This window comes from Amphibalanus amphitrite, unplaced genomic scaffold (assembly GCF_019059575.1).
Source record: "Amphibalanus amphitrite isolate SeventyFive unplaced genomic scaffold, NRLGWU_Aamphi_draft 000291F_arrow, whole genome shotgun sequence".
Lineage (NCBI taxonomy): Eukaryota > Metazoa > Arthropoda > Thecostraca > Balanomorpha > Balanidae > Amphibalanus > Amphibalanus amphitrite.
The window spans coordinates 557,393-701,571 of record NW_024881786.1 but is presented as its reverse complement, the minus strand read 5'-3'; the positions used below and the strand labels follow the sequence as shown (position 1 = coordinate 701,571).

General features: G+C 48.8%; 3 protein-coding genes and 4 long non-coding RNA genes across 7 annotated transcripts; 4 read left to right on the top strand and 3 right to left on the bottom strand.

The window, feature by feature from the left end:
• Positions 1 to 32,886: 32,886 nt before the first annotated feature.
• LOC122387605 (adult-specific cuticular protein ACP-20-like) lies at positions 32,887 to 33,786 on the bottom strand. The gene is made up of 2 exons (XM_043377944.1): positions 33,769 to 33,786; positions 32,887 to 33,396 (listed from the first exon to the last, which is right to left on the bottom strand). The coding sequence occupies exons 1-2, from the start codon at positions 33,784 to 33,786 to the stop codon at positions 32,887 to 32,889; spliced, it is 528 nt and encodes a 175-aa protein (XP_043233879.1).
• Positions 33,787 to 45,257: 11,471 nt separating this feature from the next.
• On the top strand, positions 45,258 to 48,269 carry LOC122387595. The gene is made up of 3 exons (XR_006257623.1): positions 45,258 to 45,379; positions 45,956 to 46,918; positions 47,640 to 48,269. It is a non-coding gene; the product is annotated as an uncharacterized LOC122387595 (long non-coding RNA).
• Positions 48,270 to 72,934: 24,665 nt separating this feature from the next.
• LOC122387610 lies at positions 72,935 to 75,109 on the bottom strand. Its single transcript, XR_006257629.1, has 2 exons — positions 74,359 to 75,109; positions 72,935 to 74,127 (listed from the first exon to the last, which is right to left on the bottom strand). It is a non-coding gene; the product is annotated as an uncharacterized LOC122387610 (long non-coding RNA).
• A 14,942-nt stretch (positions 75,110 to 90,051) lies between these two features.
• Positions 90,052 to 92,226, bottom strand: LOC122387609. The gene is made up of 2 exons (XR_006257628.1): positions 91,476 to 92,226; positions 90,052 to 91,244 (listed from the first exon to the last, which is right to left on the bottom strand). It is a non-coding gene; the product is annotated as an uncharacterized LOC122387609 (long non-coding RNA).
• Positions 92,227 to 103,406: 11,180 nt separating this feature from the next.
• Positions 103,407 to 104,066, top strand: LOC122387604 (adult-specific cuticular protein ACP-20-like). The gene has a single exon (XM_043377943.1). The coding sequence runs from the start codon at positions 103,407 to 103,409 to the stop codon at positions 104,064 to 104,066; it is 660 nt and encodes a 219-aa protein (XP_043233878.1).
• Positions 104,067 to 109,453: 5,387 nt separating this feature from the next.
• LOC122387603 (probable G-protein coupled receptor B0563.6) lies at positions 109,454 to 128,210 on the top strand. The gene is made up of 3 exons (XM_043377942.1): positions 109,454 to 109,647; positions 126,957 to 127,069; positions 128,017 to 128,210. Exons 1-3 carry the CDS (start codon positions 109,454 to 109,456, stop codon positions 128,208 to 128,210), a joined length of 501 nt encoding a protein of 166 aa, XP_043233877.1.
• Positions 128,211 to 129,661: 1,451 nt separating this feature from the next.
• LOC122387598 lies at positions 129,662 to 136,461 on the top strand. The gene is made up of 3 exons (XR_006257627.1): positions 129,662 to 129,755; positions 134,097 to 134,255; positions 136,295 to 136,461. It is a non-coding gene; the product is annotated as an uncharacterized LOC122387598 (long non-coding RNA).
• Positions 136,462 to 144,179: the final 7,718 nt, after the last annotated feature.

Genomic DNA, 144,179 nt, shown 5'->3' with positions numbered 1-144,179 from the left:
AGTGAGAAATGGTAGGTAGGTGAAACAAAATACGAATTGGAATGAAACATAACTCAAATTGCAAACAATTCATTGAAAACAAAACAAAACGGTCTGAGACCAAGGCAAATTCGCAAAGTCTTTAGTCGTCTAAAGACGTCTGATTTAAACGTCGGAAAGGAACAAGTTTTTTGCGGTATTTTGGCAAGTAAATACCAAGTATTTTAGAACAAGTTCTTTGCGGTATTTAGGCAAGTAAATACCTTTGGCAGGCTTTCAGTACATTAGCAAGTTTTCAGTACATTACCAAGTAGCAGGTGATACAGCAAGCTGGCAGGTATTTTGGCAAGTTCAACAAGTTTTTCGCGAATATCTAAGCTTCTAGACGTCCGATCAACACGGGACAAACACCAATCGGTCCCAAATTTTCTCCTTAATCATTTTATGGCCAACGCGACGCGTAGCGAGCCAAGATATCTTGTTTAATATACTATTTGACTAGGATTTGGCGTTATTTGAAGTGCTCAGTTTTTGCAGCGAGCTTTTCCTGTTAGGGCTTGCGAGATATCTGCGTGCACACATATCTCTTCAACATTGCGCGCCTCACAGGAATGCGGCTGAATCACGTGCGATTGTGAGTGAGGTGCTTCCCTCCGGGAGAAATTCGCCGTCCCCATATGCTTAACACAGAGCCGAGCGGCGGCTGACAGGTGGCCGGCTCTCGGGAGATCGGCAGCCGACACTCGAAAAATCGACAACCCGCCGCTGAATGCGCGTGCGGCAGTGCTGAGCCGAGTCGTTCCCACGGTCTGGCGGCCAGCTGGGTGGGGGCGGGGTGGGGAGTGGGGCGGCCGATTGCCAGCCGGTTCTCCACGGGCAGGTGCTGCCACCTGCGCAGTAGTTCCACTGGCGGCCGCCAGGCCCGTGTGCGGGCCGTGCGCGGTAGTTCCGCCAGCGGCCGCCAGAGGTCACGCGCGTCGTGTCTAACCTGACGAAGCTACAAAAAGTTAGATAACTTTTATAAGAGGGACGATAAAGCCACAATTCCAACGCTGAATGTTGGGCAAAAGCCTAGGGATCCAACACAGCCATCTGTATTTACTGTATTTACCCTTTCCTGTCAGCGATAAGCCCCAGCAATCGCACCGCTGTAAAACACGCAAGCTGTTCACCGTGCAGGGTATTGCATTATAACCACCCACCGGCTCTCTCAATGTATGTGTAATCGCTTAATAGGTAGGACGCGAAAAGCAACGGAGAAATGATAGGTAGGTGAAACAAAACACGGATTGGGAATAAGCATAACCCAAATTGCAAACAATTCATTGAAACAAATCAAAAAACTATGTGAGACCAAGATAAATTCGCAAAGTCTTTGGTCGTCTAAAGACGTCTGATTTAAACGTCGGAAAGGAATAATTTCTTTGCGGTATTTAGGCAAGTAAATACCAAGTACTTTGGCAGGTTTTCAGTACATTAGCAAGTTTTCAGTACATTACCAAGTAGCAGGTGATACAGCAAGCTGGCAGGTACTTTGGCAAGTTCAACAAGTTTTTCGTGAATATCTAAGCTTCTAGACGTCCGATTAACACGGGACGAACACCAATCGATCCCAAATTTTCTCCCTCATACTTTGATTGCCAAAGCGACGCGGAGCGAGCGCAAGATATCTTGTATAATATACTATTTGAGTAGGATTGCGGTTTTTTTGAAACGCTCAGTTTTCGCAGCGAGCTTTTTCTCTTAGGGCCTGCGAGATAGCTGCGTGCACACATATCTCTTCAACATTGCGCGCCTCACAGGAATGCGGCTGATTCACGTGCTTTTGTGAGCGAGGTACCCCCAGTTGGAAGATTCGGCTGTAGAATATGTAGTTTTAAATACGTACTTTGACGTAGATCTCGGAAAAGTGAGATACCCCATATGCTTAACACAGAGCCGAGCGGCGGCTGACAGGTGGCCGGCTCTCGGGAGATCGGCAGCCGACACTCGAAAAATCGACAACCCGCCGCTGAATGCGCGTGCGGCAGTGCTGAGCCGAGTCGTTCCCACGGTCTGGCGGCCAGCTGGGTGGGGGCGGGGTGGGGAGTGGGGCGGCCGATTGCCAGCCGCTTCTCCACGGGCAGGTGCTGCCACCTGCGCAGTAGTTCCACTGGCGGCCGCCAGGCCCGTGCGGCAAGCGGGCCGTGCGCGGTAGTTCCGCCAGCGGCCGCCAGATGGATACCGCCGCGCGCGTCGTGTCTAACCTGACGAAGCTACAAAAAGTTAGATAACTTTAATAAGAGGGACGGTAAAGCCGCAATTCCAACGCTGAATGTTGGGCAAAAGCCAAGGGATCCAACACAGCCATCTGTATTTACTGTATTTACCCTTTTCAGTCAGCGATAAGCCCCAGTAATCGCACCGCTGCAAAACTCGCAAGCTGTTCACCGTGCAGGGTATTGCATTATAACCACCCACCGGCTCTTTCAACGTAAGTATAATCGCTTAGTAGGTAGGACGCAAAAAGCAAGTGAGAAATGATAGGTAGGTGAAACAAAATACGAATTGGAATTAAACATAACTCAAATTGCAAACAATTCATTGAAAACAAATCAAAACGAACTGAGACCAAGGGAAATTTGGATAGTCTTTGGTCGTCTTAAGACGTCTGATTTAAATGTCGGAAAGGAACAAGTTCTTTGCGGTATTTAGGCAAGTAAATACCTTTGGCAGGTTTTCAGTACATTAGCAAGTTTTCAGTACATTACCAAGTAGCAGGTGATACAGCAAGCTGGCAGGTATTTTGGCAAGTTCAACAAGTTTTTCGCGAATATCTAAGCTTCTAGACGTCCGATCAACACGGGACAAACACCAATCGGTCCCAAATTTTCTCCTTAATCATTTTATGGCCAACGCGACGCGTAGCGAGCCAAGATATCTTGTATAATATACTATTTGACTAGGATTGCGGGTTTTTTGAAGCGCTTAGTTTTTGCAGCGAGCTTTTTCTCTTAGGGCTTGCGAGATATCTGCGTGCACACATATCTCTTCAACATTGCGCGCCTCACGGGAATGCGGCTGATTCACGTGCGATTGTGAGTGAGGTACCCTCAGTTTGAAGATTCGGCTGTAGAATATGTAGTTTTAAATACGTAGTTTGACGTAGATCTCGGAAAAGTGAGATACGGCCAGGAATGAGTGTGGGTACCTCCGTCCTGAAGATTCTGATCGGCGCCGATTGAAATAATTCGCCGTGCATATCTCGGCTTATTGACGACCGAACACCGATCGATACCAAATGGCTCTGGGGGGGGGGGGGGGGATAGAGTGGCAAGTTTTCCTACCCGACGAACCCGGAATTATCCCGAGGGGGTAGGGGTGGGAGTAGAGTCGGGGGAACGGGGGGGCGAGTGCAAGTACCAAGTACTTTCGCAAGTACCAAGCAAGTACCAAGTACTTTCACAAGTACCAAGCAAGTACCAAGTACTTATGCAAATACCAAGCAAGTACCAAGTACTTTGGCAAATACCGAGTACTTTTGCAAATACCAAGCAAGTACCAAGTACTTTGGCAAGTACCGAGTACTTTCGCAAGTACCAAGCAAGTACCAAGTACTTTTGCAAGTTCAGCAAGTTTTTCGCCAATATCGAAGCTTCTAGACGTCCGATCGTCACCGGAAAAACACCATTCGATCCCAAATTTTCTCCTTAATCTTTTTATGGCCAAAGCGACGCGGAGCGAGCCAAGATATCTTGTATAATATACTATTTGACTAGGATTGCGGGTTTTTTGAAGCGCTGAGTTTTTGCAGCGAGCTTTTTCTCTTAGGGCTTGCGAGATATCTGCGTGCACACATATCTCTTCAACATTGCGCGCCTCACGGGAATGCGGCTGATTCACGTGCGATTGTGAGTGAGGTACCCTCAGTTTGAAGATTCGGCTGTAGAATATGTAGTTTTAAATACGTAGTTTGACGTAGATCTCGGAAAAGTGAGATACGGCCAGGAATGAGTGTGGGTACCTCCGTCCTGAAGATTCTGATCGGCGCCGATTGAAATAATTCGCCGTGCATATCTCGGCTTATTGACGACCGAACACCGATCGATACCAAATGGCTCTGGGGGGGGGGGGGGGGATAGAGTGGCAAGTTTTCCTACCCGACGAACCCGGAATTATCCCGAGGGGGTAGGGGTGGGAGTAGAGTCGGGGGAACGGGGGGGCGAGTGCAAGTACCAAGTACTTTCGCAAGTACCAAGCAAGTACCAAGTACTTTTACAAGTACCAAGCAAGTACCAAGTACTTATGCAAATACCAAGCAAGTACCAAGTACTTTGGCAAATACCGAGTACTTTTGCAAATACCAAGCAAGTACCAAGTACTTTGGCAAGTACCGAGTACTTTCGCAAGTACCAAGCAAGTACCAAGTACTTTTGCAAGTTCAGCAAGTTTTTCGCCAATATCGAAGCTTCTAGACGTCCGATCGTCACCGGAAAAACACCATTCGATCCCAAATTTTCTCCTTAATCTTTTTATGGCCAAAGCGACGCGGAGCGAGCCAAGATATCTTGTAAAATATACCATTTGAGTAGGATTGCGGGTTTTTTGAAACGCTCAGTTTTTGCAGCGAGCTTTTTCTCTTAGGGCCTGCGAGATAGCTGCGTGCAGACATATCTCTTCAGCATTGCGCGTGACATGGAATGCGGCTGATTCACGTGCTTTTGTGAGCGAGGTGCTTCCCTCCGGGAGAAATTCGCCGTCCCCATATGCCTAACACAGAGCCGAGCGGCGGCTGACAGGTGGCCGGCTCTCGGGAGATCGGCAGCCGACACTCGAAAAATCGACAAGCCGCCGCTGAATGCGCGTGCGAAGATGAGCAGGCTACCGCCGTTCCGAAGATCCCGGCAGCCGGCGCCCGGCCCGGCCGCCGTAAATGAACAGTCGGGGGAGGTGCTGCCACCTGCGCAGTCGACCGGCACGCACGCTTGATAGGTGCTGCCAGCTGGCGGCAGCATCTCATGCCACCTAGCGGCCAGGCCACAGAAACGGCGGAGCGGCAGAAAGTCGCCGTGACGTCACTGGTGGCCAACAGTTCATATGACGTCACTGGCGACTGACAGCATTTCGTTGATACTTATATCTTAGATTCTAGATGTCAGATCGACACCGGACAAGCACCGATCGATCACAAACTTGGGCGGTGGACCTTCGGGGGGGAGGGCAGAAGCCTGGAATAGAGTGGCAAGTTTTCCTACCTGACGAACACGGAACTATCCCGAAGTAGAAAACTATCCCGAAGTACCAGGCAAGTACCAAGTATCTTTGCAAGTACCAAGCAAGTACCAAGTACTTTTACAAGTACCAAGCAAGTACCAAGTACTTTTGCAAATACCAAGCAAGTACCAAGTACTTTGGCAAATACCGAGTACTTATGCAAATACCAAGGAAGTACCAAGTACTTTGGCAAGTACTGAGTACTTTGGCAAGTACCAAGCAAGTACCAAGTACTTTTGAAAGTTCAGCAAGTTTTTCGCCAATATCGAAGCTTCTAGACGTCCGATCGTCACCGGAAAAACACCATTCGATCCCAAATTTTCTCCTTTATCTTTTTATGGCCAAAGCGACGCGGAGCGAGCGCAAGATATCTTGTCTAAATACTGTTTGAGTAGGATTGCGGGTTTTTTGAAGGGCTCAGTTTTTGCAGCGAGGTTTTTCTCTTGGGGCTTGCGAGATAGGCTCGGACAGACGCATTCACTTTGCATTACGTGGACAGACGTCCTAAGCGGCTGAATTCTCGCGCAGTTATCTGCCACGCCTCTTCCGATCCCGGAGATTCGGCTATACAGCATCCTACCAAGTCCTACCAGACACCAGGTGAGTGGAAACGTGTGTGGCTGAAATAAAGCCAAATGACCGTGTCACATGTGTTTGGAAAATCAACTACGATTATTTAAAATAGTTTGCGACGCTTAGAAAGACAAAATAAATTTCGATTCCATCTCCCCTACCCTAGGATAACGAATATACCAACGTTGGTATATACTAGCTAGCGTAAATAAACGACACAAAATACAAATATTTTGTCGTACAAAACTTTTTTATTCTCATCGAGTAGTACATTTAATCGATTCTGTAAAGAAAATTTATTGAAAAACATCACGCTTTTTTATTTAGAAAATACCTACCAAGTGGCGCTCGACCAATCAGAGCTCCCTACCAAGTGAGCGCTCGACCAATCAGATCCATCAGCGGCATCGGCGGCGTCAGCCATTGCGGCGGGTCGTTCCACAGATAATAGCGAAATAAATACTTTCCACGATTAAAGAGACGTTGAGTATAGTTTAAAACATTCCTCTAATTAAATAATCAAGTTTAAATTACTGGGCCAGGCCGATTTGTGCAGTAAAGTAAGCATTTCGATGTGATGGAGACAGTGCACGGCCGGCCACCATTCTCTCAGTTGCTCCCGGCCTTCGAATCCAGCGGAAGGTACGCGATTTTCAAAATTCGCAAATAAATAGAAAATCGAGTGCAAGTGTCCAGAAAAGTAATCGACGACGTAAAAGTGAGTGTTGTGAATGCTGTGGTATAGTTTTCGTAAAAATCGGTTCGTTGAAATTGACAGAAATTCGTTGGTAAGACAGCGCTGTTCTGCCGGCGGCCGCTGCGGCCATGGCGAGTGACGCGCTGGGATGATGAGAGAGGGATTTCAATATTTTTGTGCGATTAGGAGCTGAAGGGTGGTTTATAATTATCTGTTAATTATTTAATCAAGTTTAAAGTGACCGATTGGGCGCTTTCTATACCGGAAAGCAATTTATTTCCTCATTTAACTGGCGGCATTGAGCGTTGGTAACCAGGCGAAAAAGTATCTTGCAAAAAGGCGACGTCCGGTGACCACCGGTGACGTCACGTAACGTTAAGCAGCCGCCGGCAGCCAATCAGGTGCTGGATTTTCTTCCACCGGTGACGTCATCTATTCTATAGAATGTATATACAATTTGATAGGCAATGATTAGGTGGGGTGTTTTTAGGAATGCAATAGAGGCAACCTTGACTTATTTATGGGGAGCAATGTTACTTTCACTGGTGGAAAACATTGAAAGCTTTTTCTGAAATGGTTTAAGGGTAGGTTCAGTATGTTTCATCATAATTTTTTGAAACTACCCTGGCATAGCCAACGTGCGGAACTGTTTCGCCTGGGGTTTCGCCTGGATGTTTGAATTTTGACGTCGTTCCAACATTACATGGTAGATATGAACCCAAACTTTTCTTAATCATGTGTGGTGTGCAGTTCAACATTTTAAGGACAGGATTAGTATGTTTCATCAATGTTTTGAAACTATCCTTGCGTAGCGGACAGGCGGAATATGTTTCGCCTTGGCGATCAAATTTTGATGTCGGCACAGAGTCGTTGCAGTAGGTTCCTTTTACTTGGAAGAAATCAACCCAAGCTTTTTCTCATGTGTGGTGTGCAGTACAACATTTTAAGGGTGGGTTCAGTATGTTTCATCCAAATGTTCTGAAAATGTATCCATGCGGAACACGTTTTGCCAGGTTGATCAAAACTTACAGCTGTATTTCTGGGTAGAAATCAACTGCTTTTCTGAGGTCATGTGAATTTAACTGATTTTCAGCGCATATTGACTCTTTGATTTGTTTTCAATTGCTACATAGCGTAACGCCGCCAATCTCCATAGGCGATTTGTTCAGCGGCCTCGAGTGACGTCATTGGAGGCTGGCCTGAGTTTGCAAGCAGCGGGCGGGGACACAAAAGTCTAAGCGACCCCTGTGACCTTGCATGATCCGAGTTGACCGGAGACCTGACCTGACCCATCGTGACCTGGCATGACCTATGGCGACCTGACCTGACCTATCGTGACCTGGGGTGACCCATCGTTACCTAAGCAACCCCTGTGACCTGACCTGACCTATAGTGACCTGGGGTGACCTATCGTGACCTGGCATGACCTATCGTGACCTGGCATGACCTATCGTGACCTGGCATGACCTATCGTGACCTGACCTGACCTGACCTGACCCAAAGTGACCTTATTTGACCCCTGTGACCTCAAATGACCCCTTTGACCTCAAATTAACCACTAAAACACCATTTAGCGCATATCTAGACTTCTAGAAATCACTCTAGCGTGAAACCTTCACTATTCGAACTGGCCAAATATGCGCAAACCATATTATACCTATGCGCAGCGTTAGCAAGCAAAGTCACTAGTCTATATACTATTTGAGTAGGATTGCGGGTTTTTTGAAGGGCTCAGTTTTTGCAGCGAGGTTTTTCTCTTGGGGCTTGCGAGATAGGACGTGACAGACGCATTCACTTTGCATTACGTGGACAGACGTCCTACGGCACGAGGAGAATCTTCTGGGGCACCGTCAGCGGCGCAGAAACGACCAGACGTGCAGGTTAGTAGAAACGAGTGTGGCTGAAATAAAGCCGTATGACCATGTCCGATGTGATGGAATCAAACGAGACGATTTTTACAAGTTGTTTGCCACCGTCGAAAAAACGAAAATTTCAAATCTCCCTCTTCTCCCCCTCTCTCGATTTGGTAGCTACCAACGTTGGTATATACTAGGTTGCGAAAACAAGTACGATAAAAACAAATATTTTGCCTAGCTAAACTCTTTTATTCAAATCAACAAATTAATTCTAAAACATCTGTAAAGAAGAAATGGCGCCATACATGATACTTTTCAATTTAGCAAAATCCATACCAAAATTCATCCCAAGGCCGTTAGTTGTGACTAGATCCCCGCTCCGCGCCGGCCATCCACGTCTGAAACGGCCGCCATTATAGCCATCGGCACTAGATGTGAACGAAATTAATACTTTTCGCGCTTGCAACCACGTTAAATGTAGTTTAAAACATTCCTCTAATTAAATAATCAAGTTTAAATTACCGGGCCAGGCCGATTTGTGCAGTAAAGTAAGCATTTCGATGTGATGCAGGGCCGGCCGGCCACCATCTCGCGGCCGGCGAATCCAGCGGAAGGTGGCTGCGCGATTTTGAAAATTCGCAAATAAATAGAAAATCAAGTGCAAGTGTCCAGAAAAGTAATCGACGACGTAAAAGTGAGTGTTGTGAATGCTGTGGGATAGTTTTCGTGAAAATCGGTTCGTTGAACTTGACAGAAATTCGTTGGTAAGACTGCGCTGCTCTGCCGGCGGCCGCGGCGGCCATGGCGAGTGACGCGCTGGGAGGATGAGAGAGGGATTTCAATATTTTTGTGCGATTAGGAGCTAAAGGGTGGTTTATAATTATCTTTTAGTTATTTAATCAAGTTTAAAGTGACCGATTGGGCGCTTTCTACACCGGAAAACAATTTATTTCCTCATTTAAGTGGCGGCATTGCGTGGTGGTAACGAAGCGAAAAAGTATATTGCAAAAAGGCGACGTCCGGTGACCACCGGTGACGTCACGTAACGTTAAGCAGCCGCTGGCAGCCAATCAGGTGCTGGATTTTCTTCCACCGGTGACGTCATCTATTCTATAGAATGTATACACAATTTGATAGGCAATGATTAGGTGGGGTGTTTTTAGGAATGCAATAGAGGCAACCTAGACTTATTTATGGGGAGCAATGTTACTTTCACTGGTGGAAAACATTGAAAGCTTTTTCTGAAATGGTTTAAGGGTAGGTTCAGTATGTTTCATCATAATTTTTTGAAACTACCCTGGCATAGCCAACGTGCGGAACTGTTTCGCCTGGGGTTTCGCCTGGATGTTTGAATTTTGACGTCGTTCCAACATTACATGGTAGATATGAACCCAAACTTTTCTTAATCATGTGTGGTGTGCAGTTCAACATTTTAAGGACAGGATTAGCATGTTTCATCAATGTTTTGAAACTATCCTTGCGTAGCGGACAGGCGGAATATGTTTCGCCTGGGCGATCAAATTTTGATGTCGGCACAGAGTCGTTGCAGGAGGTTCCTTTTACTTGGAAGAAATCAACCCAAGCTTTTTCTCATGTGTGGTGTGCAGTACAACATTTTAAGGGTGGGTTCAGTATGTTTCATCCAAATGTTCTGAAAATGTATCCATGCGGAACACGTTTTGCCAGGTTGATCAAAACTTACAGCTGTATTTCTGGGTAGAAATCAACCGAAACTTCTGCATTGCGGTATTACTTGGAATAAATCAACAATCAACAATTGATTTGTTTTCAATTGCTACATAGCGTAACGCTCCATAGGCGGTTTGTCCAGTGGCCTCGAGTGACGTCATTGGAGGCTGGCCTGAGTTTGCAAGCAGCGGGCGGGGACACAAAAGTCCGATTTACACGGGACCAACACTAATCGATTCCAAATCTTATGCCCTGCCAAGTACCAAGTACTCTGACAATTACCAAGTACTTATACAAAGTACCTACCAAGTACTTATGCGGTGTTTCTCTAATATCTCAACTTCTGAACGTCAGATCGGCATGGAACAAATAGTGATAGATTCCAGATTCAATGCCCAACTCATGAAACCTTTGTGACCTACCCTGACCCATCGTGATCTCATATGACCCAAATGGCTTGACCGTGCCTAACGTGACCAGCTTGATCTGGACTTGACCTATCGTGACTTTAGGTGACCTCTGTGCCGTGGCCTGAACCACCGTGACCTGAGGTCAACCCAGTGACCTGACCTGGCCCATCGTGACCTAATTGACCTGCCCTAACCCAATGTGACCAGTTTGACCTGCATTTAACTATCGTGACCTTAGGTGACCTGTGACCTGGCCTGACCCATCGTGACCCGTGACCTGCTGTGACCTATTGTGACCTAAGCGACCCCTGTGACCTTGCATGACCCGAGTTGACCGGAGACCTGACCTGACCCATCGTGACCTGGCATGACCTATGGTGACATGACCTGACCTATCGTGACCTGGGGTGACCTGTTGTGACCTTAGCAACCCCTGTGACCTGGCATGACCTATCGTTACCTGACCTGACCTTTCGTGACCTATCGTGACCTATCGTGACCTGACGTGACCTATCGTGACCTGGGGTGACCTGTTGTGACCTAAGCAACCCCTGTGACCTGGCATGACCTATCGTGACCTGACCTGACCTTTCGTGACCTGGGGTGACCTATCGTGACATGACCTGACGTATCGTGACCTGGGGTGACCTTTCGTGACCTGACCTGACCTATCGTGACCTGGGGTGACCTATCGTTACCTAGGCTACCCCTGTGACCTGGCATGACCTATCGTGACCTGACCTGACCTGACATGACCCAAAGTGACCTTATTTGACCCCTGTGACCTAAAATGACCCCTTCGACCTCAAATTAACCACTTAAACACTCTTTTGCGCATATATAGACTTCTAGAAGTCACTCTAACGTGAAACCCTCACTATTCGAACTGGCCAATTATGCGTAAACTGTGGCTACGAGGGTGAAGCGAAGCGAGCGGAGCTCGCTTGTATTACTATTCTATTTGCGTCGGTTTGCGGGTTTTTTGAAACGCTCAGTTTTTGCAGCGAGCTTTTTCTCTTAGGGCCTGCGAGATAGCCGCGGACAGACATATCTCTTCAGCATTGCGCGCCACACAGGAATGCGGCTGATTCACGTGACAAACTCGATGGCGGTCCCTCCATCCCGGAGAAATTCGCCGTCACTATATGCTTAACACAGAGCCGAGCGGCGGCTGACAGGTGGCCGGCTCGCGGGAGATCGGCAGCCGACACTCGAAAAATCGACAACCCGCCGCTGAATGCACGAGCGAAAATGAGCGAGGTACCGCCGTTCCGGAGATCCAGGCACTGCAGCCGGCGGCCGCGCCGGCCGGGGTCGCCGTAAATGCCCAGTCGGGGCAGGTGCTGCCACCTGTGCAGTCGTCCGGCCAGAGCCGCCGTGCGCGGTAGGTCCGCGTGCGGCCGCCAGAGGGATATCGCCACGCGCGTCGCTTCAAACCTTACGAATCTACAAAAAGTTAGCTAACTTTAATAAGAGAGACGGTAAAGCCACAATTCCAACGCTGAATGTTGGGCAAAAGCAAAGGGATCCAACACAGCCATCTGTATTTACTGTATTTACCCCTTTCAGTCAGCAATAAGCCCCAGCAATCGCACCGCTGTAAAACTCGCAAGCTGTTCACCATGCAGGGTATTGCATTATAAGCATCCACCGGCTCACAACATGTAGGTATAACCGCAAGATAGGTAGGACGCGAAAAGCAAGTGTGGTATAATAAGTAGGTAGGTGAAACGCATTACAAATAGGCAGGATGCACTTCAAATAGGTAGGAAAATCAGTTCAATTTGCAAGTAGATCATTGAAAATTCGATAAAGTGATCTGAGACCAAATTATTTATCGTCGTCTGATTTAAACGTCAAAAAGTTACAAGTTCTTTGCGGTATTTAGGCAAGTAAATACCAAGTATTTTAGAACAAGTTCTTTGCGGTATTTAGGCAAGTAAATACCTTTGGCAGGTTTTCAGTACATTAGCAAGTTTTCAGTACATTACCAAGTAGCAGGTGATACAGCAAGCTGAAAGTTCAACAAGTTTTTCGCGAATATCTAAGCTTCTAGACGTCCGATCAACACGGGACAAACACCACTCGGTCCCAAATTTTCTCCTTAATCATTTTATGGCCAACGCGACGCGTAGCGAGCCAAGATATCTTGTTTAATATACCATTTGAGTAGGATTGCGGTTTTTTTGAAACGCTCAGTTTTTGCAGCGAGCTTTTTCTCTTAGGGCCTGCGAGATAGCTGCGTGCAGACATATCTCTTCAGCATTGCGCGTGACATGGAATGCGGCTGATTCACGTGCTTTTGTGAGCGAGGTGCTTCCCTCCGGGAGAAATTCGCCGGCCACCGGCCGGCCGACGGCTGGAAAATTCCACCGGCCGGCCCGGCGGCGGTGTGCAATGTGGGCAGGTGCTGCCACCTGTGCAGTCGTCCGGCCAGAGCCGCCGTGCGCGGTAGTTCCGCGTGCGGCCGCCAGAGGCATATCGCCCCGCGCGTCGCTTCAAACCTGACGAATCTACAAAAAGTTAAATAACTTTAATAAGAGAGACGATAAAGCCACAATTCCAACGCTGAATGTTGGGCAAAAGCAAAGGGATCCAACACAACCATCTGTATTTACTGTATTTACCCTTTTCAGTCAGCGATAAGCCCCAGAAATCGCACCGGTGCAAAACTCGCAAGCTGTTCACCGTGCAAGGTATTGCATTATAACCACCCACCGGCTCTCTGAACGTATGTGTAATCGCTTAATAGGTAGGACGCAAAGAGCAAGTGAGAAATGGTAGGTAGGCGAAACAAAATACGAATTGGAATTAAACATAACTCAAATTGCAAACAATTCATTGAAAACAAAACAAAACGATCTGAGACCAAGGCAAATCCGCAAAGTCTTTAGTCGTCTAAAGACGTCTGATTTAAACGTCGGAAAGGAACAAGTTTTTTGCGGTATTTTGACAAGTAAATACCAAGTATTTTAGAACAAGTTCTTTGCGGTATTTAGGCAAGTAAATACCTTTGGCAGGCTTTCAGTACACTAGCAAGTTTTCAGTACATTACCAAGTAGCAGGTGATACAGCAAGCTGGCAGGTATTTTGGCAAGTTCAACAAGTTTTTCGCGAATATCTAAGCTTCTAGACGTCCGATCAACACGGGACAAACACCAATCGGTCCCAAATTTTCTCCTTAATCATTTTATGGCCAACGCGACGCGTAGCGAGCCAAGATATCTTGTATAGTATACTATTTGAGTAGGATTGCGGGTTTTTTGAAGCGCTGAGTTTTTGCAGCGAGCTTTTTCTCTTAGGGCTTGCGAGATAGCTGCGTACACACATATCTCTTCAGCATTGCGCGTTACATGGAATGCGGCTGAATTCACGTGACAAACTCGATGGCGGTCCCTCCATTCCGGAGAAATTCGCCGTCCCTATATGCTTAACACAGAGCCGAGCGGCGGCTGACAGGTGGCCGGCTCTCGGGAGATCGGCAGCCGACACTCGAAAAATCGACAAGCCGCCGCTGAATGCGCGTGCGATTATCAGGGAGGCACCGCCATTCAGCGGATTTCTATTGTCGGCCGATATTGTCGGCCGAGACGGGCGGCGGGCGGCGGGGCGGGGTTTCCCCGTCCAGCGGCCGGCAGTGCTGAGCCGAGTCGTTCCCACGGTCTGGCGGCCAGCTGGGTGGGGGCGGGGTGGGGAGTGGGGCGGCCGATTGCCAGCCGCTTCTCCACGGGCAGGTGCTGCCACCTGCGCAGTAGTTCCACTGGCGGCCGCCAGGCCCGTGTGCGGGCCGTGCGCGGTAGTTCCGCCAGCGGCCGCCAGATGGATATCGCCACGCGCGTCGTGTCTAACCTGACGAAGCTACAAAAAGTTAGATAACTTTAATAAGAGGGACGGTAAAGCCACAATTCCAACGCTGAATGTTGGGCAAAAGCAAAGGGATCCAACACAGCCATCTGTATTTACTGTATTTACCCTTTCCAGTCAGCGATAAGCCCCAGCAATCGCACCGCTGTAAAACTCGCAAGCTGTTCACCGTGCAGGGTATTGCATTATAACCACCCACCGACTCTCTCAACGAATGTGTAATCGCTTAATAGGTAGGACGCGAAAAGAAAGTGAGAAATGATAGGTAGGTGAAAGAAAATACCAGCTGGAAATAAGTTTGGTGAAACAAAATACGAATTGGAAATAGGCTTTACTCAAATTGCAACCAATTCATTGAAAACAAATCAAAACGATCTGAGACCAAGGATAATTCTGAAAATCTTTGGTCGTCTAAAGACGTCTGATTTAAACGTCGGAAAGGAACAAGTTCTTTGCGGTATTTAGGCAAGTAAATACCAAGTACTTTGGCAGGTTTTCAGTACATTAGCAAGTTTTCAGTACATTACCAAGTAGCAGGTGATACAGCAAGCTGGCAGGTACTTTGGCAAGTTCAACAAGTTTTTCGTGAATATCTAAGCTTCTAGACGTCCGATTAACACGGGACGAACACCAATCGATCCCAAATTTTCTCCCTCATACTTTGATTGCCAAAGCGACGCGGAGCGAGCGCAAGATATCTTGTTTAATATACCATTTGAGTAGGATTGCGGGTTTTTTGAAACGCTCAGTTTTCGCAGCGAGCTTTTTCTCTTAGGGCTTACGAGATATCTGCGTGCACACATATCTCTTCAGCATTGCGCGTGACATGGAATGCGGCTGAATTCACGTGACAAACTCGATGGCGGTCCCTCCATTCCGGAGAAATTCGCCGTCACCATATGCTTAACACAGAGCCGAGCGGCGGCTGACAGAGGTGGCCGGCTCTCGGGAGATCGGCAGCCGACACTCGAAAAATCGACAAGCCGCCGCTGAATGCGCGTGCGAAGATGAGCAGGCTACCGCCGTTCCGGAGATCCCGGCAGCCGGCACCGGCCGACGGCTGGAAAATTCCACCGGCCGGCCCGGCGGCAGTGTGTCGGGCGGCGGGCGGCGGGGCGGGGTTTCCCCGTCCAGCGGCCGGCAGCGCTGAGCCGAGTCGTTCCCACGGTCTGGCGGCCAGCTGGGTGGGGGCGGGGTGGGGAGATGGGCGGCCGATTGCCCAGTCGGGGCAGGTGCTGCCACCTGCGCAGTCGGCCGGCACGCACGCTTGACAGGTGCTGCCAGCTGGCGGCAGCATCTCATGCCACCTAGCGGCCGGCCCCCAGCGGCCAGGCCACAGAAACGGCGGAGCGGCAGACAGTCGCCGTGACGTCACTGGTGGCTAAGAGTTCATATGACGTCACTGGCGGCTGACAGTATTTCGTTGATACTTATATCTCAGATTCTAGATGTCAGATCGACACCGGACAAGCACCGATCGATCACAAACTTGGGAGGTGGACCTTGGGGGGGGGGCAGCCTGTAATAGAGTGGCAAGTTTTCCTACCTGACGAACACGGAACTATCCCGAAGTAGAAAACTATCCCGAAGTACCAGGCAAGTACCAAGTACCTTTGCAAGTACTAAGCAAGTACAAAGTATCTTTGCAAGTACCAAGCAAGTACCAAGTACTTTTACAAGGTACAAGCAAGTACCAAGTACTTTTGCAAATACCAAGCAAGTACCAAGTACTTTGGCAAATACCGAGTACTTATGCCAATACCAAGCAAGTACCAAGTACTTTGGCAAGTACTGAGTACTTTGGCAAGTAACAAGCAAGTACCAAGTACTTTTGCAAGTTCAGCAAGTTTTTCGCGAATATCTAAGCTTCTAGACGTCCGATTAACACGGGATAAGCACCAATCGATTCCAAATTTTATGGCCAATCACGTGAGCGACAGCGAGCAAGTAATATCTTGTTTAATATACCATTTGAGTAGGATTGTGGGTTTTTTGAAACGCTCAGTTTTTGCAGCGAGCTTTTCCTGTTAGGGCTTGCGAGATATCTGCGTGCACACATATCTCTTCAGCATTGCGCGTGACATGGAATGCGGCTGAATTCACGTGACAAACTCGATGGCGGTCCCTCCATTCCGGAGAAAAATCACCGGCCGACGGCTGGAAAATTCCACCGGCCGGCCCGGCGGCAGTGTGTCGTGCGGCGGGCGGCGGGGCGGGGTTTCCCCATCCAGCGGCCGGCAGCGCTGAGCCGAGTCGTTCCCACGGTCTGGCGGCCAGCTGGGTGGGGGCGGGGTGGGGAGTGGGGCGGCCGATTGCCAGCTGGTTCTCCACGGGCAGGTGCTGCCACCTGCGCAGTAGTTCCACTGGCGGCCGCCAGGCCCGTGTGCGGGCCGTGCGCGGTAGTTCCGCCAGCGGCCGCCAGAGGTCACGCGCGTCGTGTCTAACCTGACGAAGCTACAAAAAGTTAGATAACTTTTATAAGAGGGACGGTAAAGCCACAATTCCAACGCTGAATGTTGGGCAAAAGCAAAGGGATCCAACACAGCCATCTGTATTTACTCTATTTACCCTTTTCTGTCAGCGATAAGCCCCAGCAATCGCACCGCTGTAAAACTCGCAAGCTGTTCACCGTGCAGGGTATTGCATTATAACCACCCACCGGCTCCCTCAACGTATGTGTAATCGCTTAATAGGTAGGACGCGAAAAGCAACAGAAAAATGATAGGTAGGTGAAACCAAATACAGATTGGGAATAAGTATTACCCAAATTGCAAATAATTCATTGAGACAAAACAAAACTATCTGAGACCAAGATAAATTCGCAAAGTCTTTGGTCGTCTAAAGACGTCTGATTTAAACGTCGGAAAGGAACAAGTTCTTTGCGGTATTTAGGCAAGTAAATACCAAGTACTTTGGCAGGTTTTCAGTACATTAGCAAGTTTTCAGTACATTACCAAGTAGCAGGTGATACAGCAAGCTGGCAGGTACTTTGGCAAGTTCAACAAGTTTTTCGTGAATATCTAAGCTTCTAGACGTCCGATTAACACGGGACGAACACCAATCGATCCTAAATTTTCTCCCTCATACTTTGATTGCCAAAGCGACGCGGAGCGAGCGCAAGATATCTTGTTAAATATACTATTTGAGTAGGATTGCGGGTTTTTTTAATTGCTCAGTTTTTGCAGCGAGCTTTTCCTGTTAGGGCTTGCGAGATAGCTGCGTACACACATATCTCTTCAGCATTGCGCGCCACACAGGAATGCGGCTGATTCACGTGCTTTTGTGAGCGAGGTGCTTCCCTCCGGGAGAAATTCGCCGGCCACCGGCCGGCCGACGGCTGGAAAATTCCACCGGCCGGCCCGGCGGCGGTGTGCAATGTGGGCAGGTGCTGCCACCTGTGCAGTCGTCCGGCCAGAGCCGCCGTGCGCGGTAGTTCCGCGTGCGGCCGCCAGATGCATATCGCCCCGCGCGTCGTGTCTAACCTGACGAAGCTACAAAAAGTTAGATAACTTTAATAAGAGGGACGGTAAAGCCACAATTCCAACGCTGAATGTTGGGCAAAAGCAAAGGGATCCAACACAGCCATCTGTATTTACTGTATTTACCCTTTTCAGTCAGCGATAAGCCCCAGCAATCGCACCGCTGCAAAACTCGCAAGCTGTTCACCGTGCAGGGTATTGAATTATAACCACCCACCGGCTCTTTCAACGTAAGTGTAATCGCTTAATAGGTAGGACGCATAAAACAAGTGAGAAATGATAGGTAGGTGAAACAAAATACGAATTGGAATTAAGCATAACTCAAATTGCAAACAATTCATTGTACAACAAATCAAAACGAACTGAGACCAAGGGAAATTTGGAAAGTCTTTGGTCGTCTTAAGACGTCTGATTTAAACGTCGGAAAGGAATAAGTTCTTTGCGGTATTTAGGCAAGTAAATACCAAGTATTTTAGAACAAGTTCTTTGCGGTATTTAGGCAAGTAAATACCTTTGGCAGGTTTTCAGTACATTAGCAAATTTTCAGTACATTACCAAGTAGCAGGTGATACAGCAAGCTGGCAGGTATTTTGGCAAGTTCAACAAGTTTTTCGCGAATATCTAAGCTTCTAGACGTCCGATCAACACGGGACAAACACCAATCGGTCCCAAATTTTCTCCTTAATCATTTTATGGCCAACGCGACGCGTAGCGAGCCAAAATATCTTGTTTAAATATTCATTTGAGTAGGATTGCGGGTTATTTGAAGTGCTCAGTTTTTGCAGCGAGCTTTTTCTCTTAGGGCCTGCGAGATATCTGCGTACAGACATATCTCTTCAGCATTGCGCGCCACACAGGAATGCGGCTGATTCACGTGACACACTCGATGGTGGTCCCTCTATTCCGGAGAAAAATCACCGGCCACCGGCCGGCCGACGGCTGGAAAATTCCACCGGCCGGCCCGGCGGCAGTGTGTCGTGCGGCGGGCGGCGGGGCGGGGTTTCCCCATCCAGCGGCCGGCAGCGCTGAGCCGAGACGTTCCCACGGTCTGGCGGCCAGCTGGGTGGGGGCGGGGTGGGGAGTGGGGCGGCCGATTGCCAGCCGGTTCTCCACGGGCAGGTGCTGCCACCTGCGCAGTAGTTCCACTGGCGGCCGCCAGGCCCGTGTGCGGGCCGTGCGCGGTAGTTCCGCCAGCGGCCGCCAGAGGTCACGCGCGTCGTGTCTAACCTGACGAAGCTACAAAAAGTTAGATAACTTTTATAAGAGGGACGGTAAAGCCACAATTCCAACGCTGAATGTTGGGCAAAAGCAAAGGGATCCAACACAGCCATCTGTATTTACTGTATTTACCCTTTTCTGTCAGCGATAAGCCCCAGCAATCGCACCGCTGTAAAACTCGCAAGCTGTTCACCGTGCAGGGTATTGCATTATAACCACCCACCGGCTCTCTCAACGTATGTGTAATCGCTTAATAGGTAGGACGCGAAGAACAAGAGACAAATGATAGGTAGGTGAAACAAAATATGGCTTGGGAATAAGCATAACTCAAATAAATGATAGGTAGGTGAAACAAAATATGGATTGGGAATAAGCATAACTCAAATTGCAAACACTTCATTGATACAAATCAAAACTGTTCGAGATCAAGACAAATTCTCAAATTCTTTGGTCGTCTAAAGACGTCTGATTTAAACGTCGGAAAGGAACAAGTTCTTTGCGGTATTTAGGCAAGTAAATACCAAGTACTTTGGCAGGTTTTCAGTACATTAGCAAGTTCTCAGTACATTACCAAGTAGCAGGTGATACAGCAAGCTGGCAGGTACTTTGGCAAGTTCAACAAGTTTTTCGTGAATATCTAAGCTTCTAGACGTCCGATTAACACGGGACGAACACCAATCGATCCCAAATTTTCTCCCTCATACTTTGATTGCCAAAGCGACGCGGAGCGAGCGCAAGATATCTTGTATAATATACTATTTGACTAGGATTTCGGGTTTTTTGAAACGCTCAGTTTTTGCAGCGAGCTTTTTCTCTTAGGGCCTGCGAGATATCTGCGTACACACATATCTCTTCAGCATTGCGCGCCACACAGGAATGCGGCTGATTCACGTGCTTTTGTGAGCGAGGTGCTTCCCTCCGGGAGAAATTCGCCGTCCCCATATGCTTAACACAGAGCCGAGCGGCGGCTGACAGGTGGCCGGCTCTCGGGAGATCGGCAGCCGACACTCGAAAAATCGACAACCCGCCGCTGAATGCGCGTTCGAAGATGAGCGGGGTACCGCCGTTCCGGAGAGACGGCTGGAAAATTCCACCGGCCGGCCCGGCGGCAGTGTGTCGGGCGGCGGGCGGCGGGGCGGGGTTTCCCCGTCCGGCGGCCGGCAGCGCTGAGCCGAGTCGTTCCCACGGTCTGGCGGCCAGCTGGGTGGGGGCGGGGTGGGGAGTGGGGCGGCCGATTGCCAGCCGCTTCTCCACGGGCAGGTGCTGCCACCTGCGCAGTAGTTCCACTGGCGGCCGCCAGGCCCGTGCGGCAAGCGGGCCGTGCGCGGTAGTTCCGCCAGCGGCCGCCAGATGGATATCGCCACGCGCGTCGCGTCTAACCTAACGAAGCCACAAAAAGTTAGATAACTTTAATAAGAGGGACGGTAAAGCCACAATTCCAACGCTGAATGTTGGGCAAAAGCAAAGGGATCCAACACAGCCATCTGTATTTACTGTATTTACCCTGTTCAGTCAGCAATAAGCCCCAGCAATCGCACCGCTGTAAAACTCGCAAGCTGCTCACCGTGCAGGGTATTCCATTATAACCATCCACCTTCTCACAACAGGTACAACCGTAAGATAGGTAGAACGCATGAAGCAAGAGGGGAAAAATAGGCAGGTAGGTGAGACGCATTTCAAATAGGTAGGTATCTTAGCTCAAATTGTAAGCAAATCATTGCTAATTCAACCAAGCGATCTGACACAAAATCATTGATTGTCGTCTGATTTCAAAAAGTTACAAGTTTTTCGCGGTATTTAGGCAAGTAAATACCAAGTATTTTAGAGCAAGTTCTTTGCGGTATTTATACCAAGTACTTTGGCAGGTTTTCAGTACATTAGCAAGTTTTCAGTACCTACACTACCAAGTAGCAGGTGATACAGCAAGCTGGCAGGTATTCTGGCAAGTTCAAACAGCAAGCTGGCAGGTATTCTGGCAAGTTCAACAAGTTTTTCGCGAATATCTAAGCTTCTAGACGTCCGATCAACACGGGACGAACACCAATCGGTCCCAAATTTTCTCCTTCATCATTTTATGGCCAACGCGACGCGTAGCGAGCCAAGATATCTTGTCTAAATACTATTTGAGTAGCTTTGCGGGTTTTTTGAAGCGGTCAGTTTTTGCAGCGAGGTTTTTCTCTTGGGGCTTGCGAGATAGGACGTGACAGACGCATTCACTCAGCATTACCGTGACAGACGTCCTACGGCACGAGGAGAATCTTCTGGGGCACCACCAGCGGCGCAGAAACAACCAGACGTGCAGGTTAGTAGAAACGAGTGTGGCTGAAATAAAGCCGTATGACCATGTCCGATGTGATGGAATCAAACGAGACGATTTTTAAAAGTTGTTTGCCACCGTCGAAAAAACGAAAATTTCAAATCTCCCTCTTCTCCCCCCTCTCTCGATTTGGTAGCTACCAACGTTGGTATATACTAGGTTGCGAAAAAAAGTACGACAAACACATATATTTTGCCTAGCTAAACTCTTTTATTCAAATCAACAAATTAATTCTAAAACATCTGTAAAGAAGAAATGGCGCCATACATGATACTTTTCAATTTAGCAAAATCCATACCAGAATTCATCCCAATGCCGTTAGTTGTGACTAGATCCCCGCTCCGCGCCGGCCATACGCGTCTGAAACGGCCGCCATTGTAGCCATCGGCACTAGATGTGAACGAAATTAATACTTTTCACGCTTGCAACCACGTTAAATGTAGTTTAAAAAATTCCTCTAATTAAATAATCAAGTTTAAATTACCGGGCCAGGCCGATTTGTGCAGTAAAGTAAGCATTTCGATGTGATGCAGGGCCGGCCACCATTGACCGTTCTCGCGGCCTTCGAATCCACCGGAGGGTACGCGATTTGGAAAATTCGCAAATAAATAGAAAATCAAGTGCAAGTGTCCAGAAAAGTAATCGACGACGTAAAAGTGAGTGTTGTGAATGCTGTGGGATAGTTTTCGTGAAAATCGGTTTGTTGAAATTGACAGAAATTCGTTGGTAAGACTGCGCTGCTCTGCCGGCGGCCGCGGCGGCCATGGCGAGTGACTCGCTGGGAGGATGAGAGAGTGATTTCAATATTTTTGTGCGATTAGGAGCTAAAGGGTGGTTTATAATTATCTGTGAATTATTTAATCAAGTTTAAAGTGACCGATTGGGCGCTTTCTACACCGGAAAGCAATTTATTTCCCCATTTAAGTGGCGGCATTGCGTGGTGGTAACGAAGCGAAAAAGTATCTTGCAAAAAGGCAACGTCCGGTGACCACCGGTGACGTCACGTAACGTTAAGCAGCCGCCGGCAGCCAATCAGGTGCTGGATTTTCTTCCACCGGTGACGTCATCTATTCTATAGAATGTATATACAATTTGATAGGCAATGATTAGGTGGGGTGTTTTTAGGAATGCAATAGAGGCAACCTAGACTTATTTATGGGGAGCAATGTTACTTTCACTGGTGGAAAACATTGAAAGCTTTTTCTGAAATGGTTTAAGGGTAGGTTCAGTATGTTCCATCATAATTTTTTGAAACTACCCTGGCATAGCCAACGTGCGGAACTGTTTCGCCTGGGGTTTCGCCTGGATGTTTGAATTTTGACGTCGTTCCAACATTACATGGTAGATATGAACCCAAACTTTTCTTAATCATGTGTGGTGTGCAGTTCAACATTTTAAGGACAGGATTAGTATGTTTCATCAATGTTTTGAAACTATCCTTGCGTAGCGGACAGGCGGAATATGTTTCGCCTTGGCGATCAAATTTTGATGTCGGCACAGAGTCGTTGCAGTAGGTTCCTTTTACTTGGAATAAATCAACCCAAGCTTTTTCTCATGTGTGGTGTGCAGTACAACATTTTAAGGGTGGGTTCAGTATGTTTCATCCAAATGTTCTGAAAATGTATCCATGCGGAACGCGTTTTGCCAGGTTGATCAAAACTTACAGTTGTATTTCTGGGTAGAAATCAACCGAAACTTCTGCATTGCGGTATTACTTGGAATAAATCAACCCAAGCTTTTTTCTATAGCATGTGTGGTGTGCAGTACAACATTTTAAGAGTGGGTTCAGTATGTTTCATCCAAATGTTCTGAAAATGTATCCATGCGGAACGCGTTTTGCCAGGTTGATCAAAACTTACAGCTGTATTTCTGGGTAGAAATGAACTGCTTTTCTGAGGTCATGTGTGGTGTGCAGACAACATTTGTTACATGAAGACACGAAGACGGACTGTGGTCCAAGTTTTAGAATCATTTAAGGAATTTGTGCTGAAATTAGCATGATGCACTCTAGCTTATGTTTTCTTGAATTGAACAGTATATTTGAGAGTGGTGAATTTAACTGATTTTCAGCGCATATTGACTCTTTGATTTGTTTTCAATTGCTACATAGCGTAACGCTCCATGGGCGGTTTGTCCAGCGGCCTCGAGTGACGTCATTGGAGGCTGGCCTGAGTTTGCAAGCAGCGGGCGGGGACACAAAAGACCGATTTACACGGGACCAACACTAATCGATTCCAAATCTTATGCCCTGCCAAGTTCCAAGTACCAAGTACTCTGACAATTACCAAGTACTTATACAAAGTACCTACCAAGTACTTATGCGGTGTTTCTCCAATATCTCAACTTCTGAACGTCAGATCGGCATGTAACGAACAGTGATGGATTCCAGATTCAATGCCCAACACATGAAACCTTTGTGACCTACCCTGACCCATCGTGACCTCATATGACCCAAATGGCCTGACCGTGCCTAACGTGACCAGCTTGATCTGGACTTGGCCTATCGTGACCCTAGGTGACCTCTGTGCCGTGGCCTGACCCACCGTGACCTGAGGTCAACCCAGTGACCTGACCTGGCCCATCGTGACCTAATTGACCTGCCCTAACCCAATGTGACCAGTTTGACCTGCATTTATCTATCGTGACCTTAGGTGACCTGTGACCTGGCCTGACCCATCGTGAGCCATGACCTGGGGTGACCTTTTGTGACCTAAGCGACCCCTGTGACCTTGCATGACCCGAGTTGACTGGAGACCTGACCTGACCCATCGTGACCTGGCATGACCTATCGTGACCTGGGGTGACCTATCGTAACCTAAGCGACCCCTGTGACCTGGCATGACCTATCGTGACATGACCTGACCCATCGTGACTTAATTGACCTGCCCTAACCCAATGTGACCAGTTTGACCTGCATTTAACTATCGTGACCTTAGGTGACCTGTGACCTGGCCTGACCCATCGTGACCCGTGACCTGCTGTGACCTATTGTGACCTAAGCGACCCCTGTGACCTTGCATGACCCGAGTTGACCGGAGACCTGACCTGACCCATCGTGACCTGGCATGACCTATGGTGACCTGACGTGACCTATCGTGACCTGGGGTGACCTGTTGTGACCTAAGCAACCCCTGTGACCTGGCATGACCTATCGTGACCTGACCTGACCTTTCGTGACCTTGGGTGACCTATCGTGACATGACCTGACGTATCGTGACCTGGGGTGACCTTTCGTGACCTGACCTGACCTATCGTGACCTGGGGTGACCTATCGTTACCTAGGCTACCCCTGTGACCTGGCATGACCTATCGTGACCTGACCTGACCTGACATGACCCATAGTGACCTTATTTGACCCCTGTGACCTCAAATGACCCCTTCGACCTCAAATTAACCACTTAAACACTCTTTTGCGCATATATAGACTTCTAGAAGTCACTCTAACGTGAAACCTTCACTTTTCGAACTGGCCAATTATGCGTAAACTGTGGCTACGAGGGTGAAGCGAAGCGAGCGGAGCTCGCTTGTTTAATTATCCATTTGAGTAGGATTTCGGGTTTTTTTAATTGCTCAGTTTTTGCAGCGAGCTTTTCCTGTTAGGGCCTGCGAGATATCTGCGTACAGACATATCTCTTCAGCATTAGACGTTGACCAGGAATGCGGCTGAATCACGTGCGATTGTGAGTGAGGTACCCCCAGTATGAAGATTCGGCTGTAGAATATGTAGTTTTAAATACGTAGTTTGACGTAGATCTCGGAAAAGTGAGATACGGCCAGAAATGAGTGTGGGTACCTCCGTCCTGAAGATTCTGATCGGCGCCGATTGAAATAATTCGCGGTGCATATCTCGGCTTATTGACGACCGATTGACACGGGACAAACACCGATCGATACCAAATGGCTCTGGGGGGGGGGGTGTGGATAGAGTGGCAAGTTTTCCTACCCGACGAACCCGGAATTATCCCGAGGGGGTAGGGGTGGGAGTAGAGTCGGGGGAACGGGGGGGGGTGAGTACAAGTACCAAGCAAGTACCAAGTACTTTCGCAAGTTAAGTTCTTTTACAAGTACCAAGCAAGTACCAAGTACTTATGCAAATACCAAGCAAGTACCAAGTACTTTGGCAGATACCGAGTACTTATGCAAATACCAAGCAAGTACCAAGTACTTTGGCAAGTACCGAGTACTTTGGCAAGTACCAAGCAAGTACCAAGTACTTTTGCAAGTTCAGCAAGTTTTTCGCCAATATCGAAGCTTCTAGACGTCCGATCGTCACCGGAAAAACACCATTCGATCCCAAATTTTCTCCCAAATCTTTTTATGGCCAAAGCGACGCGGAGCGAGCCAAGATATCTTGTTAATATACTATTTGAGTAGGATTGCGGGTTTTTTGAAGCGTTCAGTTTTCGCAGCGAGGTTTTTCTCTTGGGGCTTGCGAGATAGGCGCGGACAGACGCATTCACTTAACATTAGCAGAAAGACACAGGAATGCGGCTGAATTCTCGCGCAGTAATGAGCGAGGGTACCCCCAGTTTGAAGATTCGGCTGTAGAATATGTAGTTTTGAATACGTATAGTTTGACGTAGATCTGGGAAAAGTGAAACACGGCCGATTGACGTGCAGTTAATGAGCGTGGGGTCCTCCGTTTTAAAGATTCTGATCAGCGCCGATGGAAATAATTCACCGTGCGTACTGAGTATCTCGACTTATTCACGACCGATTCACACCGGACAAACACCGATCGATACCAAATCTGGGGGGGGGAACTGGGAACTGGGGGGAGTAGAGTGGCAAGTTTTCCTACCCGGCGAACCCGGTACCAATAAGTACCAAGTACCTTTGCGAGTACCAAGCCAGTACCAAGTACTTTTTGAATGTTCCAGACACCAAGCAAGTACCAAGTACTTTTGCAAGTACCAAGCAAGTACCAAGTACTTTTGCAAGTACCAAGCAAGTACCAAGTACTTTTGCAAGTCGAACAGGTTTTTTGCGATTATCTCAGCTTCTAGAAAGCCGATCGACACGGGACAAACACCATTCGATCCCAAATTTTATGCCTCATCATTTCATAACCTTTTGCGCCGCGAAGCAAGCCAGGATCCCCTACTTTAATATACCATTTGAGTAGGATTGCGGCTTTTTTGAAGCGCTGAGTTTTTGCAGCGAGCTTTTTCTCTTAGGGCCTGCGAGATAGCCGCGGACAGACATATCTCTTCAGCATTGCGCGCCACACAGGAATGCGGCTGATTCACGTGCGATTGTGAGTGAGGTACCCTCAGTTTGAAGATTCGGCTGTAGAATATGTAGTTTTAAATACGTAGTTTGACGTAGATCTCGGAAAAGTGAGATACGGCCAGGAATGAGTGTGGGTACCTCCGTCCTGAAGATTCTGATCGGCGCCGATTGAAATAATTCGCCGTGCATATCTCGGCTTATTGACGACCGAACACCGATCGATACCAAATGGCTCTGGGGGGGATAGAGTGGCAAGTTTTCCTACCCGACGAACCCGGAATTATCCCGAGGGGGTAGGGGTGGGAGTAGAGTCGGGGGAACGGGGGGGCGAGTGCAAGTACCAAGTACTTTCGCAAGTACCAAGCAAGTACCAAGTACTTTTACAAGTACCAAGCAAGTACCAAGTACTTATGCAAATACCAAGCAAGTACTAAGTACTTTGGCAAATACCGAGTACTTATGCAAATACCAAGCAAGTACCAAGTACTTTGGCAAGTACCGAGTACTTTCGCAAGTACCAAGCAAGTACCAAGTACTTTTGCAAGTTCAGCAAGTTTTTCGCCAATATCGAAGCTTCTAGACGTCCGATCGTCACCGGAAAAACACCATTCGATCCCAAATTTTCTCCTTAATCTTTTTATGGCCAAAGCGACGCGGAGCGAGCCAAGATATCTTGTTAAATATACTATTTGAGTAGGATTTCGGGTTTTTTGAATCGCTGAGTTTTTGCAGCGAGCTTTTTCTCTTAGGGCTTGCGAGATATCTGCGTACACACATATCTCTTCAGCATTGCGCGCCACACAGGAATGCGGCTGATTCACGTGCTTTTGTGAGCGAGGTGCTTCCCTCCGGGAGAAATTCGCCGGCCACCGGCCGGCCGACGGCTGGAAAATTCCACCGGCCGGCCCGGCGGCGGTGTGCAATGTGGGCAGGTGCTGCCACCTGTGCAGTCGTCCGGCCAGAGCCGCCGTGCGCGGTAGTTCCGCGTGCGGCCGCCAGAGGCATATCGCCCCGCGCGTCGCTTCAAACCTGACGAATCTACAAAAAGTTAAATAACTTTAATAAGAGAGACGATAAAGCCGCAATTCCAACGCTGAATGTTGGGCAAAAGCAAAGGGATCCAACACAACCATCTGTATTTACTGTATTTACCCTTTTCAGTCAGCGATAAGCCCCAGAAATCGCACCGGTGCAAAACTCGCAAGCTGTTCACCGTGCAAGGTATTGCATTATAACCACCCACCGGCTCTCTCAACGTATGTGTAATCGCTTAATAGGTAGGACGCAAAAAGCAAGTGAGAAATGGTAGGTAGGTGAAACAGAATACGAATTGGAATTAAACATAATTCAAATTGCAAACAATTCATTGAAAACAAAACAAAACGATCTGAGACCAAGGCGAATTCGCGAAGTCTTTAGTCGTCTAAAGACGTCATGATGTAAACGGTAGCAGGTGATACAGCAAGCTGGCAGGTATTTTGGCAAGTTCAACAAGTTTTTCGCGAATATCTAAGCTTCTAGACGTCCGATCAACACGGGACAAACACCAATCGGTCCCAAATTTTCTCCTTAATCATTTTATGGCCAACGCGACGCGTAGCGAGCCAAGATATCTTGTATAGTATACTATTTGAGTAGGATTGCGGGTTTTTTGAAACGCTCAGTTTTTGCAGCGAGCTTTTCCTGTTAGGGCCTGCGAGATAGCTGCGTACACACATATCTCTTCAGCATTGCGCGCCACACAGGAATGCGGCTGATTCACGTGCTTTTGTGAGCGAGGTGCTTCCCTCCGGGAGAAATTCGCCGTCCCCATATGCTTAACACAGAGCCGAGCGGCGGCTGACAGGTGGCCGGCTCTCGGGAGATCGGCAGCCGACACTCGAAAAATCGACAAGCCGCCGCTGAATGCGCGTGCGAAGATGAGCGTGGGTACCGCCGTTCCGCAGATCTCGGCAGCCGGCGGCCGGCCGACGGCTGGAAAATTCCACCGGCCGGCCCGGCGGCAGTGTGGCGGGCGGCGGGCGGCGGGGCGGGGTTTCCCCGTCCATCGGCCGGCAGCGCTGAGCCGAGTCGTTCCCACGGTCTGGCGGCCAGCTGGGTGGGGGCGGGGTGGGGAGATGGGCGGCCGATTGCCCAGTCGGGGCAGGTGCTGCCACCTGCGCAGTCGGCCGGCACGCACGCTTGACAGGTGCTGCCAGCTGGCGGCAGCATCTCATGCCACCTAGCGGCCGGCCCCCAGCGGCCAGGCCACAGAAACGGCGGAGCGGCAGACAGTCGCCGTGACGTCACTGGTGGCTAAGAGTTCATATGACGTCACTGGCGGCTGACAGTATTTCGTTGATACTTATATCTCAGATTCTAGATGTCAGATCGACACCGGACAAGCACCGATCGATCACAAACTTGGGAGGTGGACCTTGGGGGGGGGGGGGCAGCCTGTAATAGAGTGGCAAGTTTTCCTACCTGACGAACACGGAACTATCCCGAAGTAGAAAACTATCCCGAAGTACCAGGCAAGTACCAAGTACCTTTGCAAGTACTAAGCAAGTACAAAGTATCTTTGCAAGTACCAAGCAAGTACCAAGTACTTTTACAACTACCAAGCAAGTACCAAGTACTTTTGCAAATACCAAGCAAGTACCAAGTACTTTGGCAAATACCGAGTACTTATGCCAATACCAAGCAAGTACCAAGTACTTTGGCAAGTACTGAGTACTTTGGCAAGTAACAAGCAAGTACCAAGTACTTTTGCAAGTTCAGCAAGTTTTTCGCGAATATCTAAGCTTCTAGACTTCCGATTAACACGGGATAAGCACCAATCGATTCCAAATTTTATGGCCAATCACGTGAGCGACAGCGAGCAAGTAATATCTTGTATAAATATTCTATTTGCGTCGGTTTGCGGGTTTTTTGAAACGCTCAGTTTTTGCAGCGAGCTTTTTCTCTTAGGGCCTGCGAGATAGCCGCGGACAGACATATCTCTTCAACATTGCGCGCCACACAGGAATGCGGCTGATTCACGTGACAAACTTGATGGCGGTCCCTCCATCCCGGAGAAATTCGCCGTCTCCATATGCTTAACACAGAGGCGAGCGGCGGATGACAGGTGGCCGTCTCTCGGGAGATCGGCAGCCGACACTCGAAAAATCGACAAGCCGCCGCTGAATGCGCGTGCGAAAATGAGCGGGGTACCGCCGTTCCGGAGATCCCGGCGGCCGGCTGCCGGCCGGCCGCCGTAAATGTACAGGGTGTCCCATAAGTTCGTTCTCACCTTTTATTTGCATGTAAAACATAGTACATTGCGTTTTGATATGTTTATAACCCCTCAATGTGCTCCCCATTTCATAGGCAAACACATGAATACATGCTGCGACATGCCAACCGGCATGTTTGGCAGCATAGCAGGCTTGAAGTTAGCGCAGACTGACTTGGCATGCGCCGTGAGCTCCTCAATGCTGGAACACCGCTTCGCTTCGACGAGCCTCGATTTCAATATTCCCAACACATTTTTATGAAATTTGGATCCGATGAGTTGCCTGGGATGTGATCTTGCCACACACGCCTATCACAGTCTCCTGGCACTGCTTTTATGCTTTGCTTGACCTCTGCACTGATGCACTGTCTTGCTTGAAGATGGGCCTACGACCTCCCGGATGCCATTTTCTACTAAAAAAATGTGGTCATACTTGCGGTTCAAGTTAAGCTAGAAAGCTGAAACTCCTCCTAGATCTTCTTGGAGAAGCATTCTGCGTCCCAAGACTGTTTCTGGAGCATCATTCGCAACGTGATCAGTGTCTGGACGCATATTGACCCACATTACCGTGACCCTGGCCTTTTGCATAGGAATAAAGCTGAATGACACAAAGGCCTTTTCCGTCGCCCATATGGGACCGTTTTGGGGTTTGGACGGGTGTTTTATCTCGAGCACGGACTAGGTAGTCCAGATGACCACATTGATGTCATCGACCCTCCAGTTTTTTTAGCCGCAGGCATAACGAAACACATGTTTGGCCATTTTAAGACGTTTTTGACTGTTTTGAGCCCTCCGGTAAGTAGAGCTTAAGTCACCTTGAGTTAGGTACCCCGAAATGATACTCTTAGACAGCTGGCAATACATCCTGAAAAGCCTGTTTACCAACTTTCTAACGCTAAGACCTTTTTGACGGCCATTTTGGCGCCACACAGTTTTGGCCACATGGCTCACTCGTGAAATCTGACAAAAAAGAGCATAAACTTGCAGCGATTGACTCCCGACAAATCATCGGCGTCACTTGTTGACTGTGCGTCCAGTTAGCGATAGACATTGGCTACATACTGGATGGCCTCAATCACCCTCAACCGTCGTGAATGGCCCAGTGCGGTCTAAATACCGAGACGTTCCCGTATCAGAGACCTCTATGTTGCGGCGTAAGCCGTCTCCAAAGGAAGTGAACTCTCTGGCAAAAAATATTTTGTCTAGACGAATTAGTTACCGTGGAGCACATTCACAGTTGCCATGGCAACCCCAAAAGCTCAGTTACAAAATAAATTAAGCGTGGCTTTAAATAAGAGAGCCTCTTAAAGAAAAATTTAGGTGAGAAGGAACTTATGGGACACCCTGTAGGTTTGACGTACATCTCGGAAAAGTGAGATACGGCCAGAAATGAGCGTGGTTCCCTCCGTTCTGAAGATTTTGATCGGGGCGCCGATTGAAAAAATTCCCCGTGCATATCTCGGCTTATTGACGACCGATTCACACGGGACAAGCACCGATCGATACCAAATGGCTGTGTGTGTGGGGGGGGGAGTACAGGAATGTGGCTGAATCACGCGCGATTGTGAGTGAGGTACCCCCAGTTTGAAGATTCGGCTGTAGAATATGTAGTTTTAAATGAGTAGGTTTGACGTACATCTCGGAAAAGTGAGATACGGCCAGAAATGAGCGTGGGTCCCACCGTTCTGAAGATACTAACCCGGTTTACATAGCATATTTGACGAGGCTCTAGCTCGTTAATTTGGCGATAATTTCGTTGCAGTGGTCTTCAAATATTTAGAGGGGATCATTTTGTAAATTGTTAAGCACCATTGGCATCTTTTGCAACATCACGGACGGAGATATAAGCTTGCAACAAACCCTATGTAAACGCGTCTACTGATTGGCGCCGATTGAAATAGTTCGCCGTGCATATCTCGGCTTATTCACGACCGATTGACACGGGACAAACACCGATCGATACCAAATGGCTGGGGGGGGGAGAAGAGTGGCAAGTTTTCCTACCCGACGAACCCGGAATTATCCCGAAGTGGGAGGGGAGTAGAGTGGCAAGTTTTCCTACACGACGAACCCGGAATTATCCCGAAGGGGGGAGTAGAGTGGCAAGTTTTCATGCTTCAACTACCAAGCAAATACCAAGTACATTGGCAGGTACCGAGTACTTTTGCAAGTACCAAGCAAGTACCAAACCCTGGCCAAACATCAAGTAGCGCCTTTCTAAATAGAGAGAGGTTAGCACGTGACTATTTTTGCTAGGCCAAGACCGATTGAAGGACCCTGGTTCGAAGGAAGACCCTTGGTTCGAAGAGGTCATGACCCCCGTCCCCCCCCCCCGGTTTCTACGCCTGTAGCGATATGTCAGTGATTGCGAAGAGACAGAAGAGACAAGACAAGAGAAGGTCCCACCGACCATCCGATCGGTATCGGGTCAAATCTGGATTTCCCGCTGCACTGAACGTAAAATGGTTGGATGGAACCTCAAATTGAAAATTATCTAAGCGCCAGCAACGTTGATTGATGACTAGAGTCTGATCAACGATGATTATAGAATCTGAGTAGCGAATTGATTGAAAACGGGCTCAAAAATAAATTTGAAAGGGGGAAATTCCCCCTTCCCTCCCTAGCCGTTCACGCACAATTTGAAAGGGGGAGCGGAATTTTCGAAGGGGGGAAATTCCCGCTTTCCCCCTTTAAAAGTTGCCCTGAATAAGATAAGTTTTCTTCTGCTTATTTTGCTAGAAAAGTATAAAACGTATTAACGAAACGTAGAATTAGGAATTTCTCGCAAATCACCTAAGCCAATGCGGTGCACTGCCCATACCTGCACTTCTGTTGACGCTACGCTGCCAAAAGACAGTCAGCTGTCGCCCCAGACCTTTTTTATATTTCTGATATCGGGGTGGGCGGTGTTCCCCAAAGGGCATTGTTCCCCCATCTTCCCCTACAACAAGACAACAACAACACTGCAAACATTAACAGAACTACGCTAACATGCATCAGTTACAATATACCACTGTTACAATACACCACTGTGACAATATACAACTGTTACCATATCTCCCCCGGTCAGTGCCGGTAGACTGGGACACGGCCGTAGCCTCCACGGAGACCACGACCTCTGCCACGGCCCCCCACCAGACCGGCGCCGTGGCCCCCCACCAGACCGGCGCCGCGGCCCCCCACCAGACCCACGATACGGCCGCCGCCGTACCCGCCTCGCCCGCCGCCGTACCCGCCTCGCCCGCCGCCGTACCCGCCTCGCCCGCCGCCGTAGCCGTAGCCGCGAGCCACCTGCGGGTGATGGGCGTAGCCCTCGTAGCTGACCTCGGCGTTGAAGCCGTTGTAGTGGTCGGCGACGTACTTGACGATCTGGGTGCGGCCGTCGGGCAGGTTGACGGAGTACGAGCCCACAACGTTACCGGCACCGTCGGCTTCCTCCTGCTTGTTGAGCATGGGTCCGTAGTGAGGGTCGTCGACGGCGTACTGGTAGTGGTACGGCCGCGGCTCAGCGTAGTCGACGGCGACGGCCTTATGAACGCCGTGCACGATAGGCGCGGGGCGCACGGCAGCCACAGCCTTGCCGACACCCAGGTGGCCGTAGCCGAGACCGCCGTAGCCTCGCCCGTAGCCTCCTTAGCCTCTGCCGTGGCTTTTACCGATCACGACAGCAGCGCCGATCGGCCCCGCGCCATAGCCTCTGCCCGGTCCGCCGTAGCTGATGCCGGAGCCGCTGGCCACGGCGATGAGGACGGCGACAATGAGGGCGCGCATTGTTCAGACACTGAGCTTGCTGCAGACGGCCACGACTGGTGACGGTGAAAGACGGGCGACCACTTTTATATACAGTAGGTCCGGTAGTGGTCCCGCCGGCCGACCCGACATCGAGGTGTGGCAACGCTGTACTGCTGTAAGCAATGCTTGGGACAGAATGAATAAAAAGTGCCGAACCCGCGCCACCGTAGCCATAGCCTCTGGCCAGTCCGCCATTCGCCGTCCTCCCGCTGGGCTATTCAGCCAAACGCGCCCTGCTGGGGGGTGGGACATATTCTGCCCCCCTCCCCCATCGTCTTACTTCCGAACCAATAGTCGTAGAAAGACGGGAAGATCAGCAATCGAAAGCTCTTAACAAGACGAATCTGTGGACCACAACTTCGTTTGCTTAACCCGCGCATGACTGGGGGGGGGGGGGGCTCTACAGAGCTTCCCTCACGTTTTTCTGCAATATCTTCTAAAACGTTTCACGGATCAACACAAAACTTGCAGTACCCTCAGTAGCATCAATTTGACACCTTGTGTTAAAATCTAAACTTCCTAGCTACCATAGTTTGGCCGGAAATGACGTCAGAGTGACGTCATGTCGGCCGATTTTGATGCAAAATATTGAATTACGGCAAACGCTCTCAAGAGCTTAGTTTTAAAGCTAGATCCAATTTATTTGCACCAGTGGAATACAAATACACGTAGCTATCAAACTGCTATCTCGAATTTTCGAAATTTTGATTTTTTTCAAAATATTTTTTTACAATTACAAAAAATGTATTTTCTAATTTTTTTCAAAAAGTGTTTGATTTTTCGCAAAAAAGGAACATATGTGATAGGAAACACACTTATGAACTACTCTAGCAAGTTTAAACCCAATACCTTTAAAAATGGCCAAGTTATTTGCATTATTGTCAAAATTTTACAATCATATATTTTTCAAAACCCCTCTTCAGTACGTTTTTGACATCGTACAGCAATATAAATGTCACCATCGTGTTCCAGAGCTCAAACTACATCTGATAGGCACCTGTTTCGTTGAAAAATTTCATTTTCAAAATTTGATCTTTTCTGACCTGAAATTGACCTGACCTCCGGTAAATGCAGCTGAAAATGACCTCAAATGACACAGACGACATTGGTTTTGAAATCTACGTGTAAAATGGACCATAAATCATGCGTCACGTGACCGATGCATGATATACAATTTTCGTGGCCTAGGATGACCTGGCCTTGACCTGAAAAATTAGGAGTAAAAGTTTGGTACCCTCAGGGTATCTAAGGCATAAAGCAAGGAGTGCGAAAACCAAAAATGAGCCTGATCGGACAAGTCAGCCGGCGGCCAGAGCCTAAATTGTAAACAAGCAAAAATGCCAATAATTTTTACTTTGACCTGACCTGTGACGCCATCGGTGACCTCAAGGTCAATGAAAATAGGTTCCGTAAGACAGTTTTGCCAGGGCTATCAGACGCCGTTTGAATGTTGACGATCGGCCCAGTAGTTTCGGAGATAGGAGAGGGGGCTCTGGAGAGCCCCCCTCAGTCACTCGCGTTATGGAAAATACCCCAGTCATGGGCGGGTTAAGTAGGTCAGAGGTCAGGTCAAGGTCAGTTCAAGGCTACAAAATGCAAGTTTCTGCATTATCGGCTTTGGAGCGCAGTTGCCGAAGAATGGACTGATATTGATTATCCAAAACGTGCTCTTAGGCTACCAAGACAAGATTCATTGCATACCATGTCGTGCAAAGGTCAAGGTCAAGGTCAGGTCAGATCACCAAAAGCGAAATATAGAATAGGACATGTGCGGCACATGTTTTAAGGGTCATTTTATGCATATAATTCAATGGGCACACTCAATTAGTCAGAAGGACAGCATTTGGACAAATTCTAGGTCAAAGTCAGGTCAAACACTGTAAAGCACAATGTATGTACATTGGGTAAGTGGCTCCTATCACGCACACGTCCTAAACACGCACACCAATGACTTTGTAATATAGCTGCCCAAGCAGAAGTGTAGAAAGCATAAATCGACCGAAAGCGATTTCTGGCAACATTTGTGCCGCGGTGGGCAGTCGTTTCAGCGCTCTCGCATCAAAAGGCAAGCAATGATAGCACGGCCGGCCGCATGATAGCATGCTTTGTGAAAGAAGTGCTGATTTTTAACGCCGATTCATCATGCTGCAAAAGTGTCTGATATGATAATACGTGGTTCGGTGTGCATTAACTTTTCACGGAACCAATAATAGCCCGGATAAATATCATGCATCAATTGAGGCCAATAAGCCAGAGTTTTCTTTGACCATGCGTGCATTACCTGGGATGCGTCGAAGAAGACAGGAGAGGACTGAATGTGAGGCGTGCGTGTTTAGGTGAGCTGGTTCTGCAATGACGCACAGGCGCTATGCTGCATTAACGCACATACATCAGATGGATATTTTAACGTTTGGACTCTCGAGACCCTGGGCCTGGTCCCACCGCCCGAGACCCCGGGCCCGGTCTTACCACCAGAGACCCCGGCCCTGAGGTCTCATCGCCCGAGAGTCCGAGACCCGGGCCCGGTCTCACTACCTGAGGCCGCGGGCCCAATGTCACCACACGAGACCCCAGGCTGTCCAGCCGATTCCCCGGGCCCGGTCTCGGTGGTCGAGCCCCGGGCCAGGGCGCTGTTTCACGGCCGATAACAGCACACCACCAGTGCATTTCGCGAGCTGGTGTCACAGTTTGTAGCTGCGTTGGAGATATTGAGTTTGCTGATGGCTCCGTGGAAACCCAATTTGACATGTGTGCAGGCAGCGCGCTGCTAGCGGCCGTGAAACACCGCCCTGGAGTCACCGCACATATGTGCGCTTTCTGTGACCATACCCCCGGGCCTGGTTTTAAATCCCATGGGGGGACACGTCCTCCCAGTCGATGTATCTGAGGGGGACGTACCCCCCCCCCCCCAATTGGTACCCAAGGATGCTTAAAAAATGACTATTTGCAGCGGTCATACGCAATTCACAATTGTAAACAGCCATGAAAACAGAAACAAACCTACAAAAGAATGTTGATGTTGGTCGGTTCTACCGTACGACGTAAGACGTAGGACTTCAGTTCAGGGCCTCGTTTCATAAAAGGAATTACTTACGGCGTTCCGTCAATTATGCCAGATTTGGGGCGTATTTGATGCCAATTCGGTTTCATAAAGCCGGAGACCGGAGTAATTCACGCCATCTAAATAACGGAGCTTCATTTACGGCAAATGCTCGATTCCGGACCAATAGATGCCATTTGGGTTTCATAAAACGACGTAATTAACCCTCGCGGGCCCGGGGGGGGGGCGTTTTTCGCCCCCCCTGGCGAATATTTGCGATAGCTCCCGAACGCTTAGGGATAGGAAAGCGAAACTTTCAGTACCTTTTCTCCCATCAATTTGACATCTTCTGAAGTAAAAAATTTGGACCTAGCCCCCTTGATGACGTCATAAGGTCCATTTTTCTAGACCCCTGCACGGCAAACTTCGGCGTCACAGACGCAAACTTCAAATAGCTGCTAAAAATAGAGTTTTAGAGATAAAGACAAATTACGAGCACGGTTGTGTAGCGTTTGACCTAGAGAAAAATAGAAAAATAGTTTTGGTGACCTGAGGTCAAAGGTCAGGTCAACGACCCCGAAATGTGGTTTTAGTTTTTCGCAAATAACTTCGACAAAAATGGTCCTAGAGCTACGGCAGTGGTACCATCGCATTCGCCTTGTCAAGCCGCGTCGAATGATATATATTTTGTTCGGAAAAGGTCAAATTTTATGTTGACCTCATGTGACCTCGAATGACCTCTGGTTGACCTTGACACATGAAAGGTCGTTTATGATGGATTTGTACCCGCTGATCACGAATCTGGCATCTATTTTCCTCTAAGCCTTCATTTAGAGCTTCCGGATGGCAAAATTGTCTTATTTATTATTACTAACTTGAATTAGTGAAATAGCCTCTAGCAGGGATACTCTTCAGTGACCTTGACCTTTGAACAGCCTTGTATCGTAAGAGGAACCACAAATAGGGAACTGATAAGCCTCAAAACATTTTAAAACATCTTGAAAGTTAGCACGCAAGATGTGCGAAAAAGTGCCAAGTTTGAGGTCAATTTTGAGCGTGACCTTGACCTTGAACTTTGATTTTGAGCATATTTTCGGAATCCTCAGATTCTCTTCTTTCGTTTGACACCCAATTTTGCCGGTTTGATGCCGCCTGCCGTCCTCTAGAAGGCTTACTTTGAGATCACTACACATGTGCCGGTTTTTGCCTTTGACCTTGACCTCTGACCTTGAAAATTGACCTGAGGTCAAAAATTTTAGGTGCTTTAGAATTGTCTCGTAAGGACCTGTCGTTTGGTATCGCTTTTGTTTCCGTAGCTCCCTTATTTACGGAGTTAGACAGGGGGGGGCGAAAAACGCCCCCCCCCCGGGCTGCGGTGGTTGGGATTACCCCCCGGGCCCGGCCGGGTTAACGCCAAATATTTTCTCAGGTTCTTGATATCAGTGGTGTAAACTACGCACAAAAATGTTGCGTGAATTTGAATTCATGTGAAGATTCGAAGCTAACTTTTAATATATTTTATAATGTTGAGCCCGGTGAGGAAGAAAGAACAGCCAAAATGAGAAAAAGAAACTGCAAATCTTCTGTACCACACTGAAAACAATTCAACCCGCGTACAGCGAGTAAAACCCGCTGTGCTTGAAATGTTGTAAGCCCATGGACAATTTGCGGTTTTTAGGGTATTAACGTGGACGGCTGGGATTGCATGGACGTCTCGTTGTCCATAAATTCCTAATAGCAGTTTCGGGCATTATCATGGACGATGAAGCGATATATTAATCATCCGAAATGCATGGACGCGCCCGTTCGTCCTTGGGAATACTCCTATGTAAAATGCTATCCTAGATTAGTGTGTTTTTTCACCACCACGTGGCGATAGCATCGCCCTTTTAGAGCGACATTTTGATTGGTTGGCATTTTTGTAAGACCGGTTCTGATTGGTCGTCCATGAAAAGAAGTCAGTTCTCACTAATCGTCAGCTGTTGCAAGGCTTGAAGCCGTTGGTAAGCAACATCGGCGGCGCCGAGAAAGTTCTCGCGGCAATTTCCATGTGCATTTTTCTGTGTTGGAAGAGTCGTGTCGCGTTTGGTTGGCGTTTGGATTGTGCTCTAGGGGACTGTGGATAACGATGGATGGAAAGAGAAAGGTAAGCATTCGGCTGTATGGCATACTACTATGTATTTTTGTATTTTGTATTGTTGCCCCTCTTTTCTAAGCCCAAGAGCATGGCCACAGCGTTAGATTTAGGCATGTCATGTTTGTCAAGCTTGATTTTCCTGTGCTTGAATGAGATGACCTTTTCCTTATAATAAATAGACTACCACTGTCAATATATTGACATGCTGTTCTATATATGTACACAAATAGGGGCTGTTGAGCTAAGCCTGCTCAAGACAGTCACAGTCACAGTTATGAATCCTTGAAATCTAGTTTTGTTGCAAGAACAGCATCATCTTGCTTATGCTTCAAATTCAGTTTGGAATATTTGGGGAAAATCAATCAATTTACCAACCTCTAACGCAGAGTCCCAAAGTTAAACACTGCAGACGGCACAGGTCTGCAGCGTTCCCAGCTACTGAGTGTTCCTTTACTTTTATATATGTATATAGATGTTATATTGCCTATCAGTGGTGCTGATCTATCTGATTACAAAAGAAAATGTTATTAGCCATTTTATTGTCAAGAAATAATAAACTGTAGCCATGTGTAGGGGAAGCCGGGGGAAGCCCGGGCGCGGGGGAAGCCCGGCCACCCCGTTTCCGGCTAAATTATTCACAATAAAATGCTCAACTGTTTATCCTTTCAGCGTGGCAGCTAAGGTAACGCCAGCAAAAAAGTTAAGGCTAACAAAAATTGCATATTGTTAAAGTTAAAGAGCAAAAATGATATTTTAAGGGTTTTTAGCTAAAAAGTGCGTTATGTTGCACTGTTAATGTTATACCATACAGTACTAATATTTACACGAATGTTATGTAAGGACCGTTTAAGTGTTTGTAGTGAGAGGTGACGGGGCAGGCTGGCTTAAGTATGACATTTCTTCGAACATCGCTGTTCTAAAATAAAAATTAGCACATTGGGGTAACCCCGGGCGAGTGGCCAAGCTTACCCCCAACCGAGAGCAATACCACTAAACCACTGTTTTCCATGAGATAATAGGTACTGAGCAGGTTTGGTTTACTTCTAGATCAAAGATAAATTTCGAAAATAAACATGTTATCATAGACAAAGCCAGTCATGTCACTTAAGGTCAACTAGGGTCAAACTACGTTTTTGCAGATAACGCGACAGACAATGAAGCTAGAGCTTCAAAAATGGTGTCGTTGTGTTCTTCTTCATCAGCCGAGTCGAATGATATGCAATATGATGCATTAAGGTAAAAAGAAAAATAAATTTTAAGGAATTTTGAAATACACATTTTTTGTCAATTTTGCATCACGATTTTCATCGGCCTGTACTGTATATGTGGTAGACGCTAGCTAAAATACCAGTACATAGTGACATAAGCTCTAAGATGTCCAGAGCTAATCAGTACCTTAATATTTCACTTTCCGTTAATATTTGGAAGACACATAATGGTTTCATCAACTCGTTGTAAAGCGCTGGGGAGGTGGCCGGCGTTACCCCTATGCCGGGCTTACCCCAGAAAAATCAACACTTTTTTAAAACTCGATTTTCTCAACCTTATACTTATTCCACGAAACCGAATTTTTGGGAAGACATGGCCAATGAACTTAGCTAGCTAACAGGATATCAAAATTTTATACAGCACGTATGGTATGTAATAAAAATGAAAAAGAGCTTACTATGCCGGGCTTCCCCCGGCTTCCCCTAGTACCTACACTAGACATAATTCCGAATGCCATTTCCGAAGTCCTGGTTGGTAGGGTTCTAGACCATCTTGGCTCATTTTTTTTTAAGGTAATATCCAGAGTAGATTAGAGCAATGAAAATGTGATTTTTTTTCCAGAGGCATATAGAGTTAAATTTTATCACTGTCCAATTGTGTTGTTGCGCATGGTCATTGGCTGGCCTGTGGTCTTTATGATTAAGGGGAAAAATCATACATTGTTTTATAAATTATAAAATCCTCAAATTCTGCCTGAGGTGTCAATTGATAGTTTTAAGGCTTTTGGGGTCCCCGGCACCTAATTTTGATGGGTACCTATGCTGCGGATTTTTGCTGGAGATTGTATGGAAATGTTAATTTGGAGATTGCATAAGCATGTATCAATGTGATCATTTATGGCTGCAGGGTGTATCCATTTTTAAATCTGAATTAATAGAGTAATTTTGGTATGTGGCAGCTGTGCTGTTTGACAACCTTGCTTTAACATCTGTCAATTTTCTATATTCAGAGACATGGTTGATCACCATGGTTGATGATATTTACCTTTTTATAAAATTATTTGCATTTAACTTGGCATATTTCTTTTATTCTGCCTCATAGGTATGTATTATGTATATAATCCAACTTTGCAGCTACTGTTTTACCCCATAACAATAACAGACATTGCATAACTATTAGTGCTTCCACCCATATAGACTCAGCTGAGACAGACTCAGATGAATAGATAGGCTTTGTCACCAACCATTAGTCACACTTCATTTCCCTGCTTCCCCCAGTTGCAGGGGCACAGTTGGTGGATGAGTTTGCTGACCTGCTGCTGTTACTGAAAAGGCACAATAGCCTTGTATGAAATGCAAGCTTGTAACTTAGGTGAATGTCCATGGCAATGCTCTGGTCAAAGTGTTTCCTCTCTTTTGTGAATTTACTCATCTTCACCCAGCATCTGTGTCATAAAAAGCAGAAACATTTAATGCTGTAAAATCTGCAGGTTGACATTGCAATGAGAACCACAAATATCAATCTATACCTACCACATCAACCTACCTAATTTGAGCTAAAATTCTGCAAATTTGAAAATTAAAATGAAGTGGAACCTATGGAATGAAATTTGGGATTTTTAAAGTCTTCCTTGAGTTTGAAAATTGAAATCAACTTGGCTGTGGCAACTGTCAAGTAGTAGCTTCGAAACTGCGCCAGTTAGTTTTACAGAAGAGCGGCTTTCAAGGGCCACTTCCTTGGACATTTCAAAGCAATTCATCCAGTTAAAACATCAAATGACTATAATTTTTCCGTTCCTGTTGCCAGACTGGAAAAAAATACACGTGATGCCGAATATGTCCGGCGTGGTGGCGGGGATTGCGCCGAAAATTTCAGCTCCGGCGTAACTTCGCATGCGCCGAATTCAGCGCATGGCGGCCGCTTAATTCGGCGCAGGGCGGCCGCAGATTTTTTCGGCGAATGGCGATCACCGAATTTTTCGCCACGCTTGTCAGTCTAGCAACAGATTCACCTGCGGGCGGCTCTGGAGAGGGTTTGGGATGAGACGTCCCCCACCTCGGTCGTCGTGTGCTTCGACTTGCGAGCCGCCCTGAGTCTATTCAGGGGAGGAGCTTCCGCCCGGGTGAGGCCTCCACCCTCGGCGCGGAGATAGGCATGGAAGACCTTGTTAAACATGGCCGAGCGTCGTGAAGTAATCCTGCAGTGGGTTCCAAGCTCCTGCCCACTGCAGGATCGAGGAGAATGAGAGCACGGACGACGTGGCGAAACAAGCGGTCGCCCCTCCCTGGGACGCCCGCTCGCTACCCGGGCGGTTCATTGTGCGGCCTTGTTGTTGTTGTTGTTGTTCCCTCCAGCCGCGTTACCGCGGTGTAGCCGTGCGGCTCTGGAGGTCCCTCACGGCGGCCGCCAGGGCCGCCACCTCTCCGTCGTCGCGGACGTCTTCCGGGCTCGGGAAAATCGTCCCGTACCTCCGGAGACGCCAGCCCATGAGGGCCGGGCACCGGAAGAAGAGGTGCCGGGGCGTGTCGGCCTCCTCCCGGCACACGGTGCACCGGCCCGCCGCACAGTCGGTGTCAGGGCACTGCCGGCAATCTTCGGAAGAGTTCCGTCCAATCCGGTGGAGGTATTGGCGGGAGCCCGACCAGTGGCCCGCGCGAAGTTGGTGGACGTCGACGGCCGACGATCTGTCCCCCGTCGCGACCGGTAGCGGCAGCCGGTTCCCCATCAGGGCCCGGTACCAGCCCTCCGGCCAGGCGGCGGTGGTGCGGTCGCGGGCCATTCTGACGGCCGCACGGTGGGCGGTAGCGACGTCCACCGGGACCGCCGCCTGGGGGAGCGCGGCCGCCTCCTTGGCGATCTGGTCGGCGCGCTCGCTCGTTACCGTCGACGCCGCAATGGGACGGCACCCACTGCAGGTGGATCCGGCGGGACGGACCGGCCAGGGCCGCTAGTTCGGTCCAGATGGCGGCTCCTAGCAGGGTCTTCTGGGACGCCGGGAGGCCTCGCGTCAATGGTGCAGCAACTGGTCCGAGTCACTATTCAAGCCACTCTTCGGGAGCACGCAGCAGTCCCCATCCTCTGAGAGGACCGGGGGGACGCCGTTTCGGTGCACCACATGAGGGCAGGCCACTGGGGCCGCTCGCTCCAGTACGTACACCAAATCGGCCGTCTCCCCTCCGCGGCATGCCAACAGTGCCTGGACAAGCGGTGCCCCGCGGCGCTCTGCGCCGTGTGCCGAGAAGAGTTTTATGTCCTGGAGCACGTGCTGCTCCGCTGCCCGGCCCTCGCTGGCACCCGCCAGTCTCGAACACACCGCTCCACCTATTTTTGTGACCCCGCAACTTCCGGCCCGGCCCTTGCCGTGCCACGTGGAAAGTCATGGGTGTCAATGTTGATCCGCTCAAGTGATGTATTTTTAGGCTTGTTTAGAGCCTGGAGGCTTATTTTTAGAGATCTCCGCAGCCGCTAGGTCGATCAATTCACGGTCATTTATGTCATTATGTCAGGTAGTTGCATCCCTTCTACCAAAACCCTATCGGAATACTCTCGATGCATCTAATTGCTCTCCTCGGTCCTCCGACGGCTAAGCCCTCAGAAACCATCAGAGGCCATCTCGAGGACCTCGTCAGCCGTTTTAAGCCCTTATGCTTATGCAGAACTGGGCCCTCGGAGAAGACCCTTAGAGGCCGGCACGAGGCCTTCAAAGGCCGGCATAGGCTTCTAGATGTTCCCTGGGTTCCATGAGGTCAGCACGGGCCTCTTAAGGCCATCGTTCGTAGGGCCCTGAGGCCAGCGTGGGTTCATCTGTTCGTATGGGGCCTTCAAAGGCCAGCATGAGACCTCAGAGGTCGGAGTGAGGCCTCTGAGGACGACATGGAGCCATCAGGGGCCAGAGCAGGTGTCATAACTCGAGTTGGGACCTCTTAAAGCTTAGGGCATCAGCTCTCAACCAGCAAAGGCCCCTAAGAGATCGATATTGGCTCCGTTAGGGCGACCTGAGGCTCTTAGACCTATACTGACTGCTGAAGCTTAAAATGGACCAGCTTAGTCCTTAATGACCTAAGAACCAGGGGGCCGACGTGAAGCCTCCAAAGACTGCGTGGGATCCTCAGAGATCGACCTCTTGGAGCTCTTAGAGACCGGCGTAAGGGCACTGACAAGCGTGGCTCCTCAGTGACCAGTATGGCCCCTAGCAGTGTGTGCAGAAGCCTGTAGACTGTAGAGCCTAGAGGTCACCAGAATTCTCACCAATGCTCACCATAAGTTTTTGACAGTAACTTTTGATGGAGACATGATGATGACAGTGTGATGAAAGCATCTGCAATTTCCAATGCGTTCGGCTCAGCAATGCAGATTTATTTTTATTTTATTTGCAGCAAAGCATGGCTTTTTTTCGGTCTTCTGGCCACTGTTGTCTAATCTTTTCTTTCACTGCTATCATACGCCTCGCCTCGTATTCAACGAAATACTGCCAACAGACCTCTCTTTTGTTGCTTCTGATATGGTTTTCTACATTGAGTGAAGGAAATTTGCGCTCATTAACTTTAATGCTGTAGATACAAAAAGGAAATCTTCATCGAATTTCGAAAGGAAGCCGAACCTGAAGAATCGTCAAGTTTTGGTGTTCACTGTTCAGGGTGCCGAGTGGTATATACAGGCGCAAAAGTTCATCAAAAAGTGGGGGGAGTAAACATTGCTGCCCCCCCACCCACCTCCGAAAGTGGGGGGGGGCATGGCCCTCCGGTCGCCCCCTTTCTCCCTGTCCCCACGCCTATGTAAAACTCAGCTCCGGTTTGTGAGAACAGAAAGGTAAATGATCCAAAAAAAGTGAAATATCAATGGAACTGCGTGTTGTTTTCCATCAAAATTTTCAATTTATAGCACATTGAGTTGAAGAGACCGCTGACCGGTTCAGTCAGAGACTTGCTCATGTGATAAGCTTTTGTCAAAGAGCCCGGCCGAGCCCAAGAGACTGAAGCCCAGTTTCAGAGTATTCAGGCTAAGCAGAAACTCAGCTCATGCCCGGTACAAAGATACCTACTCAGACTCAAGGTCAATGGTCATGTTTGAATTTTGATGGCATTTTCATGACAACATAGTGATGCAGGTCACATAAGCCATATTTCCATTTTTGACAGAGTTAAATGTTGATGGCATTTTCATAACTGTATGGTGATGCACGCCACATAGGTAAGTAATGCATCATCCCTTGGGATTTTGCTATTCTTTAACATTTTTTTCCTCGTTGCAGGATGCGACCTCCAGAAAAATGAGCCTTCAGTGCACAAGGGATTCCAGAGAAAAACTGTTCGCGCGCGCTCATGCAGGCGACGCCGTCGCCATCACCAATAGTCTCGCGCTCGGACGCCCATCGGATACAGGTGTGTCAGGTCTGGGGGGGGGGGCTTGCTACGGACGAGGGAACCCGCACACCAGAACTGAAGAGAGGACGGCAGGAAGGTACAGGCCTGTGTGTGTGGGGGGGGGGGGTAGTTACAGGGAAAACGTTAGTGCACAGCAACCGCCGCTTCTTACGGTGCATCAAAGTAAATGCGTGGGAAACTGGTAAAATGTTATTGATTTACTCAAAATACTGATAATTGACCTGAACTGTGTGTTCTGGTGTTCAGGTTAAGCTATAGAATGTCGAGGGTGACCTGGAGCTGGCCGAGCTGGCTACGGCCGTGGTCCCGAAGGTGGGCGCCGACGGGGAGGGCGACGCGCAGGTCCACCGCCAGTGACAGAAACGTCTTAAATTTGACCCAGTCCAATCCCCGTGTCAGGTCGGTATTTGACCCAGCCCCCACCCCTTGTCAGCTCGGTGTTCGACCCAGCCGTTCCTCCGGTGTCAGCTCAGTGTTTGACCCAGTACCCTGTCTCTTGTCAGATCGGTATTAAACCTAACTACTCCCCTTGTCAGCCTGTATTAACCCAACTCCACCCCTGTGTGATGCCAGACGGAGGAGAGTGAGGCGCTGGACGAGCCTGTCTCTTGCCGTGCTGAAGACGCTGCGTCGGAAGACCGTCAGTTCCGGTTGGTGAATCTGGCTGCTCTGACTCCGTCCAGCTGGCCGACGAGCGAGTGCCTACACAGCAGCTCGCTGGCGCCGCCGTTGCGCGCGCGCGTCCAGACGGCAGTCGGCCCGCGGGCCAGCCTCGCAGCATCTGTAGTGGCCGTGCTGCGCGGAGGAATGCATCCGGGAGCTGCCGGATGAGGCCGTCTGGATCTGTTCGGACGGGCCGGCGGAGGATGGTTTGGCGGCGGTGGCTCCCTGCTCCGCTTACCAGATGGAGACGACTGGGTTATACGGGTTCCAGCGGGCCGCTTCTGCTCCAGTGCGCGCGCGGAGCTCACCGCGCCCCCGCCCCGGTCCAAGCCGCTACCAGATGGAGACGACTGGGACATATGGGTCCCGGCGGGCCGCTTCTGCTCCAGTGCGCGCGCGGAGCTCACGGCGCCCCCGCCCCGGTCCGAGCTGCTACCAGGGAGAAGGCTGTTACACTTATCAGCGCTGGTCGGGCCACTGGGGATGATCGGGGCAGCATCTCCACCGGATTGAAAGAAGGCCAACGTCCGAGTGCGCCCAGTGCAGTCAGCAGTGACACCGAATGTCCAACAGGCCGCTGCCTGGTCTGCGGCGAAGCAGCAGACAATTAGGGGCACGTGTTGCTGGAGTGTCCGTGCTCTTACGGCCTCCGGCTCCGTGCGCGGGGAAACATCGTCCGCGCGGCCCACGATGTCGAACGCGACGACATGGTGGCGATCTTGGTCGCCGGCTACGAGGCCCACAAGAGCCTTTTTTGGCTACGGCGGCAGCTTTGGGGACACCACAACAGCTGACGGCGGCCGCGGCCCCAGAGATGCGCACCTGCGGGCAGGGCGGCCGCTGATCCACATCTCAGCTGATTATACCGAACAGGTGGGTACTAGGTGGGGGGGGGGGGGTGGGGGGGGGGGGTACCGATGGAAGCTATGTACGTCATGGTCGCTCTGATATGGCTGTTGAACTGGCTTGGCTGATAGTGCATCTGCAGGGTCAGCGGGGAATAGGTCTCCCGAGCCTCGTATAGCAGTTGTGCGGCAATTATGTGCCGTACCATGAACCGCCAGCGACGTGTTCTTGGTAATTTGTGATACTTTATAGTGTCTCGTACTACTAGCTTGGCCTTTTTCCGTGTCCGTGCTGTCAGTAATTATCTTTCCTAATATCAGCTACCTTTTGCATTAGCTCCTGTGGTGACTCACTCTCTGACATTCCCTTTTCGGCCTGTCGAGTAACCGCCTATGCGTTGAAAGCTCGGTGTTCGCCCAGCCCTCTCCCCGTGTTTGTTCGGTGTTTGACCCGGCCCCCTCCATCGTGTCAGGTCGGTATTAGACCTAACTACTCCCACGTGTCAGCTCGGTGTTCGATCTAACCTCTCTTCTGTGTCAGCCTGATGTCTTACCCAGACCCCTCCCCGTGTCAGGTCGGTATTTGACCCAGCCCCCACCCCTTGTCAGCTCGGTGTTCGACCCAGCCGTTCCTCCTGTGTCAGCTCAGTGTTTGACCCAGTACCCTCTCTCTTGCCAGATCGGTATCAAACCTAACTACTCCCCGTGTCAGCCTGTATTAACCCAGCCCCACCCCTGTGTGATGCCAGACGGAGGAGACTGAGGCGCTGGACAACGAGTCTGTCTCTGGCCGTACTGAAGACGCTGCGTCGGAAGACCGTCAGTTCTGGTTGGTGAATCTGGCTGCCTCTGACTCCGTCCAGCTGGCCGACGAGTGCGTGCCAAGACAGCCGCTCGCTGCCGCCGCCGCCGCCGCGCGCGCGCCAAGACGGCCGTCTACCGGCGCCGATGCCGCCACGCGCACGCTAGACGCCCGTCCACTGGTGCCACCGCTCCACGCGCGCGCACAGTCGGCAGCCGCCGCGTGTGCGTGCCCGCCCAGAATATGCGCTCTGCCGCCGTTGACTGCAGCTCGAGATTCATGTTCAAGGCTTAGGCATACACTCATGTTAATTGTCTACATTCATGAAGGTGCGTGGTGACAAAGATGCCTCGTCTGTGGCAGCGGATTTGCTTGTTCCGCCTCAACATGTGCAAAGTTGCTATGTAAACTGATGCGCTCGGCATTCGCCGTCCGCTCGCGCTGGTGGCGCGCGAATGAATGACCTGGCCCGGTTCATGCGGACCTGACGAGCGGCGGTATGACGCAATCACATAGGCGGATTACCTTTCACCGCGAAGAAAATCATTATCAGCTGGCTTAAAATTATGCAATTGTTTGCCCTCAGTTTGCCAGGTAATATCATTCTTTGATCATTCATGCTGACTTGCGTGGCTGATATTTGATAATATATAGTGTGAAGCGTTCCATTTTTTTCTTGTTTCAAAACTCATCTGTGTATCTCGCAACAATAATCAACCGAGTCTTTTCTGTTCTGCAGAATTTGGAAGCTGAGCGAGACTTATACATTTGAATAATTCGAGCAGTCGATAGTAAGTGTATTCATGCCCATGTGATATGACCTCATTTAACTCTTTAGCAGCTACTTTCTTGCTCTTTGACGGGGTGATCGGTGCCGACAATTCACGCTTCACTCGAGTTCATCATTCCGAACAATCATCAGATCTCCATACATTTTTTATATAAAATTTGCACACACATTTTAGTGTTTATATGTTTGTGTATAGTGTGTAGGGAGGGGGAGGGGCTCTAAATAGCCCTCCTCCCTGTCAGGCGCGGTTTAACTAACGCTCGCCGGCCGAATGGTAGGGGGGGGGGGCGCCGCGCCTTTTATATATTTTTTTTACGATAGCTCGGGACACGCTGGAGATAGAGAGCTGGACCTTAGCATACCTGACATTTGATTCAACCCGAGTCTTGTGACATCATCCGCATTTTCAGGTCAGGTCAAGTCAATGACCTACGACATAAGTGAGCATCTGCACGGTCCTAAAATGTCGCAACTTCGCAACGCTCTCAGTGCCAGAGGAGCTTTCAAAGGGAGATGAAACTTACAGTGCCTAATGGCTAATATCATCTAGAGGCCTCACAACTTGTACATCTCGGATTTTTCCTAAAGGTCACATGAGTTCAGGTTATTTATTAGGGCCGAAAAGGTGAGGAGGTCGTACCAACGGTATGTAGAAAAACAATAGGTCTGGCGAGGGTTAAATTACGCGCATGACATACAATCTAATGGCGATAAAACACGATTAAAGGTGATACTAGAACGGGTTCATGCTTTCGAATCGAGTAAGCAAATAAAACCGTGCTTACATGGACTGTGTTAAGCTCCGCCCACAAGTCCATGGATATATGAAAATAACTCATAGAGAAATTAGGCTCCGCCCACTGTCCATGCAAACACCCTTATCACATCTTTTTTTGGTCCATGTATGTCGGTCGAATTCTCTACCCTTAAACACGTCAATTTCGGCACAGAATCGGGCTAGTAACAAGCGGGCAACTTCGCTTGTTGTCATGTCAAGAGGGAGGGCATCGTCGAAAATTCAACGGCAACGGCGTGACACCGAAAAACGTGGACGTCCCTGTAAACACGGACTTTACTTCCGTCCATGCATATACGAATTTCGAGAATGGGTGCTGGCGGGTACACCTACCCACCACCTAATTTGACACCCTACCAGCGGGTGCGTTTACCCGCATATCGCAGGCTGTCAACCCGAGTATATTGTGTACCTAACCCGCATAGGATGGGGACTCAACCCACACACAGAAGGCAACCTACCCGTTCGCAGCGGGTACACAATCCGCACATGGCGTATTACCTGCGCTGCGTGGGTTGGGAACTCGCTTTCTGCGAGTACAAATATCCGCTGGTAGGGTGTCCAAATCAGCTGGAGGGTAAAGTACCCTCCAGTGGCGGCGTTCAAGGAGGAAAACGCCGCCAACCCGCCGGGATTCGAACCCGATATCTTTGATTTTGCAAACCGATGCGCTACCAACTGCACCACAGGCGACCTGACGCAAAGCGACTGAAATGTCGGTGTATATCAGATTAAAAGGAAGAACTGACGGCGGACTCAATACAGAAAGTAAAAAGGCTTATCTTAGACAATTGACATGAATCCGCCTATAGTGTTTTAAATATTAAGGAATAGTTTGGACAAATATTTCATTTGCATCGGGAAAGATTTATTTATCCAGGCTTATTTTTACCAATAAAATGTGCTAAGAACGGTCTGCAAACTTCACCACAATGCGCCAGATTCGCGGACTGCAGAATATTCTGCTGAGCGTTCCAGCGAAATATTCTGCCGGCCAAGACGTGACGTCATCCAAACAATGATTCAAATGTCCCAAGCCCGTTAAGTACCCTCCTAACTCACAGAACGCAGCCCCACAGCTGTTACAGTTACGATTACAATTGCCTTGCACATCTCTACCCCTGCACAAGGCCTGCACAAGCACGCAGCCGAGCCGAAAAGCGACTATTGTGGCGCGTCACATTTCAACACTCGTTTGAGCGTCGAAGTCAAAAGTATTAATTTCACAACCAATGCCGTGCATCAGTGGGATATCTATTGGTATATCATAGGAACCTAGGTATAGCAGCCGACAAAGCCAGCTTCAGGAAACACTTACCACCAACTTGTCACACAAGAGAAGGCGCCCACACAACGCGCCACAAATCATCAACACATGGGTTGCGCGGGCTGAAGCAGGCCGGCGCATCATGCATGGCCTTGGACCGGCGTATGCAGGCTGCTGCAGGTTCCGCAGAAAAATCCAGAAAGTCCACGTGGTCATCAGCCATGACACATGCGTGATCAAGGCAACCTGCGTATAGCATGTCACCTACCTTGGCGCAGCGAGTTACACGATGCAAAACCTGCGTGATGCGCTTACTCCGTGGGCGCGAGTAACGCCTGCGGCCACAACCCGCTGCGGACGAGTGATTGACCCCGCCAGAGGAGGTTTCATGTATCCGCGCATGACGGGTTGCTGTTTTACCCGAGTATAGCGGGCGTTGACACCCGTGAAGCGGGTGAAAGCTACGATGATAACGGGATGCTCTGCGAAACGCGGGAAGCTAAACGGGTAGTCAGCCTACCCGGCAGCAAAAACTCGCGCAGAGCGGGTAATTTCTTCAAAATACCCGCGATACTCGGGCCAACTCGCAATCCACGGGTTGAATTGTTTTCAGTGCACAAGAGAAGGCGCCCACACAACGCGCCACAAATCATCAACACATGGGTTGCGCGGGCTGAAGCAGGCCGGCGCATGCATGGCCTTGGACCGGCGTATGCAGGCTGCTGCAGGTTCCGCAGAAAAATCCAGAAAGTCCACGTGGTCATCAGCCATGACACATGTGCGTGATCAAGGCAACCTGCGTATAGCATGTCACCTACCTTGGCGCAGCGAGTTACACGATGCAAAACCTGCGTGATGCGCTTACTCCGTGGGCGCGAGTAACGCCTGCGGCCACAACCCGCTGCGGACGAGTGATTGACCCCGCCAGAGGAGGTTTCATGTATCCGCGCATGACGGGTTGCTGTTTTACCCGAGTATAGCGGGCGTTGACACCCGTGAAGCGGGTGAAAGCTACGATGATAACGGGATGCTCTGCGAAACGCAGGAAGCTAAACGGGTAGTCAGCCTACCCGGCAGCAAAAACTCGCGCAGAGCGGGTAATTTCTTCAAAATACCCGCGATACTCGGGCCAACTCGCAATCCGCGGGTTGAATTGTTTTCAGTGCAGTCGCTTTTTGTGGCCACTATCGGAATTTTGTTTATTCGCCGCGCAGCGCCACTTTCGTAGTTAGGCACTTCTGCTTAGCTGACTTTCTGCTGTTTTCATTAAATTGATTTAATAAAGGATGGTCAGCAAAATCATATTGTTTTTTCATAAATATTTTTTAATATTTAAAAATCAACATAACTGTTTTATGATTTCTCGTAAAGAAATAAGTTTTGACATGAAATTGTAATTTGTAGGACACTTGATAAATTGCGACAACTACGCAACTGTGCTTAGTTACGGAGGTGTAAACAATTCCAGTTGTGGCTTTATGAAACGGCTTCATTTGCGCTCCGTAGTTTGAAAGGGTGTGAATTACGGAAAGGTGTAAGTTACGGCAGAGTTTTATGAAACGAGGCCCAGGTGAATGTCAATGTACACTCACCTACTAAGTGATGTTCGCCCCCCGACGGCCCAGCGTTTGACTGGAGCGGTAGACTGCGCCGTCTCACACCCAGGTTCAACGGCACAGCACATCCCTCTGGCCTCAACGGTAGACTGCGCCGCCTCACACCCAGGCTCAGCGGCACAGTATATCTCTCTGGCCTCACACTCGCTACAGACGCGTTTGACCGGGTCAGGGACGCGCCGCGCTGGTTGCCTTATCGCTCACAGTCACATATCTGTGGCTAGGGGGCCTGCTGCGAATCGCTGGTCTTTCTGTGTCGACTCGAATATATGCTTGTAAGTGGTCACGATCGCATTTAGCTCAGTGAGATTAGTTATAGCAATTTATATCGTTTATTTTCTCCCGGGTGGGGTGGGGGGGAGGGGGTGTTTGGCCACACTAGCCAATGTTTGTGTGTGTCTGTAACGGAAACTGCGGCGCACAGCGACGCAAAACTTGGCACAGCTTATGAATTTCGTATCGTGTCTGGAATTGTTGACACCTGGTCACATCATAAAGTCAGGTCAAAATGCTCCTCTTTTTAGCGATGGCACCCGGATACAGGTGAATATGGCACACCGAATCACAAAATTCAACTATTGACCCATTTTATGCCCCTGAAGTCATCTCACATCATGATACGTCTCCGTAACCCTCGTCAGCACGGGGGAAGTTGATGCACCCGCCACCCCCCCCCCCTTCCCACCTAAGGCTTCTCGCGAATAACTCGCGTAAAAAGCAGCCGATTGCGACAAAACTTTCAGTACCCTCGCATTGATCAATTTTACATCTACCCTGAAAATTTCATGACCCTGACCAAAATGACCGTTGACATGTGACCTACTTTCCGAGACCATGTTTGGCCGGAAGCGCGATTCGGCGTATGTCGGCTCGCATTAGCCGCGCGTTTGCAAGCTTTTCGTGGTTTCAAACGTTCATACATGTGATTTGGTGTTGTTCCCATGCAAAAGGGTGGATGGCAAGGTCACCTGAAGGTCAGGTCAGGTCAGGTCATTGATCTTTGGTGACCTCGGTTCACTTTTTCGAGTTTTACATGTTTCTAGGCCAGTTTTTGGAGATGAATTCGAATTTAGAAAGCATTTGAACATTTACGAAGTAGTTTTGGTGCCTTCGTAACATGTTACGAAGTTGTCAGAGGCGGTTGGCAGGTACTACGAATATCCGTCACGACCCCTACTGGTTGACCTGACCTGACCTGACCTGACCTGGTCTAAATGCTTAAAGACATCATCTGTGATCAAAAGTAACACGATATTCGTGATCAGCATCCCCCCAAAAAACCATTGCAGCGTCAGCGACACTCAACCAATGACCTAGAACCTTAAAATTGGGCATCATCGGCTTTCTCTCGTCACGGGCAACACGCTCGTTTTTTCCGCGACGCTCTAGCTCGATCAGTGGCCAAACGGCAAGGGGGGTCCAACCGACCCCCCCCCCCCCTACACGTTAGAAGCTCTGGCAAACGCCGCACACATGCGAGGGTTAAGAATGGGATATAATCGGTTTCCTCTCGTGACGGGCAACACGTTCGTTTTTCCATAAAGCTCTAGCTTGGTCAGGGGCGAAACGCGAGGGGGTTGTACCCCCCTCCCCTTGTGCCGTCGAAGGACGCAAAATGGCCTGTGCCGGCGAGGGTTAACAGTTTTTGACAATGACTTTAGATAAAACATGATAGAACGCTGAAAAACACCGATGCGTTCAGCTCAATGATAGGAATCGACTGATAGGCACAACATGACCTTTTCTATGAGCTTGACCTGAGATCATTTTTGTAAATTAAATTTCAATGTATGGTTCATTTGACGCGTCTTCACGAAAGGAACGCGATTCCGGTTAAATTAACGTAATAAAACATGACGCCATAGGTTATTACAGAAAAACTACCCGCAAAACGTCAAATTTTGAAAGTTTTTGCCCTCTGGAGTATAAACCATTTACTCTAGGTCCAATCTGAGAAAATACACACAAAAAAACTCAAAGAGCTATTCAATGCGCTCTTCTACGGCGCTGTAGCTCTAATAGTTCCAGACTTGACTTATGCGCCGCTTGTGAGAAGTTGTCAAAATGGGGAACCAGAATTCGTGATAATTTTAATGCTGGTGACCTGCAGTGACCTTAGCGATAATCTGATGGAATAATAACCCATGAAAAATCCAACAGTGGGCTATAGATTGCTTTTTACTGCGTCTTTTTCTTTTTTGCTTTCTTACCTTCCGAGATAACCATGCGTGGTCAAATACTTGTGTGGCCCCTCCCTCACCCCCCACCATGGTAACGTTGGCTGGGAGGCCCACCTGTCAATTGCTCGGGATTCACCGACCACCGGCGCCACGCAACCACTCGACCGTTTTCTCCGAAGCGCCAGTGAACAACCTCGCGACCCACGTTCTCCCCTGCCTCGCAGACAAGCTGTGGCTGGGCCCTCACCTCGAACTGGTCACATGACTGACCTCGCCCGAGGCTCGCCAAGTGACCAAAGCGCAGACTGGGCGCCGCGGTGCCATGGGGTCGCCACCTATCAGAACAACAGTTTCACTGCGATAACACTCGAAAACCACCGCAGGTCCGTGGCGCTGTGGTTAGAAGGTGGGCTTGTAATTGAGAGGCGGTGCGTTCGGATCCTGCGGACGTCGTAACTTTTCTACAGAAAGGAGATCCGTGCCATTGAACTCATAGCTGGCTGTATGAACTCATAGTTTCCTGTATGTCGTTGCAACTTGAAATCATCTACTAGTGTGTATAGAAAGGAAGCATATTGCAGCGACTTCATTAGATAAAGCTCAGTTACTTATGTCTGCAGAGAGATGTCATCAAGGATGTTGAGTGGTGTCAAGGCATGCTGCCAACACCTCCGCACGTTCCACCATTTACACAGGCTTTGACCTGCAATTGCAAACTGTAATTGATACCTACGCTGTCATCCCACAGCCGTTAGTTATAGGTCGTGGGCCCCGGACCTGGCTCCGCCTTGTGTTTACAGTGTTAAGTCATTTACCACCGGTCGGTCGGTCACGTGACTGGCCTAGCCCGAGGCTTGGCCGGGTGACAGAAATGCGGGCCGCGTGCTGACTGATCGTTTCGCTGACTTCGATGCACCTCCACGGGCGTAAAACGCTGGGCTGCGCGGGCCTACGAGGGTGTGCCGCAGCGGCAGAGACCGTACCGATAGTGGGATGGGAACGTCCCGATAGGACAACCCGTCCTGCCGCTCAAACGGTCACCCCGGAAATGGTGTAATCGAATGAGGAGTTTCCGTCACCTGCACCGGTCGTGTGGTGGGGTGACCGCCGTCTGGAAAGGGAAACGTGAGGAGCATGATGACTTCGTCTCGAGGCGGAAAAGAATTAATTTAATGCCGCGCTAGGAAAAACAAGTTCCTAACAAAAGCAATCACCCCAGCGTGGCCCGAACACACAACCCTCTAATCCATAGTCCAGCACCCTGCTGCTACGCCACGGAATACGCACAGACCAAGGCACAGACTCCCAATTTGAAAGTAGATAAGTTTGTCGGAAGCCGCGGAGGTGTATCAATTGTGGGCGAAACGATCAGTCGGCACGCGGCCCGCACTCTGGTCAGACAGCCGGGGCTCGGGCTAGGTCAGTCACGTGACCGACCGACTGGTGGTGAAGGACTCCACACTGTAAACACAGGCGGAGCCAGATCCGGGAGCCAAGGATATAACTAAAGGCCGTGGGGTCAGGGGTGCCAGATTATGTGTGACAGGTAGGGCCTTGGCCTACAGTTTACAAATGCAGGCTTAAGTGAAAATGGTCCTTGTTATTGCATTGGTGCAACGAGCAGAGATGTTGGCGGCACCTTTGACACCATTTACGTAACATTTAGGAAATGACATGTCTCTGCAGTTGTAAATATCTGGGATCTAAGTAGGTATGCAAGTCGCTGCAATAGGTATGATTTTGTATTCTTGATAATTAACCCTCGCCCGCACATGCCATTTTCCCATCCTAGAACGCACATGGGGGGGGGTTGCCACCCCCCCCGCGCCATTTCGTTCCTGTTGGAGATAGAGCTTAGCGGTAAAGACCAAAAAGATTATTTGGGAAGAGACGAATCCAATGATACCCAGTTTTACCTTCTCAGGTCAGTCATTGACCTTCCAGGTCAGGTCAAACTAAAAAATGTTGCTGTTTTAGGTCACCGTTGGATATCAAGCGCGCTGCTTGTCATATACCGATGACGATGCCGTTTTCTGGTGCCAAGCCAGCTAGAACCTCTTTGTCACACTACCCGACCAGGTTTTTGCTGCTGAGGTCATCTCAGGTCAAGTTAGGTCAAGGTCAATAATATGTGTTTGTATGTCTGTGTGTGTCTGTGTGTATACTGATGTGTGCACCGATTGTTTATGTGTCCATATTACATGAAATCATGATCTGAGAAGCTTTTACCAAAAATGTAGTCAAAAAATTTCAAAAAAAGTAAATTCAGCTTGCCTAAAACGCAATTATCTTAGCTGACCTAGGTTGACCTTGACCCTGACCTTGACCTCTGTACATCGTCGAACAACATGTTTCATGATAGGTGGGAGGTTGGATTGGCATAAAAGGCCGAAATCAAGGTGTTAAAAGCTCACAAGGCCCATAGCCAACGCAAGATGTTGAGAATTGGCCATTTGGGTCATGACATGATCTGAAAAACAAGGTCATATCTCTGAAACCAAAAACCACAGAAACTTGAAATTTTCAGTGGACATCAAGAAAGGATAGAGGAGCAGCTATACGAAAAATCAGCCTTCTAGCTCTAAAAATGTTGAGTGCAGAGCAGAAAGACTACCTGGGGGGTGGCAACCACCCCCCCCCCCCCATGTGCGGGCGAGGGTTAAAATAAATGCAACGCATAAACACTAAACAGGTAAGGCACGCAACGATAAACACGAAGCTATTAACCAATCAGCTGTCAAGTTACAATAGCACAGATCTCCTTTCTGTAGAAAAGCAACGACTCCCGCGCGATCCGAACACACGACAATTCAAAGACCAGCCCGACGCCATACCACAGCGCCACGGATCCGCGGGCTGACCTGGCCCGGCCGGCTGCAGTGTCGATAGGTCGCGACCCCATGGCACCGCAGCGCCCAGTCTGCGCTTGGGTCACTTGACCAAGCCTCGGGCGAGGTAAGTCATGTGACCGGTTCGAAGTGAGGGAACCCACACAGAATCCAGTAGTGAGTGAGATACGGAGCCCCGGGGCATAACCACGTGCCTGTAGTTAGGGACTTGAGCCACCAGCAGGGTCCCGAGGGCCGAAATTTATACGCGGACAATATAAATAAAGTTTTTTTATAGTCTATATTACCTATAAAGTTTATATAGTTATCCTACAAAGCTGCACTTGTTTGTGGGCGAGTGGCTGCTGGCGGTGGTGGGTCTCGTGATGATGTATGATTGATGCGTTTTATAAGCAATTAAATAAATAATCAGGACACAAGAGACGGGCCAACACAGAAGTGAGAGCAGACTTTGGGTTTGTTGCTTTTGTCACTCTTTTTTTAGCGGGATAGGGGTTGTTTTCCATTGCCGCGCAGTTCTTTCAAGCGCTGACGGATTTGTTCAGCCACAGCTTGGCTATGGGCAGGGGCGAACGAAGGTCGCGAGGTCGTTCACTGGCGCTTCGGAGAAAACAGCTGAGTGCAGTGGTTGCGTGGCGCCGGTGGTCAGCGAATCCCAGCATCTGACAGAACCAAGGAGCTGTTCGTGACCGTTTCTCTCACTCTCTCTCTCTAGACCAATGTCAACGGCCAGATATTTCGACCATTGTGTCAAGGCCACAGGTAGGGTTCGCTAACGGACCACCACGGAGGGTTTTTGAGAATATAGAGATAATATTCTGATAATATTAATGTGAAATATTGCCATGAATGGGCTGCAAAGTGCCGACATGGACCACAGCCCAATCTAGCCGTCAAGGTATTCCATATTCTTCATAACATAGTTATAATGAGCCTCGTATTAGGCATACCATAAGAAAGGGAGAAGAAAAATTAGGAAGGAAATTTCGAATAAGTATGAGAGTGGTTCAGATGTTCAGAGATTCTGAGGGCAAGGCAGAAGTATGCCGTGTTTTGAAGCTGCACAGGCAGTTTTGTAGCCTATCCGGATGAGATGAACGGCATGGCATCGCTCTGGCACGGTTCGTCGGAAAGTCAAATCATTCACAAAAGAAACGACATATACCATTCGAAAGCTGACGGTGGGCCGATGCCACAAATGTGTTTTTATCGAAATCGTTTGATGGCCTTTTTCAAAAATTGTGTTTTTGTAAAAACGTAATAAATCTTTATTCAACCAGCTGTCCAGGACATTCTTAAAAGCATATGCATGTTTGTTTCGTTTTCCAGTGAAAACTGAATGCCAAAGAAACAATATGTAGCAATAAAATATCCTCAAATATTAATATGCGCTTCTCACAGCCGGCAACAGGGCGCAATCACACAACTGAGCGTCACGATGGATCAAAGTCATCCACACAGACGGCGTGAAATGACCCTTATCGACTCGCCGACCCACCGCTACACAATGATGCAAATGGGGTTCACGACTCACGAGTGGCCATAAATACCGAAAAGGCCCAAATTTCAAGTTCACCTTATCGAATAAATCGTAAAATGGCCAGTCAGGCAAATGTTTGGAGTGTCTGAAAAACATGATCTTCATGTTTTTGTCAAAGCCGGCCTCGTGTCTGATTGTCAGAAGTCGTGACATTTTCTATGTCGTAAAATGACTGTCAGATACTCGCAACTTCAAACGCCGCTAGCTTGCGTTCATTTCATACAAATGGCAAAAAATATATATGTCAATGATCCACAAAGTCTTCTGCTTTTAATGCAGGGTCACAAAAAGCCGTATCTCTTTTGGTTTGGCGTTGATCTAACTATTTGTCATCATATTGCAATCGCAGTTTTTTATTTAGAAATATTTGCTTTCGTTTCACCTACAGGTGTTCACACAGTGTGAGCCCGTTAGTGCACCATACCATAGCATTCCCTACACTGAAAAAAATAATGACACCTAAAAGGGGTGTTTTTTGAAGCGTACCAAAAACGCGCAGTTTTCTGGAGTCCGATTACACCCGGGATCAGACACTTTCTAGGGTATTTTGACACTGGTTGAGGGTGTATTTTTATACCGTACGGCGTCAAATGATACCCGGAATCATACGCCTTATGGAATAAAAATACACCCCAAATCAGAGTCATAATACTCTAGGAAGTGTCTGATTCCGGGTGTAATCTGACTCCTGGAAACTGCGCGTTTTTGGTACGCTTCAAAAAACACCCCTTTTAGGTGTCACTTCAGGGAGTAATCGGATTTTGAGGGTGTATTTTGATCCCACACGGTGTATGATTCCGGGAATCATTTGACGACATGTGGTATAAAATACACTCCCAACCAGAGTCAGATTACTTCGGGGGGTGTCTGATTCCGGGTGTAATCGGACTCCTGGAAACTGCGCGTTTTTGGTACTCTTCAAAAAACACCCCTCGTAGGTACTATTGGTCTCCTATATAGGAAATACCGGTAATATTCGAGTGCGGGGATTGGGTTGTGTGCAGGGGTGAGGGATGCACTCGAACCGAGCTGCGGCGATGGTATAAAGGGATATTCATCGCATCAGAAAAACAGGTCGCCTGGGCCCTTATCTTGAGACCAATAGTATGGTACAACTAACCAACATACCCATGGGTATGTTCTGCTTCTGAAGCTTATAGGAACGATTAGCCAGACTGCAACGAGACTTTAAATGTAGCTTACATGTGTCTTCACCCTTGCAGCTACAATTTTATCTATTGACGATGACGTCTTCTTTTCAATCAGTCTTTATACCAGATATTGTCAAATGATTCTCGGAATCATACACCTTATGGGATCAAAATACACTCTCCAACAGAGTCATAATTGGGTATATGTCAAGTTTAGGTCCTAACTACAATTGTGACGCTGTTGATACGAATATGAAACAGCAAAAATTTTAGGTTTTAGGTTAGGTTAGGTTGTAGGTTTGTAGGTTTTAGGTTGTAGGTAGGTAGGTTTGTAGGTTAGGTTAGGTTAGGGTAGGTTTGTAGGTTGTAGGTTGGTAGGTTATAGGTAAGTAGGTAAGGTTAGGTCAGGTTTGATTATGTTTTTTCTTTTATTTGCGAAACATATGAGTATCATTTTTGGATTCAGGATGTCAAATAATGTAAAAATATGTAAAATTTATCAATGAAATCTTCTTAGGACTTAAACTTGACATTTACCCATAATTGCAGTTGTTAACCACGTGACGCAAATTAACAATACATGCATGTCATTCTTTATTTTATATGCAACAGTAAATTCCAAAACATTTGGGCACGAAATGTATGGCAAAATCTAATGAAAACTTATCGTAAGGCTCATGGGTCCGTGACTCCATTCACCGTAAGGAATTACTCACATTTCAACAATGTTCCATCAACCGGTGATTATTGCTACTTACTTAGGTAGAGTTATTCTGCAGCTTAATGACATAAAAACTTACCTCCGTCTCCATGGTGCGTTGCTATCTTGTCCTACTTCAAAATTTCGCCGAGTGCAGGGCGCCTCGTTGTTTAAATACGCATGTTGAGCAAACTACAAATAAATTCTGAAGTTTATCGTTAAAGCACTATCACTTGAAGTAAATCTACACTTTAAACAACGTTTGGCGACATTACAAGCGCGTTAATTCAAATAAGTTCCTCTCCCCGCTCACACCACACGCACCCACGTGGGCACACCGCCCGCAACTGAAGTCAACGGCTTTTCTAACGGTTTTCCTGCAAGGTCGAGCTATTTCATCTTCGTGGCGGACCGGCAAGGCTAGAACACAAATGACGTCACACGACAATGCAGCTTGCTGATTGGCCGGGCATTGACTCAAACCACTGTACCTGAGCTGTGGTTCGCACCAGGGTTACAGAGTCAGAGTCAGAGTCGGGTGGGGAGCTGACAGTTGTGGCCGGAGTCAGAGTCGGAGTCGACTTTGGAAGCCGGAGCTGGAGTCGGAGTCTGGGTCACCGAAAATCAATTGATACCGCAGCGTATCCAGACAAATCTTTGCATGGCATTTCTTCGTCCGCATTTCTTCGTCCGCATTTCTTCGTCCGCAAAACTTCGTCCGCTCATTCCTTCGTCCGCGCATTTCTTCGTCTCCGCCTTTCTTCGTCTTGCATTTCTTCGTCTCGCATTTCTTCGTCTCGCATTTCTTCGTCTCACATTTCTTCGTCCGAGCATTTCTTCGTCTCCGCATTTCTTCGACCGCGCATTGCTTTGTCTCGCACTTCTTCGTCTCGCATTTCTTCGTCTCGCTTTTCTTCGTTTCGCATTTCTTCGTCTCGCATTTCTTCGTCTCGCATTTCTTCGTCTCGCATTTCTTCGCCTGGCATGTCTTCGTCTTGCATGTCTTCGTCTCGCATTTCTTCGTCTCGCATTTCTTCGTCTCCGTATTTTTTCGTCTCGCATTTCTTCGTCCGCACATTTCTTCGTCTCCGCATTTCTTCGTCTCGCATTTTTTCCGCAAATCTTCGTTCGCAACTTGACAGTGCAGCCTGCTGATTGGGCTGTTGCCCATTTCATCTTCGTAGCGGACCAGCCATGGCTAGCACACACATGACGTCACTCGGGGCATTGACTCAAATCACTGGACCTACACCAGGGCTATACCCTGAAAATTTCCTGACCCTGACCCAAATGACGGTTAGGTTAGGTGAGGTTAGGTTAGGTTAAGGCTATGAAAACCAGGGCCCTGTTCGGCGGCTGTTTTTATATATCAAACCCCAATGGGTGTCATTTCACTCAGTTGAGCGTTTTCGTAATCCGTGACTCGCTTATTAGGTGTAATTTGACCCTCAGTGGTGCCATAATATTCCGGTGTCATTTGAACCCAATGGGGCTCAAGTGACATCATCATCATTTGAACCCAATGGGGCTCAAATGACACCGGAATATTATGACACTAACGAGGGTCAAATTACACTCAATAAGTCATTTGAACGGAATGTTATGACACCACCGAGGATCAAATTACACCTAAAAAGGGAGTCACGGATTGCGAAAACGCTCAACTGTGTGAAATGACACCTATAGGATATAAGAACTCCTCATGATAGCGTCAAAAAACGCTTAGATGTGTCATTTTACACTGACACCGTGCAGGATCTTTTGACACGACACCTAAAATGGGAGTCAAAATTTTGGGAGTCAAATGACCCTTGGGTATGTGATTCTGACCGAGATCAATTTACACTAAAAAACGGTGTATGGACACTGTTTTTCAGAATCGGATTACACCATGGGTGTCAGTTGATTCCCAAATAGGGGATCGTGATTCCCGGGGGTAGTAATTATTTTTCTCCGTGTAATCATTTCTGAGCCGTACTGTGAAAGAATGAAGGCGCTAGCACAGGGCTGACCGGCGCTACTAGTTTTCGTCCGTTGCGGTCGGGTGCCGCGGCGCGGTGGTCGGCCGGGGAGGCCGCGCCGCGGCACAGTGTGGCCAAACACCAGATTAGCGCGAATTTAATCCCAGCGCTGCTCGGATCCGTTGAAAATGGTTCCCTGGTTTCAAAATTGACACTTAAGCCTATGTGAGACCTTTTACGATGCATTATAAATGCTTGCTGACATATTATGGCATAGTTCAGCCTCTAAAAGTAAGGAGAACCAGCTTACGACGGGTGATGTGCTTACCAGGGCACTGAAGTCGATGGAGTTACTCCGACTAGGCTTTCAAAAGTCAATTTCAACTCTGACTCCGGGCAAAACTGTCGACTACGATCGACTCTGGCTCTGACTCCGCAGCCATGGCAAGGCCACGCAGTCGATGGATTTTCGGTGACTCAGACTACGAGTCTTGGTCCGGATTCCAAAATCGATTCCGATTCCGACTCTGACTGGGGTCAGAACTGTTGACTCCGAACGACTCCGACTCTGATTACGAATCCTGGAATTTAACCGCATATAAGAGGCATAAAATTGTGGGTCCCAGTAATGATGTTTGGGCACAGTGGCGGGTCCAGGGGGGGGCAAAATGGGCATTTGCTCCCCCCCCCCCAAACGGCATAATTTTAACATTACGCCTATGGACGAGGCATGGAAAGAATCGATAAATTGTTATGGTTTGCTCCCCCCCCCCCAAAAAAAAAACTTTGAGCTGGATCCGCCTCTGATTGGGCATGTTAGGAGGAGGAATCGTTTACGAAATTTCCAACATTCTCTGGTAAATTCTTATGATTGTCCAAAGTTTTCTTGAAAAAAAAAATCAACAAAAAATCGGTAGACAGTTGCTGAAATACCTACACGCATCGATAGGACTGAACCTCAGCAATGGTCAAAGGTCATTGGGGTCAGGGTCGTGAAATTTAAAGGGTAGGTGTAAAATTGATAAACTCGAGGGTACTGAAAGTTTCGTCGCGATCGGCCGCTTTTTACGCGAGCTTTTTGCGAAAAACCGAGAGGGGTCCGTTCGACCCCCACCCTCACCCCCTATATGGGCGAGGGTTAAAAAATTGCCAAGATTCATTCATCGGCGACCGTATTCTGCAATATAACAAGTCAGAAATACAGCGGTTGAGCCATCCACGTAACGTTACGGAGCCGCCGCCGCGCCCACCCTGTAGCCGGGCCTCCCCGGGCGGGCCAACCCGATACGTTCAAAGCTGAGCCAAAGGCCGGGGGGCAGGTTGGGGCAGGGTTTCTTGAATGGATCATGTCCAGAAAAGTGTGGCGAATCTTCTCATGGTAGATTTGGCGTGGAGTTTTTTGGCCATTTTCTTATAGCTCTACGTTTTTACGATGGACAGTGTTTTCAGGGGATGTCTGAAAAGGTAATTTCAAAATGAGCATAACTCATCGGTTAGTCCAAGGATGCCTATAGAATTCGGGTATACTATCAAATATAGGCTCAGTAGTCATATACCACTACATTTATTTCCAAACCTCTCCGAAAATTACGCCAAAATGTGTTGTAAACGTGACGCGGGTTTTCGACGATTTCAGCAAAGCCGGGACCGGCATTGCGTATGTCCACTTTAGCTAGCTTTCTGGACACCGAAAGGAAGACATTGAACCAAAGTATTGTGATATTGACATACTTTGGACAATTTCCTTTCGACTGATAGGTATAAAAAGACAAAATTCCAAAATTCGTTTTTTGATTAAATTCGCGCTAATCTGGCGTTTGGCCACACTGTGCGCGGGCGGGCGGCCACAGCGGGGTTTCGTCGGTGCATCCCTCTGCTGTTCCTAAACGAAGTGTCCTAGCGCCTCGCGACAAAAACCGACGGATTGCTCTTGACAAGATCTCGCGAGTGAGCATATTACTTTTGAGTTAAGGTCAATATTTTACCTACTTATAGCAGGTCAAAGTTAAACGTCTGTCGAAATTGCAATCCGCGGCGAAAGCAATCCACCCCGACTGCGACACCCGACCGCAACGGACAAAAACTTCAATAGCGTCGGTCTGCCCTGTGCTAGCGCCTTAATTCTTTCACGGTGTGACTCAGAAATGGTTAGGGAATGCTATGGTATGGTGCACTAACGGGCACACACTGTGTAGACTGCTGTAGGTGAAACGAAAGCAAATATTTTTTAGTAAAAAACTGCGATTGCAATATGATGACAAATGATTCGATGACCGCCAAACCAAAACAGATGCGGCTTTTTGTGACCCCGCATGAGAAGCAGCAGGCTTTAGGAATCATTGTAATGCATAATTTTTGCAGTTTGTATTAAATGAACGCACGCTAGCGGCGTTTGAAATTGCAAGTATCTGACAGTCATTTTACGACATAGAAAACGTCACGAGTTCTGACAATCATACACGAGGCCGGTTTTGACAAAACTATGAAAACTATGTGATTCAGATGCGACATTTATTTGGTTAGCCATATAGTGATTTACTCGGTTTGGTAAACTTGACTTTTTGGTATTTATAGCCACTCGTCAACCCCATTTGCATCACTGTGCGCTAGGTCCGCCTGACCGGCCACGGAATACGTTCGAGTCTCGTCCTACTAAACAAGTGTCATATTTGTTTGTTTAACGATCCATATCACTATCAAAGTTTTCAGGATACCGGTGAAGAAAGTTCATTCTTCTGCTAGATTGACCTAAAAGATGCTTTAACTTACATTTTCTTATACAGGTTTTGCTCCGTCCCGCTGCGCTCAATGCCCGCGCGGGGAAAGTTAGAGGGGTTTCACTGTCAGAGGTTGTACCAGTGACAACTGTTTGGCCCTGCGACCGGTCGAAGGTTACCCCGCCCAGCCGGGCGCTACCCCCACTTCTGACCAGTTGAAGCCGATACAGCCTCTGACAGCTCAGCGCGGCCAACTCTTCTTGTATGGGCATAATGCCTAGCTGAGTTGAGCAAAGTAGACAAAAACAAATGCAAATTCATACATGATGTGAAAATGACAGAGCAATGAATCTTCCTCTCAGGTATCCTGAATTGCTTAAGTACCGACTTGAATTGTTAAACTAACAAAAATGACGTCTGTTTAGTAGGGCGACAGCCGAACGTCTCTTCTGTGGCCCGTCAGACAGCTGAGAGCGCCGGGTCTGCGGGTCGATAAGGGTCATTTGACGCCTTTGTGTGGCTTACTTTGATCCGTCGTGACACTGAGTTGTGTGATTGCGCCTTGTTGCCGGCTGTGAGAGACACATCTTAATATTTCAGAATACTTTTTTCGCTACATATTGTTCTTTTGGCATTCAGCTTTCACTGGTAATCGAAAAAAACATGACTATGATTTAAAAATTGTCCTGGACAGCTCGTTGAATGAAATAGAAGATTTTTACGATTTTACAAAAACGGAATTTCTTAAAAAGGCCATCGAACGATTTCTATATAAAATACTGTTTTGGAATCAGCTCACCGTCAGCTTTCGAACGGTATATTTCGTTTCTTTGGTGGATGAAATGAAATTCCTACGAGCCGCGCTGGTTCAACCGCCAACGCATTCCACCTATAAAAAATAAAACCAGCATAACGCCTTTTGGGGCGACTAACGGAGCGAGCGAGAGGGTGGGCCTTGCACGTGCGAAATCGCGAGGGGTATCTCCAACTGACTTGTGCACAGCACCCTACTAACCGGTCTCTAGCGATGTGCCAAATTTGAGCACAATCGGCCCAGCCGTTCTGGAGATCTGGAAGCGGCACCCTGCACGTGCGGACGTGCAAAATGGGCCCCAACTGACTTTTGCACGGCACCCTGCTAACCGGTCCCTAACCGCGTACCAAAATTGAGCGCAATCGGTCCAGCCGTTCTCGAGATCTGGAATCGACCCCTGCACGTGCGCACGTGCAGCAGCACTCCAACTGTGGCACATGCAAATGCATTGCCTAGTGGGTGCCTACCTACATGCCAAGTTTCAGCGCAATCGGCCCAGTAGTTACCGAGATATTGCAATTGTTACAAAACTGACACCTCTTCGTTTTGCACGTGCCACGTGCATAAGGGGTCACCCACATGCATCGGAAATAGTCCAATACTTGGTAGAAGGAATGAAACTACCCTACAAAAATTATCGCATGTAAATCGGTCAAGTGGTTGCTGAGATATAGGCATCGCAAAAGCGTGACCACGGCCGGCCGGCCGCTCATACTCAGAAATGTCCGTTATTCTACGTAAGACTTCGCTCGCTTCGCTCGCTCCGTAATGAGTGGTAAGGCGGCCAGCGCAGCGCGGCGCGTCCCTGACCCAGCCCAATGCGTCTGTGCCGAGCGTGAGGCCAGAGGGATATACTGTACCGCTGAACCTGGGTGTGAGGCGGCGCAGTCTACCGCTCCAGTCAAACGCTGGGCCGTCGGGGGGCGAACATCACTTAGTAGGTGAGTGTACTTGAGCAGCCTGTGACATTCGGATCCGTCAGAGACCGGTAAGCACGGGTTGCATCACGGGGAGGGGGACGGAGGGAGTTTCGCTCCACGAACAGCACCGACGTATTAGAAAATGTGTGGCATAAAGACCTTAGAGTCAGGTAAGCGGATGTAACTGACAATAAGACGAAGGGTGATCTACCTTCCAACAAGGCTGTAGCAAAGCAAAAAAGTTAATTTTCGATCACCTACCATACTGCTCCATAATTTCCATTGTCCCTTTGACTTGATGTAGGGGGGCCTCTCTCCTCATTCGCCCGGGGCTCTGTGTGGTGGTGCCCCAGTGCGGGTCGGCTCTGAGCGGACTCTGGTCTCTGCCGTCCGCCCTCGGTGAGGAGTGTATGTAGCGAGGCCATTTGAGGCAAGTCAATCTTTGGCGAACACACAGGCACTGCATCATTGGGTTTCACCGCCACAAAAAAAACAAGGGGGGATTTATTAAGCGTTGGTTCTGGGTCCCTCGAGTATGGTCCATCCCTGAGGATAATAGAAGGGTGCTAGGTGGTCGAACTGATTAACCTAAGCGCAATTGCTCCCGCAGACACTCATCCAGTCTCACACACTTTCACTCATCTGACTCAAACTTGTCCGTATTACCAAACTGCGACGTCTCGCTCCCCTCCCCTTTTCCTATCCCTGCAGTCGATCCCACGTCCTAAATTACCTCGGCTCTGGAGTACCCTTGGAACCTCTGAACTTCCACTCTGCCTATCGGAGTTAATCGAAACACATCAATTAATTCTACATGTTCCGCCTAATGGGCCCTTTTTACTCATCGATGGTCTACATTTGGGATCACAAAGCACGTCTTACTACGTATTATCTCGCGTCTTACTGCATCTCCCGACGACTTACGGCGTATAACTCGCGTCTTACAGCGTCCTTGCCCTATAACGACTAAGTGACGACTTACAGCGTATAATTCGCGTCTTACGGTATCGTCCCCCGATAACCGGCGTATAATCGCGACTTACGGTATCTCTATCCGATCACCTGCGGTTATTCGCGTCTTACCGCGTCCTTGCCCTATGATGACGACGTGACGACTTACAGCGTATATTTCGCGCCTTATTACGGCTGGCACCGCTTTATTGCGTATTCGCGACTTACGGCGCGTACCGTCCTGGAACCGGGACTAGCGTCTTACGGCGTAACTTTCCGAGGCACCTCGTATTAAACTGCCGTCGCAGCCTACCTAAATAAACAAATGCACAATGTCCCCCAAATTACCCGACTCACCGCGATGTGGATCCGTTCATCGACTAACTGCGGTCACTGGGTTACCATTGTATCGCATATAACGTTCTCTGCCGCTCTGCCGATGGCATCCACCCTGCCAGTGATGGATACGTCCGAGCTTGACGCAGGCCCTTCCTATATTTAAATTTTACCCGAACTCTACTGGAGCTATTCCCGAACCTATCGAGGTGTAAGTACCAGTGAGGGACCTATGTTTGCGTCTTACGGTGTCTCCCCGACCACCAGCGTATCGCGTCTTACGGCGTCTCCCCGACCGCCAGCGTATATCGCGCCTTACGGTGTCTCCCCGACCACCAGCGTATCGCGTCTTACGGTGTCTCCCCGACAACCAGCGTATATCGCGTCTTACGGTGTCTCCCCGACTACCAGCGTATATCGCGTCTTACAGTGCCGCCCTCCGGTCACAAGCGTATGTTCGCGCTTTACTGCGTGCTCCTAGGTGTCTTAGTGTCCCGTTTCCGTTTGCTCCCATGTAACTAGACTTGGACGTTTTTCAGGTCCCTTCTCCCCAATGATGCGTCCTTACCGGCAGAACTTAACGCGCAGGGGCGTGGTCGCATGCTCCTTCCTCTCTTCCGCCCGGGCTAAACACGTCTTATTATGTCGTACGTTCCATTCCTGTCAGGGGTCTCGTTTCTAATCCTAGGTTCCTGGTTATATGTGCGAGAATATCATGCCTACGCGGTGGGCGAATCGTGAATCCTCCAGCCTCCGAAACTTGTCTCCCGTTCCCGCCTGAGTGACTGTACGTACGTGTAGCTGCGTGTTCATCGTAAGGGTAAGAGAAAGAGAGAGAGAGAGAGAGAGAGAGAGAGAGAGAGAGACAGATAGAGAAAAGAGAGAGAAAAGGGAGAAAGAGAGAGGAAGCGAGAGATAACGAAGGAGGAAGAGAGAGAGAGATAACGAAGGGGAGAGAGAGAGAGGGAGAGAGAGAGAGAGAAAGAGAGAGAGAGAGAGAGAGAGAGAGGGAGAGTGTAGAGGATCAAATCAGAACACTATTGGCAGCGGAGGAATAATCAGCGTCAGCGGTGCTTTACCGTGCACGGCCCCTCCTGGTGAACGTCACGAGTAAAGGCCCTTTGTTACGAATGGAACGGCCTCCAGCCCGATAGATATCTATTATGTTGTTCACTACGAAACCATTTCCGTCACACTACGAAACCATAATTATCATGCCGATACCGAATGAAATGCCTAATCACGAAATTACCGAAGCCACATAAAACAAGGATCACCAACCTTATGCCGAAATTGCTGCTAATTGACTTTAATGAGTTGCAATTACATCCCCAATATTCATCGTAGCAAAATCCTAACGATCGAGGGAACGCTGATTCAAAAGAAAGAACCGTAGCGGGGCTTATAAAGTCCCTCCGCTAAAGGCTTTGGCCTGGAAAATAGTGATAATTGCAAGCGTTTGCACTTAACAATTGATAAGCACCTTTGCCTACTACGTTGATTTCAATTTCACTGGACTTCACTTTTACGGCAACTCCGGTACGCAAAGTTTAACAATGAACCTGAATACAAGAAAACTGGTTTTATTCAATCAATAGCACATTATCGAGTTTGCATATTTTTCCCAATTTACGTCTCGTTTTCATATCGACGATTTCCCAAAAAAAAAAACTTAATTAATGACGCTCTAGCAATGTTACATAGCTGGTAGGTCTCGCCAGGAGATTAGCTCGCAAAACGATTCACGGCCGAGAACTGTCGTATGCCTTAAGGTGCCGGGTGATAAATCATGAAAAAACTATCCTTGTTTACTGTGAAACTCAAATTTATGCACGGAGGTTTCGCGAAACCCAAGTATAAGTTGATGGCCAGTCTTTCCCTTAGACTCGAGCTAATTCTCGTAATTGCAAACTCTAAGTGTTAGCGAAACCGGCTTCTGTTTCAATGACTTTCCATCATCACGTTACCCTGAGGCCATCGGTCATCTACACAAGCCGGGTTGACGGTGATCAGTTCTAAACAAGTGTTCTATTACTGAGATCCTTGTGGCCAAGAGCGGTCTAATTAGTTGTTGATCGGGTCGAGCTCAATTGAAGATATCACCAATTATTAGCTATGCAAAACCTGTCCGTATCTTTAATGTCCTAGATGGGAATTTATTGCCGGCTGCGAAATCAAGACTTAAATTCAGCATCCCCTTGTCTAAATGATTCTCTAAATGATACCTTCTGCCTATCATGGAGCGAAACCGGGAATAGAAGACTCTGTAAGTTATGTTACTTGACTATTAACCCTGTCGGCTTGTCTTAACGTCGATCAGGCATCTCACATACATATTCTCTACCTGTCAGTGTCTGAGCGTAATCGTGGTCGGCTCGGCCCCCTTGAAAGTGTCGTGTCTGTCCTGCAGACGGCACTACGGTCGCGTGTCACGCCGGTAACCGAGGAGGGCTCGGCTTATCGTTTCTGGTTCACTCCCTAGATGGCATAAGCGTTCACTCGCATGACAGGGCGGCGGGCCGCCCAAGCGTCCCTCCCCCGGCCGGGTTAATTGCGACGCTCGGCCCCACCGGCCGGGCTACCGGGCGGAGTCCCCGCCCCCTATTTGAGTCATCGACCCGTACGGACCAGGCGGAGCGGCAAGCATTCCTTGTGCTGAGATTATTACGGGCTGGAAAATGTGGACGGATGATAACCCGGTCAGTGCTGACCAGGCGACAATCGAACAGCTCCCGTGCGAGCGCTGCGTTGTCTAAGGCAGGATAATAACCCGGTCCGTTCTGACCGGACGACAATCAAACAGCTCCCGTTCGAGCGCTGCATTGTCTTAAGGCAGGATAATATCCCGGTCCGTTCTGACCGGGCGACAATCAAACAGCTCCCGTTCGAGCGCTGCAGTGTCTTAAGGCAGGATAATAACCCGGTCCGTTCTGACCGGACGACAATCAAACAGCTCCCGTTCGAGCGCTGCAGTGTCTTAAGGCAGGATCATAACCCGGTCCGTTCTGACCGGGCGACAATCAAACAGCTCCCGTTCGAGCGCTGCAGTGTCTTAAGGCAGGATAATAACCCGGTCCGTTCTGACCGGGCGACAATCAAACAGCTCCCGTTCGAGCGCTGCAGTGTCTTAAGGCAGGATCATAACCCGGTCCGTTCTGACCGGGCGACAATCAAACAGCTCCCGTTCGAGCGCTGCATTGTCTTAGGGCAGGATCATAACCCGGTCCGTTCTGACCGGACGACAATCAAACAGCTCCCGTTCGAGCGCTGCAGTGTCTTAAGGCAGGATAATAACCCGGTCCGTTCTGACCGGACGACAATCAAACAGCTCCCGTTCGAGCGCTGCAATGTCTTAAGGCAGGATCATAACCCGGTCCGTTCTGACCGGGCGACAATCAAACAGCTCCCGTTCGAGCGCTGCAGTGTCTTAAGGCAGGATAATAACCCGGTCCGTTCTGACCGGGCGACAATCAAACAGCTCCCGTTCGAGCACTGCATTGTTTTAGGGCAGGATCATAACCCGGTCCGTTCTGACCGGACGACAATCAAACAGCTCCCGTTCGAGCGCTGCAATGTCTTAAGGCAGGATAATAACTCGGCCGCGAGTTGGCCAGACGACGAGGATGTGGAATCAGTTCAGGTGCTTCGGGGTCAGCCTGGTCACTCCCGCGCTCTCCGAAATTAGTGTAGCTGGGCCCGTCCCTTACGCGGTACCTCTCCCCCCGAAAAAAAACTGCGCCAATCACCGACGGCCGTGCCGGCTGACTCCGCCCATGTTAAGCGAGAGTGGACCCTACCTATCCTTGAACATTCGGAAGAGAACGCGAACAGACATAGATTTTAATGTACTTACGATAACTTACAAAAAAAAAAAACACGCTAAATCGAGGTAACTGTGACTCATCATTATCAAGTTTAAAAATAACACCGAGGCAAATATCTATTTCACTCTCATTATTACGAGTTAGAGCTTTAACGACGGTCACTAGTACAACAACGACTCGGCGTGATACTGCGTGCGTTTTCCCAGTGTTTGTGTTCCGCGAAGAAACGGCATGCTCACGGGTGAGAGCAGTGTGAAGGGTGATGTTTCGCTTGGTTTTTCAAGTATCGCCGGCCAAAACGCTCTCGCTGGGTCTGCTCGTTCACCATTTCCTCCCTACTATCCCCAACAGATATGAGTACTTTTCCAAGATATATTCAATCAAACAAGAAGATATGAAACTCGCAATACAAAAGCAAATGATTCAAAAAAAAGGAACGGAAAAAAAACTAAATCGACCGGTAACCTAACAAGTTATTCACACAGTTTTGGGGCGGAGCGAGCCCCCAAGCGGCTACAAAATCTTTCCTGCACTCAAACTCATTGACCCCTTGTATCGGATGAAACCGCTTAGGCTTAAAATCTACCCCTCCCCACTAACTGAAAAACCGGAGTAGGCACACTTTAGATGCCTGATGCATAATTGATGCCCCCCCCCAAAAAAAGGGATAATCCTGAAGCGCAATTCAATGCCCACATATCCTGCCGGGCCTGAGAAGCCGGGCGGGCTCACCTCGCCCGCGGAAAAAAAAAACATTTGACCCAACGTATTTACAATCTCGGATCGACGTATTTCATCGAGCCTCGCCGTTATCGCGCCGCAGTATGATCTATACCGGGTGGGCGATGTAGACTTACTAAACGAACCCCCTCCCCCGACCGGTGAATGTCTACAAAGGGTTGGACCATACCCGGGGTGGCACCCGCACAAACGGAAAGACCAACAAGTATCATAATTGTAACCGGCGGCTAGGGGTGAATATGAATTATGAGGCGTGGTTACATGGTGAAGGGGGCCAGGATGCGTTCTGATGTGTCCGCTTCAGACTCACTTGCAACCGATGGTCGCCGAAGAGGCTGCTGCGAAGTGTAGCGCTGACTGGATCTCGGCTGCGTGGTGACGCCCGGAGGAGCACTGTTTGCGAGTGACGTCCGGAGGAGCAGTGAGAGGGAGCGCCGTCTCTCCTCCCCTTTTTATGCTTTCCGTCCTTTCTCTCGATCTTTCGCCTTTCACCGACGCCATTTTGCTGGTTTCTCGCGATTTCGAGGGGCCTTGTGCTCAGATGTTCTGTTCTTTGTGAATTTCTTTCGCTTGATTCTGGCCTTAGTTATACAAATTTCTTGTTCCATTTCACGAAAGTTGCAATTGCAAATCCTTTTCTGGAGGCGTTTGCTTGGTTTTGTAGGCGGATGACCTGACAGTATTGCTGTAGCTGTGGTCTTCCCCTTCTTTATCGGGTTTTTCTTGTGCTGTAATCCGTTAATTTTACTTCAGCTCGGGTTGATTTTAAATTTGTCTTCACTTCTCATCTTTGCTTGTTTTGGGCTTCTCTTCAGAAACCGCTCCAGATTCCTGATGAGAAAATTGCTGTTCTTTCGTGTCTCGGCATGGCGACATCCAATATTTGCCTCATCTTCAATTTGACGCATAGTCAAGCTCCCTGGATGTTCATCTCTCACAGATGTTTTATCTTTGCTGGTTTAAACGGAAAACTGTTAGCGTGGCTATTCGTTCCGGCTTCTGAAGTGGATGATTTCGAGAAGTCCGGAATGCGGCCACTCGCTGGGTTTTACGTTCATCTTCTGGTAACTTGATCCATTCGGTAAACAGCAGGTCCTTCCAAATTTACAAGTGACATGTTGCAGCTCTGGGGTTGGGCGATTTTCTGCAGCGCAACGATTTCATCTCTAGTTGACACTTCATTGGAAGTATATGCCCATTTATCCGTGTTGATATAACGGGCCCTTCTGAATTTGTTTCAGCTGTGTAAAAAAGATATGTTCCACGTTCATCTTCTGGTGACCTGACCCGTTCTGGTAACTTGATCTATTCGGTAAACAGCAGGTCCTTCCAAATTTACAAGTGACATGTTGCAGCTCTGGGGTTGGGCGATTTTCTGCAGCGCAACGATTTCATCTCTAGTTGACACTTCATTGGAAGTATATGCCCATTTATCGGTGTTGATATAACGGGCCCTTCTGAATTTGTTTCAGCTGTGTAAAAAAGATATGTTCCACGTTCATCTTCTGGTGACCTGACCCGCTCTTTAAATTCGGCGGATCCTTCCAATGTGCAATTAACCGGTTCCCTTTTTGCGGGTTGAGTGAAATTCTGCAGCGTCTTGGTTTCATTTCCGGTTAACTTTTCTTCAGATTTGGTGAGCTTTTGTGCGAGGACTCAATTGCAGCGAATTCCTTCTCTGTTGATTTAGCTGTTTTGAGCTACACGGGCGATTTCTCTTCTTTTAGTGGTTCTTGATTGTGAATTCGCTATTTTGTATGTAATTTACTAAGCCGCTCATCAACTCAGACAATTTGGTTCCGTTCATACTACCACTCTTCCGCTGATGTTTTGCGTATTTTCTGTGTACTGCCGAGCCGGTATCATGAAACATCTTTTTTTTTCAGTCTGTTTGCCGGCGGTCGTGCAGCCGGGTCAACTGTACATTGGGTCAACTGTACATTCATCTGTTCTTCCTTGCCGGTTGTCTTTCTTCCGTTGAGTTAATAAGCATCCTGAACCAGAGAATAGTATACCGTTCTCATTTAGCTTCGGAGCTTTGGTTTGCAGCACCGACAATTTCCCTGCATTGCTTTATGTCTTGCAATGATCCCTGTCTCCTCCTGATGGCTTTTCTATGCAAGGGTTGGATTTGATTGTGGGTTGTCGGGTATCTACGGATTCGCCTTCGAATGGTGGTTTCAGTCGTGCAATTGTCGTTGTTGATTTGGCCCGCTGACTGCTGTTGCAACGTGTTTGTTGCTCACTCATCCCTTGTTTTTCCATTTGGCGTACCACCTGCTTTCTTAATGACTGAAGCCGGAGAAGGGCCGCTCTAATTGTTGGCGTCGCCTTTCTAGTACGTGATTACTGGAAGCTCAAACTGATCCGCATCTGCTACTGGGAGCATCCTGAATGGCCGTTAGTCTGGTCATAGACACTCGTTACAGTCGTTTCTGCCGCGCCGATCGCCTCCAATCTGTCGGCGGCGGCGTGTGTGCCTGCTCCATTTCTGCGCCCTTGGGGCGGAATGCTTCTCCGTTCTGCACGTAGCGTGGGAGAGTGAAGGGATGATTCAGGATAGGAACACCTGTCGCTGGGGACCCTCTGGGCCAGTGAAGTCCAGACTGGGTTCAACATTTTTATACATAGTCCGGTGGAAAAAATGTAATCTCATTACATTTTCAGGCTGACTTTTCCAAGATCGCGACCCCGCGATCGAGGTTGATAATTTTGGTTGAACGAGTGCCATCCCGTGGGCCCCCCTTTTGTAGCCATTTTACAGGTTGGTCAACGCGCGAGCATGCACAATCCTATTCTAAACATGGCAACACCTACTGCCCATACACCCTTACCCAACACCCTTACCCAGCGGCTGTCAGTTTCTCCTGCTGCCTGGTCCGTCGCTCCGGCTCCCTGTCGTCGGAGGGCGTCCGCGAAGACCTGCAGCACTCCGAGGCGTGGGCGTCGCCGAACGTCTGCTCCCTCGCCTTGCCCCTGGTCTCGTCCCCCGGATGGTGGTGCTGATAGATGACCGGTTTCGGTCCTGTCGTTCATCTGCTCACAGAAGGCATGCGAGTGTGTCGCATTTCTTCTTAAGATCTTGCAGTTCCTTCTCCTGGTCTTTCAGTTCCCCCATCTTCCGCTGCATTTCTCGAACCGTTATCTCCAGTCGGGAGATGCGGCTCTGGAGTGCAATGACGGAGGGGTCTGGTTTGTCCGGAGTGCGGGTGGCGGGTACCGGGTCCGAGGTGGTGAGCGAGGATGTGCGGGCGTAACTGGACCTTCGTTCTTGGCGCCTTCGTCGGCAGGCTAGGATGGTGAGGCCTATGGCGCCAAGGGTGGCAATCGCTCCCAGGATTAGGGCGGTGTGGTCGACGACGACTTCCACCCAGGTGGTCGACTCTTCCTTTGTTCCCCAGTCCTTCATTTTTTGCTGTAGCTCGGACAACGTCGGGCTTCTTTCCACGGTTGAAGTTTGTTTGATGATTTCCTGTAGGCTTGTCTTGTTCATTGTTTCTAGTGCTGGTAGTTCAGTATTGAAAGCCGTGAGGTTGAGCGAGATTTTGAATTGGATAACTTCATTCAGCGGGATTGTGTCAGGTCGACTGCCCTTCTGGTAGTAGTGGGCTGGTACTATGTAGCGATCCCCCATGGCCGCGCACCCTGCGGGCAAGGAGAACACGCCGGTGCCGTGGAGTCGGAACCCTTTTGGTGGTTGGGCTGTCCCCGTGCACTGGAGGGAGAATGTTTCCTCCGTGGGTAGCACGTACAGCCACTTGTGGTCGTCGATGGCGTAGATGGAGGGTTTTGGCTGCTGCACCACCCTCTCGCAAGCCGTGCTGGCTTTGTCCTGGTCGTCGCGGAAGGCGTGGTACAGACAGCCTTCTCGCGTCTCTTGGATGAGCGGTGTCAATTTTTTGCACATCGTTCGTATTCCATGTTGTTGACATTGCTGTAGATCTTCGCCCTTTAGTTCTATGTGCAGTCTCTGATCTCTGGATATGGCAAAGAAGTCGGCAGGCAGGTTTGTAGTTACAGCCAGGGATGAGTTCTGAAGATGCGTGGGTATTGGCGTCACTTGATAGAGGTCGAACTGACTGTACTGTCGGTGTCGAAGAGGAATTTGTATGTGCACTTCCAGACCGTCGGCGAGCGGGACTGCTGCGATTCCTAGGAGTTTGTAGATGTCTGCCGGGGTATCTGAAACCGGGGTGGCGGGAGTCCAGTTCTCCGGCAGTTTTCTGGTAATGGAGGTGATGAGTGTTTTTAGAGTAGTCGGGGACATGATGGCCGGCGTCACGTGACCTTGTTGTGCATGGGTCATCGCCTGGGTGAGTCGCCGGACTTCATGATGGAGCGTCATCACGGCTGCTCCGGCGGTACGGATGGCGGCTGCGATTATGTTGTTCAGGTCCAGCTCCCTGCGGATGTTTCTCATGGTCAGGTGGTCGGCTTGTCGTGTGGTCGTAAGAGTGACTTCCAGTTCTGCCGCCTTCTTTGCCAGAATGAGGATATGTCGCCGATTAGCTTCTTCTTTCTTGGTGAGCGATCCGATTAGTGTGGTCTGCAATTCTTCGATGTGATGGATTTTCCCAATTTCCGCTTCTACTCCCTTTAATTCTTTATGTAACCTTTTTACGTCTCCGTCAGTGGCCGTCCCAAAGAGCCATTTGAGTCCCTCTCCGAAGGCGTTGATTAGCCCCCGGGTCCGTCGACTCAGACGAAGCTCTGCCTGCAGATCGGTTAACTCTGTTTCAGTCGTGCGTACTTCGGCCTCCATCCATGTTTTTTCATGTTTCCACATCCGGATCATTTCATCTATGAACTCCTTCGTCCGTCTTTCTTCTGAGTCTCCGCTAGAATTTGTGGTCTGCTGGAGTCGTTCCAGTGCGTCCTCAATTTCTTGAAAGTTTGTCCGAATAGCGTCAATTTGTGCTTGAACGTCTTGCTGTTTGAAGCGCCGCACCGCAGTCCAGGCTCCGGTTGCCAGGGTCAGTGAGCCCTGGGGTCTGAACAGGATGCCGTTTCGGAGTCCGGGTGTTATTTCGGCGTCTTCTGCTCCAGCTGATCCCAGCCACGAGCCCATCAGTACTAGTAGAAGAAGTGCTGCCGGTGCCACGTCTGGTTCTGCCATTCCGTCTGAAACAGCGGAGAGCTTGTGTCGGTTTAATTTGATCCTTTCTTTTGGGCTAAGCGTTCGGAGCGTCTGCGAATGGGAACGTCTAGCAGTGGCGTTTGGCGGGCCTCAGTTTTGCGCGGTCTACCCCGCCGTCGTTCAGGGGGTTTATCATGGTCGTTGGAGTGGGCCGAGTCGGACTCTGCTGCAGGTGGGATTGGCCCCTGGCTGGTCTCTCCCGACCCTGCACTAGGAAGTTCGGGTCCAGTGGCCATCAGCGACCTCCCGGTCTGTTCGCGGGGTGTATCCTCTTCTGGCATTCTCTCCGCCGCTCCAGTTTGCGCCGCATCCGAGCGTCCAGCTTTGGAGGGGAGTTCAGTAGCCCGTTGGTTTCCTGGCGATGTTGATGGGGTTAGCCATTGGTCTTCCTCCTCTTCGAGCCGATTCTCCTCCTGGTCGGTTGCGGTTTCATCAAGTGGTGGTGGTGTGCTGACTCTCCTGGCTGGTTCCGATCCTGCTGGCGCCGCCTCTCTCTGCTTGGTGGTCCGCGAAGAAGCCGGCCAGGTAATGGCGGGTAGCGGCTCGCTCGTCTTGGGTGAGCGGTGAAGGGTTGGTTCGGCTTCCTGCGGGGGCACTAGCGACCTCCTGGTGACTGAGGGCCCGGGCGGTGGGGATGGTGCTCCCGAGTTGTCGTCTGTTTCGCTGGAGGCCTCAGAGCACATCCTTTGGGCCTGTCCTTGTGCCTGATACTTCCGTCTTTCGTTCTGTAACCAGGTCTCCAGGTGGTCCTGAGGTGGGTGAGCTTGTTCGGTGGGGTCCTTCAAAAACGCCGGTAGCGGTTCATTTGGCCACACAAACTCGGCTCGCTGTTCCTTTAGACGATTCACGTGTACCCTCAGAAGTCTCCCTCGGTGGTTCGGGTGTTCGACCATGTAGTTGAGTGGTCCCACCTTTTCGACGACGCGGTAGCCAGGTCTCCATGGAGCGTGCAGCTTCTTGGTTTGTCCCTCTCCTACTCTTTCGTCTAGGAGAAGGACCTCATCGCCCACTTCAAAGTGTCTGTCCTTGCTGTTTCTGTCATGGTTCTTCTTTTGTTGGTCGTGGGCCCTTTCGAGGTGCTCTTGCACCATCTTGAATGCTGTGTGTAGTTTGATGACAGTCGCTGATCTTGTGGCTTGTACCTCGGCGTGGGGGTCCGGGTAGTCCTCTCGCGGAGGGCTGAGCCACACATTGAGGGGTTCACGACACGGCCGCCCGAACATGAGAAAAAATGGGGTTTCGTTGGTGCTGGCTTGCGTCGCTGCCCGATAGGCGTGCATGACGAAAGGGAGGCAGGTGTCCCAGTCGCGCTGGTGTGCGGCCACAAACCCCCGCAGCATCGACGCCAGCGTGCGATTGAATCGTTCGCACAGGCCGTCAAACTGCGGGTGGTACGGAGTGGTGAACAGGTGGGCTGTGCGGAGCAGCCGGCACATTTCCTCGATGAGTTTCGATCGAAAGTTCGGTCCGTTGTCGGTGATAAGTCTCGAAGGCAGTCCGTACTCTAGGAATTTTTCCATGAGGGCGTTGGCGGTGGTCTGAGCGGTTTGATCTTTGGTGGCGATCGCCAGGACGAAGCGCGTCAGGTAGTCCGTCACTACGATGATGTACTTTTTCCCCGATCTCGTTTGAGGAAGCGGTCCCATGACGTCCACGGCTACTGTATGCCAGGCACCCAGTGGCTTTGGCATGTCTCCTAGCGGAGCCTTCACCAGCCGGCCTCGATCCTTGAGCTGACAGGTGGGACAGCGTTTGATGAATTCTGAGCAGATCGTGTACATCTTTTTGAAAAAGAAGCTGCGTCGAAGATTTCCCAATGTCTTCCCTGTCTTCAAGTGACCTGCGTGTGCGTCCTGCACTGCGGCTTTCACTAAGCACTGAGGGAGAACGATCTGTCTGAGGTCCTCCCCTGCTCGCTCAGTGCTCACTCTTTCCAGAATGTCATCATCGCTGACCTTAAACTGGTGTCTCCTTGCCCACGTAGGCATTTCGAGTCCTTGCTCCAGCGCTCGCCTCAGTTCCTTGCAGTCCGGGTCCCTTTTCTGTAAATCGGCCAGCTGCCTCCGCCCATCTCCTGGGGAAACGGCTTTGTAGCTCCCTCCCTGGAGTTGAGGGGGCTGTTTCGAGCTGGCTTCGATGGTTGACACGTGAGTTTGATCTCTGTCGGGGTCCTTTTTGTTGCTGACCTCCTCTCGACGGGCTTCCGGCTGGCTGTCATCCTCGTATATGCGCGACAAGAAGTCCGCGTTCCGGTGCTGGTTTCCGGGCTTGTGAGTGATGTTGATGTCAAATTCTTGCAGGGCCATTCGCCATCTCTGAAGTCTCGGGTTCGGATTGCGTAGGTCTTGCAGCCACTTTAGAGCCCAGTGGTCGGTGACTACTTCTACCCGGCGGCCCAGGATGAAGTCCCTAAAGTGCTGCACTGCCCATACGAGGGCCACGCACTCCAGTTCGCACGCCGAGTAGTTCTCCTCCAGTTTGGTTGTTCGTCGCGAGGCATACGCGATGACCCTCTCCTTTGCTTCGCCGTCGAACTGCTGGCCCAGAACCGCCCCCAGTCCTGTGGAGCTTCCGTCCGTCATCAAGATGAAGGGCTTGGTGAAATCTGGTAGGGTCAACACCGGTTCTTGAGTGAGCGCCGTTTTGAGGTCTTCGAAGGCCTCCTCCTCTTTCTGACCCCAGTGGAACGTTGCACGCTTTTTGGTGAGCTCAGTGAGAGGTTGCGCTCTTCTGCTGAAGTCTGGCAGAAAGGTCCGATAGTACGATGCCATCCCGAGGAAGGACCGCACTTGCTTGACGGTGTTGGGTGCCGGCAGGTCACGGATTTTGGTGATGTTGTCGGGGTCCGGCCTTATCTCCCCTGGAGATATGATGTGGCCCAGGTACTTCACCTCCTCTTTGGCCAGCACGCATTTGGAGGGTTTCAGTTTGATCCCTGCGTCCTTCAGTCTTGTAAAGATGAGTTTGAGATGTTCCAGGTGCTCCTCAAAGGTTTTCGAATAACAGATGATGTCATCGATGAAACAATGGGCAAACTTTCCAGTGTATCCGGAGAGGATGTGCGACATGAGACGCTGGTAGGTCGAAGGACTCGTTTTTAATCCAAAGGGCATGCGAATGTAATGGTACAAGCCCAGGAAACACCTGAATGCTGTCTTGTGACGGTCTTCTTCAGCGATGGTTACCTGCCAGTAGCCTTGTTGGCAGTCAAGGCAGCTGAAAATCTTCGCTTCCCCGAGGGTGTTGAAGATTTCGCTGCGCGTGAGTGGCATGGGGTAGTTATCTGCCTTCGTGATCTTGTTTAGGCCCCGGTAGTCCACACAGAATCGTGTCTCTCCAGATTTCTTCGGTACAAGGACCACTCCGGCCGCGTAGGGTGACACAGATGGCTCAATCACGCCTTTTTCCAGCATCTCACGCACCTCTTTTTCTATGATGTCCCGATCGACTTGAGCCACCTTGTAGGCTGGTCTCCGCACAGGCTCGTCGCTGGTTAGTTCAATCCGATGTTGGAGGAGGTCGCAGTTTCCCAGCTCCCCGTTCCAGGCGAAGCACTCGGAGTACTCCTCCACCAGTTCCAACAGCTGACTCTTCTCCTCCGGAGAAGCCGCTCCGATGTTGATTGGGTAACTGGTTGGCGGAGCCTCGCCGGTGCTGTTTGCGTCTTGGTCGGTGGTGTCCGTTCCTGAAGCCGGCGCTCCTTCTTGTTGGTAGATCTGGTTTACCTTCCTTTCCTTCTGTTCCGCTGTTCCCTGTTCTGGCCGTCGGTCTGGGCTGCCTTCGGGCGGTGGTTGGTTGGGGTCGGTCACCGAGGTCGGCGCTTCTTCGTTGGCGTCGATCCGGTCCTCCTCGTCTTCCCTCCGTTCTGGTGTTTCTGTTTCTCGGTGTCGGTCTGGATTGCCCTTTGGTGGTGGTTGGGCGGTGTTGGTTGCTGAAGCCGGCGCTCCTTCGTTTTGGTGGAGACGCTTTCCATCTTCTTCGATCTGTTCCCCTGTTTCTTGTTCTTGGTGTTGGTTTCCACTGCTGTCTGGTGGTGGTTGTATGGGGTCGGTCTCCGAGGCCGGTGACTCTTCGTTTGCGTCGATCTGGTTCTCCTCGTCTCCTCTCCGTTCTGTTGTTTCTGTTTCTCGGTGTCTGTCTGGACTGCCCTTCGGTGGTGTTTGGGCGGTGTTTGTTTGGTTCAGGCTGGGTCCGGTGCGGTTTGTGTTCCTCCCATCCTGGCAGTCATTGTCGGACACGACGGCGGTTGGTGGTTGATCTCCACTCGCCTCTCCCCGCTCTTCTGTCTGAGTCGGGCAGTGTAGCTTGTCCTTGCCCACTTGCATTGACGTTTCGACTGGGTGTAGTTTGGTTTCGTTGATCGCCGTCTGTTCCTTCCCTTCCTGCTTTTCGTCGAGCTGTTCCGGTCTCTCGCTACCTCTTCCAGTCGCCCGCGGGCATCCCTCTCTCTCCTCGCTCGATCTTGGGTGGTGTCCCGGGTGTTTTTCAGGCGGGTTCCTGCTCACACACCAGCCGGAGAGGCATTCGTCGACCACTTGATCGGCATTTTGCAGGGGTATTTGCTCGGATCCTGGCAGCTGGACGAACTGTCTTACTGCGTCGATGGCCACCCCGTGTCGTTGAATGTAGTCAAAACCAATGATAGCGTCTTGAAGGATGTCTCTGCATACGAGAGCCGGATGTTTTGTCGTGATTTTTCCAAATGTGAAGCTGAGGGTGACTTCGTACGCGACCGGTATTTGATGTCCTGAAGCAGATTTTAGGATGACGTTGGTGGTCTCGCCTGGGGGTCTTGTGATGCCGTGCTTGAACTCCAGAAGTTCTGCATTGACGATGGTGACCATGGAACCTGTGTCGAGGAGCACAAAGGCGTCTGTGCCTTCGATTTGAATCCGGCATGTACACGTCCTCAGTCGTCTTGCTCCGGTGGCTTCGAGAGTATCCGGTGTCGGCCTAGCGCGTACCTGGCTGACTTCTGTTTGCTTTCTGGTCTCGATCTGATAGGACGTGGCGTAACCTCGAACATCACTATTTTGCGGAGTTCTGTAAGGGCGTCGCAGCATCAGTTGCGCCGGCTGCCGCTTCAGCGCAGCCGGCGGTACTCGTTTCCCGACTGCCGCTCTGGATTGTGGGGACAGAATCTCTTGATGTGTCCAGCCTCATTGCAGTAGAAGCAGATCACTCGTGAGTCATATTCTCGGGGCCGTGCACCATTTCCAACCGCTTCGTCGTTCCTCTCACGGCGGGTCCACTGGCGGACGGGCGTCGCTCTGCGGGGTGCTCGGGGCAGCGGTAGTTGGTCGTCGTACTGCTGATAGCCCTCCGCCGTCCTGCCTCGTCCGTTCCAGCGAGATCGTGTCCCTCCTTGTTGGTATCCCCTCCGGCGCGGTCGTCTCTCGTATTCCTCTTCCTCCTCTTCGTCCTCCTCTTCGTCTTCATCCTCGGAGTCCCCGTCGATCGGTCGGCGCTGGTTGCGAGGTAGAGATTTCTGGCTTTGTTTCTTTGCTGTTTCTTTCTTCAGTCCTCCTCGAGCTGTTTTGGTAGTTTCTTCGTCGGTGTCCTCTTTCTTTTTCTTAGCTTCGTGAATTTCTAGGGCAGCCACTAGCTGTTCCATTAGCCCTTGACTCGTGAAGCTTGGGATATCGCGTTTGTAGCAGCTTAGAACTTCTTCCTCTCGATGACTCGCCTCCACAGCTTCTTCCTCGGCGGCTGCTTGGACTGCTTCATCAAACGTTTTGCATTTCTTTCTCCAGACCATTTGTCGCAAGCTACTTTTGAGTCCGCGAATGAAGTTAGATTTTCTCATGTAGTCCAAAAGTTTCTTGCGAGCTTCCCTTTTGGCGGCTGTTTCCTGTCTCAGTTGCTCATCTTGATTTTCTTCGCCATCTTCTCCTTCCATCTTGATTTCCTGCATCTCGGGTCCGAGCGCCAGAAGGGAAAGTTTTCTCACTGTCTGGGCCCACTCTTGGACAGTCTTGGTGCCCTGAGTTCCCGTGTTTAAAAGATATTGGTGCCACTGCTCTTTGCCGGATGTGATGAAACGTTCCTTTAATACTGTTTGTAGTTCTTTCCAGGTGTTAATTTTTCCTTCATCCCGCAGTTGTTCGGCATGTTCTCCGGCCTCTCCGCGAAGCCGGAACATTGCCGCCTTGAATGTCTGTTCTTCATTCCATCCCGCAAATTCGGCCGCTCTTGTTAGCATCTGGATCCATTCGTCTAGGTTTTGTTGTCCATCGTAGCTGTCGACAGATCCCAGCACGCGGTATCGCTCCATCTCTGTGGAAGAAACCTGAGTGTCACTGCAGCTGGCTGGCCTGATCCTCTCAGTAAGCTTGTGATTCTTCTTCTTTGGGTTCGTGAGCACGCGCCGTTCTGCCGGGTTTATGTGATGCCATCGACTTGACTTGGCCCCACGTTGGGCGCCAGTCTGTAGGGGGGCCTCTCTCCTCATTCGCCCGGGGCTCTGTGTGGTGGTGCCCCAGTGCGGGTCGGCTCTGAGCGGACTCTGGTCTCTGCCGTCCGCCCTCGGTGAGGAGTGTATGTAGCGAGGCCATTTGAGGCAAGTCAATCTTTGGCGAACACACAGGCACTGCATCATTGGGTTTCACCGCCACAAAAAAAACAAGGGGGGATTTATTAAGCGTTGGTTCTGGGTCCCTCGAGTATGGTCCATCCCTGAGGATAATAGAAGGGTGCTAGGTGGTCGAACTGATTAACCTAAGCGCAATTGCTCCCGCAGACACTCATCCAGTCTCACACACTTTCACTCATCTGACTCAAACTTGTCCGTATTACCAAACTGCGACGTCTCGCTCCCCTCCCCTTTTCCTATCCCTGCAGTCGATCCCACGTCCTAAATTACCTCGGCTCTGGAGTACCCTTGGAACCTCTGAACTTCCACTCTGCCTATCGGAGTTAATCGAAACACATCAATTAATTCTACATGTTCCGCCTAATGGGCCCTTTTTACTCATCGATGGTCTACATTTGGGATCACAAAGCACGTCTTACTACGTATTATCTCGCGTCTTACTGCATCTCCCGACGACTTACGGCGTATAACTCGCGTCTTACAGCGTCCTTGCCCTATAACGACTAAGTGACGACTTACAGCGTATAATTCGCGTCTTACGGTATCGTCCCCCGATAACCGGCGTATAATCGCGACTTACGGTATCTCTATCCGATCACCTGCGGTTATTCGCGTCTTACCGCGTCCTTGCCCTATGATGACGACGTGACGACTTACAGCGTATATTTCGCGCCTTATTACGGCTGGCACCGCTTTATTGCGTATTCGCGACTTACGGCGCGTACCGTCCTGGAACCGGGACTAGCGTCTTACGGCGTAACTTTCCGAGGCACCTCGTATTAAACTGCCGTCGCAGCCTACCTAAATAAACAAATGCACAATGTCCCCCAAATTACCCGACTCACCGCGATGTGGATCCGTTCATCGACTAACTGCGGTCACTGGGTTACCATTGTATCGCATATAACGTTCTCTGCCGCTCTGCCGATGGCATCCACCCTGCCAGTGATGGATACGTCCGAGCTTGACGCAGGCCCTTCCTATATTTAAATTTTACCCGAACTCTACTGGAGCTATTCCCGAACCTATCGAGGTGTAAGTACCAGTGAGGGACCTATGTTTGCGTCTTACGGTGTCTCCCCGACCACCAGCGTATCGCGTCTTACGGCGTCTCCCCGACCGCCAGCGTATATCGCGCCTTACGGTGTCTCCCCGACCACCAGCGTATCGCGTCTTACGGTGTCTCCCCGACAACCAGCGTATATCGCGTCTTACGGTGTCTCCCCGACTACCAGCGTATATCGCGTCTTACAGTGCCGCCCTCCGGTCACAAGCGTATGTTCGCGCTTTACTGCGTGCTCCTAGGTGTCTTAGTGTCCCGTTTCCGTTTGCTCCCATGTAACTAGACTTGGACGTTTTTCAGGTCCCTTCTCCCCAATGATGCGTCCTTACCGGCAGAACTTAACGCGCAGGGGCGTGGTCGCATGCTCCTTCCTCTCTTCCGCCCGGGCTAAACACGTCTTATTATGTCGTACGTTCCATTCCTGTCAGGGGTCTCGTTTCTAATCCTAGGTTCCTGGTTATATGTGCGAGAATATCATGCCTACGCGGTGGGCGAATCGTGAATCCTCCAGCCTCCGAAACTTGTCTCCCGTTCCCGCCTGAGTGACTGTACGTACGTGTAGCTGCGTGTTCATCGTAAGGGTAAGAGAAAGAGAGAGAGAGAGAGAGAGAGAGAGAGAGAGAGACAGATAGAGAAAAGAGAGAGAAAAGGGAGAAAGAGAGAGGAAGCGAGAGATAACGAAGGAGGAAGAGAGAGAGAGATAACGAAGGGGAGAGAGAGAGAGGGAGAGAGAGAGAGAGAAAGAGAGAGAGAGAGAGAGAGAGAGAGGGAGAGTGTAGAGGATCAAATCAGAACACTATTGGCAGCGGAGGAATAATCAGCGTCAGCGGTGCTTTACCGTGCACGGCCCCTCCTGGTGAACGTCACGAGTAAAGGCCCTTTGTTACGAATGGAACGGCCTCCAGCCCGATAGATATCTATTATGTTGTTCACTACGAAACCATTTCCGTCACACTACGAAACCATAATTATCATGCCGATACCGAATGAAATGCCTAATCACGAAATTACCGAAGCCACATAAAACAAGGATCACCAACCTTATGCCGAAATTGCTGCTAATTGACTTTAATGAGTTGCAATTACATCCCCAATATTCATCGTAGCAAAATCCTAACGATCGAGGGAACGCTGATTCAAAAGAAAGAACCGTAGCGGGGCTTATAAAGTCCCTCCGCTAAAGGCTTTGGCCTGGAAAATAGTGATAATTGCAAGCGTTTGCACTTAACAATTGATAAGCACCTTTGCCTACTACGTTGATTTCAATTTCACTGGACTTCACTTTTACGGCAACTCCGGTACGCAAAGTTTAACAATGAACCTGAATACAAGAAAACTGGTTTTATTCAATCAATAGCACATTATCGAGTTTGCATATTTTTCCCAATTTACGTCTCGTTTTCATATCGACGATTTCCCAAAAAAAAAAAACTTAATTAATGACGCTCTAGCAATGTTACATAGCTGGTAGGTCTCGCCAGGAGATTAGCTCGCAAAACGATTCACGGCCGAGAACTGTCGTATGCCTTAAGGTGCCGGGTGATAAATCATGAAAAAACTATCCTTGTTTACTGTGAAACTCAAATTTATGCACGGAGGTTTCGCGAAACCCAAGTATAAGTTGATGGCCAGTCTTTCCCTTAGACTCGAGCTAATTCTCGTAATTGCAAACTCTAAGTGTTAGCGAAACCGGCTTCTGTTTCAATGACTTTCCATCATCACGTTACCCTGAGGCCATCGGTCATCTACACAAGCCGGGTTGACGGTGATCAGTTCTAAACAAGTGTTCTATTACTGAGATCCTTGTGGCCAAGAGCGGTCTAATTAGTTGTTGATCGGGTCGAGCTCAATTGAAGATATCACCAATTATTAGCTATGCAAAACCTGTCCGTATCTTTAATGTCCTAGATGGGAATTTATTGCCGGCTGCGAAATCAAGACTTAAATTCAGCATCCCCTTGTCTAAATGATTCTCTAAATGATACCTTCTGCCTATCATGGAGCGAAACCGGGAATAGAAGACTCTGTAAGTTATGTTACTTGACTATTAACCCTGTCGGCTTGTCTTAACGTCGATCAGGCATCTCACATACATATTCTCTACCTGTCAGTGTCTGAGCGTAATCGTGGTCGGCTCGGCCCCCTTGAAAGTGTCGTGTCTGTCCTGCAGACGGCACTACGGTCGCGTGTCACGCCGGTAACCGAGGAGGGCTCGGCTTATCGTTTCTGGTTCACTCCCTAGATGGCATAAGCGTTCACTCGCATGACAGGGCGGCGGGCCGCCCAAGCGTCCCTCCCCCGGCCGGGTTAATTGCGACGCTCGGCCCCACCGGCCGGGCTACCGGGCGGAGTCCCCGCCCCCTATTTGAGTCATCGACCCGTACGGACCAGGCGGAGCGGCAAGCATTCCTTGTGCTGAGATTATTACGGGCTGGAAAATGTGGACGGATGATAACCCGGTCAGTGCTGACCAGGCGACAATCGAACAGCTCCCGTGCGAGCGCTGCGTTGTCTAAGGCAGGATAATAACCCGGTCCGTTCTGACCGGACGACAATCAAACAGCTCCCGTTCGAGCGCTGCATTGTCTTAAGGCAGGATAATATCCCGGTCCGTTCTGACCGGGCGACAATCAAACAGCTCCCGTTCGAGCGCTGCAGTGTCTTAAGGCAGGATAATAACCCGGTCCGTTCTGACCGGACGACAATCAAACAGCTCCCGTTCGAGCGCTGCAGTGTCTTAAGGCAGGATCATAACCCGGTCCGTTCTGACCGGGCGACAATCAAACAGCTCCCGTTCGAGCGCTGCAGTGTCTTAAGGCAGGATAATAACCCGGTCCGTTCTGACCGGGCGACAATCAAACAGCTCCCGTTCGAGCGCTGCAGTGTCTTAAGGCAGGATCATAACCCGGTCCGTTCTGACCGGGCGACAATCAAACAGCTCCCGTTCGAGCGCTGCATTGTCTTAGGGCAGGATCATAACCCGGTCCGTTCTGACCGGACGACAATCAAACAGCTCCCGTTCGAGCGCTGCAGTGTCTTAAGGCAGGATAATAACCCGGTCCGTTCTGACCGGACGACAATCAAACAGCTCCCGTTCGAGCGCTGCAATGTCTTAAGGCAGGATCATAACCCGGTCCGTTCTGACCGGGCGACAATCAAACAGCTCCCGTTCGAGCGCTGCAGTGTCTTAAGGCAGGATAATAACCCGGTCCGTTCTGACCGGGCGACAATCAAACAGCTCCCGTTCGAGCACTGCATTGTTTTAGGGCAGGATCATAACCCGGTCCGTTCTGACCGGACGACAATCAAACAGCTCCCGTTCGAGCGCTGCAATGTCTTAAGGCAGGATAATAACTCGGCCGCGAGTTGGCCAGACGACGAGGATGTGGAATCAGTTCAGGTGCTTCGGGGTCAGCCTGGTCACTCCCGCGCTCTCCGAAATTAGTGTAGCTGGGCCCGTCCCTTACGCGGTACCTCTCCCCCCGAAAAAAAACTGCGCCAATCACCGACGGCCGTGCCGGCTGACTCCGCCCATGTTAAGCGAGAGTGGACCCTACCTATCCTTGAACATTCGGAAGAGAACGCGAACAGACATAGATTTTAATGTACTTACGATAACTTACAAAAAAAAAAAACACGCTAAATCGAGGTAACTGTGACTCATCATTATCAAGTTTAAAAATAACACCGAGGCAAATATCTATTTCACTCTCATTATTACGAGTTAGAGCTTTAACGACGGTCACTAGTACAACAACGACTCGGCGTGATACTGCGTGCGTTTTCCCAGTGTTTGTGTTCCGCGAAGAAACGGCATGCTCACGGGTGAGAGCAGTGTGAAGGGTGATGTTTCGCTTGGTTTTTCAAGTATCGCCGGCCAAAACGCTCTCGCTGGGTCTGCTCGTTCACCATTTCCTCCCTACTATCCCCAACAGATATGAGTACTTTTCCAAGATATATTCAATCAAACAAGAAGATATGAAACTCGCAATACAAAAGCAAATGATTCAAAAAAAGGAACGGAAAAAAAACTAAATCGACCGGTAACCTAACAAGTTATTCACACAGTTTTGGGGCGGAGCGAGCCCCCAAGCGGCTACAAAATCTTTCCTGCACTCAAACTCATTGACCCCTTGTATCGGATGAAACCGCTTAGGCTTAAAATCTACCCCTCCCCACTAACTGAAAAACCGGAGTAGGCACACTTTAGATGCCTGATGCATAATTGATGCCCCCCCCCCCAAAAAAAGGGATAATCCTGAAGCGCAATTCAATGCCCACATATCCTGCCGGGCCTGAGAAGCCGGGCGGGCTCACCTCGCCCGCGGAAAAAAAAACATTTGACCCAACGTATTTACAATCTCGGATCGACGTATTTCATCGAGCCTCGCCGTTATCGCGCCGCAGTATGATCTATACCGGGTGGGCGATGTAGACTTACTAAACGAACCCCCTCCCCCGACCGGTGAATGTCTACAAAGGGTTGGACCATACCCGGGGTGGCACCCGCACAAACGGAAAGACCAACAAGTATCATAATTGTAACCGGCGGCTAGGGGTGAATATGAATTATGAGGCGTGGTTACATGGTGAAGGGGGCCAGGATGCGTTCTGATGTGTCCGCTTCAGACTCACTTGCAACCGATGGTCGCCGAAGAGGCTGCTGCGAAGTGTAGCGCTGACTGGATCTCGGCTGCGTGGTGACGCCCGGAGGAGCACTGTTTGCGAGTGACGTCCGGAGGAGCAGTGAGAGGGAGCGCCGTCTCTCCTCCCCTTTTTATGCTTTCCGTCCTTTCTCTCGATCTTTCGCCTTTCACCGACGCCATTTTGCTGGTTTCTCGCGATTTCGAGGGGCCTTGTGCTCAGATGTTCTGTTCTTTGTGAATTTCTTTCGCTTGATTCTGGCCTTAGTTATACAAATTTCTTGTTCCATTTCACGAAAGTTGCAATTGCAAATCCTTTTCTGGAGGCGTTTGCTTGGTTTTGTAGGCGGATGACCTGACAGTATTGCTGTAGCTGTGGTCTTCCCCTTCTTTATCGGGTTTTTCTTGTGCTGTAATCCGTTAATTTTACTTCAGCTCGGGTTGATTTTAAATTTGTCTTCACTTCTCATCTTTGCTTGTTTTGGGCTTCTCTTCAGAAACCGCTCCAGATTCCTGATGAGAAAATTGCTGTTCTTTCGTGTCTCGGCATGGCGACATCCAATATTTGCCTCATCTTCAATTTGACGCATAGTCAAGCTCCCTGGATGTTCATCTCTCACAGATGTTTTATCTTTGCTGGTTTAAACGGAAAACTGTTAGCGTGGCTATTCGTTCCGGCTTCTGAAGTGGATGATTTCGAGAAGTCCGGAATGCGGCCACTCGCTGGGTTTTACGTTCATCTTCTGGTAACTTGATCCATTCGGTAAACAGCAGGTCCTTCCAAATTTACAAGTGACATGTTGCAGCTCTGGGGTTGGGCGATTTTCTGCAGCGCAACGATTTCATCTCTAGTTGACACTTCATTGGAAGTATATGCCCATTTATCCGTGTTGATATAACGGGCCCTTCTGAATTTGTTTCAGCTGTGTAAAAAAGATATGTTCCACGTTCATCTTCTGGTGACCTGACCCGTTCTGGTAACTTGATCTATTCGGTAAACAGCAGGTCCTTCCAAATTTACAAGTGACATGTTGCAGCTCTGGGGTTGGGCGATTTTCTGCAGCGCAACGATTTCATCTCTAGTTGACACTTCATTGGAAGTATATGCCCATTTATCGGTGTTGATATAACGGGCCCTTCTGAATTTGTTTCAGCTGTGTAAAAAAGATATGTTCCACGTTCATCTTCTGGTGACCTGACCCGCTCTTTAAATTCGGCGGATCCTTCCAATGTGCAATTAACCGGTTCCCTTTTTGCGGGTTGAGTGAAATTCTGCAGCGTCTTGGTTTCATTTCCGGTTAACTTTTCTTCAGATTTGGTGAGCTTTTGTGCGAGGACTCAATTGCAGCGAATTCCTTCTCTGTTGATTTAGCTGTTTTGAGCTACACGGGCGATTTCTCTTCTTTTAGTGGTTCTTGATTGTGAATTCGCTATTTTGTATGTAATTTACTAAGCCGCTCATCAACTCAGACAATTTGGTTCCGTTCATACTACCACTCTTCCGCTGATGTTTTGCGTATTTTCTGTGTACTGCCGAGCCGGTATCATGAAACATCTTTTTTTTTCAGTCTGTTTGCCGGCGGTCGTGCAGCCGGGTCAACTGTACATTGGGTCAACTGTACATTCATCTGTTCTTCCTTGCCGGTTGTCTTTCTTCCGTTGAGTTAATAAGCATCCTGAACCAGAGAATAGTATACCGTTCTCATTTAGCTTCGGAGCTTTGGTTTGCAGCACCGACAATTTCCCTGCATTGCTTTATGTCTTGCAATGATCCCTGTCTCCTCCTGATGGCTTTTCTATGCAAGGGTTGGATTTGATTGTGGGTTGTCGGGTATCTACGGATTCGCCTTCGAATGGTGGTTTCAGTCGTGCAATTGTCGTTGTTGATTTGGCCCGCTGACTGCTGTTGCAACGTGTTTGTTGCTCACTCATCCCTTGTTTTTCCATTTGGCGTACCACCTGCTTTCTTAATGACTGAAGCCGGAGAAGGGCCGCTCTAATTGTTGGCGTCGCCTTTCTAGTACGTGATTACTGGAAGCTCAAACTGATCCGCATCTGCTACTGGGAGCATCCTGAATGGCCGTTAGTCTGGTCATAGACACTCGTTACAGTCGTTTCTGCCGCGCCGATCGCCTCCAATCTGTCGGCGGCGGCGTGTGTGCCTGCTCCATTTCTGCGCCCTTGGGGCGGAATGCTTCTCCGTTCTGCACGTAGCGTGGGAGAGTGAAGGGATGATTCAGGATAGGAACACCTGTCGCTGGGGACCCTCTGGGCCAGTGAAGTCCAGACTGGGTTCAACATTTTTATACATAGTCCGGTGGAAAAAATGTAATCTCATTACATTGACATAAGGTCGCAGACATAAGAATCTGAATTAAAACATGGATGGCACTAATACCCTTCCATACCTACACAGGGCTGCGGAGCGATTTATCGACGCCAACTGCATATCTGATTGCGGGTATTATATATTAAACTGCGAATAGGTAGAATTTTTTTCAGCGTCGAGCCAATAGGCGAGAAGTTTAAAAGATTTTTTTCTACCTACGAGCGGTTTAATAATTTTATCCCGTACCGCCGATATGTTTCGGGCGCTTTAAGGTAAAAAATACATTTTATATAAAAATTACGACATAATTCAGACGACGAAATGTCCACTAGACGTTTAACAGTTTGTAAAACGTCTGGACTTTTAACAAATCAGTTAAACAACATCTGATAATTTTCTCTCTTATCACGTGAAGCAATTGTAAACACTGTCTACGGTGCGGGATAACCCTCTTTTAACCCGGCAGTTGCTGGGGTATTTCGCCACCCGCCGTTTGCTGGGGGGGGGGGGCGTTAAACGCCCCCAGCCGATAACTCGAGAACTAATAGGCGCAGCGAAACGCACGAGGCGGGCAAACAAAAGAACGCGACGAGACGCTTCAGATGAGTACTTTAAAGTTGAATTTTGAGGTCACAGGTCGGGTCAAGGTCAGGTCAAACACCTGAAATCGGGCTTTCAGTAGCATGGACTTCAGGATTTCGCAATGGGCGCCTCTCGTCATAAACTCTGTCAAAACGGTGCACAATCCATTCATATAAGGCCTACAAGAGTGTCAGCTCCATGTAGGGGTCAGTCAAGCATAGGTCAGGGTCAAGGTCAGGTCAACCGGGTAGGCAAATATCCCCGAAAATCAAAACTGATATTCGCAGCCTGTGACACATGTTTTGTGGGTAATTTGGGGCGTAGAACACGATGGTGACATTCATTCTATCATATGTGTACGTGTTTGGCTCAAAAAGTTCAATTTAAGAAATGCATGTATCATGGTCGTGAAGTAGTCACGAGAAATTGCCAAGATTCAGTTCAAGATTTTGTAAAATGCGGAACTGTAATCAAACATCGAAGATAGCCATTTGTTTGCTCATGGTATTGGCAGTCTAATGGCGTTTACGGCATGTCTGTATGTCTATTCTGTGATTTTATATGATTTTTTGAACATATGCCGTTTTTGGTCGGAAACTCAGAAATCATGACGTCACTAAAACCTCGATATCTTAAAAACTTTCCGACCGATTTTTTTGAAACTTTGTCACAATAAACTTCAATCAATTCCCTACAGGTACCGAAAATTTGGCGCGGCGCGCGCCATTTTTATGCTATGGCCCGGCGAAAAAAGTGGGGGCGTTTAACGCCCCCCCCCCCCAGCAACTCGCGGGTTAACCCGCATCACGGTGAAATATTCGTAATGTAACTATCAACCCACCATCCTCTTCCCGCGCGAGGCCACCCGACAATCGAGGGGGCTCAGCATAGCCTTTGAAGGCGTGATGCTAGTGTGAGAGGACCTCGTCCCGGTTTGAGAGAGGTCAGGAGGATTTACTCAGTGTGACTGTGGGCCAGCAGGCCTACATTGCAATGTATTGGCCTGATCCCTAAAGGTCAGGTCAACATGGCCCACAGAATTTCCAGCTCTTATCCGACTCAGTCCTAGTCTTAATAGACTCAGACTGCCGATGCCTAATCATACCGTTACCATGTGTGCCGTAACACGACTGGTCGAAGACGGAAAATATATTTCGAATAACCAGCCAAGAGCATGACTTTAAGCCAGAAAATGCCGACTCCATCTTCGGAGTCGAGGTCCAAGCAATTTCAGTGACTCCACATCCTTCTCTGGCCAGTATTATCTCCGACCGTCTCGGGCTACGGCGCCGCAGTTGTGCAGATATAGACTACACTAAATTTCCAACTTAGGAAACTAGCTGTACCTATGTAGGAAACAAGCAGTACGGTTGATGCAGAACCACAAAACTTAGAACGCAGAGCTTCTTGACTTGGTCGCCACTCGCCTGACCTTAGGTGTTCGGATATCTTACATGCTACAAGGGTTGCAACATTTGTGTTTTGGAGCTGTGTTTTGACAAATATTTTTTGCAAATTTTCGCGGCGTTTCGCGCCGCCGATTCATGCACAGGTCAGAGAGATCGTGACTGTAAATACCAAACGTGTCAAATTTGATCGGACTTCATGTGTGTATTGTGAAGGAATTTCGGCTTCTACTACCATTATACAGGTAATGCATTGGGCTAAAAGTGCGGTAACAAAATATCCCACTTTTGGGTTTTAACCCGCGCCGGGCCGGTGCTCTGAGATTCCGCGCCGGGCCGGGGGGGTCTGAACACCCCCCTCCCCCTTCTAACTCGGCTCCTGGGCCACGTAGCGACACGCGGTAAGCGGCAATCGAAAGAACGTTTAACACTTCGATCATTTTTGGGTCAGGTCAAAGGTCAGGTCACCAGAGGTCACCAAAAGTAAAATGTTGACTATTTCAACATTTTGGAAACTGCCGACGGCTATCTCGGGAACCGATAGAGCTACAGCGCCGCGGAAAAGCGCATTCGATAGCCCTTTTACAGACCTTTCTGAGTCATGCTCTCAGATTTGACCTCAGGTCAACGGTTTAGCCTCAAGAGGGAAAAAAACTCCAAAAATAGCCGTTTTTGCGAAAAGCGTATTTTCGGCAATAACTTTTGACTCATAAGAGCCATGACATTACATTTGCCAGCATCGTGTTCCTCTCGTCGAGACGCGTCGAATGAACTATAATTTGACCTTGAAAGGTCAACTTGAAAATTTGACCTCAGGTCAAGGTCATGACCTGACCGGAAAAGGTCATGTTGCATATCAGTCGATCCGCAACGTCGAGCCAAACACATCTAAGGCGTTTTCAGCGCTCTAGCACGCCTCTATCAGAAGTTATTAGCGAAAAACTGTTAGATTCTGCTCGTGACCTGAGATGACTTCCAGGACATAACGAGGGGTCACAGTTGCCATTTTCCGGTTCAGTGTGTCAATCTCACCTACATCTCGATGTTTGAGAGTGTTTAGAATAGCGTTCGTGCATAACAGACGCTTTTCAATTTTCTCCCATTGACTTATAGGGAGAATCGAATGGAGAGAGAGGCCGCAAAATTGACCTAATGGACCTAATGGAGAGGCCGCAAAATTGACCTGACCATAGGTCACCGATATCAAAATTCGGAGATAAACATTTTATAGATGATGTTGCTCTAACCAATCGCTGAAAGTTTCAAGGCAATCGATCAATCCGTGTAGCTATGACGAGCATTCTTATTTTGTCTGAGGTGAGGTCACTTGGCTTGACCTGGTGACCTGACCTAGGGCGACCTGGGTCTGAAATTTTCACAACATGTGCGGAAAAGATGCACGAACAGGTGCCGTTTTTTTTAGATATCTGCGAAAAACCTCAGGGGGGGGGGTGTTCAAACACCCCCCCCCCCCCGGCCCGGCGCGGGTTAAGTCGGCCGATCCGTCCCCCCCCCCCAGTCAAAAATCTGTGGCGACGCCCCTGGTTTACGGCAACTACTGGTACCAAGTACGGGGACCCGCAGTTGCTACTGTACATACACGAACCCCAACTCTAGCCGTCTGTCCTGTCCAGTAACAACCGATAACATTGATATCGACTGCCGGTCCCTGTACAAGAGCAGCTGAGGTTTTCTGTGCGTGCCCTCTGACAGCTTATCGTTGTTCCCTGTGATGGTGCTGGACCAATTTACTCAGGGTCGCTGTACAATAGCAACTGCGGGTCCCTGTACCAACCGTGTTAACATTGCAGGCATCAGTAGGCCACACGAGTATTTTTCCTGTTAGGTGTGCACCCTTCTCGTAAATACGCATCGTGCCGTCAGTTGTTATAAGCCGTTTTCACGACGGCCATCTAGTACACATTTGGTGCGGATTAGGTGTAGATTAGGTGCATATTTGGTGCATATTTGGTCCAAATATGTTCACTGCGTTTCTTTAAAGTCGTCAGTTAGGGCTACACAGATATTTATATACCTCACTCATCAAATCAAACGAAATCATCAGATCATTATTTTCGATTAAAGCACTAAAATAAATTCATGATCTGAAGAATTTTGCTGTGAAAGAGATTTGTGCAAATTTTGATGCGATTTGATTTGGTGCAGTGACCCTCCCGGCTCCCGCCTTCAAAAAAGTTAATGAATTTGCATAAAAGCGAGGTCACGTGGTTCAGAAAGATCAAAAATGAATATACCAAATTTCACCGAAAAATATTCACCGGTTTTCAAGATATTAGGCATTTAGGTACTTTTGTTTCCTTTTTGGCATCTCCGCTATTCCTACGACGTCATTTGGAAGCAATAATTTGGCATCGTAAAAAAGCGGCAGATGCTGCACGCAAAGCAGTATATACCATCACGTTTTAATGATGATTTTAGTATAAGATAAAAAAATCGTTGGATCTGCGCTGACGTCACAAAATCTAAGGGGACATTCAAATGCATTATCCCCTTGGAATCTGAAAACTGCAAGTTTGAAATTAAATGCCAGTTAATGGTAACGTCGCATCCTTGCTCAAACGCGTACGTACAGGTCTCGCGGGTTTTAAGCGTAGGTTTTGCCTTTCCGGCTATATCTTTTTCGTCTTCAGCTTTGTAGGCTTGAAAATGTGACCGATTTATTCGTATAGCTCCTTTCCATGATCATGGAAAGAGGTTTGATCGTGTGCCGGCTAGTTTCGGAGAAATTAAAAGAAAACCTCAAAATTCGCTGTTTGGGGCATTCTGACCGTGGCTTCCCTGCAGTCGCCTATGACTACAGTGGTGCCATCCAACGGGTAGGACGCTGAAACACAGAGGCATGAATGAATCCAGCGCGTGGTGAACGGTGGATAGAGGCGGGACTCGGCAGAGGCTGCGGCCCGCGCAGGGCGTCCTTGGACAGTGCAGCGGGCGAGCCTTCGGGCGGTGAGGCCAGAGGTCACGACAGCCAGGCTCTGTTTGGCATGAAGGGAGGGGAGGCGCTCGCCTCAGCCAGCCTGCCTCAGCTAACTCAGCCGGTTTGGTGGTGGTGGTGGTGGTGGTGTGTGTGTGGGGGGGGGGGGGCGGCAGGCGAGAGGGGCTAGAACGAACGGGATAAAATAGAATGAAAATGTCGTGCCATGATCAGCTTACAATATTGTTTACCTAATAAGCATTTATAAACATTACGAAAGAAAAGGACCCACCATAATAAATTGAGAAATATACAGGAAATGTTATTTTTCGATTTTACCGTTCACTTTTAATGGAAACCCTACTTCTAATAAGGGGTGATGAAATGAACCCCTGTCCTTGGTTTTTCCTGAATAACTCGCGTAAATAGTGGCGGATAGCAGCGAAACTTTCATTGCCGTAAGTTATTTTTCTCAACATAAGTAAATAAATACCCATGCGGTCAGGAGTCAGGATAAGTTCAGACCATCTGCAATTAAAAGTTAACACATACCCTGAAAATTTCATGATCTTGACCAAAATGACCTTTGGTCTGTGACCAGTTTTTAGAGCCCATTATAGGCCAGAATGGGCATTCGACGTGTCAGGTCTCATTAACCGTTCGTTTCTAGACTTGTGATAAGAAACGTCCCAACATGTGAAATTATGTTTGGTCTCTTATGTCTTATTCGGCCGGGACCAGCGGAGGAACTTGGCCGGTGCCTTCAGGGCTGCTTAACTACAAATTTGCCGATCTGCGGAGCGCATGGAGCCGATCTAGCCAGGTTCAAAACCACTAGGAATGACATTGCGGCACAGCCAATCTTCAAGGTTTCCGCGCCCCTAGAATATCTGCTGTTTAGCTGCCGGTTTCCGGTCACATGGCCTAAAGGCGAGGTCACTAGCGATGGAAATGGAAACACGTTGAACAGGCTAGCTGTGAGAAGGATTAACGTTCATTTTAAATCCGTGCATTGTCACTTAATACTAATACAGACCGTTTTCTAAAATGGCTAATTTCTCTCTCTCCCTCTCTCGCCCTCGCTCTCTCGCTCTCTCGCTGTCTGCCTCTGTCTCTGTCTCTGTCTCTGTCTCTGTCTCTGTGTCGTCGGGAGGCCAACTCTGGTCATCCCATGGAGCACTTCGCATAATATCCTCTCTCTCTCTCTCTCTCTCTCTCTCTCTCTCTCTCTCTCTCTCTCTCTCTCTCTCTCTCTCTCTCTCTCTCTCTCTCTCTCTCTCTCTCCCTCTCTCTCTCTCTCTCTCTCTCTCTCTCTCTCTCTCTCTCTCTCTCTCCCCCGAAAGCTCCATAAAAGCTCACGACAAAAACTTCTAGGCAGGTCTAGACCCTTCCGACTATTGGGTCATTAAACTGACTTGGAAGGTCAATGCATGACCTATGGTCAACGAATGACCTATGATCTATAAGGGTATCATCGGCTTCCTCTCGTCACGTGCAACATGCTCCTTCTTTTCAAGAAGCTCTAGTTTGATCAAAAGCCGATCAACTGTGGGCCGATCAACTGTGGCCAACAAAAGCCGATTCATCCCCACCCAACCGCTAGCGCCTGCGAAAACGCCGATATGGGTGCGAGTTATGGCATATTTCTTTATAAACAATGTTATGTTTTACTTTTTTAGTGGCTCACATCGATTTTGTTCTAAAAATAACGCAAAAAATCAGCATACAGTGATGTTACTTAAATTTTTACGCCTAGTATCCTTTTATTAATACTGCAATATCATTCATGCAACATATTTCTTGGTCAATTTGTGACAAAGTTTTGGAAATATAGTGCAGCAGAAAACAAAGCTTTGTTGTGAAACGACCTCCAGCCTCAGCAGGTCACGGTTAATCCTTGCCCCGCTGGGGGGTGGGGGGGTGGGCAATATAGCCCTCCTATGTATTTTCCTGAATAGCAAGAAAACGGCGGCGCGCAGCCCCGCTAAATTTTCAGTAGCTTGCCGGGCATCAATGTGACACCTTCACACAAAATTTCAAGTCTTAGATTACCTTAGGTCAGGAGTTATTGAGGTCAAACTGAGGTCATGTTCGAGCAAAAATGAGCAAAAAACATGAAATCTTGAAACGCTCACAAAAGCTACTGTTAACAAGCAACTTCAAAGCTCTCTATCTGGTCGTGTAGAGAAAAGACGGCGCTACAAAACTCCAATCTGGGATTTTCAAACTTTTGAGCCTTTGACCCCCCAAATCAAACAATTGGTCTGTTAAAAAAAATCAAAAAGTTTTCGAGTTAAAAAGAACGAAATATATATGATAATCCCTGCTTTCTTCGATCTACATCACAAATTGTTGATCGATACCTCCTTTTTTGGCCAAGTTATAGCGAAAAACATATTCAAAATTGATGACGTCAATTTTTAACTCAACTTCTAGCAATTCTGGACCACGTAGCGCAAAACAAAGACCACCATTAGACTCCCCGTGACGAGCTGCATCAAATTGATACCCATTTCATGCAGAAATATGAAATTAGAAATTTGACCTGACCTTTACCTGACCTTTACCAGAACATAACGTAAACTGGCCCCAAAGGCTGCCTGACCCACATAATCGCATTTGTCATGTAAAATGGACCAGAAAACATGCATCACATAATAGTTATTTTCATATTGTGACCCTCAGTGACCTAACCTCTGTGACCTGACCTGGTATCGATGACCCCAAATAGCAAAATATGTGTTTGACTGTTTGACGAACAATTTCCCATCGAAAACTGTCATTCATCGATTCCTTATCCATATCCATGAATGACATGCATTTTACTATTGTATTTCAGTTGAGACAAGTATAATAACACGGAACAAAATTATGCGTTTGTTATTAAATTATGCGTTGTTATTAAAATTGTGTTTATTAAATTATGCGTTCCGGCTAAGTAGCTGATGACAGCTATTTAGCCGAAACGCGTTCGTCTATCATTTTTGTTCCGTGTTATTATGCATTTTACTCGATTTTGCAACACATTTCTTGAAATGCCTGTAAACGGTGAAAATTCGACATTTGACCTGTGACGTCATCGCCCGGTTTGACCGAGGTCAATGAAATTGAGCCAAAAGGTATTTCCTCGTTGGGGCCATCGAACACCGTTTGCTTCTTGTCGCTATTTTGCGTGGTTCTCGATATCTTAGGGGGGGGGGGTGACAAAATGCTCCCCCCCCCCCAATGGGACCGATGCTCGGTAGACCCTAATGGGGCGCGGCTTAAATGACAGAACTGTTCCCAAGAAATAACATTACAGTCGTCTCCCAGCCTCAATGCAATGGTAAGCGGCTAAAACTTTGAACGACTACCTATGGATCGGCACGCTGCCGGCTCACCCCGCCCGCTGGCTACTGGTGGCCTTGACCGTTCAATGCGGATTGGCCAACGGCCGAGGTCGTGCGCTGGTCAGCACGCAGAGAGGACGGGACGCGGTACTGCACATTGTGAGTGACCTCTGACCTTTCCCCGTCCCCTGACCGCATGCCGTGTCGCCGGCCCAGACGATTGAAACCGGTTCTAGCCTCTACGCAGGCTGCCACTCTTACCCTTCCCTCCCCACTTTACTATGTGCCGTAGTACGCGCTCGCGAGTAACTGGGCGGAGCAAATGGTCACCGATACAGAGGCGGAACTGGTTGCCCTCCCGCTCGCCGAGCGACCTACCGCTAAAACCCGCGAGACCTGTACCTTTCAGCGGTTGGCCTCTAGAACCACGCCGGCCGGCACTGTCGAGTGGTGACCCGACCTGACCTCGCCGGAGGGTTCGTGACGTCATGCCAGCGGGCCGGCCGTGAGCGGGACGGCTGAGGTCCACTCAACGCGGCCCGGGCGAGTGAAGCGGACCAGCAGCGGTCGCTGCTGAGCACGTTTTCTCCACCCACCCCTCCAACCATCTGCGTTGGTTTTACAGGGTGTCTCAAAAGTTCGTTGACACATTTCCCATGCCCATAAAGCATTTAAGAACCGGCCAAAAATCTAAGGTTTTGGTGTCTGTGTGCACACTAGACAAATATGCATGCTTTGACAACTGATTCGGAAGGTTGGAAATCAAACTATTTGCTGTATCTCCAAAAATATTTGTCCATACCGATTTTCGTCGCTCCGTCAGCTGCCGGAGGCTGATAAAAGGTTACCAGCTTTCAAGCCCTTGTAGGGGAATACCCTCCAGTTTCTGCGTCAGATTTAGGTTTGACGAGCTCCACGGCAACATCCGCTTCTCCCTGAAAGCCGACAGCTTGCATCGACACCATCCATGAGTATTTTGTAGGTATTCTCTGGCGCCAACTCCTTCATGAATGACTGGCGCTGACCTCACAAGCACCATTTTCCTTTTCAAAACAACCCCCTTCCTGAACAAATGGGAAGTGCCAGGGGCGAATTTTTCACAGCATATCGTAGAAGAATGTGTCGGCCATCTGTTTCTTAGACACGTTGTGCAAATTTTGCGAATCCCAAACGCTCATCATTCCCCATGACAAGACCTTCGCTGAGTTGCGGAGTGTTTTCCTCAGAAGAGGTTCTGCTTTGTAAACGGCCAAAACCTGTCCATCCTGCGGTTTTGTCGGGATTTTGTGTCTAAAAGAAAGCTACTCGCTCCAATCTGCCTCTTGAAACTTCGTAGGATAAAAATTTACATTAATTGACACTTTGAAGGGTCAGTTGTCCTTGGCATTGACGTTTTTCGGGTTATTTTCCCCCAAAATTTAGCGTTATAGATATTATAAATAATTTCAAATGATGCTTTGTCTTTATTTTACGATGAACTGCAATTTTTTAAACTGGTTAACCTCTGTCTGTGAGCTTCTTGTCAGTTTTCAATAGTTATGACTTCATTTTCAGCTGCTTTCCGAGCACGAGTCTGCTGCCGTACGAGGGTTGTTCAAAGCGCTGTTAGTCTCGCATGGTTTTGTCCTTCAAAAATTTTAGCCGCCGTTTTTATTAGATGATCATCATGTTGTACTCATCCTCGCCGACAGTTTGTCATGGGTCATTTCCGACTTAACCATTCCCATTACTTCTGAAATAGAGAGTTTCTCAGCCGATCCGATTTTGCGACCTCCATTTTCATGTCTGACCCATGGTCAGAGATGAACCATTTTTGTGAGCGCATGAAGGGTCGAATGCGCTTGAAAACAATGAGACTGCTTGAGGAAGGTTGTTACGAATGCCCATGCAAAATTTCGACCATTTATTAATTGTTGATTTAGAATTATTGACAAAAAACCATGGCTGGTACCTGTCAACGAACTTTTGAGACACCCTGTACTAACCTTCATTTCCTTACCTCATCGACCGTCTCCTCTCTCTTAACGATCGCCTGGAAGGTGAATGGGATATAAGGGAGAGAGAGACAGCCGGCCGATAAACAGCCAACACATGAGTATGGAGCATACGATGCCGAAGCGTTACGGGATTAACAAAAGATAACGCCAGTTATGTATCTCCGAATTAAAGCAATTCTCGATGTTGTGGGTGCCCAAACCGGTACGTGCAAGCCAGGTACCCCAATCATTATGTTACTTTAATCTTTAAATATCACTTTAAATTAGCTGCATTCGCCAGATAGCCCGTCGTGAAAACGGTTATTATGTTAGTACTTACGCTCAAAGTGGGTGTAACTATCTTCATTAGTATTAATTAATGCGAGAAACGCTTATCTATGACGTAACAAAGGTGTCCCATAGGACCCAGCGTTCCCGCACTGGTGAGCGTTGCCACACCTCGATGTCGGGTCGGCCGGCGGGACCACTACCGACTGTATATAAAAGTGGTCGCCCGTCTTTCACCGTCACCAGTCGTGGCCGCCTGCAGCGAGCTCAGTGTCTGCACAATGCGCGCCCTCATTGTCGCCGTCCTCATCGCCGTGGCCAGCGGCTCCGGCATCAGCTACGGCGGACCGGGCAGAGGCTATGGCGCGGGGCCGATCGGCGCTGCTGTGGTGATCGGTAAAAGCCACGGCAGAGGCTACGGAGGCTACGGGCGAGGCTACGGCAGTCTCGGCTACGGCCACCTGGGCGTCGGCAAGGCTGAGGCTGCCGTGCGCCCCGCGCCTATCGTGCACGGCGTTCATAAGGCCGTCGCCGTCGACTACGCCGAGCCGCGGCCGTACCACTACCAGTACGCCGTCGACGACCCTCACTACGGACCCATGTTCAACAAGCAGGAGGAGGCCGACGGTGCCGGTAACGTTGTGGGCTCGTACGCCGTCAACCTGCCCGACGGCCGCACCCAGATCGTCAAGTACGTCGCCGACCACTACAACGGCTTCAACGCCGAGGTCAGCTACGAGGGCTACGCCCATCACCCGCAGGTGGCTCGCGGCTACGGCTACGGCGGCGGGCGAGGCGGGTACGGCGGCGGGCGAGGCGGGTACGGCGGCGGCCGTATCGTGGGTCTGGTGGGGGGCCACGGCGGGTACGGCGCCGGTCGTATCGGGTACGGCCGGGGTCTGATCGGCGGCCCCGGCCGTGTCCCCATCTACGGACACTGATCAGTAGGAGCCAGTCGGACTGAGCAGGACATGCGCCGCATGTCCCCACCAGCCACTCACCGGCTGGGCCCGGCCGTCCGCGTCTTCTGTGCCGCGCCGACTAGGGCTATGTTTGTATCTGTCGTTGATTAGGGCACTGTTTGTATTTGTCGCCGATTAGGATAGTCTGTTTTTGTTGCCGACTGGGTACTGTTAGTATTTGCCATGTTCAAGGGCCGCTATGCTGCCAGGAGCATCACTGCTATTGTCTTTCACCAATATATTTGTTATGTGTTATCGACACGATGTCCCACATCGGGACTTCTCCAAAGAACAAAAATGGTGACGCACGGTGAAAGTCGATCATGATACTGTACTTAGCCATCTCCTTCGAGGCTTTTTTGTTCCACAACGGAAGTTCAATGTGGTGCACAGGGGGCCCAGAAATTATTTGTCCCTCCATCAGCTCGCCACCATAGTTAAGCCTCGTCCCGTTGGGTAGGGGGGGGGGGGCAATATGGCCCCCTGTGGTTTTCCCTGAATAGCAAAAAACGGCAAAAAATGCCGCCAAATTTTCAGTACCTTCCCGGGCATCAATTTGACACCTTCACACAAAATTTCAAGTATAAGGTCACCTTAGGTCAGGAGTTATTGAGGTCAAACTGAGGTCATGTTAGAGCAAAAATGAGCAAAAATATGAAATCTTGAAACGCTAACAAAAGCTACAGTTAACAAGCAATTTCAAAGTTCTTTATGTAGTCGTGTAGAGAAAAGACGGCGCTAAAAAACTGCTATCTCGGATTTTCATAATTTTGTGATTTTGATCCCCTAAATCAAAGAATTGATTTTTTTTATAAAATAGCAAAAAATCTCAAAAGTTTTTCGAAGTTCAAAAAAAGAATATATTGATAGTCCCTACGCTCTTCTATCTACAAACCAAGTTTTAGATCGATACCTCCTTTTTTGGCCAAGTTATAGCGAAAAAAAAACTGTTTGATATTGATGACGTCAAATTTGTGAATTCAATTTTAAGCAGTTCTAGACCACGTAACGCAAAAAAAGACCACCATTAGACTCCCCGTGACGAGCTTAATCGAATCAATACCCATTTTCTGCAAAAATTTAAGTTTGAACTTTGACCTAATTTGACCTGGCCTTGACTTGACCCTCGCCAGTTCATAACCTAAACTGGCCCTTAAGGTTGCCTGACTCACATAATCGCATTTGTCATATAAAATGGACCATAAAACATGTATCACACGACACTTTCGTATTGTGACCCTCAGTGAACTGACCTCTGTGACCTGACCTGGTAGCAGTGACCTCAAATAGCAAAATATATGTTTGACGGAAATTCCATTTCGATGATTTTCAATAATATGCCTTTTTACTTGATTTTAAAACACCTTTCTTGAAATGCCTGAAAACGGTGAAAATTCGACATTTGACCTGACCTGTGACGTCATCGGTTTGACAAAGGTCAATGAAATTGGTCACAAGGTAGTTCCCCGTTGGGGCTATACAACACCGCTTGTTGCTTGTCGCTATGTTGCGTGGTTCTCGAGATCTTAGGGGGGCCAAAATGCCCCCCCCCAAACGGGCGCGTTGATCGGGAGTCCCCAACGGGACGCAGGTGTATAAACAAAGAGCCCCCGGGTCATGGTTTATTTACCGATTTATCCCCTGCCCTGTCCCACCCATTCCCTCATCCCCTTTGGCATTTCATAGATCAAGATGTCCAGAATATCCGCGCTGATGTTCAGTCACACCTTTCACAGGTTCCTCTAAAGTCCGTTTTCTGTGGGAGCTGGTTTAATCTTGCTGAGCTCCTCCTTAATGATTCCCCATAGGTTTTCGGTTGGGATTGGGGCAGATGATTCGATTTGACTTCCTACTTCATTCCAGTTTTCACAATAATTTCAGCGCGATGACGCTTTGTCAAAGAGTTTCTTTCGTCATAGTAGACAAAGACACCACGTTCAGGTGCGAGTTACGCCTGCCAAACACTGGCCCCTGGCGCCTCGCAAGTGTGAAGTTCAGGTGACCGGGTAAGGTCTGTGACCAACGGACAGCTGTGGATAGCCTGAGACACGGTCTTAGCAAATTTTCAACACTTCTTAAAGCGCACGGTGGGATTATAGCTGAAAGAACAAGGGTCAAAGAATTTCCGGACACCCTGTACCTATGTCATGGGGGCTCATCGACCAGGCCCAGCAAACTGCCTGCCACCACCAAAAGTCTTCTGAGCCAGACACCACACATTTTACGAGCTTGAAGCCTCCCCCTGACTTATACGGTCCCACCCTGCTACGCACGCCTTTAAATTGAAACTTGATGCGGCGGATACACCAGGGCCAATGTTATAAATAAATGGTGTAAAATTCTTTTCAGAGCATGTGGTAGCATTTACGGTGATAACAGTGCTGGCAAGTGGGAAAAGCGTATCCGAGTCAAAGGAACGATTTCCGGGTCCTCCTTGTTCTAGCAATTGGGCAGAATACGATGGGCAGAAATGCATAAAGCTATTTTGCGTTTAATAGCCATTGTTCTGCAGCTGGATCTCAGCCAGTGCCGACACATCCGTTTCATATTGACAAGACTGGGCCCAGGAGTGCCAGGTGCCGATAATATTCAGGCCATGGTTTTGGAACAATGTCTCTCGGACCTCGGCGCCAATATCTCGCCAGATACAGAGCTGCGGGATTCCGCCGCTATGATACCAATAATGGTTGCTGGTGTCTGGGTGCTCTGGGTGTTTGAAAGATGTTTGGCCGCTGATAAATTTTATTTTGTCACGGGTTCCATTTTGAGTAGGTACTCCTCACCATCCCGTTTTTTATTATTCCTTGATCCATTTTAGGCATATCGAAACACATTATTCTTTTCTGAGTCACATTCTGAGCTAAATTTTCCTAAATGAGGTGATTTTACATTCAGTCGCCTTTTAAAACTTCGTAATGTCAATGAAAGTGAGAGGCTCTTGGGCCCAGAGAACCGTGGAACTGCTAAGAGCTCACCGTTCACAGTATCTTATTCAGCGTTTCTCTTAGCCGTTGCCAGCTCTTGACTCAATCATTTACCCCTCCATCCAGGATGAACCGACCGGGATTTTGTACCGCGTTCCGGCTCTCACTGCCGACACTCGCCGCCAGTGCGGCGCAGCCTGGCCGCAGCAAAAGCCAGTGGCGGCGCAGCCTGGCCGCAGGTAAAGCCAGGGTCCAGTGGCGGCGCAGCCTGGCCGCGGGTAAAGCCAGTGACGGCGCAGCCTGGCCGCAGGTAAAGGGGTCAGAGGGTACTCGCCCTTCCGCCCGCGTCGAATGAGCTGTTTTGAACTTAAAATGTCAAGTTAAAAATTCAAACCAGCGCCAAGGTTAAGACATGAACGGAAATGGTTATGCTGAATCATAGACCTCTGTACATATACAGAGGTCTATGGCTGAATTTAATTCGATCATCGATGTGTTTTGTTCACTTGATCTGTGTCGTTCCGAGGTATTTTTCGCTCTAACGCTCTAGCATGCTTCTAAAAGAAGTTGTAAAAAAACTGCTGGTGACTTTGCATGAACGAAAATATGACCTTTCAAATGACCACTGGTCATCAGCTGCACCCTATTAATTCCATAAGGGTAAATATGTCCTCAATCTGAAAACAGCTTGCAGTACTTGCTCGCTTGTTCATAGCGGGAGACATTTGTGCTCCCCCTTGCTATATAACATGAAGGCTTGTGTTCAATAGCGCAAAACGTTATTCGTGAGGATCGTGTTTTCCATTGAAAAATAAATCTGAATGGTCGGACAGTGTACCTATGTTTTATTATCGTAAACAGTAATGACTAATGAATCTCACCCGACTCCCAGGTCACGAATATAGAAGAAAAATCTGGGGAAACGGGAATTGGTACTTGCATGCAATACACCAAGCTAAAACTTCTAAGAAATAAGCCGTACGGTTGACACAGTCGCAAAGCTTTTCGGAGGCAATACAATCTTAACCCGGCCGGGCCCGGGGGGTAATCCCAACCACCGCAGCCCGGGGGGGGGCGTTTTTCGCCCCCCCCCCCCCTGTCTAACTCCGTAAATAAGAGAGCTACGGAAACAAAAGCGATACCAAACGAAAGGTCCCTACGAGACGATTCTAATGCACCTAAAATTTTTGACCTCAGGCCAATTTTCAAGGTCAGAGGTCAAGGTCAAAGGCCAAAACCGGCATATGTGTAGTGATCTCAAAGTAAGCCTTTTAGAGGACGGCAGGCTGCATCAAACCGGCAAAATTGGGTGTCAAACGAAAGAAGAGAATCTGAGGATTCTGAAAATGTGCTCTAAATCAAAAGTCAAGGTCAAGGTCACGCTCAAAATTGACCTCAAACTTGGCACTTTTTCGCACATCTTGCGTGCTAACTTCCAAGATGTTTTGAAATGTTTTGAGGCTTATCAGTTCCCTATTTGTGGTTCATCTTACGATACAAGGCTGCTCAAAGGTCAAGGTCACAGAAGAGTATCCCTGCTAGAGGCTATTTCACTTATTAAGTTAGTAATAATAAATAAGACAATTTTGCCATCCGGAAGCTCTAAATGAAGGCTTAGAGGAAAATAGATGCCAGATTCGTGATCAGCGGGTACAAATCCATCATAAACGACCTTTCATGTGTCAAGGTCAACCAGAGGTCATTCGAGGTCACATGAGGTCAACATGAAACTTGACCTTTTCCGAACAAAATATATATCATTCGACGCGGCTTGACAAGGCGAATGCGATGGTACCACTGCCGTAGCTCTAGGACCATTTTTGTCGAAGTTATTTGCGAAAAACTAAAACCACATTTCGGGGTCGTTGACCTGACCTCTGACCTCAGGTCACCAAAACTATTTTTCTATTTTTCTCTAGGTCAAACGCTACACAGCCGTGCTCGTAATTTGTCTTTATCTCTAAAACTCTATTTTTAGCAGTTATTTGAAGTTTGCGTCTGTGACGCCGAAGTTTGCCGTGCAGGGGTCTAGAAAAATGGACCTTGTGACGTCATCAAGGGGGCTAGGTCCAATTTTTTTACTTCAGAAGATGTCAAATTGATGGGAGAAAAGGTACTGCAAGTTTCGCCTTCCTATCCCTAAGCGTTCGGGAGTTATCGCAAATATTCGCCAGGGGGGGCGAAAAACGCCCCCCCCCCCGGGCCCGCGAGGGTTAATGTCCGATTTCGTCTAAGACAGACCAATGGCAGTGATTATCCGACGCTCACTCTGGCCACTGCCGGGCTAAAACACTCAAGGTGCAATATCCTATAGGGCGGAGATCAGTAGCCGTCTGTCGGTACGCTCACACACGGGGCGGCGGCGCAGCGGCGGGCGGCGCGGGCTTCCGGCGCCCCGTCGCGAGCGGCGCGTCGTTACCGGCTCCAAACACGGCGCGCGCCATGCGGGCGCCGCGCACAGTCTCAACAAACGGCGACGTCGGAGGCGACGCGACGGAGGCGCGGCGGCGACCCGACCGGCCGCGCGCCGGAGGGCGACCTGCCGACAGTCGGCACCGGCGCCGGGCCGACGACGGACCGGCCGCCGCCGAGGACAGCGTCAGTCCCCCCGCGGTGTCGGCGACCAGTCTGGCAGTGTCGGTGGCTGGACAAGTCAGTCATTCTGTGTCGGTGACTGGATAAGTCAGTATCTCGTTCCAGGCAAGAGCAGGGACCTGTCAAGTTCAAATCCGCTGTTCGACAGAAGACGCCTGTGAGTTGCGTCAGAACGGTCAGCAAGTGCATTTTGACAACGGTCCCCACCCCTCACGCGCAGTGATCCGACAAAACGATCATAGGGCGTCGCCCACTGACGCAGCACATCGTGCAGCGGTACAGTGAAACGCAACACGCGCGTCGGCGAAGGAGGTCGCCAGACCTTCGGCACGCTCATCATGCACGAGTGTACCTGGGAGCAGGGGCTCCGCCACAGGGGGGTACGCGGGGGTCCGGACCCCCTGAATAATTTACCTGGGGGGTACAGCACCCCCCAATATTCCTAATACGTTTTCGCGTAAGATTGACTAAATCATTTACAGAATTTTTTGAATAAATTAGAATGTGTTGACAGTCGCAAGGCTAAGGAATTAAGATCTAGAAATAATGTTGTGACACACACACGAATTGCTCAACACTCGCCGACCTATAATGTACGGGAGTGTCATTATTCTACCATTTTCTTATTACTATGAATGCGTTTAAGATTGCTTGGATTAGCTAAGCATGCTAGGATTGGGCTATAATTTCGTGAGAGGGGTCCAGTTTGCAGGACACCTCCTATGCACATGAATATCCGCCCCAAAAGAGCTTCAAATCGATCTGAGAATCCTCTTACCATGTGAGGTCACCCAATAGTGCTGGGGGGGGGGGGGGGGTCCAAGCCGGTCTTTCGAACACTATACTAGTCTAAGCAGCCTCACACCGTTCTGAGGTACAGGTCTCGCGGGTTTTAGCGGTAGGTCGCTCGGCGGGCGGGAGGGCAACTAGTTCCGCCCCTGTATCGGCGACCCTTTGCTCCGCCCAGTTTCGCACGAGCGTGTACTACATCACGTAGTAGCGTGGGGGAGGGGAGGGTTAGGGTGGCAGTGTGTGTAGAGGCTAGAACCGGTTTCTACCGTCTGGGCCGGCGACCCGTCATGCGGTCAGGAGACAGGGAAAGGTCAGAGGTCGCATACAATGTGCGGTGCTGTGCCCCGTCCTCTCCACGTGCTGACCAGCGCACGACCCCGTCCGTTGGCCAATCGGTGTTGAGCGGTCAAGGTCGCCCGTAGCCAGCGGGCGGGGTGAGCCGGCAGCGTGCCGATCCAAGGTCGTGAATAGTACACCTTTTTGCATTTGAATTCAACCATTCGCCATAACTGTTTGAGGAGCCATTTCAACAATCGGCATTGAGCACAACTATTCCGGCGTGGTGTGTTTCATTTCAGCCATTCAGCAAAACAGATTGAACACTGAAATGAGCGATCCGCAAAACAGTTTAACACTTCGCCAGAATTCGGCATTGAGCGAGCTCGCTCGGCATATGACGAATAGTTTCGACCATTGACGATTTGTTTTGCACAATGTTTAACCATTTGTCCAATGTCGAGTTATACGGGAAGATCGCCGAATAGTTTTGCACAATGGTGATTCTTTGTGACCAACCGACCATTTGTAGCGCCACCTATATGGCGAATGTGTACAAATGTTTTGCCCAATGGTCAAAGGCTAACGCAAAAAGGTGTATTAGCCGGTTACCAAAGGGGCCGGCAGACGACTGTTTAGCGCTGTTATTTCTTGGGGACGTTTCTCCTTATTATCCGTGACCTGATAAGGCCGGATATCGTGTCACACTACAGTTTTATTTTCTGCCGCACTATAGTTCCAAAACTACCAGACACAAAGCTTACCGCAGAAAATGTATGTTAAAAATGTTGTATGTTAGAAAATGTAAATGTAAATGTTAAATCCCCTTTTCAATCCATGTCTCCCTAAGTATTGTAGATATCGTCAGTCGTCACCAAACTTTTTGGATTTTTGACATCATTTTTAAAAGATAGGCATTTGGGTTCTAGTTACACCAATGTTATTTGTTGTTATCTTTGTTATTTTTTAAGCCAAATCCATATGAGTCGCCTGAAGAAGCGTAAATCCATATGATAGGAGATAAATATGCCTTAGCCTTCGAGTCTTCGACTTTTAGGGGGAGAGGGGTCCGAAACGACCTTTCTTCCTTTTTCAATCCATGTCTCCCTAAGTAGGTATTGTAGATATCGTCAGTCGTCACCAAACTTTCAGGGACCCTCTGGGCATCAATTTTACACCATGCGGGGCCGTCTTTTTCCAGAGAGTATGATAGGTTGGCCAAAAATGACATCAGAATAACGTCATGGGTCTGCAATTTTCGACATTAAAAAAAAACTTTTGCGGGAATAGCTGCCACGCCTACAGTTTTGAACTTAGATAAAAATGTGTAACACAATAAGATGTGTATCATTAAAGCATATTGTTTCAGCAATCATCATATTATTTTCCCAAAAACAACCGAAAGTTTTTTTAACTTCGAGAAAATCTTGATGTTATAGAACCTAGCCCGCGCCCCGTAGGGGGAACGCCCCTTGTCCTTTTCCGTATATATCTCCTAAACGACTGTAGATATCGTCACCAAACTTTCAGGGCCCCTCCGGTTATCAATTTTACACATTGTGACCAAAAATGTATCTAGAGGCTATGATAAGTTGGCCGCAAATCTGACGTCATGTACTGCCATTTTCAACAAAAAAAAGGTTTCGCGGGAAGCGCTGTCAGGCCTACAGTTTTGAAGATAGAGAAAAATATTCCGAAAATACTCCGGCTTCAAAAATCGACTCCGACTCCGACTCCGACTCCAGCTCCGACTCCGGGCATTTCCCTATAAGTCTATATCATGATAGAAAAGTTCATGTCGGAGGTATTTTTATCTTGCCTGAGACAATCATTCGCGCGTTCAATGGCCTTCCATCGCAGTTATAGATACTCTAAAAAATAGCATTCAGTACCATAAGCAGTTTCTAGCACAGCCGGTCTTCTGGTTTTTCGCTGAAAATGATCGTCCAAAACAGAAACCTTGCCTTAGCTTCGACAAAGTCTGGTTTGGAAACATCAACGAGCATCATATTTCCAAGCAAACATGTGTAGGGCTGAGGGCATGACTTTGAGCTATGCCAAATTAACTCCGACCCCGGAGTCGGAGTCGGTAAGATTTTGGCGACTCCGACTCCGACTCCGACTCCGGTCAAAACTATCGACTCCGACCTACTCCGAATCCGACTCCGACTCCGACTCTGCAGCCCTGGCCGGCTATCCAGCGCCGTTTAAATTTTGAAAATCGGCCGGTAACTTTCCGAGATCTTGGGGGCGGGGCGAAACGCCCCCCCCCCCCCCCCCCCCACGGGTGGTAGGGTCCGCCGATAGCCCTACGGGGCGCGGGCTAACGCGGTCCATCGATATGCAAATTACCAGATCAATAGTTCGACTTTTTGGAAAACTTATGGTGAAAAAATTCACAATCGGCATCAATTTGTCAAACTCCCATTTTCGGCCGATCTATGCCGACCTATGGCAGCTACGATTTTTTGTATAGATATACGTGGCGATCCGCCACTTAAGACGAGTTGTTCGAGAAAAAATGAGGGGAGGGGTTCATTCGACCGTCCTTTCAAGTGCAAATAATAATTGTTATAAAAACGGTAACATCGTAAAAATATAATTCATTGTATCTTTCTCAATAAATTATTGTGGATCATTTCGTAATGATAGATGCATTTTAATAAGCAAAATATATTTTTAGTTGATCTGAGTCCAGTTTCACCAACAGCAAACTCGCCGGCTGCCGGAATATTTTGCCCATAGCTGTTACTTTTTCCTATCATTATTTATTATATATTATATATATTATATATATATATATATATATATATATATATATATTATATCTTATTTATTATATTTATCATTTGATATATTAGGTAAGGGGTTATTAGTTGACCTTGAGGGAGACTTCTAAAAAAAAATACTGGCAGCCGGCTATTTTTTTTTTTTTTTTTTTTGGTAACACTGGCCTCAGCACACTTCCATTCTATTCTATGCCTAAACCTATCACCCCGTTCCAGCTCCTCCCAACCCCTGTTTTCATAGACATGCCACACCGGCCGAGCTACAAGGCTGGCGGCGAGCGCCTCACCCCTCCCTACACGCTAAACAGCGCCGGGCTCTCGTGACCTCTAGCCTCACCGCCCGAGGGCTCGGCCGTTGTCCAAGGACGCCCTGCGCGCGGGCCGCAGTGATAGCCTCTGCTGAGTCCCGCGCTTCCATTCACCGTTTACTACGCGCTGGGTTCATTCATGCCTCTGTGTTTCAGCGTCCTACCCGTTGGGTGGCGCCACTGTAGTCATAGGCGACTGCAGGGAAGCCGCGGTCAGAATGCCCCAAACGGCGGATTTTGAGGTTTTCTTTTAAATTTCTCCGAAACTATCCGGCATACGGTTAAACCTTTTTCCATGATCATGGTAGGGAGCTATACGAATAAATTGGTCACATCTTCAAGCCTACGAAGCTGAAGACGAAAAAGATATAGCCGGAAAGGCAAAACCTACCCTTAAAACCCGCGAGACCTGTACCTAATCTGCAATAATCTGCACAGGGCTAAGAACGTTGATTTGAGAGGCCACCATGTCGGTGTCAATGGGCTCCACTTCTCGGTTTTCGATTCCTTGTGCAAACTGGACCTTGGTTTTTCGGTTTGAAGGAAAATTTTCCCGATAGCCGATAGCGATGTTAAGTTTGCTTTGAACTCTAGAAAAAAAAAAACGGAAATTTATTATCGATTTCTGGAGCTGCGGGTGGTGAATTCGCCCAAAAGGCCCATCCTGGAATCACGAGCGAGGTTTTGTGTTTTGGGTCGGACCCCCCCAATCCCAAAACCGTGGCGGAGCCCCTGCCTGGGAGCAAGCTGAAACTAGGAAATATCAAGGAGTTACATCGACTTTTTCCAGTGTGATAACTTAACTTTGAAACTGCGCAATTTCACTGAAGCCAGGGGTGAAGAATTAGGGGAGTTCCTGAGAATGTTAACTATCCTCACGTTGTCAAAAGTATCCCTTTAAATGGGAAAATTAAAATAGAATTATGGTCAATAACCGTCAATGGCAAAAAGGCGTCAATTGAATATCTTCGATACCAACGACCCTTGTTTGATGGAATGTTAATGAGGGTTCTGAGCTAGTTTGTGCCGTAGTCTCGTGCACCTTTGGCCCACTTTTTTGGTTAACCCGGCAGGCGGTGGGCCTCCCGGCCACCTTCCGCGCGGTGGGGGGGGGGGGGCATTTTTTGCCCCTCCCCCGTATCTCCGAAACTACTGGACGGATCCGGAAAATTCAAGCGGCGTTCGATAGCCCTGTCAAATTTGTCGACGGAAACCAAATTTCATTGACCTCGGGGTCACCGATGACGTCACAGGTCAGGTCAAAGATAAAATGTTTCACCGTTCACGGGGCTTCTAGGGAAAGCGCTATAACACCGAGTAAAACGCATTTTGTCGAAAATCAGCGATAGGGCGTCAGTTGTCCAGTACATATGTTGTTATAAGAGGTCACTGGTCATACCAGGTCAGGTCACAGGTCAGGTCACCAAAGGTCACCAAGGTTCACATGAACCCAACTTTACTAAGGTTGTGCGATGCATGTTTTATGGCCAGTTTTTCATTTCCAACTCAATGGTGTTGGTTATAAGACCATCAGGTACGGTTTAGGTCACTTTCTGGTGGAGGTCAGGTCAAGGTCAGGTAAAAAAATGTCAAATTTCAAAGTTGATAGTTTTGCATAAAATGGGTATTGATTCGATGCAGCTCGTCACGGGGAGTCTGATGGTGGTCTTTGTTTTGCGCTACGAGTTCTAAAATTGCTAAAAAATTGAGTTTGAAAATTTTACGTCATCAATTTTGAACAGTTTTTCGCTATAACTTGGCCAAAAAAAAAGAGGTATCGATCTCAAATTTGGTATGTAGATAGAAGGCGGTAGGGACTATCACATATCTTCACGTTTAATCGAAGTTCAAAAACCTTTTTGGATTTTTTGGCTATTATATTCAAAAAAGCTATTTTTTATTTTTGGGGGTCAAAATCCAAAAAATTCCACAAATCTGAGATAACAGTTTTGTAGCACTCTAAATTCTACACCTTTTATGTCTGAAACATTTTTTTTTTTTTTGTATCTCTTAAGCTGTAGGCCTGACAGCTCTTCTCGCGAAACCTTTTTTTGGGTCGAAAATGGCAGAAATGACGTCACTCTGACGTCATTAGCGTCCAACCTATCATAGTCTTTGGAAAAAAGTTTTGGTCACAATGTGCAATAGCTATTCACGGGAGGGTACTGAAAGTTTGGTGACGATCGGCGCAGCGGTTCTCGAGATATATCGAAAAAACTAAGGGGGGGCAAAAAATGCCCCCCCCCCCCACCGCCTGGAAGGTTAAGCCTCAATAATTCAATTATCTGTTTATGTACAGCCCTCTGCCTAGGTACTGCGTGGTGGGTATTCTTTTTTCGACAAAACCGAGAATAACTCGAATACTATGCTATCTGTCACTCGGAAATCGTAACAGCAAGACGCGCGAGACTCCGCACTTTCGATTGGGCCTATCATGGTATATGTACATTTTCCATCCAGTTTGGCAACAACACATAAAAGTTTATATTTGTCCCCAAAACAACCTTTTGCATTTTGCTGACACACTAGGCGTATAATTTGTTCAGTGATGCACCCAATCGAAGGAGTGGGGCATGGCGCATCTATGTGCAATGAGTTCCGACCGACTGATAACATAGCCCTTGAGATATTATCGGTTTTGTCGAAAAAAGAATACCTACCACGCAGTGCGCAGAGGGCTGTAAAATGTTAAGCAACGGGGCCTTATAGAGATATAGAGATAGAGGCGACCCTTGGCTTTTCTAAAATGATAAATTCGTGTGTGCTGCAACACTCCACACTTTTTTATTGCAAGTGGCCAATGTTATGACAACTTCGGCCCAGCAAAAATATTTATCAAAAATGTACATTTTTGCTCACTTTTGCCGAGTGTATGGCAGCATTAGCCTTTTATTCGTTAGCCGGTAACCTTTTTACGTTCTTAGGTCAACCGGTGACCTCTGAGGTCAGGTCACGTGACCCAAAGCACGGGTTCAGTTTTTCATAACTTTGGAAAAAAACGGTCGCATGGAGCCGCGACTTTAGCATCATCGTGTTTGTCTCGCTCAGGCGCGTTGAATAGTATATTTTCTATTCGGATGAGTTTACCTTGATGTGTTGACCTCGAGTCAAGGTCAGGTCAGCGTCCCAGGTCACGAAGCCTGTTGAAAAAGGTCATGTTGCATATCATTCGATTTGGCAGGTCTTCCTGAGTCCATTGGCAACTTTCCCGACTCGCCAGCTCAATTTGATCGGGAGTTGTTGACGAAAAAACTCGTATAACCCAAGTGACGTCATAAACGACGTCATGCAAGGTCAACAATGCAAAAGTGAAGCATCAAACCTTGCAAGGAGTAAATGAACTTACGATTCCGACGTGTTTGAAATAGTTTGAGATCGTGCCTGGCGCCAAAATAACAGTTTTCATTTTCCCCCGTTGACTTATCATGGTGAGGTCACGTGACCACCTGACCTCATGTGACCAGGTGACCTTTAGGAAAAATCCGAGATATAAAAGTTGTGAGACCTCAGGAGGATACTACATACTGTAAGTTTCATCTCCCTGTGAAAGTTCCCCTGGTACTGAGGGCGTTGCGAAGTTGCGACATCTGAGGACCGTGCAGAAGTTTATCTATGACGTCATAGGTCAGTGACCTGACCGGACCTGAAAATGCATTTGGTGTCACAATATGCAGCTTTGATCAAAGGTCAGCTATACCAAGTTTCAGCTCCATATCACTGGTGTGCTTGGAGGTATCGCGAACAAAAAACATCGGGGGCGGGCTGCAGATCTCAAACCGGGCCAGGTGTTGCAACATTGTCCACCTATATTTTTGTTTTAACCCTCGCCGGACCTATTGATTTTCTACATACGCGCCGGCCGAGGGGGAGGGCGGGTATGAACCCCCCCCCCCTCGCCGTTTCGCCCCTGGTGGAGCTAGCGCGTCACGGAAAAAACGAGCGTGTGCGCCGTTATGAGACGCAGAGATTGATACCCGATTTTAAGGTCCTAAGTCAACCGGTGACCTCTGAGGTCACGTCAAGTGCCCCAAGGTACGTTTCCGTTTTTGGTGAAAAACTTCGCAACAAACGGCCGCAGAGCCGTGATTTTGGCAGCATCGTGTTCGCCTCGCTCAGGCGCGTCGAATGATATACTTTTTGTTTGGGTGAGGTCAACTTAGGGTGTTGACCTCAGGTCACGGTCAGGTCAGCGCCCCCAGGTGACGAAATTGGTCGAAGTAGGTCATGTCACATATCATTCGATTCGGCAGGTCTTCCTGAGTCCATTGGTGGCTTTCCCGACTCGCTAGCTCAATTGGTCGGGAGTTATTGACGAAAAACTAATATGACCCTAATGACGTCATAAATGACGTCACGCAAGGTCAACATTGCAAAAGTGACGCATCTAACCTTGCAAGGAGTGCATCAAATCACGACTCTGTTTGCTTGAGATAGTTGGAGATCGTTCCCGGCGCCAGAATAGCAGTTTTCATTTTTCCCCATTGACTTTAGGTAATGGTGAGGTCACGAAAATGAGCTAACCTCATATGACCTTTATGAAAAAAATCCGAGATATACAAGTTGTGAGACTCGTAATGGATACTAGATCCTGCAATTTTCAATTCCCTGTGAAAGCTCCTCTGGCAGTGATGACGTTGCGAAGTTGCGACATCTGAAGACCGTGCAGAGGTTCACTTATGACGTCATAGGTCAGTATCTGACCTGACCCGAAAATGCGGTTGGTGTCAAAAGATTCGGCTTGAATCAAAGGTCATGTATGCCAAGTTTCAACTCTATATCGCCAGCGTGTTCGGAGCTATTGCGAAAAAAAGACTATGGGGGACGGTACCCCCTCGGCCGGCGAGGGTTAAAGAAAAGAGTCACCATTCTGAATTTTTGTGTATTCCGAGCTCACCTCAACCACTACAAGCTGGAAACCACAAGTTCAAAACTGGCGCACCCGTTTACCGTCCTCACTGGATCCTAGACAACCCTGTTGTTCACTTAATTTTTCATGGGTTGTTTCAGCCCCCTCTTGCCGTTCAATTTGGTCTTAGGAACAACTCAGGACACTGCTCCCAAAGGTAACCGATGAACGGTCTTACCAAACCATAACAACAACTTTTCTGCACTAGGTAAGTGTAAAAAGCTACGGTAAAACAGATTATTTTTCCAGGAGTGGGCCAAAGTTGCCCTTGGTGGCCAAAATTACACTATGATTCGACTGAGCAGTGACGAGCACGCGTTGACCGAAGCTGTTCATTTTCACAAACGTATTCTTCTAACTGAAGTGTCCAAGCAAGGCTTGTTCGTTGGTTCGCTCGCCATAATTATCCGGCTAAAGACAATCCATATTCGCTTTACAAGAAACTTGGGTTGACATTTGACGCTGCTTCAATGACTATGTACGCTTGGCTGATAGACCATCAGATTTGGAGACTGTGATCAAACATCCCTTTTCAGAATGTTATTTATCTCTCAGCGGGTGAGCAGCTTTGGTTATTCGTCAAATCAGTGCGTCTGGGAAGACAAAGACAGAGACAGAGACAGAGACAGAGACAGAGAGAGACAGAGACAGAGACAGAGACAGAGACAGAGACAGAGACAGAGAGAGAAAGAGAGAGCACTGAACAGTGTACGTGATCCTGAAAAAGAACAGGACCACACGGCTGCTGTCTCCTAACTGAATTATTGTAATGCCGGACCGTCTATTGTCCATTGGTATTGTCACCATGCCTGCAGGCCCAGTGCCCAACGATGCTAAGACGTTACCAGAATTGCCCAATACCTAATAGCGATAGAAAGCACGGTTATAATTAAATCTCGCCGGACCTATCGGCGTTTTACCTGTGCCTGGTCCTGGAGATGAGGGGGCGTCGACGTCGAGTACGACCGTCCTCACACTCTCCGCCGCTCCTCACCATTACTTCCCAGGAAGCAATTAAAATCAAGACATATTTTCGCGAACACCCTGTATATCGTCCCATTCGGCATATCCTTCTGAGCTCATCAGTGCCTTTCGCGAGGGTTTCCGTAGGACGTCATCTGTTAGTGATCTGAGCTACACTGCGCCTAGTTCTGAGTCCTAACAGAAAAATCACCCACAGCAGCGGTTTGTTAACTTAATTAGCCCTTAAAATCTCCCACAGATTTCACAAGTCATGTGAAAAAGTAGCCTCTGTGAAAAAACTCAGACAGGCTGGTAAACTTTATATCAGCGTTACTTTTTTGAATGAGGTCCTTACCACATGGCTGTCTGTTTCGCCCGTCAAGACCCCCATTTCGGCATCTCCATGCATCACGATGTTTCTTTTTCGTTTCGAAGCTTTAGTCTCTCCCTGCCGTTGTACCGAGGCGAGACGGCCGCGTCGGTTTGCGGTACTGGTGAGCTGGTAACGAGCTGAGGGCCAGAGCGTTTCTGTCCGGCCGTTTCACGGGAGCCGGCGCACACTGCCCGTCCCCGACACGGTTCGTCGGAAGGTCATCTCAGGCTCAAAAGAAACGATATATACCATTCGAAAGCTGACGGTGAGCTGAATCCAAAAATGTAATTTTTATCAAAATCGATCGATGGCCTTTTTTGCAAATTGCATTTTTGTAAAAACTTTATAATTTTTTATTCAACGGGCTGTCCCGGACATTCTTGAAAACATAAACATGTATTTTTGAGTTCCAGTGAAAGCTGAAAGCCAAAAGAACAATATCTAGCGAAACAATATTTCCTAACATTGATATGCGTCTCCCACAGCCGACAATAAGGCGCAATCACACAGCTCAGTGTCACGATGGACTAAAGTCGGCCACACAGAAGCGTGAAATGACACTTATCGACTCGCAGACCCGGCGCTCTCAGCCCGCCTGACCGGCCACGGTAAGGAGGTTCGGCTGTCGTTCTACTAAACGGGCGTCATATTTGTTAGTTTAACGATTCAAGTCGGTACTTGAGTTATTCAGGATACATGAGCAGAAGATTCATTGCTCTGTCATCTTAACATCACGCATTAATTTGCATTTGTTCATGTCTACTTTGCTCAATTGAGCCTGGTATCATGCCCATATAAGGAAAATTGGCCGCGCTGAAATGTCAGAGGTTGCACCGGCCTCAGCTCGGGTGGAGTGTGGGTAGCGCCCGGGCATATTTACGTCTGGACAACGAGTTGCGGGGAAAAGTGCTGATTTTGTTGCAGTTTTAGGAGCCGGTGATTAGGCTGGATTTTTGGGTTACTTTTTCGTTCCGATTCATGTATTTCATAGTGTTTGGCTTTTGAATATTTTAGTTCTTTCAGATAAATATTAATTGCCTTACAACTTTTGTAAAAACGTTTCATTTTTTTATAGGCCGACCTTCAGAGTCCTAATAATACATCAGCACTACAATCATTGTCAACAAACAAATGGAGCACCACTTGGCTCTGTTCCAAGGCGCTTTTTAAGTTTATCTGGCGGTTTCCGTACTCTTGTACGTCGTTTTGTTGGATGTTTTGAATCCCTTAAGATTGACTTATATCATATTTAAGAAGCATGTGACTGAATACAATCCGAAGTGTCCAGGAGGCTGACAGAGGTCCTGACTCCTGAGCAATATCAATATCAAGTTGAACTTGAAGTTATGAAATTTTGGTTGATAAACGCAAGTTAAACGGGCTCATATATTAGCAAGAAAAAGTAAAATTAAAGGAGCTTATTGGCTAGAAACAAGCTATAATATTGCAGATCTTGGAGGAATACTGAAGAGTGCGCTGAGCAGGATCATGCCAGAAAATGTTGACTGATGAGCGCACTGCGCATATTGATGTATTGGTATGAATATTGAATGATAACTTATCATATTTAAGAAGCATGTGACTGAATACAATCCGAAGTATCCAGGAGGCTGACAGAGGTCCTGACTCCTGAGCAATATCAACATCAAGTTGAACTTGAAGTTATGAAATTTTGGTTGATAAACGCAAGTTAAACGGGCTCATATATCAGCAAGAAAAAGTTAAATTAAAAGAGCTTATTGGCTGAAAACAAGCTATAATATTGCAGATCTTGGAGCAATACTGAAGAGCGCGCTGAGCTGACTGATGAGCGCACTGCGCATATTGATGTATTGGTATGAATATTGAATGATAACTTACAACAGCAAGATAAATTAGTGCTATCAAGTTAAAAATCTAGAATGAATGGACTTTGGCAGCTTTACTATGCTTAGATGCTATGCAGATTGTAATGTGCATCAGGTACTCAGTGTCTGGCAAATGAAACATGCGATCATTCCATTGCTACTGGAGGAGAAAGCCTGGATCACTAAATCCCTTTATGTTGATTTTGATGTTAATCATTACTGTATTTCTTGAAAAAAGGAGTGTTATAAAATTGTCAATGTGACAATCCATGCAACGATGTGATCATATAATGTGTTCATAGTCATTCGTGATAGTGATTGTTGGTCCAATATACAATGGCAAAGCTCTCAGTCTCAGCGTTTCTTCCTGTGGATGGCCAGCAGTGACTCAGAGCTTAAAAGTATCAGTTTTCTTCACAGGGCTGGGATAAAAAGTACTTAGGGTAATCTTCAACCAAGGAACTCTACTTTGACATGGTATGAGATGTAGGCACAAGTAGGTAGGTGCTTAGTTCCTATAGTCAGCAGTTGTGTAGGTTTAGTCGGGTTAGCTTAGATTAGGCTATGTTAGTTTTTTTAATTTGCCAAGTGTCCATAAAAATGTGACCTGAGCAATGAGCATACCTGAATAACCTGACAGCTGACCTAACCTCAATCATCACACATATTTGCAGCCTACCCAAGACCTGCATAGCAGTAGCACCCAGTTATAGGTAGGTACTCACCCTAACTCAATTTTACCTGCTAACCTTCAACTTGCCAATAGTTAGCTCACCTTGCCAAGCTGCATCCAGGGAAACAGTCACCAGCTCATTGGGTGGCTGGTGTGAGTCTGTGCATTTAAAGTGTTTCTTCTCTGAAGCTGCTCTGCACTGCTGTATGTCATGTTAGATGCTCAGAAAATGTGGGAAATGATTACTAAGCTACTTAAGTGCTTTGTTATTTATTTATTTATTTCACATAATCCGGTCATTCCACAGTACAGGGCTATTCATAGACCGTCGTCATACATGATAATCACACACGGTTAATCGCGGCACGAACCTGGCGTTTAAGCATGCGTATTGAAGTGACATGGATGTTTTCACTGATAACGAATTGGTTGTAAAGGCTAGCGGCACGATATGTAAAAAGTCTCTTTCCATGGTTGTTGTGAGCACGTCCTGGGTTCAAGTGATCTGACTGTCGAGTTGTACGATGGATGGTCTCATGATTGTATGAAAGACTAGATCGAATTGCACATGGTTCACCGCTCGTCAAAATCTTATGAAGCAAACATATGTCAGAGAATTTCACAAACTGTTGAGCATCTAGCCATTCCAAATCGCGAAGTACATCAGATATGTGATCGTATTTGCGGCGGCCTGACAGCACTCTAGCGGCGAGATTAAACACTTTTTGTACTTTCGCAATCACAGTCAGGTTAGCACTGCCATAAACTTGTACACAATAGCGGATATGTGAAAACACGAGCGCGTCGATCAGGCGAGGTAAGACATCAGGTGGTAAGATATGTTTAGCATGTGAAAGAGCAATGAGTATACCTATACATCGGCTGGTAACATGAGTCACATGCAGCTCCCAGGACAGAGTCTGATCCATGATTACGCCGAGGTTCTTAACGCTGGATGAAAATTGAAGCTCCTGGTTCATGAAACGAATTGTGGGAATCACGCTAATTGCTTTGAGTTGGCGCCTATCCCCGCATAAAAGAATCTCAGTTTTACTCGCGTTTACAAGCATTCCATTTTGCATAAACCATGTTTGTAAAACATTTAAGACACTTTCTAGAGAGGTTTTCATATCTAAAATCCTAGCACGGGGACCTGTGATTGCGATCTGAGTGTCGTCAGCATATCTAACAAATGTTATACGGAAACCATTGAGCTCGGTTGGGACATGACATGCAATGTCGTTGGACGCGATGTTGAACAGTAGCGCTCCAAGGCACGTCCCCTGGAAAGTGCCGATGGAAATGTTCAGAGGCGCCGACAGTGTAGCGCCAACCCTTACGCGCTGCGTGTGACCTCCCAGGTAGCTTTTGAACCAGCCGGGTGATACCTGATGTTGTTGTAGCTTTGTCAAAAGGTTGGCATGGTCAATCACATCGAAACAGCGGCTCAGGTCTAGCAATGTTAAAATCGTCACCTCTGATTGATCCATGCCTCGTAAAATCGCATCTGTTACTGTTAAAAGCGCCGTACAGGTTGAGTGTTTAGCTAAAAATCCATGCTGGTCAGAGTTTATGAGGCCTTCAGCGTTTAAGTATGAGACAAGTTGCTCGTGAACAAGCTTCTCGACAAGCTTACATATGGTCGGCGTGAGTGTGATGGGTCTGAAGTTCGAAACGACAGCGGGGTCGTCTCGTTTATGGAGAGGTAATACTACTGCCCTTTTCCAGGATTCGGGCACGGTTTCTGAGACTATGCTTTTATTTATAATTCTGAGAAGTGTTCTACCTATAGTACTAAATGTTTGCTTCAATATAGCTATCGGTATGTCATCGTCAGTGGCTGCTGATTTGTTTGGAAGAGAGAAAAGCACTCGTCGCAGCTGGTCGAGTGTCACAGGCATAAGGTTTAATTTGCCGGTGTTGACTCGAGGGAGACGTGTGTTTAGTGGTTGTCTCCCTGATTGTGTGTAGTCACTCATGACCTTGTCCCTGGTTTCTGTGCCAATGGATGTAAAGTAGGCATTCAATTGATCGGGTGTGAGGTTGACAGGCTGCGTCGGTGGTCCGCGCCTTGGGGCAATCACCGGCTGTAATTGGCGGTACAGCTGCGATGGAGGGGAGCCTCTTACGCGCTGTGAGATGTCATCGCGTCTGTCCCTTCTAATGGCCCTTTTGACAGCAATGTTGAGTCGCCTGTACGCTTCCATGTTCCCGTCTCGCCTCGCTTCTCTACGCAGGGCCATTAACTCTAACGTGTCGTCACTGACGGGCGGTGGCGAGGGGTTATGTACACGGAAACGTCGGATGGGGGCATGCATATCTAAGATGCGGTTCACCTGGTCACTGAAACACTCCCATTGACGTTCACACGTGTCGTCACGCCGCACGGTCACATGCCAGTCTGTGTTACGCACATCAGTGATGAGATCGGACATGTTCATAGCGCGCCAGTTACGGCCAGTGCGATATACGGGCCGAGATTTAGTGCGCTGGATAGAGGTCCGTACAGTCACTCGCGAGTGGTGAGATGAGATATCACTGGGCTGAACAATGCATGATGATGTCACATCCTCTCCACACAGTTCATTCGATATCAGCACAACATCGAGCACAGAGTGAGTGTCGCCTCGGTGGAAAGTCGGCACTGTTACCTGGTTGTTTATGCCGTTGTTTATGGTTGGTTGGTTGTTTATGTTAATGCTCGAGACATGAACAAGGACAGATCCTGCAGGGTACAGCTATGAGTTAGGTGCTAGGTGAGTATGTTATGTGAATGCGCTGTTCCCTGTTTGACCATAATAAGTATACAAACAAGCACAGGGTCACAGTTATATTCAAGCTCCACATAAACATACAACAAAAACGGCCATATAGTCTCACTCCGAACACACCACAAAGAACTTAAGCCTTTGCAGGCACAAAAATGCTTTGATTTACAGGACAGGTATACAATATAGGTATCCTCTGTCCTTGGGGATCTTGCTGCGAAGTTGAGGTACGATGACTGAACTTCAGGATTGATCAACCTTTTCTTCTTAGCCACTGCTTATATACGAGAAAGACCAAATGCTTGTTTGTAAACTGCCTTGAAAACTTAATGATCCACCTTCAATTCTGACATGAAGGCACAAATAAAATAGTTCCCTTTCCTTTTGGAATACACAAAGCAAAATATTTAATAACTTCTAGTGGATGGACAAGAGCAATTAGCATAGCTTCCCCTCAAGTTAACTTCTGGCACTGATGAATTACACTGACGCTTATTCGCTTCATATTTTGTAACAAACGCGCTAAAACTGCAATATAACAGCACTATATGCTTTTTGACAAAATGCAGAAGTAGAAAAAATTTAGCCCTGATGGCATTCATTCTTGGTGGAAACGTAATTACAAAATATTTTGTAGTAACTATTAAATTCCGGCCGAAAACAGTGCACGGTTTAAAAAAGAATCATTCCAATGACGGTCCATTCTTGCGGTCCTGAAATCGCCACTATTTCCGGCCTCTCCAACGCAACTCGTTGTCCAGACGTAAATATGCAGCGCCCGGGTGGGCAGGGTAACCTTTGACCGGTCGCACGGCCGAGCAGCTGTCACCAGTACAGCCTCTGACAGTGATACCCCGCTCACTTCCCCTGCGCGGGCACTGAGCGCAGCTGGATGGAACAAAACATGTATAAGAAAAATGTAAATTAAAGCATGTTGTAAATCAAGAAGAACAATGAATTTTCTTCACAGGTATCCTGAATAACTTTAATAGCGATGTGGACAGTTAAACTGACAAATATGACATTTATTTAGTAGAACGAGAGCCGAACGTTCTTTCCGTGGCTGGTCAGGCGGGCCGAGAGCGCCGGGTCTGCGAGAGGATAAGGGTCATTTCACGCTTCTGTGTGGCCGACTTTGGTCCATCGTGACACTAAGCTGTGTGATTGCGCCTTATTGTCGGCTGTGGGAGACGCATATTAATGTTAGGAAATATTGCTTCGCTAAATATCGTTCTTTTGGCGTTCAGCATTCACTGGAACTCGAAAAAACATGTTTATGTTTTCAAGAATGTCCGGGACAGCCCGTTGAATAAAAAAATATAAAGTTTTTACAAAAACGCAATTTTCAAAAAAGGCCATCGATCGATTTTGATAAAAATTACATTTTTGGATTCAGCTCACCGTCAGCTTTCGAATGGTATATACCGTTTCTTTTGAGCCTGAGATGACCTTCCGACGAACCGTGCCGACTGACGGCCGGCCCGTCCCCGACTGATAGCCCCGACTGACCGCCGGCGCGTGCCGTGTCCGTGCCGTCAGACCCGGGGCCGGCGGCCGGCGCTGGCCATGTCGGCCGCGGACAGGGGGCCGGGCCCGGCGCCGCTGGCCGAGCCCGAGCACCGGCCGGCGGCCACCGCCTACCTGTTCGGCTACAGCGTGCTCATCCCCATCATCTCGGCACTGGGCGTGGTCGGCAACGCGCTCAACCTACTGGTGCTGACCCACGGCCGGCGCCACCTGCGCCACTCCATCTACGTCTACTTCACCTGTGAGTCCCCGCGACACTCAGTCCGCGTCTACTTCACCTGTGAGTCCCCGCGACACTCAGTCCGCGTCTACTTCACCTGTGAGTCCCCGCGACACTCAGTCCGCGTCTACTTCACCTGTGAGTCCCCGCGACACTCAGTCCGCGTCTACTTAGCCTGTGAGTCCCCGCGACACTCAGTCCGCGTCTACTTCACCTGTGAGTCCCCGCGACACTCAGTCCGCGTCTACATACTTCACCTGTGAGCCCCCCCCCCCCCCCCTGCGACACTTAGTCCGCGTCTACTTCACCTGTGAGTCCCCGCGACACTCAGTCTGCGTCTACTTGTCTACTTCACCTGTGAGTCCCCGCGACACTCAGTCCACCTCTACTTCACCTGTGAGTCCCCGCGACACTCAGTCCGCGTCTACTTCACCTGTGAGCCCACGTCTACTTCACCTGAGTCCCTGCGATACTCAGCCCACGTCTACGTTACCTGTGTGCGCCTCCTTTACCCGAGAGTGGACTCCACAGTGGAATGAACGTGTGGACGTCTTGTCTCCGACGGCCACTGCACTGGTCGGACGTGTTTCAGTCCTATGGACCTGCTGTTGTCACTCAGTGATAAGTGTGTTTCAGTTCTGTCTCTGCTGTACGGTAGTTGGACGCGTTTCAGTCCTAGGACCTTGCTGTTTTGTTCACTGGACGTGTTTCAGTCCTGTCTCTGTTGTCCACTAGATGGACGTGTTTCAGTCCTGTCTCTGTTGTCCACTAGATGGACGTGTTTCAATCCTGCTGGTGTTGTTCAGTGGTTGGGCGTGTTTCAGTCTCGGTAGTTGGACGCGTTTCAGTCCTGTCTCTCAGTGGCTGACGCGTTTCAGTCCTGTCTCTCAGTGGCTGACGCGTTTCAGTCGTGTCTCTCAGTGGCTGACGCGTTTCAGTCGTGTCTCTCAGTGGCTGATCCGTTTCAGTCCTGTCGCTGGCGGATCTGGTCACCTGCCTGCTGGTCCTGTTCAGCGGCATCGCCAAGGGCGTGGCGGCCGACAGCGTGTGGTGGCAGCTGTTTGACGTGTACCTGCACCTCGGCTGCGGCGCCGTCTCCACCACCGCCTCCGTCGCCACCGTCGTCATGGTCACCGTCGAGAGACTCGTCACCATCAGGTAAATCACAGTCCAGGTGGGCGCACTTCTGGGAACGTAAATTACTACATCGGCGTACTTTTGTTCATAATAAATTCAAAGCCGCCATTTCGGCCATGAGTAGGCCGGAACTTACCATAAGTAGGTACTTTTCCGGATCAGGATGAGAATTTTACAGGCTAACTGCTAGGGCTCCTGAGTCTGAATCTGAACATGAGCTGCAGAACATTGGACTATTGTGATCAAACACGACATTCTGTAACCTCTACAAGCCTTTCGGCCGACGACTTCAGGCCCAATCCTACCCTACCCCCAAATTTCAAACATACAAGATGTAGGATTTTCATTTGGTGTTAACGGATGTGTTGACTAGGTACGAGGTCATTGGCGCCCAAAATAAACTGTTACCAGTGACGTAGCCAAGGGGGGGCACGGAGGTCATGCCCCCCCCCCTAAACCCTAACCTAACCAAATTTAGTAAAAAACAAAAATAAATATACACAGCTACACCACACCCTAAAATAGTGGGCCAAATCCGAGGAGTTTTCCTGTTTGGAGGCGGTACGACACTAAGCCGCGACCTGCAATGCCCCTCCCTGAGCAAAATCCTGGCTACGTGATTGACCTCACGTCTTATTTCATCTTTACTGGCCATCATCGGCTGTAAGAAAAGGCGCTACTTGAATAAAAAGGTGCTGAATGATACTCTGGCCCAATTTAAACTTATCACACAATTAATCAGGATGCATTACGCACTGGCTATTAGCTGTTGTCGAAAAGCATCCCTCGTTTTTTCTCGATGCACCTATTCTAGGCGGCAAGCTGCAGTGGACACATTCTAAGACCGTTTCAGAAGCCCTTACCATACAGATCGTATATAGCATAGGTGTCGATTTGTATACTTTTGGGGGTGCCCGGGCACCCCCAATGCTGAGTTGGGCACCCCCCAAGGTGCTCTGGGCACCCCCAACCAAAGTTGGTACTGGCATCACTATCACGGTTCTTTGAGCGCATTATTATTATTTTTTAATTACCTACCGTACATGTAAAGAATGCGTTGTAAAAAAATTACGCGATTTTTTTTTTTTTGCTTTGTTTATACCAGAGTCAAGACAGCAGCATTTGGTAGCCATCGTCGCATTCGTACCGCGTCAATGGGGCGGTGTTTCACGGCCGGTAGTAGCGTGCTGAAAGCACACGTGTCAAATTGGGTTTCCATGGAGACGTTGACAAACTCGGACCCTCCAACATAATAGACCCCGCGTTCGATGTCTCTCGGACGACGAAGATTCTATGTCGTCCGGCCAATCCCGTTCAAGGTCAGCGGGGGCTCGGCTGCGGTTGTGGAACGTGATTTGCCGGACGGCGTAGAATCTTCGTCGTCAGAGAGACATCGAACGCGGGGAGAGTTTTCGGTTCCGGACGTCCTTGAGTTTGTTTTGAGTGGCGGGGCTTGGGCGGGGCAGTCTTTTGGTCCGAAAGGCGACAGATCATGGCTTAATCTGGGATTCTGCCTCTGGTGAGAAAGAACTTAAGAAGCATGGACATCAGAAGGTTTTTTACCAAAAGAGTAAGTCATTGGTGTGATATACGACTGCATGATTATTGCTTAGGATTGCATACGATGGCATGATAGGTATTGCCGCTGGCTCTTTTTCCGTTGTTTTATAGTCTAAGGCTCTTCTATTTATACTAACCAGAAGAGGCCCCTAGGACTGATGGTCTAACAGGCCCTTCTATTTATACTAGCCAGAGGAGGCCCATGATACTGATTGTCTGAGAGGCCCTTCTATTCAAACTAGGCAGATGAGGCCCCTGAGAATGATAGTCCGAAGAGCCATGCGGCGGCAACTGGCCGTGACCATATTTCGGCTCGGTAGGGCCCCACAGAGCTCATGAGAGCACCTCAAGGGCTCCTAAGTAGACACGCTTATCCCCATAAGGGTGCCACGCCGGCTTCTGAAGGCTCCTTGTAGGCATCTAAAGGGCCCTTTCCGGCCTCCAACGGCTCCACCCGCCTGTGATGGCTCCACACCAGTGTTAATGGGCGCCACACAGCGGCGCCTTTGAGGGTCATACTAGTGTCTCTTAGGGCCCTATATCGGTGGCTCTGGGGGCCCCACACCGGCGCCTCTGTGGGCCACCACACCTGTGTATCTCAAGGCTCTATAGGTATATCTGAAGGACCCACACCGACACCTCTGAGGGTCCCACACCAGTATCTCGGAGCTCTGAAGGCCACACACCGGTGACTCTGAGGACTCACCGGCTCCTGAGAGCACCATGTTGATGTCTAACGGCTCCACAAGGCCACTGAAGGCACCACACAAGCTCTCACTGAGCTCTAATGTCCATGTACCGGCCTCTGAGGGATTTAAGCCAGCGCATTCATAGCTCCACACCAGCAATTGTAAGGGCTTCACACTGAAGTATCTGAGGGTTCCACACCGGTGTCTCTAAGGGCCACATACCGGCATCTCTGAGGGCCCTATACCGGCGTCTCCGAGGGTCCACATCTGGCGGGCACCCATCAGCGACTGAAGGTCCCACACTATCGACTCCGAGAGCCCCATCTGCGTCTGGGAGCAACATGCCGTCTCTAAGAACCACAGCGGCCCCTCCGTACGAAAGATGGGCGTCTGCATGCCAAATGGGAGCGGTTCTGAGACAGTAGGGCACCTACGTGCAATAGAGGGGCGCCTATGAAGCCCATAGGGGCGCCTCAATGCGAAAGAGGGGTGCCTCTGAGGCCAACATATATGGGCGTCCACATGCAATGGAGGTCTGCGACTGCAATTGATCAATGCCATGGGGGTGCATTCATAAGAAACAGGGGCGCCGGCATGGCAAAGAGAGGCGCCTTCAAGTGTCCATAAAAGAGAGACGCCTATGATAAGCGCACATTGTATGCGACAACGGGGCGACTGTGGGACATAGGGATGTCTCTGATGACTATACATAGGGCGCTTATATGCCAAAGAGGGCGCCTATGAAGCTAATGGGGGCACCTGAGAAACGAGGAAGACATTTGCGTAAGGGTTTTCAGGGGTCATGCGCCGTTTGCGGCAAATAGATTCTAAAAAAATCGGAGGGGGAATAAGTTTTAAAAATGGCGCGGACTTTCCACACTGTTCGCTTAAGCGGTTACGCCCCTGGGTACATCTGCCCGATCTCAGAAGCTAGATTTGGAGGTCATACTTGAAAGCAGCCAGCAGGACGAGGCAAAAGTTGGAGGCCCCTGAAAATAGGAGGCCCCCTGGAAAAGGAGGCCCCTTGACAGGGTGGCCCACCCACTTTTCATGACGTTCCTACGCCCGTGCCGGGGGGGGGCAGTGGGGGCAGCTTCCCCCCCCCCCAACTCTGGGGCCGTGGGGGTGGTGCCCCTACGCTTTTAGACGGAATACCACACTTTTTTTTGCAAATGTTTTCTTTTTTGTTGAAAAAGCCAAGGGATGAAAAATAAGTGGCCTAAAACCGGTGAGAAAACTAGATTTGGGGGTACCCTAGGTTGATCTTTATCTGAAAGTAGTTCCCGCGCCCCTGCTCTGGGCACCCCCAACCATTTTCACAAATCGACACCCTTGGTATATAGCTCTAACGAGATGCCATTTGCAGTGGTTTGCAGGTTTAGTGTTGGAAAATGAAAAAGCTGCTAGGATTCGACATGATTCTCTTTTCTTTTCATTAACGGCTGCGGACACTCAACTTCCTCATAATATCGGCAGTCGAGTGGTTTAACTGAAATCAGAACAGGTCGTTTGGATCGCGCAGTTAAAGGTAGTGTGCCAGCTTTCCTGGACCGTATGGAGTTAATGGCCCAGATAAGGAGAACCGGATTTTAAGAACTTATCCATACCTTCAAAACTCATGGAAACGTCTTAAATTCTTCAAATTTTGAGTACCCCAGTGCGAAATTCGCCCCGACGGGTTGTCGGTCGTACCCCAACCACATTTCACACCACTATGAACAATAAATGCACACACTGAAATCGCTATTACCGATATGCTCATCCAATCAAGTTTCGATAAACCCGTTCATCATCATCTCCTGCGGTTTCGAACACGCCTGTTAGGTGGTGCGGTAGACCGCGCCCAAAGCCAGGGCCCCCGTAACGTGAGGTAGCCGAGTCGGGGCAGCGTGCGCTGACCCAAGCCGGGGCCGCGCGTCCTCCCGGTGTCATGTGATAGCCCGGGGCTGCCCGCGGGGATGCGGTAGACCGCGCCCAAAGCTGCGGCCCCGGCTTGGGTCAGCGCACGCTGCCCCGACTCGGCTACCTCACGTTACCGGGGCCCTGGCTTTGGGCGCGGCTTCTGCTCATACTTTGTGGTGCGGTGGTGGTGCGTCGGGCCGCGCGCTCTGACTTCGGCCAAGAAAAATGCGTCAGCTGATCATTGTCATTTCTGCCACTTGCGTGTGGTGAAATGGGGTCATAACTTAAGAGACGGCTTTTTCATATCAATTATTTTACATAAAATCATATTTCAAACCATAAATAATGTTCGACAGCCAAATAAAAGAAACAATACCAATACAGGCTTACAGTTCAAGGCTCGACATTGTGTTGTCTACGATTAGACAGCTGATAACTCATTCCCGTACGTCGTAACTCTATAATGACCTTTGCTTATTGTCACATGTGCGCCGCATTCGCGATTGTTGCCGACGCCTGTTTGCAGGTCAGCCCACTACAGTTGTTATACATATCGAAAAACCGATAAACTTTTAGGCGAAAAAGGCACTATTCCAGGCCCATTTTTGATTTTCTTTGCGATATTAGGTAAAAACAGAAGCTTCTTATCCTAGGAAAAATAAAATGGGAAATCTTTCAAAGGTGGCACACTACCTTTAAAAGAAGGAACCATGAATTGCTGGAACCATTAGGTACCTATAACCCTTACTTTTGACAGTCCGGGGACCGGGAGCCAGACAACATCGTTCTGCCAAAACACTGGGTGACAATAGTTGGACGGCGTCACTAACTGGGTCTGCGTGTTTATCGGATCGTGGGCTGTGTCCTTTGGCTGAGCTGTTAATGTCTCGGTGACGTCATTTAAGTCCGGCCGCTGCTGGCGGGCCCAAACGGAGCTGGCTGTGTTACAGAGCCGAGTCGAACAGAGGTAAACAGAGCAGGGAGGTCGAGCTGGCGCCGTTCCCAGCGAACCGGCAGGACGGGACACACTGCGCCCGTAGAGACTGGTGGGTCTGGCGACAGACTGGTGATACAGACTGCTGACACAGACGGACGCTGGTGGCACATACTGGTACCACAGACGACAGCCTGGTGACACAGACTGGTACCACAGACGACAGGCTGGTGACCCAGACTGGTACCACAGACGACAGGCTGGTGACACAGACTGGTACCACAGACGACAGGCTGGTGACACAGAGGATAGACTGGTACCACAGACGACAGGCTGGTGACACAGACTGGTACCACAGACGACAGGCTGGTGACACAGACTGGTACCACAGACGACAGGCTGGTGACACAGACTGGTGGAACGGACGGCTGGCTGGTGACACAAACTGGTGGCACGGAGGATATACTGGTGACACAAACTGGTGACACAGACGACAGGCTGGTGGCACAAACTGGTGACACAGGTGGTAGACTGGTGATACAGGCTGCTTATGCTGCGTTGCAGCAGCAGCCCACAGTGTGTGATGTGTTGTGTTGCAGCAGCAGCCCAGTGCATGTTGTGTTGTGTTGCAGCAGCAGCCCAGTGCATGCTGTGTTGTGTTGCAGCAGCAGCCCCATGTGTGTGATGTGTTGTGTTGCAGCAACAGCCCCCTGTGTGTGATGTGTTGTGTTGCAGCAGCAGCCCCATGTGTGTGATGTGTTGTGTTGCAGCAGTAGCTGACTAGGTGCGTTGTGTTGAGGACCGCCTGCGCTGCGCTGTGTTGCAGCCGGAGCCGGCTGGCGCGCTGGTACTGCACCCGGCCCGTGGCCTGGCGCGTCTGTCGCGTCATCGTCGCGGTCAGCATCGCCTTCAACATCCCCTACTTCCTGCCGTTCACGGTGGACGCCGACGACGGCATCCGGCCCACAGCCTTCTACTTCAGCAGGTGCGAGGGCACGCTCTCAGTACCTATACCCCGGGAGGGCGCACCCACCAGCCGCCAGCGCAAACACGGTGCCGATCTAACTATGTAGTCCCAATTGGTTTGAGGCCTGGCGTATGTCAACAATAACTTCGTGAAATGTCAAACACTTTTATGCCTGTATACTTTTTACAAATACTTTTATGCAGAACTTATTCTTTGGAGCGCTCTTGAGAGGAACATTATGAATATTAAAGAGAGAAAATATATGAAAAATTGACCTCTCCTCGACATTTAAATTAATTGAATAGCCAAATATTACTGTATTGATATTTCGACCAACAGCCCTTCTTCAGAATAAGACAGTGTACACAAGTGTACGAGAATACAATAAATTTATTGTATTCTAATATAATAAATATATAATAAATTCTATATGTAATTTATATAATATATATATATATATATATATATAAATTGTATATATAAATAATATATAATAAATTTATTGTATTTATTTATTGTATTCTAATATAATAAATATATAATAAATTATAAACATAATTTATATAATTTAAATTATATAGATAAATAATATATAATCAATTTATTGTATTCTCGTACACTTGTGTACACTGTCTTATTCTGAAGAAGGCCTGTTGGTCGAAATATCAATACAGTAATATTTGGCTATTCAATTAATTTAACCCTCGCCGGACCTATTTGTTTCCTACATTCGCGCCGGCCTAGGAGGGAGCGGGTACGACCCCCCCCCCCCCTCGCCGTTTCGCCCCTGGTGGAGCTAGCGCGTCGCGGAAAAAAACGAGCGTGTGCGCCGTTACGAGACGCAAAGATTGATACCCGATTTTAAGGTCCTAGGTCAACCGGTGACCTCTGAGGTCAGGTCAAGTGCCCCAAGGTACGGTTCAGTTTTTGGTGAATAACTTCGCAAAAAACGGCCGCAGAGCCGCGATTTTGGCAGCATCGTGTTCGCCTCGCTCAGGCGCGTCGAATGATATACTTTTTGTCCGGGTCAGGTCAACTTGGGGTGTTGACCTCAGGTCAAGGTCAGGTCAGCACCCCCAGGTCACGAAGAAGGTCGAAAGAGGTCATGTCGCATATCATTCGATTCGGCAGGTCTTCCTGAGTCCATTGGTGGCTTTCCCGACTCGCTAGCTCAATTTGATCAAGAGTTATTGACGAAAAACCAATATGACCTTGATGACGTCATAAATGACGTCACGCAAGGTCAACATTGCAGAAGTGACACATCTAACCTTCCAAGGAGTGCATCAAATCACGATTCTGTGTGCTTGAGATAGTTGGAGATCGTTCCCGGCGCCAGAATAGCAGTTTTCATTTTTCCCATTGACTTATAATGGTGAGGTCACGAAGATGACCTGACCTCATATGACCTTTAGGAAAAATCCGAGATATACAAGTTGTGAGACTCATAATGGATACTAGATCCTGCAAGTTTCATTTCCCTGTGACATCTCCTCTGGCAGTGAGGGCGTTGCGAAGTTGCGACATCTGAAGACCGTGCAGAGGTTCACTTATGACGTCATAGGTCAGTGACCTGACCTGACCCAAAATTCGATTGGTGTCAAAAGATCCGGCTTGAATCAAAGGTCAGGTATGCCAAGTTTCAGCTCTCTATCCCCAGCGTGTTTGGAGCTATCGCGAAAAAAACCCTATGGGGGGCGGCACCCGCCCCCCCCCCCTTCGGCCGGCGAGGGTTAAAAGTCGAGGAGAGGTCAATTTTTCATATATTTTCTCTCTTTAATACTTTTATGTCTTTAATTAAGAGTATGCCTGCCTCCGCCGCTATCACGCATGACCCGTCGAGAGTTGCTGACTGCTGACCGATCCGCTGACCCGCCGGGGGCCGCTGACCGATCCGCTGACCCGCCGGGAGCCGCTGACCGATCCGCTGACCCGCCGGGAGCCGCTGACCGATCCGATGACCCGCCGGGGGCCGCTGACCGATCCGCTGACCCGCCGGGAGCCGCTGACCGATCCGCTGACCGATCCGCTGACCGGGCGGCGGGCCGCCTCCGCAGGTACTACCAGGTGCACAACTGGGTGCGGTTCGCGGTGCTGGGCCTGGGTGCGGCGCTGTTCCTCGGCGTCGGGAACCTGGTGCTGCTGGTGTCGCTACGGAGGAGCTGCGCGCGCCGGCGCACGCTGCTCTCCCAGCGCAAACACTGGGAGGAGCGCCGACTCAAGGTGGGAGCCTGCCGTCGGAGCCGAGGGTGCACCCCCGACTGCCCGGGCGGCGCCTGTGCACCACAATAAAACAGGGCTACTAACAGCGCATAGCTGAACGTGTTTGAACGTACATCAATACCTACCTATCACAAGGAGATAAACAAAGTAGACATTGAAGAGGTGCAACCAGATATGCGCATGAAACCGGCAACACCCCATGTCATACTGCCTCAGAAGCCAATTGTATAAAGTCATCGAGCCTTAAAAACAAAACAGTGTTATTGGTCCATTCAAAAAACCATAACCGTCGATTGGTTTCATATCGGATTAACGCTCCGGTAAGTTACGGAATAATGCATTTTCAAACAGATGATGTCATGTTGGCCCATACACCTATGAATCCCTCGTTTTGTTATTGGCCAAAAGAGGGCAGCCCCGGGCACCCAGCACATTAGGCAACTGTGACGCTGCTAGGGTTACTGGACCCGCTATCGCCGTGACCTTTCTCGAATGCCCCGATTACCTTATTGTGGCTTCATACCGTGAAACGGTCCATTCACCACCGTACCTACCTACCCATAAAACGACATCGTGGCTCTCAAGACGAATTATCTGCTCCTTGCATAGGACAAAAAGTAGCACCATTATGACATAGGCTACGTTTCCATGGCACAAGCTAAGCCGATTTTGCAAAATGGATTTCCTCAACCAGTAAAACGCCTTTTGGGGCGACTAACGGAGCGAGCGAGAGGGTGAGCCTTGCACGTGCGAAATTTCGAGCGGGTACCTCCAACTGACTTGTGCACGGCACCCTACTAACCGGTCTCTAGCGATGTGCCAAATTTGAGCGCCATCGGTCCAGCCGTTCTCGAGATCTGGAAACGACCCCTGCACGTGCGCACGTGCAGCAGCACCCCAAGTCTGGCACATGGATATGCAGTGCCTAGTGGGTGCCTACCTACATGCCAACTTTCAGCGCAATCGGCCCAGTAGTTACCGAGATAGTGCAACAATTACAAAACTGACACCTCTTCGTTTTGCACGTGGCACGTGCATAAGGGGTCACCCACATGCATCGGGAATAGTCAAATACTTGGTAGAAGGAATGAAGCTACCCTACAAAAATTACCGCGTGTAAATCGGTCAAGTGGTTGCTGAGATATAAGCCTCGCAAAAGCGTCCGCACTGCCGCGCCGCTCATACTCAGAAATTTCCGTTAATCTAAGGAAAGACTCCGCTCGCTTCGCTCGCTCCGTAATCATAGCATTTATACATAATTTACCAGTATAACGCCTTTTGGGGCGACTAACGGAGCGAGCGAGAGGGTGACCCTTGCACGTGCGAAATTTCGAGGGGTTTGTTTGTTTGTTTGTCGTTTATTTATGATTATGGGCATGGACAATGGACAGAAATAAAGTTGAATTGGTGCAAAAGCATAAACTTATTACGAGGCACCTCTTCAACAAAACAAAACGAAACAGAGCATCACCGAAATAAACACACACACACACACACCAGGTCCCACGCGCAACCCCGCCGCCCCGACAGACCTTCCGACCACTACAGCTGGACCACACGCGCTCCGCCAGCCTGCGGAGTGCGGCCTCCCCCCTAACTTTGTATGGCGGCCCGTCTGGCCAGACCGGGACGGTGCCATTCCATGGCATATGCCGTCCCGGCCCCGGGGAGAGCTGTGGGATACCTCCCCGGGCCGGGGAGATCTGGTGGATACCTCCCCGGCGCTCCAGACGGGCCGCGAGCCCCGCCCGCACCCCCGGAAAATCATCTTTCCCGGGGGTGCCCCCTAACCACCGCCCGGTACCTCCAACTGACCTGTGCACGGCACCCTACTAACCGATCTCTAGCGATGTGCCAAATTTGAGCACAATCGTCCCAGCCGTTCTCGAGATCTGGAAGCGGCACCCTGCACGTACGCACGTTCAAAATGGGTCCCAACTGACTTTTGCACTGCACCCTACTAACCGGTCTCTAACCATGTACCAAATCTCAGCACAATCGGTCCAGCCGTTCTCGAGATCTGGAAACGACCCCTGCACGTGCGCACGTGCAGCAGCACCCCAAGTCTGGCACATGGATATGCAGTGCTAGTATGTGCCTACCTACATGCCAACTTTCAGCGCAATCGGCCAAGTAGTTACCGAGATATTGCAACAATTACGAAACTGACACCTCTTCGTTTTGCACGTGGCACGTGCATAAGGGGTCACCCACATGCATCGGGAATAGTCCAATACTTGGTAGAAGGAATGAAGCTACCCTACAAAAATTACCGCGTGTAAATCGGTCAAGTGGTTGCTGAGATATAAGCCTCGCAAAAGCGTCCGCACGGCCGGCCGGCCGCTCATACTCAGAAATTTCCGTTAATCTAAGGAAAGACTCCGCTCGCTTCGCTCGCTCCGTAAAAATGTAAATATAGGACCAGTATAGCGCCTTTTGGGGCGACTAACGGAGCGAGCGAGAGGGTGAGCCTTGCACGTGCGAAATTTCGAGGGGGTACCTCCAACTGACTTGTGCACGGCACCCTACTAACCGGTCTCTAGCGATGTGCCAAATTTGAGCACAATCGGCCCAGCCGTTCTCGAGATCTGGAAGCGGCACCCTGCACGTGCGCACGTGCAGAATGGGTCCCAACTGACTTGTGCACTGCACCCTACTAACTGGTCCCTAACCGTGTACCAAATTTGAGCGCCATCGGTCCAGCCGTTCTCGAGATCTGGAAACGACCCCTGCACGTGCGCACGTGCAGCAGCACCCCAACTCTGGCACATGGATATGCAGTGCCTAGAGGGTGCCTACCTACATGCCAACTTTCAGCGCAATCGGCCAAGTAGTTACCGAGATATTGCAACAATTACAAAACTGACACCTCTTCGTTTTGCACGTGGCACGTGCATAAGGGGTCACCCACATGCATCGGGAATAGTCCAATACTTGGTAGAAGGAATGAAGCTACCCTACAAAATTTACCGCATGTAAATCGGTCAAGTGGTTGCTGAGATATAAGCTTCGCAAAAGCGTCCGCACGGCCGGCCGGCCGCTCATACTCAGAAATTTCCGTTAATCTAAGGAAAGACTACGCTCGCTTCGCTCGTTCCGTAATTAGGTGCGAGCTGAAACCATATACAAGTACGCTCATTTTTTACATAAGGTAAATAGTTTCCGAGAAAAACGCACGTTAAATTTCGCTCAATCGATTTAGACATGTCATGGAAACGTATTGATAGGTACCATTGACCAATTTAACCCTCACCGGCCGAGGGGGGCGGGTGCCACCCCCCCCCCCCAGGGTTTTTTACGCGATAGCTCCGAACACACTGGCGATAGAGAGCTAAAACTTGGCATACCTGACCTTTGATTCAAGCCGGATCTTTTGACACCAACCGTATTTTCGGTTCAGGTCAGGTCACTGACCTATGACGTCATAAGTGAACCTCTGCACGGTCTTCAGATGTCGCAACTTCGCAACGCCATCACTGCCAGAGGAGCTTTCACAGGGAAATGAAACTTGCAGGATCTAGTATCCATTACGAGTCTCACAGCTTGTATATCTCGGATTTTTCCTAAAGGTCATATGAGGTCAGGTCATTTTCGTGACCATTATAAGTCAATGGGGAAAAATGAAAGCTGCTATTCTGGCGCCGGGAACGATCTTCAACTATCTCAAGCACACAGAATCGTGATTTGATGCACCCATTGCAGGGTTAGATGCGTCACTTTTGCAATGTTGACCTTGCGTGACGTCATTTATGACGTCATTAGGGTCATACTAGTTTTTCGTCAATAACTTCCGATCAAATTGAGCTAGCGAGTCGGGAAAGCCACCAATGGACTCAGGAAGGCCTGCCGAATCGAATGATTTGCGACATGACCTACTTCGACCAATTTTGTGACCTGGGGCGCTGACCTGACCGTGACCTGAGGTCAACACCCTAAGGTGACTCAACCCAAACAAAAAGTATATCGTTCGACGCGCCTGAGCAAGCTGAACACGATGCTGCCAAAATCGCGGCTCTGCGGCCGTGTTTTGCGAAGTTATTCACCAAAAACGGAACCGTACTTTGGGGCACTTGACCTGACCTCAGAGGTCACCGGTTGACCTAGGACCTTAAAATCGGGTATCAATCTCTGCGTCTCGTAACGGCGCACACACTCGTTTTTTCCGCGACGTGCTAGCTCCACCAGGGTTGAAATGGCGAGGGGGGTCGTACCCCCCCCCCCTCGGCCGGCGCGTATGTAGAAAATCAACAGGTTCGGCGAGGGTTAACCCGCGCCCCGCTGGGAGGGGGCAGAATCTGCCCCCTCCCTTTTTTCGCCAATAACTTCTAAACGCGTTATGCTAGCGACGCCAAACTTTCAGGACCTACTTATCATACATCAATTTAACACGTTTCCTGAAAATTTGAGCGAAATCCATCGGAAAAGTTTTGAGAAAATGACGTTAAAGTGACGTCATGTCCGCCATTTTCGCCTCAAAAACGGTAAAATTTCAAACGCCGCTAACATCTTCATTTGTAAAGGAATCAAGACGTAACACAAACGGTTATACCTAATTCTACTTTGTCTATCAAATGGCTATCTCGGTTTTTTGAAGATTTTGGATTTTGGCCCAACGTTTTTCTCAAAAAGCTGACTTTTTTGGGAAAATAATTACCTATAAAATGCAAAATATTGAGCGTATCGAAAAACCGGAATATATGTCAGAGAAGTTGTCTATGTGCACCTACATACCAATTTTTAGAAGAATCGGTTCAAAAAATGTGGGAATTATTCAAAATTTTATGACGTCACGACAAACAATTTTTTTTTGAAAATGAATTTTTTCGAAGTTGTAGAACTCGTACGGAAACAAAAATGGCACCATTCGATTCGCCGTGAAAAACTGCATCAGATAGACACCTTTTCAGGTCTTAACAACCAACTTCAAAATTTGACCTCACTTGACCTGACCTTGACCTGACCTCGACCTGAAATTCATCCAGATGTGGTCCATATCTTTTATTGAGTGTGCCCATTGAATTATATGGATAAAATGACCCATAAAACATGTGTCGCACATGCCCTTTTCTATATTTCATTTTTGGTGACCTGACCTGACCTTGACCTTGACCTTTGCATGATATTGTATGCAACAAATATTGTCTTGGTAGCCTAAGAACATGTTTTGAACAATCAGTTTCAGTCCATTCCTCGGCAACTACGGTGCAAGGCCGATAATGTAGAAACTTGCATTTTGTACCCTTGACCTGACTTTGACCTGATCTCTGACCTACTAAAGCAAAAAAATTTGGCTCTTAAGATCCACCTTGTTAAGAGCTTTCGATTGCCGTTTTCCCCGTCTTTCTACGACCATCGGTTCGGAAGTTAGACAGGGGGGGCAGAATCTGCCCCCCCCCCAGCAGGGCGCGTATGGCTGAATAGCCCAGCGGGGCGCGGGAACCCGCGCCCGGCTGGGGGTCCTGGATTTCCACGCCCTGCTGGGGGGGGGGGTGTTTGAACACCCCCCCCCCCCCTTGTAACTCGGCTCCTGGGCCACGTAGCGATACGCGGAAAGCGGTGTTCGAAAGAACGTCAAAAATAATGACGAAATCACTTCAGTCAATTTTTTGTTCAGGTCAAAGGTCAGGTCACCAGAGGTCATTGAAGGCAAAATTTCGCCGATTTCCAGGTAAAATGTCGAAAAATTCCAAGAAGCTAACGCATAACTCGAGAACCAATAGAGCTACAGCGCCGCGAAAAAGCGCATTCGATAGCCCTATTAACGCCCTTTCTGGGTAATTCTCTCAGATTTGACCTAACGTCAACGGTTTTGCCTGCACGAGGCAAAAACTGCAAACAGCCGATTTTTTCTGAAACAGTTGTTCTGCAATAACTTTTGACCCAAGCCTTGTACGAGCTTACGTTCACCGGCATCGTGTTCCTCTCGTCAAGACGCATCGAATGAACTGTAACTTGACCTTGAAAGGTCAACTTGAAAATTTGACCTCAGGTCAAGGTCATGACCTGACCGGAAAGGGTCATGTTGCATATCAGTCGATCCGTATCGTCGAGCTGAACACATCTAAGGCGTTTTCATCGCTCTAGCATGCCTCTATCAAAAGTTATTTGCGAAAAACTGCTAGATACCATTCGTGACCTAAGATGACCTCAGGGCATAAACAAGGGTCACGGACACCATTTTCATATTCAGTGTGTCTAAACCAAACCACTTGTAATTCGGTGTTTGGGAGTGTTTATAATGTCTTTCGTCCAAAAGAGGCGCATTTCCATTTTCTCCCATTGACTTATATAATGGGGAGGTCGCAAAATTGACCTGACCTTAGGTCATCGATATCAAAATTCTGAGATATACATTTTGTACATGCTATTGCTCTTAGCAATCGCTGAAAGTTTCAAAGCGATCGGTCACTCGATGTAGCTATGACAGACATTGAAACCTTTTATGAGGTGAGGTCACTTCAAGTGACCTGGTGACCTGACCTTGAATGACCTTGGTCTGAAATTTTCACAACATGTGTAGAATTGATGTATGATAAGGTGTACCAGCGCCGCCGTTTTTTAGATATTCGCGAAAAACCACAAGGGGGTGTTCACACACCCCCCCCCCCCCAGCAGGGCGCGGGTTAAAGGGACTATCCCACCTTCAAAAAAGTACCATTTAGGATTCGGAAATGTTACTCATGATATTGTGACGAATTCTGCAAGTTTTTACGCGTTTTCATTGTATACTTTTTGAGATATTGCGACTTTTATATTTCATCGTGACGTCATTTAGATCGGATCTGTGACGTAATGAAGGATTTACTTCATGTCAATGTGGGGGAAATTTGGCAGCAAATATAGGTATTTGCTCTCAAATATGACGCGGCTCATACAATAACAAGTGTCTCTGATGAGCTTATTCGTAAATCAAGTGAAACTTCACATGCGTGACAGGCGTTCAAAATGCAAATGACGTCATCAAATGGCCGTTAATAGTTAAGAGATAGGGCCTTAGCTAAGGCCCACTTTTCAAATGAAGGGAACGAATTTCTTTAACACCACGAAACTGAGGATATTGCGACCAGGATATATAGTGGTTTCTGAACCTGGCCGCCAACTTGGCTGTCTCAACTCAGAACTAATGCAAAGGTGGGACAGTCCCTTTAACCCTCGCCCTGGCAGGGCATTTTTCATAACACGGCCTGGCAGGGGGGTCGATGCGACCCCCCCCCTCGCGATTGGCTCCTATGGCACCTAGAAACACCAAATCTGGTAGGTAGTTGGGCCCCCTGGAATTCTCGCCCCTGTGCAAATTTGGTTGCTCTAGGTCAATATTTAGGGGTGTTTGGGGGTATAAATGTAAAAATTTCGCTAAAAACAGGTCAAAAGTTTCTCGCTTATAACATTTGATCTAATTAAAATAGAGTAAAAAGAAAAGCACCAGTGAATTCAGTACGTCAAGGCGCGTCGAATGATATACTTTTTAACTTGCTTAAGTGTACTTAGAGTTTTTCTGAAATTTTAAGTAAACTTAAATTAATGAATTAAGTTCAAGTTAACCAAATTGCATCATATTGCATATCATTCGATTCGGCTGATCACCAGCAACACAATGATACCATTTTTTAAGCTCTAGCGTCATTATGTGCCAAGTTATTGGCAAAAACGTCATTTGACCTCAGTTGACCTCATTTGACCTGACCCATGGATAAGTACACCAAACAAAGAAGCACCAAG

Excerpts from the sequence above, each read along its gene's own strand:
- LOC122387604 (XM_043377943.1), top strand. The coding sequence starts at position 103,407 with ATGCGCGCCCTCATTGTCGCCGTCCTCATCGCCGTGGCCAGCGGCTCC.
- LOC122387603 (XM_043377942.1), top strand. The coding sequence starts at position 109,454 with ATGCGGGCGCCGCGCACAGTCTCAACAAACGGCGACGTCGGAGGCGAC. Across the intron at positions 109,648-126,956 it reads TCGGCGACCAGTCTGGCAGT|CGTGCTCATCCCCATCATCT; the intron begins GTCGGTGGCTGG and ends GTTCGGCTACAG. Across the intron at positions 127,070-128,016 it reads CATCTACGTCTACTTCACCT|TCCTGTCGCTGGCGGATCTG; the intron begins GTGAGTCCCCGC and ends GATCCGTTTCAG.